At 43.2% G+C, this 116457-nt stretch overlaps 1 protein-coding gene across 3 annotated transcripts; it reads left to right on the forward strand.

Annotated features, from left to right (window-relative positions):
- The first annotated feature begins 20065 nt into the window (after window positions 1-20065).
- Window positions 20066-90733, forward strand: STK38L (serine/threonine kinase 38 like). Of its 3 annotated transcripts, none has more exons than XM_005296664.5 (14): window positions 20066-20241; window positions 56282-56426; window positions 57939-57990; window positions 60320-60442; window positions 61561-61644; window positions 69726-69849; window positions 70443-70597; window positions 73225-73327; window positions 74164-74225; window positions 80328-80445; window positions 80913-81036; window positions 84146-84241; window positions 86303-86394; window positions 87998-90733. In XM_005296664.5, the coding sequence occupies exons 1-14, from the start codon at window positions 20151-20153 to the stop codon at window positions 88123-88125; spliced, it is 1497 nt and encodes a 498-aa protein (XP_005296721.2). In that variant the 5' UTR covers window positions 20066-20150; the 3' UTR covers window positions 88126-90733. The 3 variants fall into 3 exon arrangements, with proteins under 3 accessions (XP_005296721.2, XP_042704417.2, XP_065425227.1); XM_065569155.1 differs by lacking the exon at window positions 20066-20241 and adding an exon at window positions 48104-48294; XM_042848483.2 differs by lacking the exon at window positions 86303-86394.
- The last annotated feature ends 25724 nt before the right edge of the window (window positions 90734-116457 follow it).

The raw sequence follows: 116457 nt of genomic DNA on the forward strand, positions 1-116457 counted from the left end.
CAAAGAAGTCATAGTGGTTCTTTGAAGTCACGGAATCCGTGACCTCCATGACTAAAGCTTATCCTTAATTATGAGTATTATATGTACGTTAATGTAGGCAAATTGAGGCAGAGATAGGGCTAAGCAACTTGCCCAAGGTCACGTAATGAGTCAGGGATAGAATAAAAGTCTTGACTTCCAGTCCCCTGCTGTAACCACTTTACTGTGCTGCCTCTTCAAGCAGTAATGATAGTCCTGCCATTCTGAAGTCCTCTCCTTTTTATCCTCTGTCTTATTTAGAATGTACTAATCTGCTCTTACACCAACTCCTCTTCCCTGAGTCTCATCTCATTGCCTTCTCATTTCAAATTGAGATGAACTTGACCAAGAACAATACGTCTGAACACATCTGAGTTTTGGGGATATTTAGATCCAAATTTGTAAACTGCAGTTTGTGATTCAGGCCTGTTTCTAGTTTTGAGAACAATTAGCAAATTACCTATATTTCACATAGAGACAACAGCAGAGAGAGCTGAATAATGCTGTTTTCATGTAAGTCCTTCACTGCAGGAAACAATGCTATGCAGATTGTCTGGGAAAACCCCTTACTGGGCAGGATGCTACATTGCATCTTTTGGAGAAACTGTAGTGGAGAATGCATATTTCATTTCAAACCATTTCACCTCCCCTCTCCCCTCCCCCCACTTTCTAGAGAACATAACTGAGCAAATTACACAAATACACTGGCTACATTAAGGCACCATAAAATATTCTGTGATGAATTGCTATGTGAAGTTCAGAGTTCACCCAAATGATCTCTAGTCACTGTGCAAATCAAACTTACTGGAGGCTTGCATTTCTTGGTTGCTGATGTATGACACCAATAGGATTAGCCAAAAATCCATAACCGCTATATGCGTTTCCCAAAATATGGTCAGTACTGTTCCCACAGGAGATCGAGTCACTCAGAGCTTGACTGAACACACATGACGGTTCCTAAATTTTAGCAAAAAGGCCGTGAGCAAGATCAAATATTTAACTCTATGTATTCATTTGTAGTGTCGTGTAATACGGGATCATGGTATGGAAAAGACTGAGCACCACTGATGGCATGTAGATTGGTAGTCAGGACGTCTGGATTCTTTTCCCAGGCCTGCCCCTGCCACAGTCAGTGTGGGTACAGCTACACTGGAGCTGAGGACTGAGGAGACATACCTGTGCTAGCTCTGATTAAGCTAGCATGCTAAAAATAACAGCGTGTAGTCATGATGGCATGATCAGCAAGAGGGGCTAGCACCTCAAATACATACTAAGGGTCTTGGATGGTACTGTACTTGGGCGGCTAGCTCATCCTACTGCTCATGCCGCCACCACCATTGCACCAAATTTTTTGTGAGCTAGTTCTGATCAAACTAGTTCAAGTATGTATACTTGAACTGGAAATCACACATTTCAGCTCCAGGGTAGACGTAGCCTGAGTGATGCTAGGTAAGTCACTTGTTAGGACCTGATCCTGAGATTTGCTAAGCCACTTTTAATTGAATGTAACTTTTCATCAACCTCAGTGGGAGTTTCTGGGTGCTCTGCACCTCTCAGCTCAGGCCCCAAACCTGTGGTTGTATCTTTATGAAATAATTCCCACCAAGGAGGACAATGGTCAGTATGGTGGGGAGGGAGGGGGAAGGAGAGCCCAATGTATGCCACGAAAGGGCAGGAGTGTGTCTTGTTCCAGCTTGAGGTGGCCAGAGCTCTGAGAAGAATTCTGTATTAGTTATTCACAGAGGCGCTCTGGCAGTGTGAGATATCTCTGTGGATTAAAGCTGCGACCTGGCCCAATGTCAGGAAATCCCATCTCCCCATGAGTAAGACCAAATGTGGGGATGTGGTCTTTGTACCACTTGAGTATTTCAATAACAAACCTGCACTTAATGTTAGGGTAAATACCATTTACTAGGTTCATCATTCAATTTGCATGAGTTCCCAGATTAAAGTGACCCCTTCCCTCAATTAACTTTTTTCAAGCGTGAACAAATCTCCTTAATCAATTTTCCTCCAAATGTGTCTAGTACCTTTGTGGCTTCCTGTGGCTTTTGTTCCCTCCTGTACATTTTTAATCAGAAATCATCTTGGCTAGAATAACTATGAGCAGGTGAAATAATCTTCTTGCAATCCATTCTATGTTACTTGATCTTTGGAACTGCATCTCATGACATAGAACCAAATAAGAAGGTTTTAGAACTTTGGGGAATCCTGCATTTCAGTTGGCCAACGAGGAAGTAATGATTTATATAATTCCTATGCTAAGAGAAAGGAATCTCCTTCCATTAACGTCCATCAAAGATCTTGCTAGGCAGGGCCGGCTCCAGGCACCAGCCCACCAACCATGTGCTTGGGGCGGCGCCTGGAGGGGGGCGGTGCGGTGGGGAGCTCCGGCCGAGAGCGGGGCTGTGACTGGGCTCGCCGTCCTCCCCACGGCGCTCCGGCCACCGGGGAGAACGGAGCCGCAGTGGGCTCGCCGCCCTCCCCCCAGTGCTCCAGCTGGTCGGGGAGAGCGGGGCCCCGGCCGGGCTCTCCACCCTCCCCCCCGGCGCTCTGGCCGCCGGGGAGAGCCCCGGCCGGGCTCTCTGCCCTGCCCCCAGTGCTCTGGCCGCCAGGGAGAGCGAAGCCACGGCGGGCTCGGCGCCCTCCCCTGCCGCGCGGCGGAGGGGGGTGGGGGCAGGTGGCTTTTTTGCCTAGGGCGGCATAAAAGCCAGAGCCAGCCCTGTTGCTAGCCATTGTACCTTCTAAACATATGTGCAGACTCTAGCTACATATCTTTCCACAAAAAGAACAGGAGTACTTGTGGCACCTTAGAGACTAACAAATTTATTTGAGCATAAGCTTTCATGGGCTACAGCCCACTTCTTCGGATGCATAGAATGGAACATATATTGAGGAGATATATATACACATACAGAGAATATGAAAAGGTGGGAGTTGTCTTACCAACTCTGAGAGGCCAATTAAGTAAGAGGAAAAAACTTTTGAAGTGATAATCAAGATAGCCCAGTACAGACAGTTTGATAAGAAGTGTGAGAATACTTACATGGGGAGATAGATTCAATGTTTGTAATGGCTCAGCCATTCCCAGTCTCTATTCAAGCCTAAGTTGGTAAGACAACTCCCACCTTTTCATGCTCTCTGTATGTGTATATATATCTCCTCAATATAGGTTCCATTCTATGTATCCGATGAAGTAGGCTGTAGCCCACGAAAGCTTATGCTCAAATAAATTTGTTAGTCTCTAAGGGTAGGTCTACACTTACCTCCGGGTCCGGCGGTAAGCAATCAATCTTCTGGGATCGATTTATCGCATCTTGTCTATACGCAATAAATCGATCCCGGAAGTGCTCGCCGTCGACGCCGGTACTCCAGCTCGGCGAGAGGAGTACGCAGCATCGACGGGGGAGCCTGCCTGCCGCGTCTGGACCCGCGGTAAGTTCGAACTAAGGTACTTCGAATTCAGCTACGTTAATAACGTAGCTGAATTTGCGTACCTTAGTTCGAAATGGGGTGTTAGTGTGGACCAGGCCTAAGGTGTCACAAGTACTCCTGTTCTTTTTGCGGATACAGACTAACACGGCTGCTACTCTGAAACATATCTTTCCACAGTTAAGTATGTCTTAAAGAGCGCCTTTTTGCTGGGCTATGAATGTGATTAGAGTTGACATGCATATAAATTGCATATAGTTGTTTTCCTTCCCCTAACCTGTCCTCTGAGCAAGGATCATCTATCCTAAATATTTGCAAAGTGTTCAATGAGTAATAGGCAGCACATAAACAAAAAATAATTGAAAGCAATGCATCCTTTGCATCCTCTTTAAATGTGGGGGACAAAAATGGAGGGAGTAGGTTATAATTATTGATTATGGAGTCACGGTATTGACTCTGTAGTTACCGTTGCAGGAGGCACTCCATTCTAAGCCCGGTTTTATTTCCTGCCCTCACACCCCTCATTCACTTTGCTGGCACAAAAATTTGCAATGGGGCTGAAAATTCTCCTGTCTGTTCTCAGCCCAGAGATGAATGATGTAAGGGAAGTTTGAAGAAAATCTCTTTTTGAATTTATATATTGTTCTTCTACGGGGTCCTTTCTTTTCAGATAGTAACTCCGCACTGAGAATCCAGGCTGACTCCCACTGGAGAAAAAAATCCATTGATTCAAGCCAAAGTATTCACACTGCCACCTTTGGTGTTGTATGTAGGGCATGGAGTTCTGAGAGGATGTGGTAAATTTGTTTCTCAGCTGACACACGCTTGGAGCCTGCTCTGTGTGCAATGTGACTTTTTTTTTTCTTTTTTTTTTTTGCTGTGAGCTGCATAATTTGGCAAGAACAGCTGACTTAGTCTGTATGTCAACAGTGGGTTCTGCGCTCACAGCCTGGAGGCCAGTGTGCTAGGGAGAAAGTTCCATGAGCAAGGCTAATTAGGTCAGAGTAGATAATTTCTTCACTTAATTGTTCTCATTAACATCTTACATAAAGTAACCAGGTTTTGCAAATAATTCAAACCATCATTAATTTTTTGCTCCACATTTAGGACACAATACCAAAAAGAAATTTTTGTTAACATTAAATGAATCTTGGCCCAAGGACAGGCATATGCTAGCATAACCAGCTTTGGTGTAAGGTTTAGTTATGCAAATTTTTTAAGTTAAAAGAACACTGCCAACTATTTCTATTTTTTTTAACTCTCTTGGCTGTTTGTAATACCCCATTAGAACAAAACATGAATTTATGTGGTTCTTCCTTCCAACTTTATCCTTTTTCGCAAAAGTGCCAATTATTTATTTTTCTCTTATAACATATTCGTTATGAATATTTTAAATTAAAAACATTGCCATTAAAACATAAACTGACCAACCAATATGATCGATGCCCAAAGAATCTTCTTTTCCCCCATGAATAGTAAGATAAAATTTCGTGGAACAGATACAACATATTGTGGTGGGAAACTATATTTACTAAAAGGATACAGCTAAACTGTTATCTTGTTTTAGTCTACAGTAAATGACACAGAATCTGACTTCAATATTACTTCCTTGAAGTTGTAAAACACACAATCGGAAAGTTCACTGTCTAGTCATCAAATATTTCATTGCACAAGACAGAAATAGAATGGTCTTAAGGGTCTGTCTGATCCTTTGTGAAGGAAGTAGATTAGAAAAAACTTCAATTGACTTCAGTAGTATGGGATTGAGCCTGATTTGCAAATAGACAAATGGGATAATCTTTGTTGAATTGCTTCATTCAGACAGAACCCCTTCTCTTAACATATGTCCCCAAAATGTCTTATTTTGTCAGTAATGAATTCCATCACCTGAGTCTCCTGATGCTTCCTTAACCACACCTTTATGGAAGGATTTTCCTTTAGATTCCAGAAGCATTGATTTTTTTGTTGGTGTGTTTTTTCCTGTTTATGGCTGGCTTGTTCAGATGGACTGTCTCTAAAATGTTAAAGAAGAGGTATCTTATGAAATTGGATTTTGTGGCTTTGATTCTAAAACAGCCTTAACTCTTGACCACTCCTGTAACCTAAGGGTGACTTGCTATTTAACGGTATCCTCTCCCAAGAGAAATCAGGCCAGTTTGGAGATGTCTTTAAAATGACCTGTGTGGAAGAAACTTCCACAGGGAAATAAAGGCTGTAATCATGTGCAATTTTGTTGCTTTTATTTCTGTTTTGTGCCTTGACCTCATTGACATCAGCACACACCTCCTGGCTCTTTGAGCTCTGGTCAAGTGAAAAATTCTCTATGTTAACTACTGCATCAAGACATGGCATCCATGCCATGCCTAGCTATCCCCAGGCATATAGCTTATTTAAAGCTTGGGAGACTAACATGGCTGCTTTTAAAATATACAACTCTGACTGGATTTGACCATTTCTAGCTCTGGGGTGTCTATCTGCTTGGGTCGAAATAAGTTTATATGGCCCTGACCATAATGGGGGGGGGGGCGGGAAGATGGCAATTAAAAACAAGACCACAAAGTCTCAGTCACATTACCCCCAAACAAATTTTATTAAGTGTTTTTCATGCACCCAGTAGGTGGGTGAAAACCTCTAGAGCTGATGTGGTAGTTTGAAGCATGAAGTTGCTCTAGTAATGAGTTACCATTCAACTATTATTTAATAAACTGATACATCCACTTGACCTGTAAAGACTGAAGGACCTAGCCTTATCCTCTTGGACTTATTAGTGCCACATCATAGTACTTCTGGTTGTCTGGTTACTGGTATGTGATTTGCATTGGCTCATCTATTTTTCTCCTATTCAGTTCTGTACTAATGGGAGATGGCTGTTTATGAGGTAGTTAGTTCTTTCTCTGACAGGGTAAGCTAAGTTCCTGTGACCAGTAGCCTGTGAATTTCATGGCTTGGAATTCGGTATAGAAAGTGGAGGCCAAGCAGAGAATACGCTTATAAAGACACTCTGTTTTTAAAAGAGAACAACATTAGTGTTAACTTTGATTCAGATGAACAATGTGTCCCAGCCAACTAGCCAAAGGGGTGACAGGACGCTAATCCAACTTGGCATCGATTCTTCTAGAGCAGTGGTTCTCAACCTGTGGCCCAATCAGCACATAGCTGCAGCCCATATGACATTCTCAGGGCCATACAGGTAGTATATCTATTGTGCGGATGTGGCCCACATAACACAATGAGCTGCACATGCAGCCCACAATGGTAAATAGATTGAGAACCATTGTTCTAGAGTGAGGAACTGGAGATAGTTAATGCTGGCTGGTGTCCCCCAACAAGACTTTGTGGAGAAGCTGGAGGCATCCTTCTCTCCTTTTAAAGATATTGTGGTAACACAGACAGGCAGAGAGACGCTTTCAGAGAAGTACCCAGGGGATTTCACTGAGAGCATCGCTTTGACATCTATTTATTTTAAAATGTGCTCTATGTCCTTTGGTGACGCTTCTAGATGCCTAGTAGCAGTCAAATTTAAACAAATACGTAGATTCTGAAGGTACCAAAGTGATCATCTTAGGCAGGCAAACAAACCATATACAGTGGCTCAATAGCTGCATCCAGCAGCAAGAAAACCCCGCATTACTGCCTTCCGATAGTCCGTAAAAGGCCTGGCTAAATCAGTGCACCTTGCACCATGCCCTGAAGAGCACCAGACTCCAGCTCTGGAGTATCTCCAAGGGAACAAGTTTCATTAGTGAGAGTCCCCAATGAAGAATGCCTTGTCACCAGTCCTAAAAAGATTTATTCTAGAAATCAACAGCAGATTGACACAGCTGATCTCAGCTGTCATGACAACTATATGGGGAGATATGGTTTTTCAGGTTGACAGGTTCAAGGCATTAAAGGCTGCAGTCAACACCTTGCATAAGGGCAGGTAGGGAAGAAAGCATCTCTTGCTGGAGATTACAGAAGAGGATCTTGCTCTTCCATATCTAGGTGATCAAATGCTGAAGCCATCTGTTGGTCACTAATGACCCAATTTGGGGGGTTTAAATATTTCCTGTTGGTCAGTGGGTTACATAGGTGCTGGAACTAGGGATGCAGGGGGTGCTACCGTACCCCCTGGCTTGAAGTGGTTTCCATTATATACAGGGTTTACAGTTGGTTCAATGGCTCTCAACACCCCCACTATACAAACTGTTCCAGCACTCCTGGTGGGTTATGAGAATCTGGCTCTGAGAAATTAATATCAAACCTCCTTGGTCACCATTGCAGGTGTTTCTTCCCCACAAAAGCACTCAAGAATCCTTTGGATCATGGAACCACAAATATCTTTTTATTTGGGAGTTGGGGGCAGGAGGGGAGAGAAAACATAACCAGATACATAATTACATACACTGATTGGGTTTTGCTCCTTTTGTCAAATGAGGAGTACAGCCCATAGTACAGTTCCAGTATATTAATTGTCTTGCTTGCTGAAGTCCAGAACTTTTAATCAAAAAGCAATCCCTACCCCCGTAAGCCACCACTCATGGATCCACTTAGACTTACTGGTGGTCGGGGGGATGGCTCTCCTGCCTGTGTGCGGCACTGCAAAAAGGTTCACACTGCCAGAAGCCACTTGGATGTGCAGGTACCTGACCTATTTCTGTACAGGCAGATCTGCATTACTGGTCAGGTCAGGACTCCCTGTGAAATCAGCTCTGCACAAGCTCTGATCCCGTTATGCAAAATCACACCACACAGAGTACAGGATCTCTATCTGGGGAACCCAGAGCAAAACAGTATTCTTAGACTGAGTCTCTGCTCCCTGGAACAGAGCTCCTGGTCTCTAGGATAGAGCCCCCTGCTCTCTCCTTGTACATCTAGTAGACTCTGGGAACTGGATACAGAGCCAGCAGTCAGGATAACCCACTTACCCCAGGTCATGTCTCTCCCAACTCCTGTGCCCTTTATGAGTACAGCCAAGGTGACAATTTATTACTATTTATACCATTAGTTATTTGTATTATCATAGTGCCTAGAAGTCCCAGTCATGGACCAGGTCCCCTTGGTGGTTGGTGCCATAGAAACACAGAATAAAAGGACAGTCCCTGGACAAATTCCAGCAAAAGCAAGAAAACACCCAATGTGGAACTATCCATCTTAGGGTTTTGTACTGCTGCCCATCACCATAATAGCTGAGTGCCTTCCATGTAAAATCAATAGCAATGTGGGGAAGCAACATTATAATTTATGTAAATGAGGCTGGCCTGCAGTGGCTCCCCTTTTCCCTGATAGTGGGACCAGCAAGTTCCATCCCTCTAAGTCTGCTAGTATAAGCCCTCTAAGTCTGGAACTTGCACATTAAAACAAAAATTTACATATTCTGTTTCAGGTCTGGTGACAGCTCTATGAAACCATGTGACCCAGAAACAAGGGCTGTCTCACCCATCACACCTACTTTCAGCTCTGCTTTTACATGGAAGAAATGCTGGGAATTTGGGCACAGGATTAGCAAGTGCCTCCAGCTAACCCTCCCTTGCCAAGAAGCTTCTCCTCTCTATCCCTGTTTGGTGATTTGGGGGGGGGAGAAAACTTTGCAAAATTCCAAGCATTTTTACATAGAAGCTTTCACTTCATTTCCTTAACCCAGCCCGTTCATTTATCAGCACCGTCAATGTGCTAGCTAAACTAACCTTCTTCCAAACAATGTATTGAGCAGTAGCAAATAACTTGAAAAACCTCTGTCAATTGTTATGTTACCAGTTTTGTTTTAATTTTAAGGAGAAAATACGTATGTCCAAATATCAACATGAAAGCCCAGACCCACAAAGGTATTTAGGCTTATTACTTTGATTTCAAATTGCAGTGTTGTAGCTGTGTTAGTCTCAGGATATTGGAGAGAGACGGTGGGTGAGGTAATATCTTTTATTGGACCAACTTCTGTTGGTGAAAGGGTCAAGCTTACACTCAATTCTGCTTCAGCTCTTGATTTCAATGGAAGTTAGGAACCGAAATACCTTTTGCGGATCTAGGCCAAACTGCCTCCAGTCTAGTACTTTCCTTTTAGCTCCTCTCCTTTTCAAAGGTTTGCTCGTATTGCCCTGGCCTGAGCAGGGCTGCTGTTCTTTTTGTGCGTGTGTGTGAGAGAGCGAACACTGCCTATTATTAAGATTATCCAACATTTCCCATTATAAGACCATATTTTCAGTGGCTTATTACTTTGCCATACTTTAACAGTTTGGTCTGAAATTTTAGATGCTTTGTGTTTGCCTCAGGCTGATTACTTCTGGAAAATTTCAGTCAAAACTATTCAGCCATTTCCAAGAATGCAGTTAGGGAAAAATACATTCTTTTGCCCATGTTGAAAAATTCTGGTGACTTTTTTTCCTTTAAGAAGCTTGAGTGTCCCTGTGATTTGGAGCAGAGTCATGACATTTAGCAAAGGGATGTCCCTTTGTGTCAGGGATGTGCCTTTTGCTAGTTCTGTGAAAATTCACCCAAATTTGGCCAAGTTATAAGCCTTTGAAAAGATAGTTCAAACATGCTCATTAATGATGACTTAGGTTTTAGCAGCTAAATTCCCTGAAGCTTCTGTCCTCTCACAGCTCCTACTACCAACCAGACTGAAAGTGCAGCAGCCCTTCACAGCTCCTGTGAGTGGCCAAACTGTATATGCACCATCCCCACAGAGCAACTGAGCATGCTCCAGCCCAGTGATATAAGGACACAATCAGATTTTCAATATAATGACTTCATGCTCCCAAAATAAAATACAATTTAAAAAAGGGAACAAGATCTATGCAAAGAGTAAATAAACCAAATGATGCAACTTTCTGTTATATCCTGTTCTCTGCTCCTCTAATATGTCTATTTTAGTCCCTGATTCACATGAGTTATTCTACTGAAGAACATGGCCTGAAGATCTGTGCACAGCTCTCTATGTTGTTGCTTGAAAGGGGGTCTCCACAGCACCACACCCCCCACTCCAAACCCTACAGAAGCCTCTCCCAAAGGTTCATGAGCCGCTTGAGGGAGGAATGGCACTGATGCTGGCCAGGAGCTGGGATCTAGATCAAAGAACTGGGACCAGCTGGACAAATAAACTAGGACAAAGCATCAGGGGTGGGGAAGATCAGGGCAAGGAGTTGGGGAGGGGAGGAGGGACAACTGAGATTGGATGTTTCAGAGTAGCAGCCATGTTAGTCTGTATCCGCAAAAAGAAGAACAGGAGTACTTGTGGCACCTTAGAGACTAACAAATTTATTAGAGCATAAGCTTTCGTGGACTACAGCCCACTTCTTCTTATGCATCCGAAGAAGTGGGCTGTAGTCCACGAAAGCTTATGCTCTAATAAATTTGTTAGTCTCTAAGGTGCCACAAGTACTCCTGTTCTTCTTTTTGAGATTGGATGATAAACCACGCAAGAGAGACTAGACCTAGTAGTTTGGGGGGCGGGGGGAAGAAGAGCGTGAAAAGAGTAGATGAGGAACTGGAGCTGTCTGAGAACAAGGAGTTGGGGTGGGTAGGGGGGGAACTGGGAGTGACTCAGCAAGGAGACTGGCACTGGAGGTGAGGAAAAGGGAGAGATGGGAACTCAGACAATGAGCCTGAGTGGAGAGCTAAGACTGGCTGGGCAAGGACACTGGGATGGGGATGAGAAGCCTGAGGGGTGGAGACTGGGACTGGGTAAAGCATGGACAATGGGACTGGGAGAACGATCCAGGGGTGGGGAAGAGACAGGACTAGGGTGGGGCAGATTGGAGGGGACAGGACAGATGGGATCAAGAGTGGGGGACTAGACAGAAGAATGAGCTCACTAAAAAGAAAAACACACAACTTTACTCTTACTGAATGCAGCCTGGCCCTTCATTTGCTCGCAATGGGCGTGACCCAGTGGGCTTTGGATCGGGTGCAGCGAGGGAGGGAATGAAGCTGGTGATGAACTTGAAGAAAAACAGCAATTAAATAAGGAGTCTTGAGAGCTAGCATCTCTCTGAATTTTAGGTGGTGGTTTTTTTATTTTTTATTATTATTATTATTATTATTTGTACATGAAACCAAAACTGTGTTTGGTTCAGGAGTCTTTTTAATTGGAGGATTTTAGAGTCACCTTCTGAGGTTGCAGTCACTTTACAAACAAAACAAAAGTCTGTCACAGATCTGTTTGCAATGGGCTTTGTCATTTCTCTCTCCTACTTCCTGGACAACGGAGCCAAACCAAAAAAAAAAGAGTAGCCTTAAAAGCCTCACGTTATATTGTTCCCGACATATGGGGAGATTTTTTTAGAGGGAAGATTTTTACAAGACTCCCATGTGCTTAAGCTTAGCAGGATCCTGGGGAGAGGAAAGGTGATCTGCAGGATAAGAAAAGAAAAAGACAAGAAGAAAAAATGTAGGAGGAAAGGACTGATCAGCCAAGGTAAGTATATAGTAGCTCATTCATTCAAATCATTTGTGCTACAGCAAATAGGAAAATAGCTGATCTCACTCCTTAAAGATCCTTCACAGAGGGGGTGGGGAGGACCACAAACACTCCTTAGGACCCAAAAATAGGGAACTAATGATGATTTACCTTTCTCAACCATCCTGAGAAACAAACACCCAAAACTAATTCTCAAGCATACCCTCATAAGAGATCCCCCGCCCCCAGGCAGCATCTGTGATGACACCTTTTATGGTTATTTCTCTTTGTTACACAACCTCTGTATTGCTGAGGATCAAAATGTCAACTTGGAAAGAGACTGTTCACAAAAATTCTAACATAGGATCATACTCCTGAAATTCAGGAAATAAAACTCCCAGTGAATTTCTTAGAAGCTACACCTGACGAAGCCATGTTTTTGGCTGTTGTCATTGCAAGGGGAGTTCCCTCGTTTTCATGTTAATGGAGGTCCTCTGCCTCCAGTACATCAAAGAATTAATGTAGTTTAAAAAAATTGCTTCCCCATACAGTTCCCATATTCTTACAGCTTTTGATACATACTGTCTGTGTGAACAACTGGCTAAATATTTTCTTCCAGTTAGAAGTAAAAATATTGTGGGGTCAAACTTTTAAATTTCTCTAAGAAATCTATTTTGGGCTGGGTTTGTCTTCTAGTTTGTTTACTCACCGGCGTAATGGTTTCCTATTTTTATGGGTGCGCATCCATTATAATGCCTAGAGTGTGGAAATGAGCATCCCAGTCCTGCAACATGATCTGCTCAGTAGACCTCTGCCCTGCCTCATTGTGGCTATGCAGGAGTAGGAGTTGTATTTAATAGGGCAGATGGAAAATTTTCAAGTAACTAATAATCCTAATTCCCATTTTGCAGATGGGGAAACTAAGGCACAAAGAGGCTCAGTGACTTGCCCAAGGTCACACAGGAAGTCCAGAGCAGGGTAATGAACCCAGTTCTCCCATAGCCTAAGTCAGTGTGCTAGGCTGGACAATCCTTCCCTCTAATAACCCTAATGTAAACATCTTTGTGGAGCCAGCCTTCTTGTTCTTTCCTTTTTTGGAACTGTTAATGCCTTAACATGGGAGTAATTATTGCAGGGCATAGTATCCTATATGAAGTTTCAGCAAAACTAGGAGATTTTTTGCCCCATATAAATGGTACTATTAAATGTCAATGGACAAGTACAAATGTCTCTTGAAAGGTACAGTGACAATGGAGAGTGACAATGAGCACTGTAGGGATGAATCTGTAGCAGTAAATGGAAAGCATTAGATCTTCTTTTGGTAGATCTTAAGACTCAAAACCATATTTTTATTTTTATTTTTTTTTTTAGATCTTCAGCTTGTCTTTTTTTAGACCTTTATTGCTTTTTTGCATGCTGTGCTAGTTAATCAGTTTATTTTCACTTGAAAATCCAAGCCCAAAATGTATCTGAAATAGAACAGAATTGTTTTCCTCTCTCAGCTCTACTTCATTAGTAGTCTAAGTGAGTTTGATGCTGCGTAAAGTTTGTAACTATTCTGTTAGCTTGTAATCACTTTTTTCCTTCTCCCCTGGAGATAGTAATTGTGCTAGGATCAATATATTCCAGCGTGTGGTTGTGGCATATTAAAAAATGAAAGGTCTAGTTATATAATTTGTTGTCAATTTTCTTGGTATGAGGGAAAATCTCAGAAAGCACAGCAGCCAAGAGTAAAAAGAACAACACTATGTTTACAAGCTTGGCATTGAGAAGAATGCTTGCATGGGTTCCTAATTGCATCTCCGGGTGAGAAGAAGAGAATGGCATCCTCCCAGGCTCTTCTCACAACCCAAAACAAGATGCTCCTTAGAATTATGCAGATCTTCCTAATACGATTCTGTCTATACTCTTTGCTGTGCTTGACCTGCAGAAACTTGAACTGAGCGTGTCCCTTTTCTGTTGTCCTTTGATCAGCATTGAAATAGTTAATGCAATTCTGAAATGGAATTCTGAACATTTTAAAATTCCATCAAGATGAATGGGAAAAGCTTCTGCTTCCCTCTGGGTTCTGTTTCATACTGTGTAGGCGGGCATCCCTGCATCAGTTTATAGTGGGGGAGGGGGGGTGATTTGCAACTCACTAACATTTTCTTTTTAGATCAAAGTTTTTATTCTGGAGCACAAAATGGCAGCTTCCAAACAGTACCAGCTTCCCTGAACTTCAATGAGTCAGCCTTCTTTGACATCTGTATGTAACGGTGAGCAGGGCCCGTACCATCTCAAAAATGGATGGTATTGATCTTGCAGGAGTATAGTGAGGGCAGGTGGAAGTGTACTGATTGAGCACTTCCCATTTAATGTTTCCTAATAGCAGAGCTCCTATGGAGACCTTAGATAGACTTAAAGGTATAACTCTGAAAGCAATGGTGTAGGCATAATTTGCTCTTCATTGAGATGAATACTTAGAGACGCAATCAGTCTTGCTGATATAGAGCAGGACAACTTAACACTTCCATTTGTCAGCTTTGGTGAATCTGGCCTGTGTGTATGCATGACGTACACTATAAAAGCTTTGTGAACTAAGAGGGGGCTGTTGAGAGCCCATCCAAAGAACTGAGAGGTGTTTAGTAACAGCCTAGTCAAAATCCAACAGTGGAAGTGTATATGTCTTTCTATTTAAAAGGCAAGATGTAGGATATTTATAAAGTGGGGATGGGAGAATCACAGAATCTCCCTAAAGTCCCATTTATGCTTTAATTTTTAAATGTTTTATTTAAAAAGTCCTACAACAGTTTATGGGGTGTTTATGAGGACTAATCAACTTGCTAAGGATCCAGTTCATCTAAGCCCTAAGAACAAGCTTTGTTGAATCAGGATTTATGATTTCTACAGCACCATAGACATGCATGACATTTTATTGACACCCATGACAAGGATCCTGCTTCCAGGAGTTTACAGTTTAAGATACTGCTCCTGCACAGGGATCTGTCATGCACTGAAGTCAAAGGGACTGTGTGCTGGTTTAAGGGTCCATGTGGGTAGATTTCTTTGCAGGATTAGGACCTAAAAGTTTATATTTATAGGACTAATCCCACTGGCATTAGTGTCAACACTTACAGCACTGTCTCAAGTGTCATGATTTGAGTGTGATTTTGGGGGGGGTCTTGCAAGAGAACATCAGCAGTTCAGGAATTTCCTGCCTGCAGTCTGCTTCTTCATACACTAGAGGATGCTGTGAAACTGTAATGCTGACGGACTCTGGTTGTCGGTATTGAACCTGGGACCCCTGGAGCTTAGTGTATGAGCTTCTACTGCATCAGCTAAAAGCCATATTGCTGTTAGGTAAGACTGTGGAGCAGACTCATTAATCTCTAAGTGCTGTAGCAGCCACCTGCAGTACTGGGGTTCCCCATGTGCTCTGTGTGGAAGAGAATCCTGGAGCAGCATGGCACAGCAGTGACTGCTTCCCTCCTCACCTCCACCACAGTGCAGTGAGGGGGTGTTAATGAAGGTAGGATCCCAGGAGAAGCACCATGCATGCAAGCTGGAGATAAGAGGGTAGATATTATGCTGGAGCCTATCAGGGTACTTAGAGCTGTGGGAGCAAGGTAGTAAGGAGGGCTCTGGAGAGCTGGGTGGAAGAAAGTGTGTGTGTGTGTGGTGGGAAGGGGGACATTGTGGAGCAAGCGTACAGGAAAGCCAAGACCTATTTGTTTGTGTATACATTTTATCTGAATCTATGGTTGAATTTTCAACCTGAAATTGTCACTCCCACATTATGGATGGGCAGCGGAAGTTCAAAAATGAGAACACTTACCAGAAACCATGATTTCTTCTTCTACTACTTTTTTTTGGGGGGGGGGGATTCTGACTCATGGTTTTTGAACTCTTGGGGTTGGCACTGCTGCATTAAGTTGGATCCACCCAGTGCAGGAGACAGCCCCTGCGGTGATTCCCCCACCCCCACATAGTCATGTTTGTTTCGTTATGGAAATGGGCATGGGCCTGCCCCTAGAACTGTTGGCTCCCTGGGATTCGTGGCAGGCTAGGGCTCTCTGCATGGATGACCCATCCATTGGCATTAATTCTAGTCTCCTCATACCAGCTCCCTTGCAGCGCAGCTCCATTGGAGCCATCACAGCTGTCCCTGGGATATCTGTGTGTGTAGGGGGGGTGGTGGGAGAGTGGGAAGTCTCCTCAGTAAAGGTGTCACAGCCTGAGGCTGTATTATTATTTTTTTGACTAATTTTCCATGGCCCCAGGAGTGGGATAATGTATATTCTCTCCCTGGCCATGGATACTCTTCCCCGCTGGCCAGCCTCATCTCCGGTTCTCCTTCAAGTGGCTCATGGACCTTTGGGAGAGACTTCTGTAGGTTTTGGAGTGGGGGATGTGGTGCTGTGGAGACCCCCCCTTTCCAGCAACAACATGGAGATCTGTGCACAGATCTAGGGGCCACTATCTTCAGTGGGATAACTCATGTGAGTAAGGGTTTCAGGAACTAAAATAGACATATTAGAGGAGCAGTGAACAGGATATAACAGAAAGTTGCATCATTTGGTTATTTATTCTTTGCATAGATCTTGTTCCCTTTTTAAATTTTATTTTGGGAGCATGAAGTCATATAGATGGCTGCAGGTGGAAGGCAAGCTGAAAGCAGTGATTTTTTTTAAATTTTTTTTTAAGTAAGGGAAAGAATGAGGTTCCTTGTGGTTTGTGGATGTTCCATGTGCAGAGGGTGATGTGGAAAGAACATGGTGCTACATAAGATGTAGAGTGTGTTAAGGAAGGAAGTTGGCAGAGATGAAGAAGGAGGAGACAAGTGCAGACATGTGGATAGGGGCAGTGCTGCATAGAGCCCTGAAAGACTAACTGTATTCATTATGAATAATATTTCTTATCTAAAGAATTTGGTATTTTTTTATTAAAGAAATTCTTTCTGAATACAGATTTTCATCATTCCACTAATGTCTATTTGGGAGACCAAATCAAAAGTGTCTGTCTGTCTGTCTCTCCAATATTTTAAGAGACATATGCTGACTGTATTTCCTGAGGAACCGTGAGCTTCTTAAGACTACATTATAATAATGTAGTTGTTTTTGTAACATGTTCCGTACCATAATCCATATTGTGAAAGAAAAAAAAAAAAACCTAACAAATTTTAGGTTAAGGGAAAGATCATGCACTAAATAAGTCGTCAGCGGGTCCCCAAAGGATCTTCTCCAAAGAGAACTCAGGAAGAATAATATTCGGAGAGAAGATGTTGTTTAAGTGAACTTCAGTATATAAAACTTGTAATCACTTATAAAAAGAAATACATTTGTCGCATCTTAAACTCCAGCATGAGGAATGTGATGTACCTGTGCCAGGAACAACAATGTCATGTTCCTTTGAATCCTATTGCAGAAATGGAAGCCAAGTCAGCAATCATCTAATGAGGCATTTCCCCCCCCCCCCCACTTACAAAGGAAAAATGTCATTTGGATTGCTTCTAAAACTGGCAAAACATTGATTTTTTTTTTCTTGTCAGTTGCTAAGACATCCAGGATATGAGGTGAAACTTTGTAAGGTGACTAAAGTAATTTCCTCGATATTTTGTTTAGACGAATGATTTAATTTTGTTCCCTAGGCTACGTGTATATGAACAAGACTGGTTTCCTTGTATCTATATTTCATTAATATAACAAAAATTCTGTGCTCTCAGGAAAGTACAAACTAGGACGTAAGAGATCAGAACTGTGCATTTATAATACAATTTTTGTTGGACTGTCTGCTAAAGGCATCTAGAGAAATAGAATGATAACAAAAATAAACAATATATATTTAAAGATACATATATTATTTAATGTATTCAGGGCTCAGATCAGAAGGTGGGACAAGAAGAACATCTTCCTAAAAGCTTGTGGTTTATTTGGCTAAATAAGGGGAGTGATCCTGCAAACAATTGCATACGTAAACTTACATGAGTAGTAATGTAGAAGTTATTGGGACTATTCGTGTGAGTAAACTTACCCGTTTTCTTAAGTGTTTGCAAGAACAGGCCCAAGATATGTATTAACATTCAATTGTGAGACACTGGGTATGAGGCATAACCACATATGTGCCTTTGTAAATTTGCACACTGCCTATCTATGTGAGTAGGACCTACTTCCATGATTAAGAATTTGCAGGATAGACTCCTATATGGTTCATTGTGGTGCATTTGTGAGTTTAATATTCTTTTTCTTGCTTGCCGTATGGCTTGGATCCTGCAAATACCCACATGCTTAATTTTACTCATGGTAGAAGTCCCATTTAAGTTAATTGGAGTTGAATCAATCCCAGTGCAGGATCAGGTCCTAGGACTTCTAGGGGGTGCACTTATGCAAATGTGAAATTCCAAAGTCAAAACAAAGCATGCCTGAGTTGCAATGGAAAATTGTGTAACAACTGTTTTGAAAGGCAGGTAAAAGTAGAATTGAAGTAAATAATTTCTCTGAGTCAGGCTGATGTTGGATGCAGAAGTTTGTTTAAAATACCTTTCTTTTTTCATGACCATTAAAATTCATCAAGGCTTGTTCACTATGTATTTTAAGTAATAAATAATGCATCACTTTTGCTTTTCTAAAATAAGAAAGGGATCACATAGACTTTACTTGCTTTTGTGAGTATGGACATATGATGCAAGGGACTAATAGTATTTTTTCCCCCCTCTTCCTAATAAAAAGGCCTCACCACCCTTGTCCCAAAACTCAGTAATTTTCCACTGGTAAAACAACTGTTCAGTGTTTGCCATCTGCTGTGCTGGCAGGACCCAATGGAACAGCAGTAGCAGCAAGTCAGGAACTGTAACATCATGCTGTGAATATTCATTCAACTTTCATTGTCTCAGCTGGTGCTCATCTTTTACACTAACCCCAACTTTGTTTAGGTGATGACATTAAAGGGGTTTAGCAGCTAAGGAACAAGGGGGTGAAATCCAAACTTCCAGACAATCAGGGGAAGTTGATCACAATAGATAGCCATATCCAGTATTTTTTTCTAAAAGGGGTGTTTTCTATTTTTCCGTTTCTTGCCATCATTTGTAAAGATGTAAAAAGACTTTTTTGCCCACAGTGGACTGCTCTAGGAAAGTACTGCTACTCCAGATCTACCAGCCTTCTATTCTGTATTTGCTTATTTTTGAGGAGAGAGAGCCTTTTTGTCCCTTGCTAATTCTTCTGAAATTTAGTATTTACTCATTCTCCGACAACTAGATAGAGTGGTGTCATTCTCTGCTGATAATCAGAAAGTGCAGCTTTTCCATTTCCAGTCCTCTCCAGAAACATATCCAGCTCAAAATGCAGTGATTTTTTTTTAAGGCTTTTGTCATGTCAGATAGACCCAACACAACATTTCTGAATGTTGATTCACACAGATGGACTCTTGGGTCCAGACAGAGACTGACTGACTGATTGAGTGCATGGGCAGAGCCATGTATTCAATCAGCTTGGACTGTAGAATCTCTGGTGCATGAACAATATCTTGTAGTATGCCTAGCACATTACTCTTGCTACATTAATAACAATGAGATAAAAATAAATGAACACCGTGACACTTTAAATGAGGCAATTAAATGAATCCTTATTCATGAGCACTAATGTGTACAGGACCCCTAATGAACTTGAAGGGCTTGTAAGTCACCACACAGTTTGGTCCACTAAAGCTAATGTACAGTGGTGTAAGGTGGGCATAATATTACTTAAAGAACCCTAATATTGACACCTCCCTCCCAATTTTGAGATCTCTCTACATTTGCCAGCCCGTGACTGAACCCCTAGCTGCCCAACGGAGACGAGCGGCTGTTAAAAAGCTTTGAGGGGGTTGGCTGAGTTTAAAAGAAAGGGGGGGGCAGCTGCTCAGCTCGTGTAAACCAGCGTAGCCCTTCGGAGGTCAATGGGGCGCCAGGATGAATCTCCCCATCCGAGGAGCGGGCGCACAGTGACTTTAAGAGGGGTTGCCACACGCGACCCGCCCCCGGGCACTGTCCTGCGGACACTGTGTCGCCGAGCGCTGAGGACACTTTGTAGCCAGCCCCCGCTGCAAGGCGCTCCCCTGCCAGGAGGAGGGCCGGGGAGGTGCGCATAGGAAGCGGGGAGCAGCTGGCCCCGCTGCATGCGGAGGGGCGGCGCGGTGCGCGCAGCGGCATGTGCTGGGGGTAAATAGAGGACTCCCGCCTGCAAAGAGCTGTCACAGGTCCTCACCCCCCTCCCTGCTGCTGCCCTGAGCTCTCGCGAGAGCTGGCTAGTAAACAGCCCTCAGATTAGATCCCCGCTGCCGCTGCCGCTGCCGCCCTCCCCTTGCTCGCATGAGCGGCCCAGGCGGGGGAAGTGATCGCGCAGAGCGAGGCTGCAGCGGGCAGTGCGGGGACGCAGGAGCCGGCAGCCAGGCGCAGGGAGGTGAGTGCTGCAGGGAGCCCAGGCTGCAGGCAGAGCTCTGCCCGGGGAAGTGCCACGCGCCGAGCGTCTCTGTGCTGCTGCAGGTGGGAGGAGGGGAAGGAGCCTGTGTCTTTGGTGCAGAGAGAGAGAGAGATCCTGTCATTGGAGACTGGGAATCTCTTCCCCCCCCTTCCCTACCACCGTGAGGCAGCAATCGCAGCCATAGCCATTCAGGCTCAGGGAGGATAGTATTAGCTGTGTGGGGCTGCTGGAGAGAGTATTAAGGACGGGAGAGAGTAATAGAGGAATCCGTACTTGTTCAGAGAAATAAGGACAATGGCCTGGCTCCACTCCTTTCTCCCCCTTGCACCCTCAGCCCCAGTGGAGAGCCTGTGGGACACAGGGGGTCTGTGTGTGTGTGTGTGTGTGTGTGTGTATCAGGCTGTGTGGTGAGTGAGGGACAAGTTGAATGAGCTGAGATTTCTAAAAAGGTGGCAAGTGAGATTTAAAATCTCTTACCAAATCTGCCACCTCAAAATTCATCACCACCAGGGGGAGAGAGAGTTAAAATTCCCAATAAGGGGTTCTCCCATGTCACCTTTTCAATTTCTAACTTGGCAGGTTTATTCTTCATGTTCTCTTCCCCCAGCTCCAAAGCCTGGGTTAGATAGAGACTCCAGGGCTGCAACTGAGGTACAGTTTTTAAAGGAGTGAGACTCACATACACAGCAGAACCCCTTTTTCAACCACGTGAGAGGCTTTAAAAACCTGCCTTTAAAATTAATCTAGATGGTTGAGAGATGCTCCCCAAAAGGCTGAAGGGCAGCATGTCTCTTAGACTTCGGGAGACAGGGAAGATCTGTGTTTCATGGGTGCCTATCACTGGGTGGGCTCTTTGGAGTGGGCATAGTGAGAGATGAACCCAAATCTGTAGTTGTTTTGCAGGTATGACCTCTTTGGGATGGGAGTTGAACTCAGTCAGATCTGTGACTAGATCAAGTACTATAAACAATAAAGGTCAATAAATAGGTTCAGGTGTGTCTGGCAGGTATGAGATCCTGTGGGGTGTGGAGGCAGTCGATTACACAGTCTGGTTTAGGAGTGTTCTGTCCTATTTTAAATATGTGCCAGTTTAATCTCTACACGGATACAGCATTTGAAAAAAGAAAATCTGGCTCATAGGGCCAGATCCAAAACCCACTGAAGTCAATAGGAACCTTTCTGTTGACTTCAGTGGGTTTTGGATCAGGCCCGTAGCTTGCCAGCTCAGCTTTTTGCTTGGTTTATATTTTTAACTGAACTACAGTGGCAGTGATTGGGATAAAAGTGAAAATGCAGACAGAAGTAGAAGAGTCTTGTACATGCTATAAATCTGATGCTTTAAAAAAACCCAAACCAAATCAACCGTTGGGTTAGAACAGTATATTTCAGATACACACCAAAAGTCACTTTCCTTTGGCATTACATGCCGATATCTCTATGATTAAAATCTCGAATGGAAATAAATAAGTCTTTAAACAGGTTTAGCCTCTGGGTGTATTACTATTTAGTAGTTATTCTTTCTTTCTTTCTTTCTTTCTTTCTTTCTTTCTTTCTTTCTTTCTTTCTTATGTGTGTCTTTAACCAGAGATACAGTTTCCTCATTCTCAGATTGTTGGTGGGATGTATTGAGCTTTGATTATTTTCTTCATTTCTCCTTACTAATGAGTGGGTCATCTTGTTTGTAAAGTATTGATGTGGTTTGTTTGTTTGTCTTTTGTTTTTAAATACCCTATTTAAATGTTGACTGCAGTTTTGCAAATTTCCAGGCTGTGGATAAATCTTGTTTGGTAGTGTATACAATAATAAAAACATCACTATGTTTTGCTGTGCCTACTTTATGATGTGTGCCTCAGAATAAGCAGAAATCTTAAACTGTTTCATCCTCTCCACTCCAGAAGTACAATAGGTGAAACAGTGTCAGTTTTGTTTTTATTTACAGCAATAACTGAAATACTTAACAATTTTACATTTCATTATCTTTCTTAGTGGTGAATGTTGGCTAAAATATTTAAGCATGAGAAACGTGTTATTGTAGCATATATAATGGATATGGTTTTATCTTGTGTTTTGTGCTATATGTGACTTCCTGACTTTAATTAAAATGTGTCTTGAATTAAGAAAGGTCAACTTCAGTGGGCTTCAGTGTATGCTGCTTTTTGGGTTCATTTTAAATATTATTACTTGTTAGATTTTTAAAAACAAAAATCCCTAAAAGCAAACCTTGAATGGCATTTTTATTTCAAGGAAAACAAGTTAATATGAATTTAGTTGATATGGGAAGCAAATATTTATGGCAGATAGCTATTCTCATATTTCTCGCTTTGAGGCCTGATCCAAAGAAAACAGAGGTCAATAGTAAAACTCCTATTGACTTTCAATACTTTTGGATCATGCCCCTGTGCCTAGGCATACAACAGGGATAGTGTAATCCAAGCAGGGTATGCAGTCTGGATCTCGATAACATCATCCATCATAGGCCTGATTGTGCAACCCTTACATTGGTGATCACTGAGGGTCTGATCCTGTGCCCACTGGAGTAAATGGTGGACTGCAGGGGTATGACTTCTCACACACATGAGTTGGGTATGAACAATCTAACCCAATGGATTTTATCCAGCAGGGAGGATTGGGCCCATTTGATTGGTTGTTGGTTTGTTTGTTTTTTTAAATTGTCCCTAACTTTTTATTCTGTCCATATTTATTTTGTTAATGACCATGCTTTATTCCCTCTCAAATGTAGGGAGATTATTTAAATGTGAAGCTGGTTGATAAACTTCTGAAATTGTATGATGACAGATGTATGATAAGCCTGTAAATGATGATAAAAAAGAATTACTTCTTTAAATACAGTATTCATCAACATAAAGAGTAAGCTGTAATGATATGGTAAATTGTTTGCTTTTATTTCCCCAGAAGATGCTTTGTGTATCATAGGGTAATGATAGTTGACATAAATCAAACATACTATTTTACACAAAATCACTTAATTGTCTCTCATTCATTCCTTACTCATTTTAATGTACAGCTACATTTAGAAAAGACCTGCCATCAACAGTAATTGCGTTACAGTAGTATAAAAATATGGAGTTGGTAAATAACAAGTAACTGAAGCTTAATTCTTTAAGATGCACTGTGGCAGGATTTTTAAGAGCTGGATAACTGCATCATCAGTAACTATCTTAGCTATGCAAATTAAAATAACAGTGACGGTAATCAAATCTCATAGTTCAGGGCATAAGCTGAAGTTCTGGGAAGAATCAGCTCCTATTCCTGTGTACAGCACTGTACACTTGACAAGGTGTATATTTGAGGAGCGGGGTGTTCATCTGCCATTGAAACACTGAATTCTGGATATTGCTCTAGATAGATTATATGCTTTGATCTGATGTGGCAAATATGATCTCTCTGTAGCTTTAAAGGGTAACTTTTGGCAGTTCCAGTGCTCGTGCTCCTGCACCTGCATACTTCTCTCCAAAAGAACATTTTTCTCCAAGAATAACAGTAAAAACAAAGGATAGAGAAATAAACTGAGCTGTTAGTGTATCTCTTACAAATATTTTGATCAATTCAGGAAGCATTAAAATTAGTGACTGTAGTATTTAATGTTGTGTTTTATGCATGAACTTGGATCATTTCCTATCATGTCATATCAAACCTTGTTTTAAAACATCTGAAACTGCCCATTAGAGAGATGTGGTCAGACAATAAAATGTTTGCTTGACAACTTTTTCTGAGCCGTTGCAGTGGAATGATGCTTAAGCTAATACAGATACTACTTATTTGTGGGGAACTATATCCTCCTTGTAAATTCAAACCAGCAAATATCAGTTTCTGAAAGAAGAAGGCCTGCTAACAAAGGTTGAGGAGAAGTGTACTTAAATGGGCCAGATTCACTCCCATTATTGCAAATTGCAGCACATACCCACATCCCCCGTAGAGGCAGTTGCACCAGAGGATGAGGAAAGACGTTTCACCCAATGGGATGCTCAGGCTTTAAATTCCATCTGGGATTCCGTAGTAACCCAGGAGATGGCAGCTGTCCAGGAGATGTGCTGTATCTCTGGTAGACACCCAGCCAATTCAGGAACTATGTGAGCTAATTCTGGGCCCCTACCAGAGGAGAAGGGGTTGCAGATGGAAACCTTTGCTGCTACATCTGAGTGGACTTTCTGCTCCCAGGGGTGCAAAGCCTGGGTTCTGCTGGTGCAACTCATCGAGGTAATTGAGCCCAATGATTTTGAGGGATTGCTTAATGAGGCTGATCTTTCCCGCAGGTTTCACATTTTAGTTTGTGTTATTTGGCAGCACTGCGTATGAATTAACATCTGATTTTTAGAAAATTAATGGAGCTGAACTTAATATTGTTGCTAAAGATCTGAGTCAATCACCAGGTAACATTACTATAACTTAGAGAATTTTTCACTTGACCACAGCTCAATTGCTACTTAGCACTTTCATCCTCAAAGCACGTTACCAGTACTAACTCACTAAGTCTTACCACACCACCCTGTGGTGGGCAAGTGCTTACACTGCCATGAAAGGGCCCCCTTATTACCACAGTTATTTTTACATATCTGAGCCCACAGAAAGGTTACAGGGGAGAAGGGCTTTCCACAAGCTGGCCATGTACAGCTTACCTGGCCACACAGCTCCCCTATCATTTCCCAAGCGTGACTCTGGGACTCCGCCTCCCCTGGTTGTCATGTATGGCATTTAGGTGCTTGGAGATGATGTCAGGGGAAGGCACAAGTATGCCTATTGTCTCCTAGCAAGTCTGGTTCTTGCCTGAGTCAACCAGGGACATTCCTTAAAGAGAATCACACAGCCGGCACTGAACTTTCCCCCAAAGGAGAGAAGACAGGAGGAACCATCAGGTTTAAGAATTCTTTCCACTACACCCTCTCTCCAAGGCAAGGCGGGAGGGTATTGGAAGGAGGAAATGCCCCAGCCATACTAGCCAGATAGAAGTGGTGGATCCCAAGTCGAAACCTCCCTCTTGAGATTTATAAGACTGGGGTGGGAGAGAGAGGCCTGCCTCACAAAGTAACGTTTTCTTAAAAATAAACAGTTGTGAAACCTAGTCCCAGCCTGGAGCCTGATCAGGGAGTTACTGCAACCTGAGCCAAACATCAGTCTAATAGTGAAAGAATTGTCTGTTCCACCTAAAAATGTAGTTAGTTTTAGCAGGCAGTGTGGGAAGTGCTTTCATTCATAGCTCTTTGGATAAAATCAATCCAATGGTATGTTCGGAGGCGGTCACCATTTCTTGAGGTTAAAGGCCAAAGTGTTGCACTGTTAGGCTCTACAACTTGTGCTTGGTGTTATTTAGAGCTTGGCAAAGCAGGAGAGGAGAATAAGCGAACACAGTCAAAAGGTGGTGATTTAGTATAACGTACAAACATTTTTATCAGTCATAGTTGCAGAAGAGTCAGAACAAAGTCTGTGTGTGAGTGGTAGTTCTGTGCTGAAAATGTAATTTACTCAGCACAGAAATCTTTCACTGAAAAGTCAGGGATTTTTAAAAGATGAAAATGAGCTTTTCTACTGGATACCAAGCAATCGGACACCAATAAAAGAGTTTGCTGTTACTAAGACATGTAATGGCCAACTGTTGACCCAAGTTACTATTTAGTGCAGTTGTGACTCTTAATTTGCAGATGTTTGTGTAGCAAATACACGCTGAAGGAATTATTTCCTAGGGCTGGTGTCTTTTATCTCAGGTCTTACAGCAGCTGCATGTCCTAGAAAGCAGTGTGTGTTCAGTTGCGTTCACACTGTTAAGAGAAGTTAATGGGGGAAAGGAAGAAGGAATTTTCATCACTAGCTTCACCGTTTTGCAACATCCTGCACATACACGTTTATCACTAGGTTTTCTTTGCACTGTCTTGGTTGCCCAGCTGTGGTGGTAAAACGTTCTGATTGAACAGCTGGCACAGCGTTCCTCATGACTGACCTGTCGTATAGCACTTCTGTAAATTGAAAGGTTTTTTGTGTCTAAAGAAACTTGCTAAATTAAGCTTTGCCTTTGCTATTTAAAATCGTTTGTTTCTTTCACCACTTGAAAATCTTCATAGTATGGCTCTTGGTTTGTACTATAACTTTATAAAAAAAAGCCTGAGCAAGCCTGCTTTAAAATGTGTGTTTGTGGGGAGGGAATCTCTCAGACATTCAGGTATACAAAAAATAAAAATAGCAAACAGTCATTGTTTAGAGCTAGTTTTAAGTGACATTTAAGGTAAAGTCTGGTGGTCTTTTTTGCTCTAACCATTAGACGTGGCTGCCTCCCAGCAATGAAGAACCATTATAAATTCATTATTTGTACAAATCAGTAAGTCTTAATGTATGTGATCTCACTAAGACCTCTGCTCTCAAATCTTTCTTGAGCAATGGGATAGACTGCCATTTGTCTATGCAAACTTGTTATAAAGTATTTGGCTTAATTAAGTTCTGCTGTATATCATTCATCTTGTGTGGTATTCTCCCTCTCCTCCCTCAGAAGATATTCAGGTGCTTCCGTTGATGGGAAAGGAGACTTCATTTAGAATATAAGAAAAGTAATTTGCATTTCTGTAACACTTCCTATGTAAGCATCTCAACTCAACAGATATGGCAGTATAGAAAGTTTGGATATTGTGAGACAGTTTCTCAGTTGCAGGGTAGTTTGGAAAACAACCCAACATGTGTCTTCCCTCATTACAAACAGTTCAAAACACCACCAGCAGTCTCTTGGTAGATTATTATATTTTGGATAATTAAGAATAGTAATTGGGAAACATGAAGTAAAATAGTGATACTAAGATTCATAAAAATTGTGATCTCCTTGGACGGAGACCATCCTGAAGTGTCTGTACAGTTCCTAGTGGACACACTTACATTTGAAGATTAATTACAATTAATAATGAGAAGTTAGGCAGACTTTGATAGGAAGAAGTAAAACATGAATTTACAGTAGTTCTGACATTAGAGTAGTCCCTGTTTAGAAGAAATGTACAGTATTGCAGTTAAATGTAACCCATTTCTTGTATTCTCTATCTGAACCGCAATATTATAACTGTCATTAAGTTAATACTCCTGAGGAATTCTGCACCAAATAATTAAAAATTCTGTGGGAAAAAAAAATCTGCACACAATATTTTAAAGTTCTGCAAATTTTATTTGTCAATAAATAAATGTGGAGGCTTAAACATGGCAGTGGGGAGCACAAGCCAGTGGCTGCACAGAGGTGGGAGATCACCCTGGAGCTGCCCCCTCCTTCACCTGAACAGACTCAGCAATAAGGCTGCACCCAACCTTGACACAGCACAATGGCCAGGCCTGCTCCAGAAGTACCCTGGGCTCTGCCCCTCCATGCCAGGTGCACCAAGTCAGTAAGCAAGAGAGATGGAATCTCTCGGACATGCCCAGCCATTGCCCCCAATCCAGGTGGGGGACAAGTAGGCTCAGTCCAGCAAGATCCAAGTGTGGGGGGATCCAGGTGTGGGATGAGAGGTCTCTGTGTGGGGCAGTCTGGGTGTGAGCAGCTTGGTGGGGGGTCTGGGTCAGGTGGAATCTGGATGCACAGGGGCTTTTTGGGGGGGGGGGTTCTGGGTGCAGAGAGATCCAGATGAAGGTGGTTAGGGCTAAGCAGAGGAGGGTCTGGGTATGGAAAGTTCAGTGCCGGGTGTCTGGGTGTGGGAGGAATGGGACTTGGGGAGGGAGGTACAGATGCAGCTGATTGGAGTTCAGTGGGGGGGGTCTGGATTTGGGGGGCTCATCAGTGTGGTCCAGGTGGGGGGGTTAGGTTTGTCAGGGAGAGGGGTTGAGTGCAGGGGGTTCAGTGGGGTTGGACTGGGTTCAGGGGGTATGGTCTGGATGCAGTGTGGAAGGGCTCAGAGGGGGGTCTGGGTGCTCCATATATAGGGGGTGAGGCTCAGTGTAATGGGGGTTAGGTGCAGGGGGGGCTCTGGGTATGAGGGGGGGTCTGGATGCAGGGGAGTTGGGTGGATTGGGGGAGCATCTCCCTGTAAAGGGACCCCTCCCTTGTGAGTGAAGAGCAATGGGTGCAGGAAGCGGGGGTGCAGAGCTTCCTGCAGCCGGGGAGTTTTCTGGGGGTGGGTCTGACCTGGCCTCGACTGCTTCTTGCAGGGGAAGAGGAAGTCCCATTGTTCTCTTCTCCCCCCCCCCCCCCGCCCCCTCAGCTGAGCCTGGTGCAGGGTAGGAGCCACCAGCTGCAGCATCTCCAGCCCTCTTCCCCCACCCAGTGATTGAACTCTCCACTGGCTGCTCCGGGTGCCCGAAACAATGCGCCCACGCTGCCGGGCAGGGGTGCATGATGGCTCTTGTGGCTTCCATTTGCTTTCCCTTAATTTTCTGCGGGGAAGCAAAGAAATATGTGGGGGACATGAATACTGTGCATGCGTAATGGCACAGAATTCCCCCCACAAGTAATTAAGGTAGAATTACACAAAACTTGACTGTTAGCCACCAGGTATAGCTAAGGGATTAGCTACAATGAATGTAGAAATATTGCATCTCCTACAATACTTTTCAGCAAAAGGAGGAATTTTAAACTACTATGTAGAATTTAGAACGGAAGAAAGGTTGTTACAAACAGTATCTTTTTTTCTTTATATAAGCTTTAAACCTGGGTGATATCTCTTCTATATTATGCTGCTGGAGTGCAAGAATTTAAACAGACAGAACATGTGCCTTAATAGAAATGTTTGATGCCAACAAAAAAATAAATAAATAAATTGTGGTTGGAACTGACTTAATTTCTTGTGTTTAAAACTTTTTAAAATGACAACTGTTTTTTTTTTTTTAAAATGAAACCTTTTGCAGTTTTTTGATTGGGGTGGGGAGAGGAACTTCCTCCACCTCACCCCTCCAAAATAGTCAGGATTTTTAAAAATTGTTTTCAGAGGGGCATGAGATAGGATCTTGGCTCCTCCTGTTTTTCTCCACTTTCCCCCATTTCTCTTATTTCCCTTTTATTACTGAAAAAAGACTGAGGAAAATAATTGAGTGTTTTTTGATTTTCAGGAGGTCTTTTTCGTTGATAAAAATCAATGAAGTTGGAAATGTTTTGCACAAATTCTTTAAAAAATATTAAAGCTTTTTGTAGCACCTACTGACTACTTTACAGTCCGCTCCAATTACAGCTAACTATGCACAATAAGGGGCCTGATCTTGCATTCCTTGCACAGGAAGGAACACATGAATGTTACCTGGAGCTCCAGGTGTGTAAGGAATGCAGGAGTGGGCAAAGATTCCAAGTGATGTGGCTAATTCAATGATAAGTGCAAAGTAATGCACATTAGGGAATAAAAATATCCCAACTATTCATACAAAATGATAGTGTCTAAACTAGCTGTTACTATTCAAGAGGGGGATCTTGGAATCATCATGGATTGTTTTCTGAAAACATTCATCTGCCAAAAAAATAAAAGCTAACAGGATGTTAGGACCCATTAGGAAAGGGATAGATAATAAAACAGAAAATGTCATAATGCTGCTATATAAATCCATGGTACATCCACACCTTTAATACAGCATGTAGTTCTGGTCACCCCATCTCAAAAAGTATAGATTAGAATTGGAAAAGGCAGAGAGAAGGGCAACAAAAATGATTAGGGATTTCCTAGCTTCCATACTAGGAGAGAATAAAAAGACTGGGACTGTTCAGCTTAGATAGAAGATGACTAAGGAGGGATATGACAGAGGTCTATAAAATCAAGACTGGTATGGAGAAGGTGAATAGGGATGTGTTATTTACTCGTTTATGTAACACAAGAACACTAGAGATCACTCAATGAAATTAATAGGCATTAGGTTTGAGACTAATATAAGGAAGTACTTCTTCACACAACTCAGCCAACCTGTGGAGCTCATTGCCAGAGGAAGTTGTGAAGGCCAAAAGTATAAACTGCGTCCAAAAAATAATTGGATAAGTTCAGGGAGCATAGGTCCATCAATGGCTGTTAGTCAGTTTGGTGAAGGATGCAATCTATGCTCCAGGTGTCCCTAAACCTCCAACTGCGAGAATCTGGGACTGGATGACGGGATAGATTGCTCAAAACTGCCAGGTTCTCTTCATTCCATCTGAAGGTTCTGGCATTGGCTGCTGTCAGAAGACTGAATATTGGGCTAGATTGGCCATTGATCTGACCCACTATGAAAGTTCTTATGTAATAACCGCTGTATAGGAAAAACAAAATTAATGGGATTAAAAATTTTACTTAAATTTTGCAAAAACTTGTGTGAATATATACAGAGGGATGGAGTTGCCCAATTTAGGATTATAATATCTTCATAGAATATTAGGGTTGAAAGAGACCTCAGGAGGTCATCTAGTCCAATCCCCTGCTCAAAGCAGGACCAACACCAACTAAATCATCCCAGCCAAGGCTTTGTCAAGCCGGGCCTTAAAAATCTTTAAGGATGGAGATTCCACCACCTCCCTAGATAACCCTGGACACAACACTCTAGGTGTGGCCTCACCAGTGCTGAATAGAGGGGAATAATCACTTCCCTCGATCTGTTGGCAATGCTCCCACTAATACAGCCCAATATACCATTGGCATTCTTGGCAACAAGGGCACACTGCTGACTCCTATCCAGCTTCTCATCCACTGTAATCCCCAGGTCCTTTTCTGCAGAACTGCTGCTTAGCCAGTCAGTCTCCAGCCTGTAGCGGTGCACGGGATTCTTCCTTCCTAAGTGCAGAATTCTTCACTTGTCAGGTTATTGAACCTCATCAGATTTCTTTTGGCCTAATCCTCCAATTTTGTCTAGGTCACTCTGGACCCTATCCCTACCTTCCATTGTCTCTACCTCTCCCCTCAGCTTAGTGTCATCTGCGAACTTGCTGAGGGTGCAATTAATCCCATCATCCAGATCATTAATAAAGATGTTGACAAAACCGGCTCCAGGACCGACCACTGGGGCACTCCTCTTGATACCGGCTGCCAACTAGACATCGAGCTGTTGATCACTATCCGTTGAGCCCGACAATCTAGCCAGTTTTCTATTCACCTTATAGTCCATTCATGCAATCCATACTTTTTTAACTTGCTGGCAAGAATACTGTGGGAGTCCGTATCAAAAGCTTCACCTACTAATCAATTTGATCCCTTAAACCCTTTGCCTATGAATCTCCCATAATTTCAGTGGGAGCTCTACACATGGGGTGAAATTCTAGACCTGATTAAGTTAATGGCAAAACTCCCACTAACTTCAGATAGGGACAGGATTTCACCCAAGAACTCTTACTACTCCTATTAAGATGCTCAGGTATCACAGCGAGGAATGTGGTATAAATACTATGCCTTGATATATTATTTTATACTATGGGATCAAGCCCCATTATGTTAAGTGCTGTTAAAACACGTTCAGAGACACTGCCTCTACCCTGAGACCTTACTGTCTAAGACCCCCGTCTTTCAAACACTCGTTTCACTTTAACCATGTGACTTAGTCTTATTGGGAATTAATAATATAAAACGGACTTGGCTTGTTTTATATAAAATTTTTTATTTTAATACATTTCCTCTTTATTTCAAGTTGACTTTCTATTACTTTTTAGTTTTGGTAAACATGGAAGTTTGTTACACTCCAAGTGGCCCTATTGAGATGGTTTAAAGTTAACGTGTATTTGCATAAGTCTTCGCAGAGTGTGGGCATCAAAACAAGTATATCAGTGATTCCCAAGGAATAGAGTGGGATACAATCAAATATAGTCAGACAATTTCAGATTTAAAAATAATGAAGTGCCATTTAGCCTGATATGACACTATAACCATTGTCCACTAGCTGATTGAAAGGATTTTGTAAATTTTGGAGAGTCAGAAATGGAAAAGAAGAAAAAGTAGGAGGCATAATTAGCCAGATACAATCATTTAAATTTTTTTTTTGAATTTGTATAACAATTTAAAAATCTAATTTATTTTTCATGATTTATACAGTTTACTTTTATCAGATCTGGCAATGAAAGGAAAATAGCGAATTTCACTTTTGTTTACAATCCAGTTCTAGTCAGTTTAACTTTCTGGTTTTTAAGCACTAGAATTCAGTGCCGTATAATGCAGCTTTTGGGTAGCAAACATTGCAAGGAAAAAGTTATTTGCTTTTAAAAAAAATTGTTGGAACTCTCTCTCTTTTTCAAAAATTTCATTGAAGCCTTTCTAGGAAATTTTGGGTCAAATTTGACTTGACTGTCAGGGACGTACTGGCCGCCGCTTCCCGCAGCTCCCATTGGCCAGGAACAGTGAACTGCAGCCACTAGGAGCTGCGGGCAGCTGTGCAAATGTAAACAAATGTCTCGCGGCCCACCAGCGGATTACCCTGACGGGCCGCAGATTGCCTACCACTGACTTAAAACGTCTGGGAGTACTCAACAATAAATCATCCAGTGCAGATCATCATTATTTCCTTAATCGTTTCCACCTATTTGGGAGGGCTGATGTCAGCCTTCTCCCTTCTCAACCTGGTCCCAGCCAGCCTCACTGACTTCCCCTAATATGAGAGAGAAAGCAGCTGGAAAAGGAGCAGGGTTTGGCTCCCAGCTGTACCAGACGGTAGGAGCTCTGAACCCCCTCTTCCCCAGATTCCTTAAGGGATGCTTTCCTCTAAACCCCCTTCCAATTCATTTTACACAATAACCATATCTTTTCTGTAACAAGTACCTACTCTGGATACCTGCCACATTTTTTTTTTAGTTACTTAGTTGTGACACTTTAACCTAACCTCCCTGCCTACCCCACCTGGTTCCTGCCCATTTTCTCCCAGCCAGCCAGAACAAAGGACCACCACACATAGGGTGAGGACATTCCTTTAGTCCAGTGGTCCCTGCCCCCCTAGGTGGGTGTAGAGGAATGTCCAGGGGGGTGTGGTAGGGTGCTAGCCAGTCTCCACTGGTGGCGGTGAGGGAGCACCACCCAGCTCTGCGCTGGCCCCATTCTCTGGCTGCAGCTGCAGCCATAGCTCCGCTCCCGGCCCTGGCCCCGCTCCTAGCCTGGCTTGGTCCAACTCCGCTCCCAGCAGGGGGTGCAGGGGCACAGGTACATTCCATTACAGGCAATGGTGGGGGGGGAGAGAAGAGGAAAAGTTTGGGCACCACTGCTTTAATCTAAAAAGCACAATGTTTTCTTGTCTCCATAATCTAAATGCTTTTTTTTTTTTTGTGAAAAGCAGTCTAGCCATAGACTTCTAAAATGTTATATTTAAAAACTGCTGCTGGACAATGGACGATGAAAAAGTATTCTACCCTTATGCAGAGTGGTTAGAATATACTAGGGGAGAGAGCTACAGTGCATATATATCTGCCTTGTCTGCAGCTGAAGTGTGCCGGGTGAGATTCTGCAATGACTGAGGAAAATCTAAATGCTTTTCCCCCCTTGCCCTTTGCTGCCAAGGCAGCAGGGCTGGGTTTTATTGCAAAAAGATTGGTTAAGTAACACTTCTAATGGTAAAGTAAATGATTTCCAGATATTGCAAACTAATAAACCACAGTCAGTGCAGTACAGATGAAATTCCATATTTGTCTTGGATGGAAGGTCAGACTTCTGTCTGGAATGATTGAATTTGTACTTTGGGTGCAGCTTCCTTGTATTCAAGGGTGGTGATCATCTTGTCAACAAAGCATCTGATTTACAAGATGAAGTCACTTACAATAAGTAGACTTTCCATATAAATGTGGAGTGTTATTTTGCACATGGTCAATTAACTTCGGCACCTGCCTATGCTTTTTCTTGGGTTTTCTACCCGCTTAAAAAAAAAAGAATATAATATGCTGTGTGTTTGACGGTGGGTGGGGGAGAAAAGGCCAAGGGAATCTCTTTTTTTATCAAACTCTTATTTAAACGATGCAAAATTTAGCTAGCCAATATTATTTAAAGGGGAAACTGCATTCATTACATTCTAATATCTCTGGTGAAGATGTACTGTGCCGACAGAGCGCTCTCCCATTGGCATTACTCTATCTTAACGAGAGGCGGAAGCTATGTCGGCAGGAGAGCATCTCCCACCAACTTAGCAGTGGTGTGGACAGCACTTAGGTCGATGTAACTTGTGTTGCCCGGGGGGTGGCTTTTTCACATCCCCGGGTGATGTAAATTACATTGACCTAAGCAGTAGGGTAGACAAGCTCTAAATGAGTATTTACTAAAGAAGCAGAAGAAAGTATTTTAAAAACACTGGGGCGGGGGGAGGAGAGAAATACCTGTTGTTGTTTCTTCACACCTCCAAAAGTCCTGTGTGGCTCAGTTAGTTGCTCAAAGAGAATTGCTGTTTCCCAGAAAAAAGTCTGGTCTGTTGATATAGGGCCCAATCCTGATCACATTAAAATCTGACAAAATTTTCATTGACTTCAGTAGGAACAGGATTGGAACAAGAGCTTTTTGACAAAGGAAATAATAATCTGCATTTTGATTGCATGTTACTTTCAAAAAGTGATATGCAAAGGATTCAAATGATCTTTTTTTGTTTGTGTATGAAATATAAAGAGAGCCTTGAAAGGAATTTTTTTTTAATTACTTTTTCTGCCCCCCCCCTTTTTTTTTTTAAACATTAGAAATACAATTCTTATTTGCCCTTTAAGTTCCTCAGGCTGCCTTTTGCAGTAGCAAATTTCATAGCCATAATTAATTAATTCACCTAATTTAGGAGCAGTTCACTAAACACTCAAAATTCAAAAGGACTGAAACCCTCCTTGTAGGACACTCATTCTCTCTGTTCTCCTTAGTATATCTCTATCTGCTTAACAAAGCCAACTGCACTAAGATTAATCATACTAATAAGCTTTTGTCATTTCAGCCAAAGAATGTCCGTGTTAGAGTTTAATACCAATGATCAAGTTCCGCCAACATTGATCTGAATCAGTGGTGGGCAACCTGCAGCCCGCAGGCCGCACGCGGCCCATCAGGGTAATCCGCTAGCGGGCCACCAGACAGTTTGTTTACATTTGCACGGCTACCCATAGCTCGCAGTGGCTGCAATTCGCAGTTCCTGGTCAATGGGAGCGGCGGCCAGTACGTCCCTGCGGCCCGCGCCGCTTTCCGCAGCTCCCATTGGCCAGGAACTGAGAACCACGGCCACTGGGAGCTGCGGGCAGCTGTGCAAATGTAAACAAACTGTCTGGCGGCCCCCCAGCAGATTACCCTCCCGGCCATAGGTTACCCATCACTGATCTGAATTGTACTTGTAGTACTTGCAATTTAGTTGAATTTTTAACAAACTAAAATCAAAGGTCCATTTCAGTCAGTGGGAAGGAAGAGAAATAGTCTGGTTTATTACATGACCTGTGCATTCAGGTTCTGAATCTGTCACCATCTGGTTCCTCTTAAAATTACCCAATATTCTAAAGTGAAGTACAAGTTAAAAATAGTCATTTAACTGTTTGTGAGTTTGGATTAAAATTTTCCAGGAAAAAAGCCAGTGAAGGCAAGGCTGCTGTGAAGTTCCAGCTGTGCTGTGCAGTGTACATGCACTGCTTTGCTGCTGCCCCAAAAATGATTTTGAACACTGTTCCTTTTTCTTTTGATATTCAGTTGGCATAACCTTGATAAAATATCACTGCAGTCGCAAACAAAATCTTGTTAATTCAGAGACTGTATGTGGTACATGATGTAGTTGGATTGTTCTTAACTGTCTCGGGAAGAGCATCAGAATCTGCTTCGTAATAACAGTTACTAAAACTTCTGAGCCCAAGAGATACCAGTGATAGAAGCAGATGAGACTCCCCTGCAATTAATGCACTTGTACTCGTGAAGAATCTGGCTCAGTCTTCATTTAAACGGTTGATTTTTTTGTTTGTTTTGTTCAATCTTCTCTTATTTAAACTGTATAAAGCTTTTTTCTATCTCTTAGTTTTGAATGCTAAATCTTATGAGCAACCATAGATACTTAGAGTTTGGTATTTTTTTTCCTTAAGTGCACAATCTTCACTTTTCAAACACATTTCATTGTGAGAACATGCAGATGTCTTTCCAGAGAAATAGCTTGCCTCTCCCAAAGGTTCAAATATTGACCTTATTTCAGTTCTTACTTGTGAGCAGCTGGTGACATCTGGGATTACAGAGATTCAGTTTCTCAACTCTTCCTTTGCTGAGTACGTAGTTTTGATAAATTACATATTTTGCTTGATTGTTTGTTTGTTTGTTTTAAAGATCTTCAAATAAAACTTTTTCCTTTCCTCTTACCAAGATTTAAAATAGGCTCTCTGTGTTGTATGTATAATGACTTGGACAAAGTATGGCATGTGACTATGGCACTGTATACAAAACATAAATACATGGAAAGAAAACTAGAGATTGGGTCTTGAACGCTAGGCTCACACCATGATTTTGGCTAATTCACTTAATTTTGCTGTATCTCAGTTTCCCCATCTATTAAATGAGAATAGAGATCTTTATCCTCCAATGTGAAATGCTTTGATCTCTACAGATGGTAAGCACTGTATATATGCCCAGTATTGACTTTCTATTATGAAGACAGGGGAGTGGGAATTCCCAGCTCTGCTACAGCCATCCTGTGTGATGCAGGTGTCTCTGGCCAAATCCTGCCCCAATTTACATCTGTTTGAAATCCATAGAGTTCTGGTAACTACAAGATTTAGCCCTCTCAAGGTCAGTTTCCTGAGTAGCAAAATGTGGATAATACTACTGACCCACTCATATAAGAGATGTGCTGTATGGCTCTGTTAGTTAATATTTGCAATGTGCTTTGAGATTTTTGGATGGAAGATTTTAAAGAAATGAAACATCTGCTGCTGAGGAGGTAAAATAAACCCCCAAACTATAGTTCAGTTAAAGTATCTTTCTGACTTTATTAACACAAAGAATATTCAAAACAAGAACAAAGCAACTCAGAACACTCAGTAACAACCACCAGAGACCTTTGCAACTTTCAACAAGCTGAGAAGGGAGAAGACACACCCTTCCCTCTAGGTAGCTGCCACCGCAGCAGCTTCCTCTCTACTTTTATAGCCCCATTAAGGATCTTAGTTAGTTAGTCTGAGGACAGGGTGCTGGAACTAGGGTTGCTGGGGGTGCGGCTTGAAGTGGTTTCCATTATATACAGGGGTTTACAGTATTGTTCAAAGTCTTTCAGCACCCCCACTATAAAAAATGTTCCAACACCACTGTCTTAGGATGCATGAGTTAGAATAAAATCCAGCTCCTTTTCCTATAGCTGTCTTGATGTCTAAGGGCGAAGATGGTACATATTAGTGAAAACTGCCACTAGACTAAGCAGATTGGCCTCTGAATACAAATGGGGAGCTGATCAGTTGAGTAAATAAGTGCTACTTTCATGCAATCGCTCTTCTGACCACAAGAGCCCTTTTAAAATAGTTTTAGTAAAAGTTATAATTCCAGCACTCATTTTTATCATCTAGGAATAATCATAAATATAAAGCAGTCATACGGCTTGACCCTGATTTTGGAGCAGCTCCACACGATCAGCCTTAATGTTTTCTTTATCTTTGATAATGTGGCTTGTTACTTCATAAAGCATAAAGGGAAAATGGTGCTAGCTCTGTTCTGTGTTGTGAAATAAAAATGCTCGCTCTCGCCATTTTAAAAAATATTTGCAGCAAACTATATTTCTGATATAGTTACACATATGTCTTTACAAGGAAACTTGAAAAATATCCAAGTGTCATGCGTTTGGCAATATTTTTAAAGAGAGCTGATTTTAAAGTATCTGACACTGTTTGCATATGAGTAAAAGAATATGTAAACATTGATTAGAGAGACATCCAATTAAATATATTCTACTGAACTCCTAGTGGCAACACTTTGCTTTTAGCCAAGGGGAAATGTAACCACATCGGGAAATGTTATTGCCAAACCTAACTGGTCACTTGCATTAAATTGTTAATATTCAGAGAAGTTCTTTTCCTTTTGTCATCTTTTCTTTATTTCACTTTATGAAACCAAAATATGTGCTCATCCTGTGCTCGGGGCACCTACGTAATATACACTTGTCAGAGTAAAGTATCATAATTACTTATCTCATGCTATCAAAAAAATACACAAATATGCACCAATATATACAATGATGACTCAGATGGAATAGGCATACTAATAATAGCTTCCAGTCACTGCAGTCAGATCTGGCGGGTTTGCCCATTTGGGTATTTGCAGGATACGCGCTAAAACATTTAACCCAGTGCCCCAAGAGAGAAATGAGTTTTATTCAACCAATTTAAATAATATAAATTATTTTAAGGGAACTTCTAAAATGGATTCATTAATAATGTTCCTGTGAGGTAGAGAAATGGTATACCTATTTTACACATGGGTAAACTGAGGCACAGCATAAGTGTTTTGCCTAAAGTCACACAGGAAATCCTTGACAGAGTTGAAATAGAACTCAAATATTTTAAGTTACTTAATACAATTTCCTCTGTCTTAACCACAGAAGCATCCTTTCTCTTTGTACATGCATAATGTGCATCTAAAACAAGGCTAACTTTTCAGTTGTTCATTTCTTAAATGCTAGTATCAGTAGCCAAGACCCAAGCATGTGTTTTTTGTTTTTGCAGTAGGGATTGTCCAACTTTATCACTAACAGATGACATATTCAGCACTACCTTTGCAGGTAAATCTCCTATTAAAGACAATGGGAGATTTGCCAGGATAAGGAATGTGTAAGAAGAGCTGAAGAAGGCCCTGGGGTTGGACATTTCTGCTGTTGTGTCTTAAGTCAAACATGTATGTTCTTCCGGCCATCGCTTTCATTAGTGACAAGCTGGCTAGCAAACACTAGGTTGTGTGATCAAACTGCCCAGATAAAAACATAAGAAATGTCAGCCCGGAATGCATGGAGGAGGCTTCATCACTGTTTGATCTTGCTTGTCCATGTGTAGACTCTGAACAGCATACAGGAATTAAGCAACACATGCTAGAAAGCTTATTTTAGGCTTTGTAAAAGTGGCCATAGTTATTTATCAACAATATGTAACAGCTCATCAGTAATATGGAGAGGTACAATATACGAGACATCATCTAGGAGACTGTCTCTAATTTTTAAATATGATTAACCTTGTATTCAATGAGATCAATCAAAAGAATGGTCTCCCTTGTTAATATAGTTTGAACTAGCGGAACATGGGAATATATTAATAAACTTACTATGTTTTCGAAGCCTTTTAATGTGCTCCTCTTCACAGCGAGCAGGCAAAAGTTGGTTTAAATAGAATGTAACTAATCGTCATTGGGCAGTTTGTTCATGTTATTTGTACTTGCCCACACGTTGGCATGCAGCAGTCATTTAACGGGGAAACAGTTTCATTGAAATATTGAGTGTTAGAGAGTAATATAAAGGAAAACGCCACCCATTTGACTGAGCTGTCTCCAGGGCAAGCCCAAGACTGGAGTGAAGTCCCACAAAAACGGAGGCCCATCACAAACCTTAGCACCTTCCCCTCTAAGGCCAGGTGTACACTTAAAAATTAGATCAACCTAACTATGTCGTTCAAGGCCATGAAAAATTTTGTGCCTCAAGCTCTCTATTTAGGTCGACCTAACCCCTACTTTAGACACAGCTAGGTTGACGGAAGAATTCTTCCATCTACTCACTCTCAGAGAAGTCTATTAACCATGCTGATGGAAAAACCCCTTCCATCGACGTAGGTAGCATCTATAGTGACAACTATAGTGACAACGCTGCAGCTTTGCTGCTGTCACTCTTATAGTGTGGACATAGCTTTGCCTTTTTTGACCTATCTGCTCCAATATAAACATATAGCAATGTGTGTGTGTCTGTGCATGTATTAAAAAAAGTCAAAACAAAACACTCCACTGCACACACTTCTCTCCCTGGGGGAAGGATGAGAGAACAAATGTGTGGCAGATGTTATCATGTTACTTAATGCACTCAGATACTACAGTCATGAGAGCAGTATAAGAAGCTATATAGAATAGAATAAGATTTCTCTCAGTCCAAGCATCGGAGAGCTCAGAGGTAAAACACACACGTTGCTGGGGATGCCCTTGGATTCTCTGAAATAGATCGGAAAATAAAGTTTGAGTCCATTTACCTTTCTGAGCCTGTGACACCTTCTTGCTGAAGAGTGTCTTTGCTTGTGATCCTGAGTGTAGCTACGGTGCTACTGTCTGAGTGCAAAATTAGAATAGTATTGCCCTTGATTTTATACTCTAGAGTTACCAGATACTAAAACAGGATGGAAATGTTTTCCCTTTGCATCTGTCTTTATTGTTGTAGGGACCTCGCTGCTAGTCGCATGGTCCCTTCCTGAAATAGTCTTTCTTCTGCAGCATGGGTGGGCTGAACCTGGCTGTATGTGAGGGGGTGGGGAGGAGCTCTACCCACCACATCCACCTCCACGGCTCCAGGTCCAGGCACTTGGAAGGTACTTTCAATCATTGCCACTAGGAGGCAACCTAGTGACCGAGGATGTGGAAAAAGCTAATGTACTCAATGATTTTTTTGCCTCTGTCTTCACGAACAAGGTCAGCTCCCAGATTGCTGCACTGGGCAGCACAATATGGGGAGAAGGTGACCAGCCCTCTATGGAGAAAGAAGTGGTTCGGGACTATTTAGAAAAACTGGATGTGCACAAGTCCATGGGGCCGGATGCGCTGCATCCGAGGGTGCTAAAGGAGTTGGCGGGTGAGATTGCAGAGCCATTAGCCATTATTTTTGAAAACTCAGGGCGATCAGGGGAGGTCCCAGATGACTGGAAAAAGGCTAATGTAGTGCCCATCTTTAAAAAAGGGAAGAAGGAGGATCCGGGGAACTACAGGCCAGTCAGCCTCACCTCAGTCCCTGGAAAAATCATGGAGCAGGTCCTCAAGGAATCAATTATGAAACATTTAGAGGAGAGGAAAGTGATCAGGAACGGTCAGCATGGATTCACGAAGGGGAAGTCATGCCTGACTAACCTAATTGCCTTCTATGATGAGATAACTGGCTCTGTGGATGAGGGAAAAGCAGTGGATGTGTTATTCCTTGACTTTAGCAAAGCTTTTGATACGGTCTCCCACAGTATTCTTGCTGCCAAGTTAAAGAAGTATGGGCTGGATGAATGGACTGTAAGGTGGATAGAAAGCTGGCTAGATCGTCGGGCTCAACGGGTAGTGATCAATGGCTCCATGTCTAGTTGGCAGCCAGTTTCAAGCGGAGTGCCCCAAGGGTCGGTCCTGGGGCCGGTTTTGTTTAATATCTTTATTAATGATCTGGAGGATGGTGTGGACTGCACTCTCGGTAAGTTTGCAGATGACACTAAACTAGGAGGCATGGTAGATACACTAGAGGGTAGGGATCGGATACAGAGGGACCTAGTCAAATTAGAGGATTGGGCCAAAAAAAACCTGATGAGGTTCAACAAGGACAAGTGCAGAGTCCTGCATTTAGGACGGAAGAATCCCACGCACTGCTACAGACTAGGGACTGAATGGTTAGGTAGCAGTTCTGCAGAAAAGGACCTAGGGGTCACAGTGGACGAGAAGCTGGATATGAGTCAACAGTGTGCTCTTGTTGCCAAGAAGGCTAACGGCATTTTGGGCTGTATAAGTAGGGGCATTGCCAGCAGATCGAGGAACGTGATCGTTGCCCTTTATTCGACATTGGTGAGGCCTCATCTGGAATACTGTGTCCAGTTTTGGGCCCCACACTACAAGAAGGATGTGGAAAAATTGGAAAGAGTCCAACGGAGGGCAACAAAAATGATTAGGGGTCTGGAGCACATGACTTATGAGGAGAGGCTGAGGGAACTGGGATTATTTAGTCTCCAGAAGAGAAAAATGAGGGGGGATTTGATAGCAGCCTTCAACTACCTGAAGGGGGGGTTCCAAAGAGGATGGAGCTTGGCTGTTCTCAGTGGTGGCAGATGACAGAACAAGGAGCAATGGTCTCAAGTTGCAGTGGGGGAGGTCCAGGTTGGATATTAGGAAACACTATTTCACTAGGAGGGTGGTGAAGCACTGGAATGTGTTACCTAGGGAGGTGGTGGAGTCTCCTTCCTTGAAGGTTTTTAAGGCCCGGCTTGACAAAGCCCTGGCTGGGATGATTTAGTTGGGAATTGGTCCTGCTTTGAGCAGGGGGTTGGACTAGATGACCTCCTGAGGTCCCTTCCAACCCTGATATTCTATGATTCTATGATTTGTGTGTGTCCCACGTCTCATCTCTCCAGCAGGCTCCTGCGCCACACAGCATCTGCTTTATTCACTGACTGGCTACTACTCCAAAAATCATAATCAGAAAAGAATCTGTCAGCAGTGGGAATTGAACCAGCTCCCAGTAACACAGTTCTATCTGCATTCATAGATGTTTAAAGCCAGAAATGACCATTAGATCATCTAATCTGACCACCTGCGTAAAACAGGCCACAGCAACTCATCCAGTTTCTACTTTGCCTCTCCTTTAGAGCTCCTCTCCTTTGCTAACATAGCTTTACCATGCGTATTTATTGCATTTATTTTATTTTACATGATTTGAAAGTGCCTGTCCAAGACTTGGAAGACTTTGGATACATTAAAAATGCAACCATACAAACAAGAATAAATTCAGTGGTCTTTTAACCTCCACAACAGAAATATTGAACCAAAAAATGAAAATCAAGCCCCAACAATACCCTTCTCAGACCACAAATTCCAGTCCTGCTTGTGCTCCTGCCTCCCTGAACTCCTTGGAAAATAGATGGTCTTTGCAGCATGCCCTGAAGATCAACAGATTTGGGCTCTATTGGGTCATGGGTAGAACGGAATTCCAGTGTCAGGCCATTTTCCATAAAAGTCCCTTATCAGAAGCCACTTCTCTTACTATTTTTACTACTATTTTTATAGTCTTATACATAGAAACCCCACACTCTGTTAGGGGATGTCTTTTCACGATGATGGTACCACAGGCTCAGAAAGGTTATCTGTGTAAAAAAATATATTTTTAGATACTTTCCCACAGTTTATTCATGGTGAGAAGTGGTACATTCTTTTTGAAGGAGGGTCTAAAAAGAAATGAGTGTTTTCCTTAGAACCAGAAACGCAATAATTAATTAAGAAAGACAGAGCAAGTTTGTGAGAGGCCTCTGAACATTTGATCTTGCTTTGTTCTTAATTATTTCATGGCCCAGATTTTGCAGCAAAATGGTTAAGAGTGTGCTTAAAGTCCTAGTGAATTCAGTGGGGCTTAAAATAAGTATTTTGCTGAATAGGGTTGGACATAAGCACCAGCCTAAGGTTAAGCACACGCTTTAGTGCTTTGGGCCAGAGAGCAATTCTCTGTTTTTAATCCTGTTAAAAGGAGTTTGACTACCCATATTTTGTACTTCAGGTTGAGTCCAAGATGAGTCCTATGACAAGAAAGAAAAAATATCGTAAGCTAAGGTGATGTGTGACATGCAGTTTTAGTGCACACAACTGTATTTATCTTCTAGAAAAAGCGCTACATAATTTTCCTTGCTTGCCAAAAATAATGAAATTTCTAAACAAAATTAAATTTGTTTCAAATCTCGCAGTAACCTTTGAGAGAGACACATTAACACAGCCCAGGATTGGAAGTCAGGATGCCATCATCCTGATTTTCCTGCGAATACACAGCTCCCATTATAGCTGGCTGAAATATGGGTGCTCAGCACCTCTGAAAATCAGGACCTTTTATTCTATTCCCTGCCATGGTGGCCCTTCTTTATGACCCGTGGTGGTGGTACAGCATAGATGCCGCATTCCCAGATTCCTTCTTTCTAGAATGGGGATAATAATCCTTACCTATCTCACAGCAATATTCATTAATATTTGCAAAGCATTTTGAAATCTTAGTGCCCCCTGTCCAATCAAAGAGCAAATACTTTCTTTTGAAAATAGTTTGTCAAGAGAAAAGCTCTGAAGAGACTGAGCTTGGTAAGACTTGAGCAGAACAGTAAAGCTTTGACTGTATATATTGGATACATGATGTCTCAAAATTGTACTGTTATCATAGGAATAGAGAGAATCACTATTGATAGTGGAATATAGAGGCTGTAATTGCAATATGTATGTATTGTTAAATGTTTAGGTACTGAAGTGACCTTATTGGTAGTTTGGTGGTTCTAAATGTTAGGTAACCACCATCTCCACTGCTAACCAAAACAAATACTGAGGTATTTTGAGTCAAATGTTTCTTTACTACTTGAGCTGGATGAAAGATTAACTTTTTTTTGTACATAGCTTTTACCCGCCCAGTCTGTTTTCCTGTTGGGGAAATGAATTTGCATTTGTCAGTCCTCCTACTTGCTGCTCATTGAAAGTAGAATAGCAGTGAATCACAGGTTGTTGTTTTCAGGAGGTTGCTGCTGCTGTACTTAGTTGAATAGCAGGAAATCCTTAAGTGCAACAGAACTCCAATATTCAGTTTATAGTCCATATTTGGAAATATTTCCTTATCATTACTGGTAGTGTGTTGTAATGAAAATGAAAATTAATTTCCTTGGGCCCAATGACAAGGCAGTGAGTAAGGTCGTCTTACTTAGTCCTCCCTGAGTTCAGACAAACTCCCTGAGAACTCATTTGTACTCTGTGCCTGTTTTGACTAGAGAAAAGGTGTTTTTTTTTTTAAATAATGTTGCTAACAAAAGGGGTCTTTGGAATCAACACCTAGAAGAGATACAGTTTTCCGCCACCACAACTTTGTTAGCTGATTGTAGTTTAATGAAGGGTATGTCATGTAGATAAGGAAAAGCAGGTGAGAGTATGTTGAGTATTTACAAACCTCAACTTTTTTGTAGGCTAGATGTAGGATGATAACACTTTTCACCTAGATTTAGCTGCTCATGGTTGATACAGTTAGCTGACATGACTGTGACAGTGTTAAACTGTGGCTACTCTAGGTATTGAGGTATGTTTTAAATCCTGGTATCTAACTCAATGTTTTTTAAAAGCACCTTTTTTACTAGTTTAGATAAGACCCCCTGTTACAGTTGGGTAGACAGAATATATGTAGTTCTAGGAGTCTGTCTGAATGTAAGGGGATCTAAGTTACATTATCTTACAGATCCCCTCTTAATTTGGCCCATTGTTTCAGATGCTTACTAAAGTTTTTCTAAAATCTAAGCCCATGTCTACACTCCCACTTATGTTGGCAAAACTTATGTCACTCGGGGGTATGAAAAAAAACCACACTCCTAAGTGACATAAATTTCCCCAGCCTAAGTGGCAGTGTGCTCAGCGCTATTGCTGCTCATGGAGGTGGTTTTGTTATGTTGATGGGAAAGCTCTCTCCTGTTGGCAAAGAGTGGCCACGTGACCCATCTTACAGCGGTGCAGCTACATCCGTATAGCTGTGCCACTGTAAGCTCACTAGTGTAGACATGGCCTTACTCACAGAACAGTTATTTTTTCCATGCTGAACACAACAGACGGGCATTTGGATAAATTTAACTGGTTAAATTCCTAGCTCTTTTCTAGGCTCTCATTCTCCGTATTCTGAGAATTCCCAGTGTCTCCATTAACAGAGCTGCAATGTCTGATGGATTGAATGCTCTATCTAATAGGTCTTTTTCATCTCTCATTTCTACATGTCTATGAATACCTTTTGCAGATTTTTTTCAGAATCTTAGAGTTCAGATATTGGGAGTGTCTACTATTTTGATATATTAGCTATGGCCAGACGAGTCATGGAGCTATATCTGGTTTTAACTGTAAGTGGTTATAATGGGCGACTTATTATGGACATTCCACAGGGAGGGCAAGAATTACTTAAAATGGCCAAAACATTTGAGTGCTTTTCATTTTTAAATAGTAAAGCCTGTTCTGAGAAAACTAATTTTACTATGCATTGCTTGGTGTTCACTCAGATAGAACAAATGTAATTCATTCTCTGTCTAGCTCAAGATAGTAAAACTCATGTGAACCTGGTTACAGATAGCTTAATACATATTGGAAAATAATGACAAACTAAAGGTTTGTAGATTCATAGATTCCAAGGGACCATGGTGATCATCTACTCTGATCTCCTGTCTAACATAAGCATAGAACTTCCCCAAAATAATTCCTAGAGCAGATCTTTTAGAAAAACATCCTATCTTGATTTAAAAATTGTCAATGATGGAGAATCCACCACGACCCTTGGTATGTTGTTCCAGTAGTTAGTTACCCTCACAGTCATAAGCGTATGCCTTATTTCCAGTCTGTATTTGTCTAGCTTCAACTTCCAGCCATTGGATTGTGTTATACGTTTATCTACTAGATTGAAGAACACATTACTCAATATTTGTTCCCCATGTAGATACTTATAGAGTATCTGGGTAATAGGGGAAATAAGTAAAGTAAATGAACGTTTAAGGATAAAGGAAATGGTAGTGAACTAATCCTTTCATTACTGTGTACTGAAGTTTTGGGTTTCATTTTCCCTTCTGTTAAATTTAGATGGTTGTAAAAACACATTCCTAAGATATCAGTAAGGACTTGTATGGAAATATTATCAAGCAAGGAAAAGTGTATGTGTTAAGCATCTGATTTGTTATACCTGACTATAAAAGGTGCTACTTAAAAGTAGAAGGGGAAACAATTAGAGGCTTCGAAGGATGGTACTATTGTGAAACATGAATTATGTAGGGATATAATTTTTTTTTGTACTGGTCAGTGTCCCACAAGGGAGCATTTGAAAAGTTTTACTGATCTGCGAACTAAACTTGTGGGTAACAATACCTGAGCAGTTAATATTTCCCAGGTCACCAGAATAAGATTAATTCTTAATGGGTCTGATTCAGAGTTCACTGAAGTCAGTGGGAATCTTTCCGTTGACTTCAATGGACTTTGGATCAGGTCCTATATCTTTTATTTCACTCAAAAATGCGAAATCATATTTTTCAATAGTATAGAGCAGTGGTGGGCAACTTGCTGCCGCAGGCCGCACTCAGCCCATCAGGATAATCCGCTGGCGGGCCGCCAGACATTGTTTACATTGACTGTCCACAGGCACAACCGGCCACAGCTCCCGATGGCTGCAATTGGCCGTTTCCGGCCAATGGGAGCTGCGGGAAGCGGTGGCCAGCATGTCCCTTTGGCCCGCGCCACTTCCTGCAACTCCCATTGGCCGGAAACGGCGAACCATGGCCACTGGGAGCTGCGGACAGTCGTACATGCGGACAGTCAATGTAAACTCTGTCTTGTGGCCCACCAGCAGATTACCCTGACGGGCCGCAGGTTGCCCACCACTGGTATAGTCTTATTATCTATCCCAGGCAGTTTGCAAAATGTTGCTCCACAATTGACATGTCCACATTAGTCCATCAAGGTGGGATTTTTCTTGTCTGCATACTGCTCTGAGACTTAATACAACAAAGATTTTAGATCAATGTTTTTTTTCCAGTTTCTGGATTGTCATGCAGCTATGATAGTGGATTTTTAAGCCTTTGTAGAAAGAAACATTGAGTTGGTGAAGATCAAGTTTTAATAAGTTTGATATACATGAAGATTTGAAGTCTGTGCAAGAAAAGAGTAGATGCAAAAGAATGTGCAGAGCGAAAAGGTGAGCAACACAAATACCAAATTTGGCACAAGTGGCAAATGACAGTGCAGAGACACACCTTTCTTCAGGGTGGATAATGCAAGCTGACTTCTTTCTCCCTCAGTTTCATCTTTAGAATATTCATGGACAGGCATTGCTAAAGCTAAGACAGAAGTGGTAACCTTTTAGTGTAGGGGCTGATTTCATATTTTAGAAGCTGCCTCTGGTGTCCGGGTAATTGCTTCTCCTCCCCCGTGTCTCGCTAGCATGTCACATCACCTCATGCTGCTGACTCTTTGATTGCTTCATCCATTGTAGCTGACCCTGCCCACTGCCTTTTGGTGTGAATCATGTAGTTATTTGTGGCTTTTGTGGGTTTGATTTGGTTTTGGTCTCCTGCCTCTGTCTCTCTTAAAGAAGATTTGAACAATTTAGAGAGGGGAGGGCTGGTTTTCATTTTCTGAAGCTCTTAATTTGCCTTTTCCTTGCTAGTTTCATAGATAGCACTTTGCATTTTTTTAAAAAATACAGCACTAGGCAGCATTGTTTTGGTGCTCAATTTTGCTCTGTTATGTTTGTCATTGGTCAAGCAATTGTACAACAGTAAAGGTAATGTGGTTTCTTCTTCAGAAGATCTGATGCTTCGTTGTTGTATATAGTGGTGATAACTGGGTTTCTGAAGTTAATTGTTTTACTGGGCTGTGTGCTTTTACATTTGAATGACTCCCTCAGCATAACTCTGTTTCACTCCTCTTTGCCTTTTCCCTTCTATCCCCCCTGTCTTCTTTGAAACTGCCGTTGGCATATCTAATTTCAGGAGAAAGTTGGGATCAAGTGACAAAATTTATTACACTGAGAGCACTGTGGAAGCTATGATTTGAAGCGAGAAACTATTTCTCAATATTGTCCTTACACACAGGTGTGTAATGTAAGTGATATGGCTCCATGATTTGAATGCAGTCTTGACTGCTTACATCAGCAGAGAATTAGGCCCGTGATCTCTAGGAATCAGGAGCGCCAATGCGTACTGGCTTACATTAATGAGTCTTTATTGACCATTTAATAAAGGGCCATAGTTGTCACCGGAACAGGCATTCCCTATCCTCAGGTCTACATACATAAGCATTGCATTTTAAAACCAAAAGAGCAGAAAGGGGTTTCAAAAGTTTTCCCCACTAAAATGTGAGAGACCTAGTAGTCTGAATAACTCATTTTAATGTGTAGTACTGTAGGCATATGTTTGTTAAAATTGTGGAAGAAAATCAGAAGTTTTTGTGTTCAATACAAGAGGCTCCAATTTGTCTATTGTTTTCTCTTAGCAACAATGTCCATCTAGTAAATATCCCCCTTGGCTTTCAGAGCAGCTAAAAACTAACTTTTAAAATTTCATAAATACATTTTGCAGAAATGGTAGTGGCTGGGAAGAATATTTGCATTGTCTGGTTCAAATGCCATTTAATTTGATGAGTGATAGCAAATAGTACCATCTAATGCAGTTGTTCAGACAGTTTATCTTTAATGAGACTGGTAACCTCAGTCCAGTTCTTGCTGGAGAGCTGTCCACATCAAGAAAACTACCACTGCACCTCTCACTAATTTACCCTGTTGCTGGCAGCCTCTCCAAGAGATGTCAAGGATCGAATGGGCTTGGAGACTATAGTGTCCCCAGAACATAAGAAGCGTATTTGAGAAAGATATCATTCCTGTGCTCATGCTGTGCTTGTTGAGTGAATAGATGTCTTCAGTTTTCAGTGTTTATAACACCTTTTCATAAGCATGAATTCCCGTTAAAAGACTGAAATAAAAAAATATTCAAAACAAAACACGAGGTTTGAGAGAAGGATCTGAGGTCATGGTTATTCTCTCTAGCCATGTACTTATAATGGCCCTATCAATGTCGTTTCTGAACGTTTCACAATATTAATGGATTTTATCCTTACAACATCTCTGTGAGGTAGGGAAGTATTACCACCACTTTATAGATAGGGAATTGAGGCACAAGGTAGATTAAGTGACTTGCCCAAGGTCCCACAGGAAGTCTGTGGCTGAGCCAGGATTTGAACCTACATTTCCTGAGTCTAAGTCCAAGGCCAGTGTCCCATCCACTAGATCATCTTTCCCACTTCCCTCTGCCACCCACACCTTCAGTGTAAATGGCTGTTTTGTGTAAGTAGCAATGGGGCTCTAATTATCATGTAGTGACTCAGGACTCAACAACTCCATGCTTGCTGTCAGTTGGCAGCTACCCACAAGATCTAATGCTACCTCACCCTTAAGTTCTTCTGGCCTTTCTGAATTGGATCTCATCAGAATCTCTGAAGTCTGGAGATGATGCAGTGCTCTGAATATGAGAGAGACAGGCTTTGTGTGCTCATTTCTCTCTTGCTAGGAAATGCTACCAATTTTCCTGAGAGTCAGTTTCATTAGAGGGCAGTCGTTCTCAAGTTGCTTTATCGTTCCATCTTTCCTCTTCTGGCTTCCTATAGCAAGTGGTTCCATCTCACAGACCCTATGATGCTCCAGTATGCTTTGGTTTAATCAAGTGTCCATGTTAACACTGAAGAATAATAGTTTTGGGGCAGGGGGCTTTGCATGGCCATTTGTGTAACAGAAACTGTGCTATGTGGAGGTTTTCACCAGTGGAGCAGTGATTTCAGGAATTTGGCTGGGGACTGACAGATTTAAATCCAGCCATACAACTGATTTGAGAGTAGACTGAAGAGGTAGTAATTGGTGCTTAGTTTTTCTAATTGGACTGTGAAAGGAAAGAGTTTAGATTTAAAAGCGTGGACAGGGTATGGATTAAGCAATTTTTACTAGTAGTAAATGTAAAGTTTCATGTTGATCAGATTGTGGTGATGTCTCTAAGTCATAATCTTTTATATCAATTTTTCCAGAGTAATAGACATGCTGAAAAGGGCTTAGGGCTTTGAGTTTCTCAGCCAGAAGGCTTTAAGCAAAATATGACTAGTTGGTTTAAATGCTGTTCTTTGTAGTTCCATAAACCTAATGCAACTCTGATGGCACTTCAGGAATTGAATGATTCCATTCTGTAAAAGGCATGATCTTGGGTGGATTAATGGCTCTTTTATGGGCATTTCCAAGAAATGTGGGTGGCATCTTTTCAAAACATTTTGATTGATATAGTGAGATCAGTGAATGCAGTGTTCAGCCAAAATTCTGAGTAGGCCTTCCTTTGATTTTCCACCCCACCCTCTGCCCGCATCAGTTGTTTATAAAAGGCCAGATTTAAATATTTTGCTTGCCTCTTCCCAACTGTGTGGGTGTACACACACGTGGAAATTTAGGGCACAACTCTGAAAGGTGCTGTGCACTTCCTGCAAGACCTCTGTGCTCCTTCATCTCTCACTCATGGGAATCAAAGGAGTTGATTAGGATTAGGCCCTTAGTTGAGAGGATGGTTTGGGGATGATTTTGTTTACAGTGCTGGAACTGTCTACTTGAATGTGACTATCGCAATGTAAGCAAAATGTGTTCTAAACTTTAGTCTGAAGGAAGAATTAATTGCAAAATAGAGTGGGTGGGGGGGAAAGGCAAATGGGATTTTGGAAATGGACACTTGCAACAGTAATTCTCCCCTTTTCTTGGTTGTTTTATGCTATATTATGACAGTAATGGCAAGCTTCTTATCTGTTAAATAGCTTTCTCTGAGATCACTAACTTACTAATCAGGAGCTCTTCTGTATTTTCTTATTTTAGAACTACTCTCAATTAGAATCAGCCATTCTATTTATAGTCTAGTGCTTTAGTGCCAAAATTGTTATCTCCTTTTTCCAGGCTTAATGAAATCAAGTGACTGAGACTCCCTGTTTTGGTAATGTCTGCATTGGAGCATGGAGAAAACAAATGAACAGGAAACAAAATTATATTGTTATTTTAGCCAACCAGGAGTACTAGACTTGCAAATGATGAATACCCGGCTGGTACAACCGAAAAGTCTTTATACCTTAACTAAAGTTTAATCCATTTTGAGCCTGGGTTAACAATACACCGCTACCTCGATATAACGCGACCCGATATAACACGAATTCGGATATAATGCGGTAAAGCAGTGGTCCGGGGGGAGGGGGAGGGTGGATCAAAGCAAGTTCAATATAACGCGGTTAGATTTTTTTGGCTCCCGAGGACAGCGTTATATTGAGGTAGAGGTGTACATTCAGTGCCAAAATTCCTAAAGGACCAAAAGGCTGTTTTTGCCATATTGGATCATTCCTGGAAATAATTTGATCACTGATATCACTCTGTGTTCAGCTCTGGAGAGGTAATTGGAATTGTTCAGTTTGAATGTGTGCATATACTGAACTTCAGTAGTAAAATCACCTGGTCTATGTTTCCCTTTCACTGTCTTTGTCAATAGAGAACTGTAGTGAAACTCTTACAATGAGTATGGACACAATAGGAATACAGTACACTTATATTTAATCAAGACTTCCACCTATCGGCGGAGTGACTTGAAACGGCATATAGTTAATAGAAATGGCTAGAGAATTTGTAGATCTGTTTTCTGACTTTTGGAAAACTTGCTACCATAAGAGAGAGAGAGAGGGAGGGAGAGAGAGAGAGAGTACGTGCACCTGGTGGTATTGGTGTAAGAGAGGATAACCTCTTGTATTTTTTATTTGTCTGGTATTTATCTGTAGTTAATAAAGATTATAATAGGTTAACTGAACAGATAGCAGGTCTCATTGGGAAAAAATCAAAGGAGATAAAATACTGATAAAAAATTCAGAAGTAAACCTCTACCCCGATATAATGCGACCCGATATAACACGAATTCGGATATAACGCAGTAAAGCAGTGCTCCGGGGGGGGGGGGGGGGGGGGGCTGCACACTCCGGCGAATCAAAGCAAGTTCGATATAACGCAGTTTCACCTATAACACAGTATGATTTTTTTTGGCTCCTGAGGATAGTGTTATATCGGGGTAGAGGTGTAGCTACGGGATTGTAAAATCTGCTGTATTGCTAGTTCATCAGTATCCCCACTGTGTAGGTATAAATACACACACATTATTCTCGTAAGTGGCACATGGGCAGTGCCGTAACAAGGGCGAGGCGAGTGAGGCACTTGCCTCGGGCACACAAAGCCGGGGGGGGGGCAGAAAGCGGTGGAGAGAGGGGAAAAAAAAAAAAGCTGCTGGCAGGCACAGAGATATTTATAACCCAGGTGATCTCCCCCCGACCCCACCTGCCGCCCCCCATGCCTCCCCGAGTGTCCCCCGGCTAGGGTTACCATACGTCTGGATTTTCCCGGACATGTCCAGCTTTTTGGGCCTCAAATCCCCGTCCGGGAGGAAATCCCAAAAAACCAGATATGTCCGGGAAAATAGGGAGGGAGGGGCCGGCGGTGCTCGGCCGGGGGCCGGCACCCCAGGGCCCGAGCCGAGCCGGGTAGGAGACACCGGGGCCAGAACCTCTTGGCCTGGGCCGGCCGGCCGGCCACCACAGGGAGCCCCTCGGCCAGGGAGGCCAGACTGGGCCACGCCTCCTCGTGCCCCCGCCCCAGCCTACCTGCTGCCTGCCTGCTTCAGGCTTCCCGCGAATCAAATGTTCGCAGAAAGCAGCGGAGTTGGGGCGGGGCCGGAAAGGGGCAGGGCTGGGGGCGGGGAAGGGGTGGGGCCGGGCCCCATGGAGTGTCCTCTTTTTGGACACTTAAAATATGATAACCCTACCCCCAGCCCCCACTTGCTTCCCCCCCCCCCCCCTTTCCAGCCCCGGAGCAGAGCAGCTCCATGCTGCCTCCCTGCCGCAGGGTCCTAGTGCCCCACATCTTTACTTCCAGGGCAGACTGACTCTGAGCCTGCCCTTCCCCCTCAGACCCTTTCATTTTCCAATGGGACCCTCCAGCAGCACAGCCCCGCCCCCGCCTGCAGTCACCGCTCCTGCCCCATGCTGGGCAAGGAGGCAGCCTCATCCCCAGTGAAGCTACAGTCAGGGGCAACAGCAGGGGAAGAGACGCACACAGCACCCCCCGGCACCCACCACGGGGGAGGCGAGGGTGATTCCTGGACCTGAGAGGGGCCCTAGGAGCACATGCAGTGACAGTGGTGGGGGTGAGTGTGCTGCTGGGGGGAGAAAGGGGGGCTCCTCCCCCAGAGCTTGCTGCTGCCAGCAGGGAAAGGGCTGGGGGAGTCCTCTTCTCTGTCCCCTGTCCCGGAGCAGCCTGCACCCCAAACTCATCCCCAGTCCTGCCTCACCCCAGAGCCCACACCCCCAGTAGAGCTTTCACCCCCACACCCTCAACCCTCTGCCCCAGCCCTGAGCCCCTCCCACACCCCAAACCTCCCATTCCCAGCCCCAGACAGAGCCCTCACCCTCCACCTACTCTCGCCCTGAGCCCCTCCCACACTCCAAACCCCTCCTCTGCAGCCACAACCCACTGCCCTCACCCCTGCACCCCCTCCCATCCCCAAACTCCCTCCCAGAGTCTACACCCCAAACCCCTGCCCCAGCCTAGGGCCTGCACCCCAGACCTCCTCCCTCACCCAAACTCCCTCCCAGAGCATTTGGCAGGGGAGAGGGGGGTCTACAAAATTTCTACAAACCTGCCACCCCTGAATCTGCCCTGCAAACCTGAACTCCCAGCATTCTCAGGACACATGCTGATCCCTAGTGGCCATTGCTGATATGTAGCACCTCCCTCCTCTCTTAACCTGTGAGTCCCTCTCTGGATTGGAACTGGACTGGAACCAAAGACTTTCTTGGAAGCAACATTACCAGCCCAAGAACTCAAAAATCATGAGTTGACCCCCCAAAATCACAGGCTCTACTGCCGCTGCTTCATTCTTCGGCAGCAATTCGGCAGCAGGCCCTTCCCTCTGAGAGGGACTGAGGGACCCGCCGCCGAATTGCTGCTGAAGAGCCGGCCCGGGGGAAGGGCACAATTTTAAATTCTTGCCTCGGGTGCAAAAATACCTAGTTACGGCTCTGCACATGGGCATAGTCCAAAATGCACAGTTAAAATATTACTATCCACATAGTATTGTAAAACCCTACTACTTGCTGCACAGCAGGTACATTTCTAGCAAAGAGACAATTCAATTAAAAGTCAACAAGACCGCATGCCATCTTCACAAGCTGCCTAATTGTGTGTGTGCGACAGGTCAGATTTAAAAAAAAAAAAGGCATGTCCATGGATTTTATAAACTAAAATCCTACCTCTGTCTGGGGCTTTTTATCAGTTCACCAAAAAAAAAAAAAAAGAAGGGCATTACAGTATATATCCAAAGATCAGTCATTGATTCGGGTATTTGTCAGAGGAGGCTGACTCAAAATCCCTTTTTGAAGCAAAAGGATTATACAAACAAACAAGAAAGTAGCTTTTCAGGAAGGAGCCATCAGCACAGAATGCTTCCTCCCAGGTCTCTCTCGCTCTTTTGGGGAATGGCAGAGCTTATACACTGCTTTATCTCCCAGCATGCTTTTACCCAGCCCAGGAGGACTAGAACATGACTGCTAGGAGAAAAGAACACTTCCTAGCAGCCCTGCTCCCCTGGATCTGAGAGAGCCTGAGAGAGCTGAGCTGGCTTTGCTCACCTCCGCTGTGGGGAGTTCCAGCTCATGGAACGCCAGCCCTAAAACCAGTCGGCAGAATGGGGTGGGATTTTGGTCTTTTTAACCAGCCCCCAGACTGCTTCCTAGCAACCATGTCCTACCCCTCAGTGACGTCCCGCACGTATTTAAGACGCAAACCTGGAATGACTGTGTGCTGGTCTAGGAGGATTCCTTCACAGCCTGAAAAGGCCTAAACACCCCCTTGCAGTGATTTCCACATGTGAGGAACTTCTCCTGAAAACAACAGTTCTTCTTTACCAGCTTGTCAATATGGCATGTTAATGGGCCTGAAGGAGATGACCTGGAAAGGTATTTGCCTTGTGATTGAAAACTCCCTCAGAGTCTGATCATTTGCAGCAAGGGGAGTTTCATGATCCATTTTTTATTGTTTTTATAGTAAGAAAAATCTCTCCATAAACTAAGGAAGTTGCCTTTTTGAGGGGATGATTTCTAGATTATGTATTATCCAAGTGTCAATACTCAGTTCTATTAAATGGGTTTTAAAAGTAAGATAGTTGGCAATCACATTTTTATGCCTGGCTTATCTTATCTTTCTAGGTGTCTGCTCATTTGTCATTTTCACCATTTCTTTTTGGCAAGGATTTGCATTTCTTCAATCTTAAAACTTTTCTTGTGCCATCCATACATATTACATTTAGAGAGGTACATGGATGGCATCTCTCCTCTTGACTTATTTTATTTTTATATATTTGTTTTGGGCAGGACTCTAGTCAGCCAGTGGTAAATCTATTAATGCATGGACAAGTACATGAGGGTTAGTTGCCTGTAGCCAGCATGGTTCTCTGCTATGATTCACTCCTTGTTTTGCCAGTAGAATGGTTTCTGTTATTTTTTGGTGAGTGGGTAGCATATCCTCCCCTACTAAGTCTCTCTAACTTTACAATATGAAGTTTTTGGATTTGTTTACGTATAAGGGAGGTGTCTTCCCCATGAATTTCACATTGCCTCTCATTTTCTGGGGAATAAAAAGTTTATTTGAGTAACTTTGTGCTCTGTTTCAGTACATGTTACTATGGCAATGACTGCAGGGACTACAACATCCTTTCCCATGAGCAACCACACCCGGGAGAGAGTGACTGTGGCCAAACTTACACTGGAGAACTTCTACAGCAACCTAATTTTACAGCATGAAGAGAGAGAAACCAGGTACTGTGGCTGGGTTCTTTCACACCTTTAACTTTTTATTTATACTGGCCCTGTGTGGTGTTTCTACAGACCAAGTGTGTGCTTTAAAGTCATTTTAGTCCCTGCACAAAGTTTTTCTTAGAAAGTTGTATTGATTTCTAACCAAATTTATTAACCATTTGAGGGTACATTCTTTTGAGGGTGTATATATATCTCGGCACCAAGGCCTTGTTTGGGCTAACATATTTGTTAAAATCTCTCACTGTTGCACTAGTGTTAGTGGTACTAATTGCAGAAGCACTAGTATAGACCCAACCAACTTCATTTTAACCTCCATATCATCCATCCCTAGTTTCCAGCTACATCACAATGTAAAGCTACTGATTAAAGTGTCAAAATACCAAGTCTTCATTTATTGAAACATAGTATTCATTATAATAAAATATTTGTTTCTATGGGAACAGATTTTTTTTTATTGAGGTTATACAACCAAAGAACAGGTTTTAATATCTGTTGAGTTGCTTCTTATTTAGTTGGTACTCTATTAATTGGGCCTCTCACTCCCAGTTGGGAGGATAGATTGTCCACTGGGGAGTCCTATTTAGGAGATTCTACTATATTTCTCAAAATGGGAAAAAGGCTTGATTTTTAACTAGAGAAGGGCTCAAAATGAAACCCTAGAACTTAACATGCTAGCACTCATTGTTCAAAATCTTTACTCACATGTATGGTCCCATTCACTTCAAAAGGCTCATACTTGCACCCTCATCACTTTATTCCCATGTATCTAGGATTTGGACCTTTAGATACCAATCCTGCAAACCCTACGCACATATATAAACTTATCCATGTAACCCATTGACATCAACAGGTCTGGTCACTTGTGAGTAAAGGCACAAGTGAGTATGTTCGTAAGTGTTTGCAGGATTCGGGCCTTAGAAGGCTCTTTGGGGCAAAGACTTTGTCATCTTTTATGTGAAATGCTATGTAGACATCTGGTGCTGTCAAAATATAACTACATATGCTGACTGGGGCAAATCGTCGTGTATGCCTTTGTGTGGAACTTCCACTGTAGTCAATGGGAGCTCTGTGACTAGAGAGCTGACAGACATAGGTACATGGTGTTCGCTTTAAAACGATAGTGCAAATCCGTTGTTTTTATACAGGATATCTTTTCCAAGAAATGGGTTCGTTGAGCACTCTAAAATTGCAAATTTTTGATATTACACTTCCATTCTCCAATTTGTATCAAGGATAAAGAGGGGAGATATCCCATCTCCTAGAACTGGAAGGGACCTTGAAAGGTCATCGAGTCCAGCCCCCTGCCTTCACTAGCAGGACCAATTTTGATTTTGCCCCAGATTCCTAAGTGGCCCCCTCAAGGATTGAACTCACAACCCTGGGTTTAGCAGAGCATCAGACCGGGTTTAGCAGGAATTTTTGTACTGTCTGTGAAGGAAAGGAATTTTTGTACTGTCTGATGTATTTTTCTTTCTTTTTTTTAAATGTGTACTTGCATGTCTACCTGTGTAGGCAGAAAAAGCTAGAAGTGGCCATGGAAGAAGAAGGTCTGGCAGATGAAGAGGTAATATCAATTGAAATACATTTGAAGGCTTATCTTTCATGGATACTGTTTAAAGCTGGTGTTCAATGAGTATATGGTTGACTGTTAACAGTCTTATTATCTAACATGATACGGAGATTTTTTTAATTATATAAATTTTGCTGTTGTAAACAAACAGCATATTTTAGTTTTTAGCCATTAATAAGCTTTACATTTTTTTAATAAAAAAAAGTTGCTCACACCCCTGTTCAGTATTTATGATAGAGGCACCCAAGAAGAATGTAACATAACACTTGTTTTTTGGAGTACAAATATGTTTGAAATTCAGTCAGGAGTTGGGAAGGAAAGAAAAAAGGGCCAGAAACACTTGGATGATACAGGCAGAAGACAAAATACACAGAAGAGAGGATCTAGGTTATGAGCCCTGATTCAGCAAGGTGTTTAACTATGTACCCAACTTCAAGCATGTGCCTAGTTCCACTGAAGTTAATGGGAGTTGCATATACTCACCCGAGGGCTGAATTTGCCACAGTGGCTTTATATTTTAACTGAACCAAACCTTTGTTTTTTAAAACAGTAGGCCTAGCTTTTCCTTCCCTTACACCAGCTTTATAGCAGTAAAGGAGTTAACCCTGCTTCACAGCAATGTAAGTGAGAAAAGAATCACATCCACTGGATCTTTCAACATTTCCTCCATTAAATTGCCATGCTGTGGTCATTCACATCATTGTTTCTTGTATTGCACTTTACGTGATGCAATAAGAATACAATAAAATCTATCTCAAACAGTTCTTGTATTGGTGCATTTAACATAACATCTCTCTTTAGAGAGAGAGAGAGAGTAGAGAGCAAGTGAGCATATAATGCCATCTTGTGGCTTTAAATGATAATAAAAATATAGTATAAAAAATATGACTTCATTGCCTGACCCTGATGGGGCTCAGCGTCTTTAAAACTCCTGTTAACATCACTGGAAGGTGAGGTGCTCAGCATTTCTCAGAATGAAGCCCTTTGACACTTTCATATATTAAAATATATTGGGACTTGCAATGACCATCCAGTTGCCTGCCTAATACAAATAGATTTTGGTGTAGATGGTAAATATTGATCTCTGCTGCCCAGCAGGCTACCCATGGATGCCTTTTGCCTTTTCTCCCCCTGTCCAAGTCATGGAATCTGTGCTTTTGCTTTTCTTGACCTTTCCCACCTGTCCAGCCCCCAAAGTAGAATTGTCTTCTGGGCCAGTGGATTTTACCCAGTGGCATCTGTAGCGGATTCCAACCTCTTGTGTGTGAATGGCCAAGTTTTGAAGACTCACTGGAAAAAATACTTTGAAATGCCATCAGTTGGTATCTGTCCTCCCACTCATACCCAACCTCAAGAGTTGTAATTGGGTTTATTTAGGTCATTGCACAGTGGTATGTACTTTAAGCAAAGTCTCTTTCCTCTCTCTCATGTATAGTGGAAACCAGTAACTAAACTTCCCCTCAGACTTGTCGGTGTAAATTTTTTTTTTAAACTGTCTCTCTTTATGCATGTAGCACAAAAAACACACAACTGGGGCTGGAGTACAGGTGCAGTAAGAGCTGGGCAAGAATCTGTTTTCCTGTCCTGTGGAAGATTTTGAAAACATTTTCTGTCCTGAATCCGGATGAAAAGTTGAAATCTCAAATATTTTTGTAAACTGAAAATAAAAAAAAAAAACATTTGTTTTGGGTCAGTTGAAATATGTTTCATTTATTTCAAAATGTTTTGTTTCAATTTCAACTATTTAATTTTTTTTAGTATAACTAGTTTGTATTGCAAATCAGAAAAAAATCATTTTGAACAGGAAAACCAGAATTTTCCATTTTTAAGATGATGAAACTAAAAATTTTCAAGTAAAAAACAAAAACAAAACCATTTTAACAGACTTTTTCCTGCAAAAAGTATTGGTTTTGATGAATCAATACTTTCTGACCAAAAAAAATTTCATTGAAAAATTCCCCACCATCTCTATAATTGTTCATAAAATACCAATGTTATTATCGTAAAAAAGGAGAACTGAAGCAATTTTTTTGTGGAAGCCAATCTCTAATTACTAGGATGAGTTCTTCCTAGGGGGGACAGAATATTCACACCTGCTTTTTGTGGGGTTTCTTACACCTTCCTCTGAAGCATCTGATGCACATCATGTGAGAAACAGAATATTGGACTAGATAGACCAGAGATTTGATGGAGAGTTACATTTCCTATGGTCTAAAACTTTCTTTTTCTAAAATATAGTTTTATATATTCAAAATATTTTCAGTTATGTATGTTACTTAACTTACAATAAACTTTGTAATTATCACGTGATATGTTTCCTTAGAAAAAACTACGTCGGTCACAGCATGCACGCAAAGAAACAGAATTCCTGCGACTGAAGAGGACTAGGCTTGGCTTAGATGACTTTGAATCGCTGAAAGTTATAGGAAGAGGAGCATTTGGGGAAGTATGTGTCCTCTTTGCTTGGAAGTGGGTTAAGCTAAATCAGAAAAAGTTATATTTATTCTGGAATAAGAGTGTCCACATAGGGAGTTATTCTAGAATAGCTATTTCAGAAAATTTGCAAGTGTAGACAAGCCCTTAAGGTTTACTGTACAAATTAGCATTCTTGGTCTAAAGAACGTGATGTTTGATTTGACTATGAATTTGTCAAAATACTGATCATCCCAAAGAGAGATCTAAAATCTGTTGATCACTAAAGTTAAAAAGACAACTTCTGATTTGGTGTAAAAGTGTATAATATGGATTATGTCATGTTTAGTATCAGAGGGGTAGCTGTGTTAGTCTGGATCTGTAAAAAGCAACAAAGAGTCCTGTGGCACCTTATAGACTAATAGAAGTATTGGAGCAAAAAGTTTCGTGGGTGAATACCCACTTCGCAGGGCCGGCTCTAGGATTTTTGCTGCCCCAAGCGAAAACAATTTTGCCCGCTCCCCCCCCGCCCCGTTTTTTTCTTACCCCACCCCCGGCCCCGCCTCAACTCCGCCCCTTCCCCAAATCCCCAGCCCTGCCTCCTCCCCCCAGGCTCTCAAGCCTAGGAGGGAGGGAGGGAGAGGGAGGAGCAGCGCGTGCGCCGTGGCCACTCAGGGTCTCCCCCTCCCTCCCAGGCTCTCAAATCCGGGAGGGAGGGGGAGATCCCGAGTGGCCGCGGCGCGCGAATCAGCTGTTTCGCGTGCCCCGAGAGCCTGGGAGGGAGGGCGAGCAGCGGCGCGCGAGCGGCAGCAGTGGAGGTGAGTTAGGGCGGCCGGGGCACATTTTTAGGGGCGGCATGGCCCGCGCCAGAATGCCGCCCCTAAAAATGTGCCGCCCCAAGCACCAGCTTGTATTGCTGGTGCCTAGAGCCGGCCCTGCCACTTCGTCAGATGCATGTGGTGGAAATTTCCAGAGGCAGGTATAAATATGCAGGCAAGAATCAGTCTAGATGTCATGTTTTTCTTTCTTCCGTCTTCCTGATTTTAAAATCAAATGCATCTTTTAAGTGCCAACAATTTTCAATCCTCCAAGATATTACAGTTAACAATTTTGTGAGGTATATTAGAATGATGGTTTTCTATTTAATTTTAGGTACGCCTCGTCCAGAAGAAAGATACGGGTCATATTTATGCAATGAAGATATTGAGAAAAGCTGATATGCTGGAAAAAGAGCAGGTTTGTGGAATGGAATGCTCCTAGGTTTATAGTAAATACTTTTTGTGTTTCTGTTACTTATACTAGGAAATTACTGAGATTATAAATTCGTTGGGACAGGGACCATTAGTTTGTCCTGTGTTTGTTCTGCACCTAGCACAGTGGGCTCCTAGTCCAGGACTAGTGCTCCTAGGCACTATGGTAATACAAATAATAATAAAGGTTAGAAAATAGGGTAGTATAATGGCATTTTGAAAAGTGTTGTCTTTATAAGCTCCTGGGGGAAGGAACAATGCCCTTTTTCTTCAGATTTTATAGTACAGTAGGGCCTTTCATTTTCAGTTTTTATTTTATTTAATTTTTCCTGGGAATTTATCAGTGTTTATTACCACAACAACAAGAACAGGTGAAAATCAGTGCAAAAAAGTATTAATAATTTTTCTGGGTAAATATCGGGTTTATTTTGGTGGACGGAAAGACAGAAGAAAAAAGTATTCAGTAGATTAATGCTTTGCATTCCGTATATCAATGTGGTTTGCTGCAGAACTAAAACGGAACTCAAAACACAATGTCACCTCTGAGTTTAATAAAACAATATATCTCAAGTCCCCAAATAAAATTGCTTATTTGAATAAACAGTTTACTGTTGTAGACTTAGAACTATTAGCCTATAAATATTTACATTTTAATAATTGGGCGACACCATTTGCAACGCATACACTCATTCATCCTTTTCTCCTACTTATTTAAAACTTAAAAAAAATTAATCACGATTAAAAAAAATTAATTGCGATTTAATCACTGTTTTAATCACACTGTTAATAGAATACCAATTGAAATTTAGTAAATATTTTTGGATGTTTTTCTACATTTTCAAATGTATTGATTTCAGTTATAACACAGAATACAAAGTGTACAGTGCTCACTTTATATTACTTTTGATTACAAATATTTGCACTGTAAAAATGACAAATAAAAGGAATAGTATATTTCAATTCGCCTCATACAAGTACTATAGTGCAATCTCTTTATCATGAACGTGCAACTTACAAATGTAGATTTTGTTTGTTTGTTACATAACTGCATTCCATAACAAAACAATGCAACCTTTAGCGCCTACAAGTCCACTCAGACTACTACTTTCAACCAATCGCTAAGAGAAACAAGTTTGTTTACATTTACGGGAGATAATGCTGCCCTGCTTCTTATTTACAATCTCCCCTGAAAGTGGGAAAAAAGCGTTTTCATGGCACTTTTGTAGCTGGCACTGCGAGGTATTTACATGCCAAATATGCTAAACATTCATATGCCTGTTCATGCTTCGACCACCATTCCAGAGGACGTGTTTCCATGCTGATGATGCTTATTTAAAAAAAAATGCGTTAATTAAATTTGTATCGGGGGTAGCCATGTTAGTCTGTATCTACAAAAACAACAAGGAGTCTGGTGGCATCTTAAAGACTAACAGATTTATTTGGGCATAAGCTTTCATGGGTAAAAACCTCACTTCTTCGGATGCATAGAGTGAAAGTTACAGATGCAGGCATTATATACTGACACATGGAGAGCAGGGAGTTACTTCGCAAGTGGAGAACCAGTGTTGACAGGGCCAATTCAATCAGGGTGGATGTAGTCCACTCCCAATAATGGATGGGGAGGTGTCAATTCCAGGAGAGAAAAGCTGCTTCTGTAATGAGCCAGCCACTCCCAGTCCCTATTCAAGCCCAGATTAACGGTGTTAAATTTGCAAATGAATTTTAGTTCTGCTGTTTTCTCTTTGAAGTCTGTTTCTGAAGTTTTTTTGTTCAATGATAGTGACTTTTAAATCTGTAATAGAATGACCAGGGAGATTGAAGTTACTGGCTTACGTATGTTACCACTTACTGGCTTATGTATGTTACCATTTCTGATGTCCGATTTGTGTCCATTTATTCTTTTGCGGAGGGACTGTCCGGTTTGGCCAGTGTACATGGCAGAGGGGCATTGCTGGCACATGATGGCATATATAACATTAGTGGATGTGCAGGTGAATGAGCCCTTGATGGTGTGGCTGATGTGGTTGGGTCCTCTGATGGTGTCGCCAGAGTAGATATGTGGACAGAATAGGCAACGAGGTTTGCTACAGGGATTGGTTCCTGGGTTGGTGTTTCTGTGGTGTGGTGTGTAGTTGCTGGTGAGTATTTGCTTCAGGTTGGGGGGTTGTCTGTAGGCGAGGACTGGCCTGCCTCTCAAGGTCTGTGAGAGTGAAGGATCATTTTTCAGGATAGATAGTAGATTGTGGATAATGTGCTGGAGAGGTTTTAGCTGGGGGCTGTATGTGATGGCCAGTGCTGTTCTGTTATTGTCCTTGTTGGGCCTGTCCTGTAGTAGGTGATTTCTGGGTACCCGTCTTGCTCTGTCAATCTGTTTCCTCACTTCCCCAGGTGGATATTGTAGTTTTACGAATGCTTGATAAAGATCTTGTAGGTGTTTGTCTGAGGGGTTGGAGCAAATTCGGTTGTATCTTAGGCCTGGTCCCCACTAAGTCCCCACTTCGGACTAAGGTACGCAAATTCAGCTACGTTAATAACGTAGCTGAATTCGAAGTACCTTAGTCCGAACTTACCGCGGGTCCAGACGCGGCAGGGAGGCTCCCCCGTCGATGCCGGGTACTCCTCTCGCCGAGCTGGAGTACCGGCGTCGACGGCGAGCACTTAACCAGACGCGATAAATCGATCCCAGAACATCGATTGCCTGCCGCCGGACCCTCCGGTAAGTGTAGACGTACCCTTAGGGCTTGGCTGTAGACAATGGATCGTGTGATGTGTCTTGGATGGAAGCTGGAGGCATGTAGGTACGTATAGCGGTCAGTAGGTTCCGGTATAAGGTGGTGTTTATGTGACCGTCACTTATTTGCACTGTAGTGTCCAGGAAGTGGATCTCTTGTGTGGACTGGTCCAGGGTGAGGTTGATGGTGGGGTGGAAATTGTTGAAGTCCAGGTGGAATTTTTCAAGGGCCTCCTTTCCGTGGGTCCATATGATGAAGATGTCATCAATGTAGTGCAAGTAGAGGAGGGGCACTAGGGGACGAGAGCTGAGGAAACGTTCTAAGTCAGCCATAAAAATGTTGGCATACTGTGGGGCCATGAGGGTACCTATAGCAGTGCCACTGACTTGAAGGTATAAGTTGTCCCCAAATCTGAAGTGGTTGTGGGTGAGGACAAAGTCACAAAGCTCAGCCACCAGGCGTGCTGTGGCCTCATCAGGGATACTGTTCCTGACAGCTTGTAGTCCATCCTCATGTGGAATATTGGTGTAAAGTGCTTCTATATCCATAGTGGCCAGGATGGTGTTTTCAGGAAGAACACCAATGCATTGTAGTTTCCTCAGGAAGTCGGTGGTGTCTCGAAGATAGCTGGGAGTGCTGGTAGCATAGGGTCTGAGGAGAGAGTCCAAATAGCCAGATAATCCTGCTGTAAGAGTGCCAATGCCTGAGATGATGGGGCGTCCAGGGTTTCCGGGTTTATGGATCTTGGGTAGCAGATAGAATACCCCTGGTCGGGGTTCTGGGGGTGTGTCCATGTAGATTTGTTCCCATACTGTAGCTGGGAATTTCTTGAGCAGATGGTGTAGTTTCTTTTGGTATTCCTCAGTGGGATCAGAGGATAGTGGCCTGTAGAATGTGGTCTTGAAGAGTTGCCTGGCAGCCTCCTGTTCATAATCCGACCTGTTCATTATGACTACAGCACCTCCTTTGTCAGCCTCTTTGATGATAACGTTAGAGTTGTTTCTGAAGCTGTGGATGGCATTGCGTTCTGTACAGCTGAGGTTACGGGACAAGTGATGTTGTTTGTCCACAATTTTGGCCTGTGCACGTCTGCGGAAGCACTCTATGTAGAGGTCCAGTCTGTCATTTCGACCGTCAGGAGGAGTCCACGCAGAGTTCTTCTTCTTGTAGTGTTGGTAGGAGGATTCCTGTGGGTCAGTGCACTGTTCAGTGGTGCGTTGAAAATATTCCTTGAGTCGGAGACGACGAAAGTAGGCTTCCAGATCACCGCAGAACTGCATCGTGTTCGTGGGGATGGTGGGACAGAAAGAGAGTCCCCGAGATAGGACAGACTCTTCTGCTGGGCTAAGTGTGTGGTTGAAAAGATTGACAATGTTGTTAGATGAGTTGAGGGACCACTGTTGTAGCCCCCTGTGGCAGGTAGGAGTTTAGATAGCTTTCTGTCCTTTTTTATCTGTAGAGAAGTGAAGAGTACATTGTAAATGGCTTGTCTCATTTTTGTAAAGTCCAGCCATGTGGAAGTTTGTGTAGAAGGCTGGTATTGTATGAGAGTCTCCAGTTCTGAGAGCTCATTCTTGATCTTCTCCTGTCTGCTGTACAGGATGCTGATCAGGTGGTTCCTCAGTTTCTTTGAGAGAGTGTGGCACAGTCTCTCATCATAGTCAGTGTAGTATGTTGATTGCAATGGATTTTTTACCTTCAGTCCATTTGGTATGATGTCCATCTTTTTGCATTTGGAGAGGAAGATGATGTCTGTCTGTATCTGTGCAAGTTTTTTGTGCACAAATTAAATTTGTGACTGAACTCCTTGGAGGAGAATTGTATGTCTCCTGCTCCATGGTTTTACCTGCATTCTGACATCTATTTTGTGTTATGGTAGTCTCTGACGACGACCCAGCATATGTTGTTTGATTTAAGAACACTTTCGCTGCAGATTTGACAAAACATAGAGTAGGTTCCGATATCAGATTTCTAAAGATAGCTACAGCATTCAAACCAAGGTTTAAGAATCTGAAGAGGGACGAGGTGTGGAGCATGCTTTCAGAAGTCTTAAAAGAGCAACACTCCGATGCAGAAACTACAGTACCTGAACCACCAAAAAAGAAAATCAACCTTCAGTTGGTGGCATTTGACTCAGATGATGAAAATGATCATGCATCGATCTGCATTGCTTTGGATCGTTAAAGAGCGGAATCCATCGTCAGCATGGATGCATGTCCTCTGGAATGGTGGTTGACGCATGAAGGGACATAAGAATCTTTAGCACATCTGGCATGTAAATATCTTGCAACATTGGCTAGAACAATGCCATGTGAATGCCTGTTCTCACTTTCAGGTGACATTGTAAACAAGAAGAGGATAGGATTATCTCCTGCAAATGTAAACAAACTTGTTTGAGTGATTGGCTGAACAAGAAGTAGGACTGAATGGACTTGTCGGCTCTAAAGTTTTGCATTGTTTTATTTTTGAATGCAGTTTTTTTTGTACATAATTCTACATTTGTAAGTTGAATTTTCATGATAAAGAGATTTCACTACAATATTTGTATTAGGTGAATTGAAAAATATTATTTTTTACAGTACAAATATTTGTAATCAAAAATAAAGAAAAGTGAGCACTGTACACTTTGTATTCTGTGTTGTAATTGAAATCAATATATTTGAAAATGTAGAAAGCATCCAAAAATATGTAAATAATTCTATTATTGTTTAACAGCATGATTAATCACATGATTAATTTTTTTTAATCACTTGACAGCCCTAGTTTAAACTGAAAAAGAAGGGGCTTAAGTACAGGGCATTCTGTCAGTACTCTATATGCAAGAGGCTTCTTGAAAAAAATTTCTTGGCCCAAATTAAAAATTGAGATATGGTTGTTAGACCCTCTGCTGGTCAAATGTTTGTCCCTCCCATTGTTTGTTTTAAATAGATGTTCCATTGAATAGGTACATGACTGAAACATAACCTGTGGCATTAAACGTAATTGTTATGTCTACACTGCAGCAAGAAGTGTAACTTCCGGCTCAGGTAGATATACCCACGCTAGCTCTGGCTGAGCTAATGTGCTAAAAATGGCTAGGGCAGCACGGGTGGTGGCACAGACTAGTAGCCAAAGTACAGTCCCACCCTATCTCCTGGGTTATACACTCACGCGGCTAGCCTGTGCCGATGCAACAACACTGCAGTTTTTAGTGTTGGCTCTATCAAAGCAGGTGCAGGTACATCTGTCCCAGCCAGAAATTACACCCACAGCAACAGTATAAACATACCCACAGGGAGCATACACTTGCTGAATGTTCCACTGCCTAATGTGTTCTGTAGGAACAACGCATTGAAGATAAATGCAATAAAATCTACAGTTGACACTGGGAGAGATCGTCATGATTTGTTTTTAAACTAAGTTTAATTGTATGCAATATCCTCATTCTGAAAAGGAGGGAGTGAGGAAAGAAATCTTTTTCAAGGTAGTAATATGGGATAGCTTAACTAGGGGTAGACAAATAACTTGAAGCGAGTAGGCTGCTGTGGGGAGGTGACAGAATGAGGAATGTGAAGTCTACTGTCGTCACAGAAATATTTCTGGCCAGTAGAGTTGAGTGGGAGGAGGGGTGTAAAAAAAATTGTATTAAAGTTCAGGTCTCTATTGCTTGGTGAAAATAGCTCTGAAAGCTGGAAACATGTAAGAGGATTTCCTTCTATTTAATAATTTCTTGTATCGCATGAAAAACCTTCAGCTGTCAGGGATTGTTGTTCAGCTCTTCATATTTCAATTTCTTTAAGAATTAGGAAACGCACAGTGGGATATAGCGCTTAGCTGCATTATCCTTAAGTTCTAGTGAACCTCGCTGAGTTACCTCATACCATATAGTCTTTCTGCACCAAGCCTCTTCTCCGCTGAAATGCTCCCCCCTTTACAGTGCCACAGTTCACCCAACTGACAGTGCTGCAGACAAAAATAGTACGTCAAGTTCCTTTTCCACCTGCACTACGCTGTAGAGACTGTTTCCAGATAAGAGTTCCAAAGCCTAGGATATTTCTCAGTGCATTTTGTGAACAGTTGATTAATATTTTTCAAAAGTTTTGCTAGTAAGTTGTATTCAACCAACGGAATATCATTTGGGATATTTCACTGCAGCTCAGGCACGTGTATTTTACCTATATCTTCTGCCAGACAAACAGGCTCTGAAGTAAAAACTGCTGAAATTGGCAGTACCAATGTATCTCTCATTTCTACAGATGTGGTTAATTTAGCAACCAACCCATTCTTATTAGAGATGATTCATCCTCAACCATGCTATAAGGAACCTATTATACAAACCAGTTATCAGCTCACTTGGGATACATAAATGAGAGGTCTGATAATTATTGTCAATAATAATACTCCACCCATCACTTTACCTCTGTTTCATGATTTAAGACAAGATCCTACACTTTACCCAATACTTGTACCGGGCTTTCACATTGACTTTCAAATTACATTCCAGACATTTGTAGATATCTATGAATTCACAGTTGGGAAAGTTACATTACAGACCCGACCTTGACATGGTTTTATACTTTAATATGTAAAAAAAAGCCTTTCTTGAAATAAAAAAATCCAATAGCCAGTTTCAGTAAAACATCCAAAGAAATTCCATTTTTCCACAAGCTCTGTTCAACTACTGAATATTATGCATCCAATAGAAACACCCTTTACAAACAGCACTCTACATTTGGGAATGTTTTGAGATGGTCTCTTAAATCAGGAGTTTACACAGCAGTCATGATTTTTTGGAGGCAGAGTTATTCTCCCACAGTTGGCTTCACAGGGATTCTGTGTGGAGATGTGTACCAGGGCCGGCTTGTTCCTGCCTCTGTTCAAGCCCACAAACTGCTCAGAGACCTTTTACTGGTAAAACACTCCATGCAGTTTATTTACCACAGTGTTTCCACCACTCTTATATGCTGTACCGCCTTATGCTTACTGTCCTAGGGAGCCCTCAGCTCTGGAAGCAGGGGAGATCTTGAGATCTCTCTCCCTTTTTCTGCTTCCCCTCTCTTCCTTCCTTCCTTCCTGTGCCTGTTACATCATCTGCCTGATGGGCTAGCCTCTTAGTTCTCCTCAACCCATCAGTTAGGCACAGCTCTTCTTAATGAGGTCTACTCTAGAGTAATTAATTAGTTACAGTGACCAGAGTGTTGGCTCAGCTGCTGTTGCCCAGCACCCTGACACAGGATTATAAACAGTTTCTTCATCGGAGATCATGAACAATGCAGTGATTGGTACAGTAACTTAATATTAAAGTAATAATTGTCCTTGATATTAATGACAATTTGTTTATTATCTGTGCATGTAGGTGGCCCACATCAGAGCAGAAAGAGATATATTGGTCGAAGCGGATGGTGCTTGGGTGGTGAAAATGTTTTATAGTTTTCAGGATAAAAGGAATCTTTACCTGATCATGGAGTTCCTACCTGGAGGTAAAAAGCAAACCAATGAGTTCAGTGGCTCAGTGATTAAAGTATTTATTCCTTTTTTATGTAGTTGATGACAAAAGCAATCTTAAATACTTGATGCTAATGGGATTTTTATGCTATGTTAAGTTCCAGTATCAGTGATATCCACATTCCTGCATTTTTTTTTTTTTTTGAGCCTTTAAAACATCTGTAATAATAGTTGTGGTTTTGGATTAAATAATTCCTGTAATCAGATGTTCTGCTGTTCTCTACTGATGCCAATAACTGTGAAAGTGGCTATTACTGAAAACAATTACTGTGTGGTATATGTTAGGAGATACGTAATTCAACTGACTCCACTTCACTGAGTACCCTACTTAAAAATCCAGTTAACAATTTTCAGCTGGTTCCTGCTAGGTCCAATTTGCCAAACAGGCTTTGAAGCAGAGTAACAATGGGTCTGTTGGGCTAGCAGTTCCTTGGAGTATTGGCCTTGCAGTTGAAACATGCAGAAGCCAACTGTAGGATTCTAATGAAATCTACCGCTATTTCCAGTAGGGTTATCCTTGGTAATTAAAATGCACTGGTCTTTCTAATGTGTTTTTCTCTGTGGGTAGGTGATATGATGACCTTACTTATGAAGAAAGACACTTTAACAGAAGAGGAAACACAATTTTACATTTCTGAAACTGTGCTGGCCATAGATGCCATTCATCAGCTGGGATTCATCCATAGAGATATTAAACCAGATAACCTCTTGCTGGATGCCAAGGCATGTAACTTGTTTGTAAACTATTTAAATTTAAACCTACTGTCTGATGCCAATCTCCCTTACACTAGTGTTAATCAGAAATAACTCCATTGAAGCTATTAGCATTACACTAGTCTTTAACCTGGAGGGAGTGAAGTCAGAATCTGCCTCCCATATTTTATCTTGTAGAACATCTATACAATTAGCATAGCAAAAGTAGCACTAAATTGTTTTACTTTACTGAAAGTGTTTACAATGGGGATCTTCTTAGATGCTAGAAAAGACCCATCCACAATGTCCAATGTACTTGCAGACTGTAGCCTCAGGCTAAAACCACATTCACATACATTAATTGTTGTTTCAGAGTAGCAGCCGTGTTAGTCTGTATCCGCAAAAAGAACAGGAGTACTTGTGGCACCTTAGAGACTAACAAATTTATTAGAGCATAAGCTTTCGTGGACTACAGCCTACTTCTTCGGATGCATACAGAGTGGAATAAATATTGAGGAGATATATATACACACATACAGAGAGCATAAACAGGTGGGAGTTGTCTTACCAACTCTGAGAGGCCAATTAAGTAAGAGAAAAAAAACTTTTGAAGTGATCATCAAGATAGCCCAGTACAGACAGTTTGATAAGAAGTGTGAGAATACTTACAAGGGGAGATAGATTCAATGTTTGTAATGGCTCAGCCATTGCCAGTCCTTATTCAATCCTTTGTTGATTGTGTCTAGTTTGCATATCAATTCCAGCTCAGCAGTCTCTCGTTGGAGTCTGTTTTTGAAGTTTTTCTGTTGTAATATAGCCACCCGCAGGTCTGTCATTGAATGACCAGACAGGTTAAAGTGTTCTCCCACTGGTTTTTGAGTATTATGATTCCTGATGTCAGATTTGTGTCCATTAATTCTTTTGCTTAGAGACTGTCCGGTTTGGCCAATGTACATGGCAGAGGGGCATTGCTGGCACATGATGGCATATATCACATTGGTAGATGTGCAGGTGAACGAGCCCCTGATGGTATGGCTGATGTGATTAGGTCCTATGATGATGTCATTTGAATAGATATGTGGACAGAGTTGGCATCGGGCTTTGTTACAAGGGTAGGTTCCTGGGTCAGTGGTTTTGTTCAGTGATGTGTGGTTGCTGGTGAGTATTTGCTTTAGGTTGGGGGGTTGTCTGTAAGCGAGGACAGGTCTGTCTCCCAAGATCTGTGAGAGTAAAGGATCATCTTTGAGGATAGGTTGTAGATCTCTGATGATGCGCTGGAGAGGTTGGGGGCTGAAGGTGACAGCTAGTGGTGTTCTGTTATTTTCTTTGTTGGGCCTGTCTTGTAGGAGGTGACTTCTGGGTACTCATCTGGCTCTGTCAATCTGTTCTTTCACTTCAGCAGGTGGGTATTGTAGTTTTAAGAATGCTTGATAGAGATCTTGTAGGTGCTTGTCTCTATCTGAGGGATTGGAGCAAATGCGGTTATATCTTAGAGCTTGGCTGTAGACAATGGATCGTGTGGTGTGTCCTGGATGGAAGCTGGAGGCATGTAGGTAAGTGTAGCGGTCAGTAGGTTTCCGGTATAGGGTGGTATTTATGTGACCATCGCTTATTAGCACAGTAGTGTCCAGGAAATGGACTGCTTGTGTAGATTGATCTAAGCTGAGGTTGATGGTGGGATGGAAATTATTGAAATCGTGGTGAAATTCCTCAAGGGCTTCTTTTCCATGGGTCCAGATGATGAAGATGTCATCAATGTAGCGCAAGTAGAGTAGGGGTGTTAGGGGACGAGAGCTAAGGAAGCGTTGTTCTAAGTCAGCCATAAAAATGTTGGCATATTGTGGGGCCATGCGGGTACCCATAGCAGTGCCACTGACTTGAAGGTATATATTGTCCCCAAATGTGAAATAGTTGTGGGTGAGGACAAAATCACAAAGTTCAGCCACCAGGTTAGCTGTGACATTATCGGGGATACTGTTCCTGATAGCTTGTAGTCCATCTTTGTGTGGAATATTGGTGCAGAGGGCTTCTATGTCCAGAGTGGCCAGGATGGTGTTGTAGTCTGTTACTTTAAGAAAAGCATGAAGTACAAAATATACTGACAATGCTACATAAATGTTCAGTTTTTCTTTTAAATGATCATTGTAACTTTTGATGCAATTATTTAATTTGGCTTTTTCTCTGTTAACTGATCAGAAGGGAGATTTAGTGGTTAGAACAAAATTTTGAGAGCCATGAAACTAAACTAGTCTGTTACCTTAAGTGAGTCTGTTGACCACCTCAAATCTTTCTAAATCCAGCTATAAAACTGGATTAAAACACACTATCAAAATTGTTTAAGTATATTTCATTCTAATTGAGACTTCATAAGTAAACAATATTGTACTTTTCCATTCTTTTCCCCTCTAGCCCCAAGCATCAAATAAACAAACAAAACTCCTAAATTCTTTGGAATAATTAAGCATAGTTCATTCATTACAAATCATTTTTTCTTGATGTATAAAGATTCAGCCACTATAACGGTCTCTAGATAAATAATCCTGCACAAATCTGCAGTTCATGCATTTCTGAAGCGAGCAGGTAATGTTATTAAAACGTGTTGCTCCCTCTAACACTCAACTTTCCCAACAATGTTTTTATCTTCTCTGATTCTGTAGGGTCATGTGAAGCTATCTGATTTTGGACTATGCACTGGTTTAAAGAAAGCTCATCGAACTGAATTCTACAGGAACCTTACACACAATCCACCAAGTGACTTTTGTAAGTATAAAGGTGTTTGTTAAACGGCTTTAGACTGCAGCCTTTCCACACTGTAATTGTAAGCCTGTTAGGTTTCACAGAATAAACGAGACTGGGTTTGGTTGGGTTGAGTTGTTTTTTTGAGCGGGGGAACAGTAAACAGAATAGCTAGGAATTAGAGGAAGGAGATGGTGTTGGTTATTGTGTAGGTGGCACTTTTCTCTGAGTCTGAATTGAACCCATTCCCCATAATGTTAGAGGACCCTGTGCTGCTGGAAATATTCTTCCAGCTGATGAGGACATTCTAGCTGAAATCAGTAATGATCTCATGAAACTTCTTTCGTAATGGTAAGGGTGTCATCCTATTTGCCCTGGTCACATTTCAATGGTAGGTAACTAATTACATGCTACTGATCTAAATTCCCTCTGTGGTTTAATTCGGATTCCTGGTTCTTGACTTCCAGCTTTGCTCTGCAATGGCTGCCATGGTCAGAGGTGCCTGTATTTTATTGGTGGAAGGAGTAATCACTGTATATACATTACCAGGCCCGTCATAAAGGTGTTGAGCTTCAGTTAGTGTTTGTAAAACATTAAGAAATCCTTGGATCCTTGTATCAAATATCATTATTGTTGCTGTTGCACTTTAAACAATCCCCATCCTGGCAGTTTAGGATTGTTGGACATTACCTCCCTTTTCCCTCTCCAGTTCTACCAAAAAAATAAAAATCTGTAATAAAGCATTTTAAAGGTACAAAAAGATTACTTTTGTAAAAACGACATATCAATCAGGCTGATTTTTTTTTCTTCTACTCTTTCACAAATCTTTTAATGTCTAATAATTCTGTTTTGTAAATAAGCATTTCAGAATATGAACTCAAAGAGAAAAGCAGAAACGTGGAAGAAGAACAGACGACAGCTGGTGAGTCACTTCACAGTGGAACCTAGTTAAATTTTGTAGAAATAAAGTTGTCTGCACATACCTCTTTGTAAAGACAAACATGAGACAAATTTAAAAAATCTGCATTAATGTTCAAGTTGTTGCCTTAATATCTCAAAGGCCCAGATCACGCAAACATGAATGTACTTAACGTTGTGTGAGTAGTTCCACTGTAGTCAAGAGGCAGTGTGGTTTAGTGGTTAAGGCACCAAATTCAGTCACAAGACCTGAGGGCAGATCTTCAGTTGGTATAAATGTTCATAGCATGGAGCCATGGAAAGTTAGAGCACCTATTCCTGGCTCTGCCACTGGACCTGCTGTCAAGTCAAATTCACTACTTTGTGCTTTTGTTTCCCCTCCCACCTTTCGTTTGTCTTGTCATTTAGACTGGAAACTCTTCAGAGCAGGGATTGCCTCTCACATATGTTTGTATATTACCTTGCACAGTGGGGTCCCCCTCTCAGTTGGGTTTTCTAAGTGCTATCATCATACACTGAATTAATGCTAACAGCAAGTGTTTGCATGATCAGTGCCTAAGTGAGGACATTCAAAAACAGTCCAACAGCAAAGGTAACTCATCCACATTGTACAACTGTGTTCATATAATTGATTCAATGCTTTCTAAATCACAAACTGTCATATATTAAACTCATAAAATAATAACACAAGTATGTCTTTGCTGTATTTGAAAATATTAATAAATATTTATAAATAGAAAAAATAATAAACATTGTATATGTGTAGTACAGCCAAGCAAACATTACTTTCTGATCCTTAACTTTGGCATTTCTTGACTCGATAAAATTTACCTTAGAGGTTGAGCTGGTTTAAAAAATCTGAAACATTGGGTTTTCAAAACACCTATTTACTTGTGTGTTTTATAATTTTATAGGTTGTGTCTTCACTGCACGGTTAACTTGGGGGATTGGCAGTTGGGTGTGAGCCCCTGGGTGGGTCTAGTTCGGGTGTGAGCAGCCAAACCGTAAAGCCATACTTGAGCATGTCCACTAGACCGAGTCAACACTGGCACTGCACTCGCTTGTGTGAGGCACTAAGACTTCTGAGGTCTCATCCCATGGTTCTTTGCACTGCAGTAAAATGAGACGCTCTGTGATTGTTTCCTAGTGAATTATAGGAGAACTTGTCTGTCTTTCTGGGCACGGAGGGGGATCTGTGGAAAGGCATTGGAGAACTATCAGCAGTTGAGTGAGCCTGCATCCTCACTGCAAAGTAGGCAGGTTACCAGCCTGAGTGTAATTAGCATTTGGGCTTTAAGTAGAGATGAGTGACGTTCAAAATTTCCATCTGTCAGGAAATTCCTGACCAGCTCTAGCTTTAACCTGTACCCCAGGATAGGCCAGTGAGCAAAGCACACCTCACTTTTTTGTGTGTGAATGGAAGCCACGTTAGGGGAAACACCAAATGCAGGGTATGTCTACACTACGGGATTAATCCGAATTTATATAATTCGAATTTGGAAAACAGGTTGTATAAATTCGATTGTATGCAACCACACTAAGCACATTAATTCGGCGGTGTGCGTCCATGTACCAGGGCTAGTGTCGATTTCCGGAGCGTTGCACTGTGCGTAGCTTTCCCATAGCTATCCCATAGTTCCCGCAGTCTCCTCCGCCCATTGGAATTCTGGGTTGAGATCGCAATGCCTGATGGGGCTAAAAACATTGTCGCGGGTGGTTCTGGGTATATCCTCCCCCCTCTCCAGGAAGCAACGGCAAACAACGGCGTTTCGCGCCTTTTTCCTGGGTGAACTGTGCAGACGCCATACCATGGCAAGCATGGAGCCCGCTCAGCTCAAGACAGCAGTCATGAACATTGTAAATACCTCGCGCCTTATCGTGCAGTTTATGCTGAACAAGAACCTGGAAAACCAGGCGGCGAGGAGCAGGCTACGGCAGCGCGGCGAGGAGAGTGATGAGGATATGGACATGGAATTCTATCGAACCGCGGTACCCGGTGCTTTGAAGATCATGCTGTTAATGGGGCAGGTTATAGCCGTGGAACGCCGATTCTGGGCCCAGGAAACAAGCACAGACTGGTGGGACCGCATAGTGTTGCAGGTGTGGGACGATTCCCAGTGGCTGCGAAACTTTCGCATGCGTAAGGGCACTTTCTTGGAACTTTGTGACTTGCTTTCCCCTGCCCTGAAGCACCAGAATATGAAGATGAGAGCAGCCCTCACAGTTGAGAAGCGAGTGGCGATAGCCCTGTGGAAGCTTGCAACGCCAGACAGCTACCGGTCAGTCGGGAATCAATTTGGAGTGGGCAAATCTACTGTGGGGGCTGCTGTGATGCAAGTAGCCAAAGCAATCCCTGAGCTGCTGCTACCAAAGGGGGAAGCAGGTCATAGTGGATGGCTTTGCTGCAATGGGATTCCCTAACTGTGGTGGGGCGATAGATGGAACCCACATCCCTATCTTGGCACCAGAGCACCAGGGTACCCAGTACATAAACCGCAAGGGGTACTTTTCAATGGTGCTGCAAGCACTTATGGATCACAAGGGACGTTTCACCAACATCAACGTGGGCTGGCCGGGAAGGGTTCATGATGCTCGCGTCTTCAGGAACACTACTCTGTTTAAAGGGCTGCAGCAAGGGACTTACTTCCCGGACCAGAAAATAACCGTTGGGGATGTTGAAATGCCAATAGTTATTCTTGGGGACCCAGCCTACCCCTTAATGCCATGGCTCATGAAGCCATACACAGGCAACCTGGACAGGAGTCAGGAGCTGTTTAACTACAGGCTGAGCAAGTGCAGAATGGTTGTAGAATGTGCATTTGGCCGTTTAAAAGGTCGCTGGAGATCGCTATTGACTTGCTCTGACCTCAGCCAAAGAAATCTCCCCATTGTTATTTCTGCTTGCTGTGTGCTCCACAATCTCTGTGAGAGTAAGGGGGAGACCTTTATGGTGGGGTGGGAGGCTGAGGCAAATCGCCTGGCTGCTGAGTACGCACAGCCAGACACCAGGGCGATTAGAAGGGCACACCAGGAAGTGCTGTGCATCAGAGAGGCTTTGAAAACCAGTTTCATGACTGGCCAGGCTACAGTGTGAAATTTCTGTTTGTTTCTCCTTCATGAAAACCCGCCCCCTTTATTGACTCATTCATTCTCTGTAAGGAACCCACCCTCCCCGTTCCCCCAGCTTTCTTTCAAAGGAAATAAAGTCAATATCATTTAAAAATCATGTATTCTTTATTAACTGATTATAAACATAGGGAGAGAACCAACAAGGTAATCTGGGTGAGGTTTGGGAGGAGGATAGGAGGGAAGTAAAAGGCCACTGAACAAATTCAATGTAATGACAGCCTTTTGGTTGGGCTGTCCACTGGGGTGGAGTGGGAAGGTGCACGTAGCCTACCCCCCCGCGTTCTTACACGTCTGGGTGAGGAGGATATGAAACATGGTGAGGGGGGAGGGAGGTTATACAGGGGCTGTAGTGGCACTCTGTCATCCTGCTGCCGTTCCTGAAGCTCCACCAGACGCCAGAGCATGTCCGTTTGCTCACGCAGCAGCCCCAGCATTGCAGCCTGCCACCTCTCATCTCGAGCATCCCTCAGGACCTCGCGTTCACTGGCATCTTTCCTAAATTTAGTTACAGTGTCCTTCCACTCATTCAAATGAGCTCTTTGATTTCGGGTGCATTCCATTATTTCAGTGAACATGTCGTCTCTTGTCCTCTTTCTACGCCGCCTTATCTGAGATAGCCTTCATGACGGAGGAGGGAGGCTTGATAAATTTGCAGCTGCTGGAGGGAGGGTTGAGAAAAAGGAGAGAAGTTTTTTAAATGATACATTTTACAGAACAATGCTTATACTCTTTCTTGGTGAAAAACACTATTCACATTACATAGCACATGTGATTTCAGTACAAGGTCGCAATTTCCATCTTAATATTGAGTGCCTGTGGCTTTGGTGTTAGAGATCACAGACGCAGGTCCGGGCAATAGAATTCAGCTTGCATGCAGCCATGGTAAGCCATTGTCTTTCGGCTTCTGCGCCCTCCTTTCCCACATACCAAGCAAAGCCCGTTGACTGCTGCGGTTTTCCTGTTAACCTTCAGTAGCAGAAAACAAACTAACCCCCCCCCCATCCAATTTTCTGGGATGATCGCTGTACCCCTCCCCCCACCGCGTGGCTGGTATCAGGGAAGATCCCTGCTAGCCAAACGCAAAAAGCTCAGGGCCAATTACCCCCCCTCCCCGCGCTTGGCTAACTGCAGGGAAGGATTTCTTTTCAGCCACAGTAGGAACGGCCACCTCTGTCCCCTTAATTAAGTTCCCATATTTCAACCAGGTTACCATGAGTGATATCACTCTCCTGAGGATCACACAGCAAGATAAAGAACGGATGTTGCTTGAATGCCAGCAAACACCGGGACCATACGCTGCCAGGCTTTGTCAGGCAATGATACCAGATTACTTGCTGCAGGCATGGCGTGGTCAAGTGTCCTACCATGGAGGACGGAATAAGGCTGCACTGCCCAGAAACCTTGTGGCAAGGCTTTTGGGGTACCTCCAGGAGAGCTTCATGGAGATGTCCCTGGAGGATTTCCGCTCCATCCCCAGACACGTTAACAGACTTTTCCAGTAGCTGTACTGGCCGCGAATGCATCCCAAGTCCTCAGGGCAAAGTAATCATTAAAAATGCTTGCTTTTAAAACAAGTTTTATATTTTAAAAGGTAAACTCACCTGAGGTCCCTTCCATGGGGTCATGGTCTTGGATACTGGCTTGGGAGGGTTGGGAGGGTACTTCAGTCAGGCTGAGAAAAAGATCCTGGCTGTTGGGGAGAACGGAGTGCTGGGTGCTCTCTGCAAGCTCGTCCTCCTCCTCCTCCTCCTCTTCCCCGTCCGCAGAATCCTCAGGTGTAGCTGATGAGACTATCCCCGACCCGGAATCCACGGTCACAGGTGGGGTAGTGGTGGCAGCCCCCCCTAGAATTGCATGCAGCTCGGCGTAGAAGCGGCATGTCCGCGGCTCTGACCCGGAGCGACCGTTTGCCTCCTTTGTTTTTTGATAGGCTTGTCTGAGCTCCTTGACTTTCACGCGGCACTGATCTGAGTCCCTATTGTGGCCTCTCTCCATCATGCCCTTGGAGATTTTTTTCAAAAGTTTTTGCATTTCGTCTTTTAGAACAAAGTTCTGCTAACACTGAATCCTCTCCCCATATAGCGATCAGATCCAGTACCTCCCGTACGCTCCATGCTGGTGCTCTTTTTCGATTATCGGCCTGCATGGCTACCTGTGCTGATGAGCTATCTGTGGTCACCTGTGCTCACCACGCTGGGCAAACAGGAAATGAAATTCAAATGTTCCCGGGGCTTTTCCTGCCTACCTGGCCAGTGCATCCGAGTTCAGATTGCTGTCCAGAGCGGTCACAATGGTGCACTGTGGGATAGCTCCCGGAGGCCAATACCATCGCATTGCGACCACACTAACCCTAATTCGAAATACTAAAATCGATTTTGGCGCTACTCCGCTCGTCGGGGTGGAGTACAGAAATCGATTTAATGAGCCCTTTATTTCGAATTAAATTGCGTCGTTGTGTGGACGGGTGCAGGGTTAATTCAAATTAACGCTGCTAAATCCGAATTAAAGTCGTAGTGTAGACCAGGCCTAAGAGCCTGAGTTAATTCTGCAGTGCAGATACACTCATATACAGAACAGTTTTAGTGTTTCAGGAGAGTTAGATGTTGAATGTACACTTTTTCCGACTACTTTTGTAATTTACTAATTACTAATTAGTAGGCTAAAATGTATAAAGAAATGTGATCTAAAAAATCATTGATATTTCAGTCTGTATGTACTATGGTCTCTTCACACTTGGGGGTCGGAGGTGGCAGTCTAACTTCAAAGTTATTTTTGGTTCTGTGCTTGTGTATCTAAATGAACAGTCTCTTGGGTTTTATGTATTCTGATTTATCAAATTACTTATCCTTTTCCCACTAAATATCAGTACTCTGTCTATTAATTCCAGTAAGTTTTTTTTCCACAGAACTTTAAAATGGTGAGCGTATAATCCATATAAAGAGCCCACCCAACCCCTACTTCTTTTTTTTTTTTCCAGGCATACTCTACTGTTGGGACCCCAGATTATATTGCTCCAGAAGTATTCATGCAGACTGGGTACAACAAGTTGTGTGACTGGTGGTCTTTAGGAGTGATTATGTATGAAATGCTAATAGGTATGTTATCATTACCAACCCCAAGATAGATTTCAGGGTCAGAAGGGACCATTAGATGACTGAGTCTGACCTGCTGTATAACACAAGGCATAGAATTTCATCTAGTAACTTTTTTCACTGAGCCCAACAGTTTGTGCTCAACTAAGTAGATCTTCCAGAAGGGCATCCACTCTTAATTTGAAGACATTAAGAGATGGAGAATGCACCACTTTCCTTAGTAGTTTGGTCCAGTGGTTGATCACCCTCACTGTTAAAAATTGTTACAGATTCAGTCCCCTTAACCTTTAATTTTACAATTCCAAAGGTATTTTGTAGTTTTCAAGGAGAGAATTTTTTTAGTTGACGTTGCCATGCAGAAATTTTTGAGGGAGAAGTAGCAAAGTGACTTTGGTTTATGTCAGACTGGGCCTTGGTACACTTTTTTCTAATGTTGGAAAAGCTCATTAAGCTTTTTTCCATTTATATAGGGTATCCACCTTTCTGCTCTGAAACGCCACAAGAAACGTATAGGAAAGTTATGAACTGGAAAGAAACGTTGGTATTTCCTCCAGAGGTGCCCATTTCAGAGAAAGCAAAGGACTTAATTCTAAGGTTAGTAACTAAAACTTTTTGTGGCCATTCAGACCCATAGACATGATCCTCTTCCATTACATTCATTTTCCAGCGTGTGGAGAAACTCATTTCTGCAGGGTGGAAAGGTGCTGAACTCATCTCCTTCTCCCCATATAACCATTTCCGGAGGCCAAGCTTACTGGGATGGAAAGTTCAGCTCGCTGGGCCAGATTCTGCTATCACTGAAGTTAATGAAAAGCTTCCACTGAAGTTGATGGGAGCAAGAGTAGGCCCTAAGGAGGGAAGTCCTGAATTACACTAATTTATATGTATTAAAGACCTGATCCTGCTGTGCTGAGGCTGACAGAACCCCCATTCAATGGAAGTTTTGTCTGTATTAGGACTACATGACTGGGCCCTGAAAGAATATAAGAGATGGGGAGAGAGGAGGAATAAAGGGAGGATCATGAAGATGCAGGAAAAGAACAGTGATAATAGATTTTTTTGTGTAATACTTGGTCTTGTAAAGCATTAGATGCATGGACTGCATAGGCTGCATTAGTCTTTATTACAGCTACCTTTCAAAAGATATAACTTTAGAAGCAGTCTTTTGTGACAGGCACCATAAAAATTATTAATAATGGTCCACAGTTATCTGGGAGAAATTATTCAATCGAGTGGAAGATCAAAGCATCTTTTAATTTTAGACACAGAGAAAGTTTTAGGTTGAAAGAGAAGTTGAAGGATCCCAGCCAGGTACCTCTTCCACTTTGCCCTTTCTCCTATCCACTTCATCCATTCTTGGTAAATATTTCAATTTTTCAGTTTTTCAGTTGCACCTCACAAAAATTTGTTCCAAATTCTCATCTGAATGCTTTGCGTAAGGGAATCGGAATAATGCAACTTCAAATCTCTTAGCGTGTCTGTCTCCAGCAATAGAGACAGAACAGATCTGAAGGAAAAAGAATGTTTTAAAAATCAAATTTTCAGTTAGAAAAACTGAATAGCATCCAGCACGTAAAGCACATCAATTCAGAGCCAACAAAACAACGCAGCAGATATAATGAGTTTGACTTAATCAGCGCTTCTCAAATGCAGCCACTGTGGTTGCAGGTGGCCACCATGGGCTTTTCTTGCAACCACAGCCTCTTGGGCTGTGATGGGGAATAAGAGGGGCAAAGCAGTGCTTCCTTCCCTCCACTCCCCATTGCTCCTCGATGCACTGCCTTAGTGTTGGTTGCTGGGGCCTCCAGCAGGAGTTGGATCCTGTCCCCCTCTGGAGGCACCTGGGGCACAACGCTGGAGGAGCAGTCACTTGGTGAGTTCCCTTCTGGCCGTGGGGCTTCGGGGTCCAGCCCTGAGCTCTGGTTGCATGGTGGTGGACCCTAGGCTCTGTCCGCGCAGCTTTGGGCTGTTCCCAGGCCCCCTCCCCTCAGTGTAAGTCTCCGGCCCCCAGCTGCCTCACCTGGCCACACTCATCCCAGTTGCCCATGACCCCCTGACCTCCCTCTGACCCCCTCCTCCCCCATCCAGGGCTTAATTTGCCCCCACATTTGCTGGGGCTGAGTAAATGATACTTGTATGTTTGTTAATATCACTTTTCACAACTGACTTACTAGCTAGCAATAAATAAATTACAATAATTTGGATGTGTATATGTGCATATTTATTTCTTTTTCCTAAAGCTAATTAAGTATTTTAGGAAAAAGTGTGAGAGTGGCCACCAGCAAGAGTTGGTGGCCGCACTCAGAAGTCATTAAGTAATTTGTCCTGAAAACCCCAATATAGAGATTGTTGGGCTGTATGGATAAAATCACATTTTCCAAAAGCCATTTCTTGGTGGTGGTGGTTATTCCTTACCTAATATTGATTGACCTGTAGGGATTTGATTTCAAGGATTAGTTTAGAAATAATTTTTCTTTGGCTTTTTATTTTTTGGTGGAAGGGCACTTTGATATTTTCAAAGTTAGGAAATAATTTCACATCTCAACAAGTGCCATTCAGATGTAAGATAAGAATATTACTCTTGTGGGAGTATAGCTTAGTCAATTTATAACCCGTATGACTTGTCACATTACTGAAATGCCTGTCAGAACTTGCTTTGTGCTGGCAAGAAGGAGGTTTTGTTTCTATGAAGGTTTGGCAGGTAAAATGTTTTATGAATCTGGATGTTGTGATCATTTAGGTATAGCCAGTTACCCATATTGATTCTTATAAATGAATTGCTCTGAGTGTGTTAGCCACTGCAAAACACACACTCTTGTCACTCTGTTGCCTGAAATAATGGAGAGTATCTTTCATCTGCTGGACAACAATTGCTGCTGAGCACAAATTGTCTACCGCTTTCAGTGCAGAACAGATGACTACTTGAAAGCAGAAGTGGAATCTAGTTAAACAATCAACTTTCAGAAGCAACTTTAGTTTATACAAAAGCAGCATGTCCGTCAGCAAAGGAGTTTATGGGAGGGCAGCACACTGTCATGCAGCAAACTGAAGGCCCAATCTGCAAATTGCTGAGCGGACTCAACTTCCATTAGATCAATCGGTGGCTCAGCACCTAAAGGGACCCGGCTCTTTGTTTGAAAGGGCCTTGTTGTTTTCTCCATTATAGATGCTTGACAAGGCACTTGCTTCTCCAATTGTCTGGTGACTAAACTACCAGTTCCAGAAGGCTGAATCACAGCACAGCACTGACTTGTCTGGTGGAACGTGCTGCTGTTTAATGTGGGAGGATAAGAAGGTTTTGGAGGTTGGTTAAAAAGAGAGAGTACTTAGCAGAAATGGATGCTTTAAAATCAAGATATCTCTCTTGGGCCAGACCATGTGGAGAAACTGGAAATTCCAAGAAATGAAATGTCTTCCTGTTACTGGTTTGGAATAATAACCAGCTCTGGCAGCAACTTGTTCACAAAAGCCTGGAGCTGAAAGGGAAATATGATATATTACCATTGTAGCATTGTGCCTTTTATAATATGACTGACAACATTTTATTTCTGTGATTTTTCTAGGTGTAATGGGATGTTGAACAATCCAAAGATAAAATAATTTAATAGATTTTATAAAATTTCTGCTACAGGACTGTACAATGATTTATTTTATATGCTTATTTCTGCATTAATTGTAACATTCTTTCTTCCCCCCCCTTCAGATTTTGTATTGATTCGGAAAATAGGATTGGTAGTAATGGAGTAGAGGAAATAAAGGATCATCCATTTTTTGAAGAAGTTGACTGGGGACATATCAGGTATATAGATGTGCTTTGTATATTGGATGGAAATCTTGGTAGCAATAATTTCATATGCTGCAAAGGCAGGAATAACTTATCTTAATTAGCTTTTTATTTTAAAGTGTAACTACAGTAACTCCTCACTTAATGTTGTCGTTATGTTCCTGAAAAATGCGATTTTATGCAAAATGATGTTAAGCAAATCCCATTTCCCCATAAGAATTAATGTAAATGGGGAGGTTAGGTTCCAGGGAAATTTTTTTTGCCAGACAAGACATTATATACATATACAGTATACGTTTTAAATAATTTTAAACAAACAGTTTAATATTGTACACAGCAATGAATGATTGTGAAGCTTGGTTGAGGTGGTGGAGTAAGAGGGTGGAATATTTCCCAGGGAATGCCTTTCTGCTAAATGATGAACAAGCACTCAGCTGAGCCCTCAAGGGTTAATAGGCTGTTGTTAATGTAGCCTCACACTCTACAAGGCAGCATGGACTGAGGGCAGGAGGGCGGAAACACAATAGATGCAGGGCAGTAGCTGCAAACACTTCCCTGCAAAAACTGAACATGATGATGAACCCACGCTATCCAGCTGGAGTGCACCACTCCCTCCTCCTGACAGCACGTGCACGGCTGCACAGGTGCTGACTTTCCAAAGTGCTGGGGGGGGTGCGTGCATGAGTGAGAGAGAGATGTGCATTGCCCCTTTAAGTACGCTGACCTCACTTCAAGTACATTGCCCTTTTAAGCTGATCAGCCAGTTCAGGCATGAAGCAACAGCTTCCTGCAAACTCTCCCCGCCCCTTCTGTCCCCGAGCCCTGTGACTGTCCCCTCCTCCACTTTGTGGAGGGGCAGGGCAGGAACAGGGGGACATCCTGACATCAGCACCCCTCTCTCCCAGCAAGCAGGAAGCTCCCAGGAGCAGCTCCAAGGCAGAGGGCAGGTCAGGAGCAGCACGGCAATGGGGGGAAGGCCATCTGAACTGCTGCTGGGCAGATGCTGAGCCACGTACCTTATGGGGAATTTAGGGGAGTTGATTGGGGGGGGGGAGCTGCCGGCTCCTCCTGATTCTAATCCCCACAAGGAGGGGCTGCTCTTCCAGAGAATCCTGCAAGCAGTGGACAAAGCAGGCAACTGCCAAACAACGTTATAAGGGAGCATTGCACAACTTTAAACAAGCTTGTTCCCTAATTGATCAGCAATGTAACAACGTTAACTGGGACAATGTTAAGTGAGGAGTTACTGTATTGGAAAAACAAGCAATTCCAGCCTTGTTCTCAGAGGAGGGAACTGACATTCATAGAGCTGATCCGTTTTTTATGCAGCATTCCCCAAACTAGAGAGAATCGAGACTAGTTTGCAGTGATGCAAGACAGAAAGCAGTGGTGGCAGGGAAATCAGAGTGATTCCTGATTTGCACTCACCTACCCCCAGCATGTTTGCTCCCATGGCTGCAGTGGGCCAGACCTTAGAAGCCAGACACCTCTCCCCCTGCTCCCACAGCTACCCATACTATAACAGGCTGACAGTATAGCTCATGGCTTTGAAAATACATGTGGCCCATCCCCAGAGAGCAGCCAGTGGTCACCCGCGTGTAGCCTTCTGACCAGGTCATTTGAGGAGGGGGGAAAAAGAAAATTAAAAAAATCCAGCAAATAAAAATAGCAAACAAAAAAATCATACACCGAAATCACAAAGAGAAAGAGAATGAAAAGGAGAAAAGGCTGCAACTGTGAGTGAAACACAAGGGCATCTCTTTTAAAACTGACTTCAGTGGCATTCAAACTATGGCCAATAGGGGCTGCTGCTGCTGCTACCATCCTTTAAGGATGCAGGGTAAACCTGTGTCTTATAAATATTGTACCTTTATGTGTTATATATTTCTCCTTGATGGTCACCCCACCCAATCCTGCAGCTCTCTTAGCTCAGTTGAAGTCAGTGGAGGTATAACATTGTACACCGGCTGAGAATCTTGCCCTTCGTGTTTACAAGGGGGATAGTGTCATCCAGTAGCAAAATTAAAAGTAATGAAGCTTTTCTTTATTATTCAGTTCTCTTTTTTGTGTGTGTAGGGAGAGGCCAGCTGCAATCCCTATAGAAATCAAAAGTATCGATGACACTTCCAATTTCGATGAATTTCCTGAATCTGATATTTTACAGCCAGGTGAGACCTTGTAAATTGCAGTCTTATCTAACACATCCCAAAATATAACCATAAATTTTATTTCCATTATATTCATTTTTCCAGTATCTTGATCCAACTACTTCAGACCTGCACTGTATTTGGATTATCTGGGAACTTTGTTAGTGAATTGCATTTAAATAAATAAATAAAAAAAATCTGTGAGCTACCCCTTCCTTAATCCTCTTTCTCGGGGTGTGTGAAAATATAGCTTTTAATATTGATTTAATCTAGGAGGAAAAGTGTGTGTGTGTGTGTGAGAAAAGGGTGTGTGTGTGTGCGCGCGCGAAGGTGTGTTGCCTTAATGGTAAGCAGTTACAGGATTTCACCATATAGACAATATTGCCACATTTTTGGTAAAATGTATTGCACTAATTGGTTTCAGATGTTTGGTAACATTGAGATTTAAGCCAGATGCAAATGTTATGTTCTTTGTGGGCAAAATTTCAAAAGCATCTAAATGATTGACAAGCAGCAGTACTAAGGTTAAACACTTACAATGAGAATTAGGCTCCTAAGTCACTTAAGTCATATAGGCACTTTTTCAAAAGTGCCAAGTCAGCATTTAGTGGGAGATACTTAAATGTATAAGACCTGAATCTGCAAGGTGATGGGTTCCCTCAGCTCCCACTGGCTTCAATGATACTATTTATGTGTGTTATGCTTAAGTATGTTGGCGTCAAACAGTCTTTATTCTTCAGCTCATCCCACTCACCCAAAATCTTAATTTTTTTTTTGTAACTCTGAAATGGCTCCTATAGAATGGCAAGTTGGTTTTCCTCTTTAATTCCAGAATTTTCAAACCTGGATGCCTGAAGTTAGGTACCTAACTCTATATTTAGGCAGCTAATTAAATTACATGGATTTCTTTTTATAAATTCTGAGGCTCTATTACTCCCATTGACTTTAATAGGCATTTATGATACACAGTATCACAGAAAATGTTGCTTATTCTTTAGATGCCTAAATATGAACTTGAGAACTTAACTTTCAGCACCAAGTCTGAACATTTTAGCTTAGAACTATAGGAACATTAATCTGAATAATTATTTTACAGAACAATTCTGTGTTCAGCACTGGAATAATATTAGATGTTCATAAAGTAAAATGTTAGCTCTCCTAAATGCTCTACAAATGTCACAAAAGCACTAATTAGTGAAGAAATTCAAAAAGAGTATAAGTATAGAGTGGTACAGTCCTGTTGGGAAAGGTCTGATTTTTTGCTGCTGTTTTTGGTGGGATACCGTGTGTGTGTTGTGTCTGTGTGTGTCTGTCTGTGTGTGTGTCAGTTCCTAAAAGTTGTTGTTTTTCTTAATTGTGGTGAAAGTTGGGGATCAGGATCTTACTGTGGCAGGCAATATAAAGGCCGTTCCTTCCTCAAAGATGCAGGGTGATATCCTGGCCCTTTTGAAGTTAATGGCAAAACTTCCGTTGACTTTGCTAGGACCAGGATTTCACCTGCAATCTTTATAATGCTAGAGAGAACCAACTTCAGGATTGTTTGCATGACATTGTGTGGTGACTTTTCTTACCAGCAATACTAATTTTTTTTTTTTATTCTTTCTTTTTGATTTCTACATTCCAGTGCCAAATACCACAGAACCTGACTACAAATCCAAAGACTGGGTTTTCCTCAATTATACCTACAAGAGGTTTGAAGGGCTTACACAGCGTGGCTCTATCCCTTCCTACATGAAAGCTGGGAAGTTGTGAAACAAAACAGAACCCCATAAAATTAAAAACAAAACAAAAAACAAACCTCAGGTAGCTGCATCACCAGGCCTGCTTGGCGTAGATATCAATACAGTGACTCTGGTGCGCATCGACTTCACAAGGAAATTCTACAGGATTAGGATTTCTAAGACTACTACAGGAATTAGTTGGCAGTGCCAGCTGGCTTTTTTTTTTTTTTTTTTTTTTTTTAATATTTGAATATTTTTGTTAACTTTATTATACAAAGGTACTGGAATAAAAGGATCATACATCCCTTTGCAACTGCACTGCCTATGTGTGTATAAAGGTTAATTATGCCTCTGTGTACTGTGGCTTTGTTTGTACTGTAAGCCATCTAATCCACCCAGGAGAAAAACATATCATTTTAAAAAGCAACATGGGCTAATGTTGCAGCACCATTATTTTACTGCTGACCTGGTGGGTTTTAGATATACAGTATAAAAACCATCAACCATATTTGTAAAGGTCTCCTTCGAGTGATTGTCCACATGGATTCCTCTCCTGGTGTACATGCACCCATGCACAGAGTAATTTAACAGTCATCAAACAACCAGAGACAACATTGCTCTTTTCCTCGAAGAAGCCGCTCGCCTTGGTACAGATATTTCAGAAATCCTGAGAACACCTGAAAGGGTAGCTCCACCTATGGAAGAAAGATACTCCTCCTCTTGCTCAGCAGTGAGAGCATACCAACCAGAGGACAGGTTCCACCCTATACTTAACCTTATTAATCAACTTCTGTAGCTCCACCTCTGCAGATCAGGGCCCATTCCATCATGCCCCAGCAGCATCTGCAGCTCCTCTAAGTGGCATTCCCTTTTTTGAGCTATGTAGGCTAACTACCATTTTCATTCAGTACTAATCCTTAGTAGAGAGCTCCAGATCTGATGTCCACTTTGCCAGAGCTGTCCTGCAACCATTGTTTAAACAGACTGCAAGTAGACCTCTGGACAGTGAGGTCACTGCTTGTGAGGCACCAGAAGTGGCACATATGTGGACAATTACGTAAACAAGGTTACTTGCCTTACAGTACCTGTGGTTCTTTGAGATGTGTTCTACAGCCTGACCACCTTCCCTGAGGGATGTTTGGGCCTGCTCTGGCCCTTATGCCCTCAGAACATCCAGGAGGCAGATGCGGCCTCAACAGATGCTGCTCTTCAAAAGAATCTAATCTCACACTTATTAGGTGCATGCACCCCAGAAGTGGAATCCATGTGAGCCACACATCTTGAAGAACCACAGTTAATATAGAGTAAGTAGCCATTCTTTATCAAAAATGTGCCCTATGTGATTGAACTTTGCAAGATACATGAAGGTAATTTATTAAGGAGATTTCATGGAAATAGCAAACACTCAGAAAAACTGGTGGTTTGTGTGTGGGGAGAGAGGAGAAGTATATACATTTAACTTAAAGCTACCTACTACACTGACTTGTCTGTACATATTGATTGGTTTATCACCAGGGGAAAATCTACACCCTCCTAGTCATAACACTAAAAATAATTTGCATATAAAACTGCCGATGGTTAATCAAATGAATGCTCACATAGGAGTTACACTGTTAGGGAGACTTACTGCATTATATTTAGCATAATAATCTCTCTTATCGTGACAGTTCAATTTCTTTATTTTCTGAAAAAATGGCATTATTTTAATCTAATCAGCAAATCAAATTAAAGAAAATATTAGAGTACTGCTTTTAGAACGGTAGTGGGAATTCTTTTTAAAGGCAAGTCTGTGACACTGTAATGATCTAAAGACAACAGAAGGTTTATCTACACTGGCTTTCCAAAAACAAGGAAGTGCAACATATCTTTTTGCTTGTTAATTTTTTCTTTTGACAGTGTTTGTCATTGTGCCATTTTCTTTCTTATTCTCAGAGTACCAAAGATCCTGAAATGGCTTGATGATTGCAACCATGTGAAGTTTTGATTTCCATGCCTATGATTTGTTAACTTCTGTTAAATGTGGAATGGGGTATATAATTCATAAGTTTTTTTCTGGAAAGTTAATCTATTCCAGCAGGAGAAACTGCTAAATCATCAGTTGCATAGAGGTGAGCCTGAACCAAAATCCTGACTATCCACAAACTGAGGAGGAAGTTTGGATTGAAATACAGCTGAATTTTTGGACTTGGGTCCATCTCGAATCAGCATGGGTTAATGAACTGAGGTACAGGCAGTAAATGATGGTCAGGGGGATTATTTTGTGTGTGTGAGAAGGGGTTAAAAATACAAAGTAATGTTGCCAGCATTCAGAATTGAATACTGTTGAGACTGCATTTGCACTGTTAATTTGCCTTGCTGATGAGTTAGGTAAATTTTATTTTTATAGGTCAATTATTAAAAACCTAAGTCATTGCATACAGTGTGGGATAATTACAAGCATTGTAACATACTGTACCTTGTCCTTTTAATGTTGTTCATATTACAAAAGCTCATTCTCAGAGTCTAAATGGCAACTGCTATATTTTTTTTCCTGGACTGTTGCATTAGTTGTGGTGGGGAAAGTTACATAGAAGCATTATAAAAGATTTATATGAGGCTTTTTACAGCATTTGAAAATAAACATAGCATTCTTTTGTAAAGTTGCAGTTTTTTTAACACAGTTCATAACGTTATTTTGTTTTACTTTCCAAATGCGTAGACGACAGAGAACTTCTGAGACATTTGAAGGCTTTCGGTGTTGGATATGTCCATATTGAATTCCATCATATACCAGTCCAAGCTACAGTTGCCTTCAGTCAAAAGAATTAGCCATGCTGCTGTTGCTATCATTACATACATTACATTACTATTTATTATAGCTTCCCAGGCTTTTTCCTGTGTGGACCACATTTTAGTAAATTGAGTCTCTTGTGGAGAACTTGCCCCACCTATTTGTTATGGGAAGAACCACCTCCCTTCCCTGGGTGCATATCGTCTCTGTGGCAACTGTTGCAAATGATTACATGTAATATATTTTACTGGGCCAGCTTTTGGGGTTGGAAGGGACAAGTTTCTGAGCTTTACAGAGCTCTTCTTCAGGTCCTGAAGCGCGAAAGCTTGTCCCTTCCACCAACAGCAGATGATCCAGTAAAAAGTATTCCCTCCCCTACCTTGTCCCAGGATCTGAGAGAGACCAACACAGCTACAACAACACTGCAAACATACTTTCTTATTGCAAGTCCATTCACAATATAGCTACTGCAACACTTCAGACAACAAAATATCATTTTAACAACCCGCTATTGCCAGGTTTTGAAAAGCAGAAGACCAAGGGTGATGGTGATAGTTTAACATTTGTATTTCTGTAGCACCCAAAGGCTTCAGCTACAGAAATGTACCACAATGGGACTACAACCCTACAGGTTGGGTCCCATTGTGGTAGGCCCAATACAAAAATATAATAAATGACAGAGAGCTTACAAGTGAAAAGACAAGCTATAATATGTGGATGAGAGAAAGAATTGAGCTGGGGTGAAATTGGGGAGACACCGTAACAATATAATAGTATGTGTGCAATTATCCTTTCTTTTTTTTTAAAGTTATATTACTGGGAGATTTAGTTCCTGCACAGAATAATCATGCATTTAAAAGCATTTTTAGAGTTTTCAGACTATTCTAAACTAGCAGGTTTTGTTGTTGTTGTTTTTTGGCTGCATCTTGATTTAGCTATAATTTATTCCCTCCCCCGTTTTTTTTAAAGGGTACTTTTTATTTCCAAAGATTCTCTTCATGTTTTTAGAAAGTTGTTCACTGAGACTACTTAAGACCTGTACCAAACCTTCTCTAGCTGGATATCTTATACTCAGTCTTCTGTACACTGGGGAGCCCAATTCTGCACAGTGGTGAGAATTCTCAGCTCCCATTGACTTCAGTCAGAGTTTAAAGTGTTCAGAGTCTCCCAAGGTTGCCCTAGATGTTGCATTAATCAGACCAATGGGTTTGATCCTGCAAGGTCGTGAGCAATTCCTTGAGGTGCAGCGCATCCTTAACAGTTGCTCAGCACTTGGCAGGATCAGGCCATATGAGCTTAGGTTTGAAGTCCTTCCTGAGTCAAAAGTCCCAGTAATATGAAAGTTACTGTGGATTTACAGTATTGTAACAGATAAGAATCTGGCTCTTTGATTTCAAGAGGAGTTTTGACTGAGAAGACTTGGTGACTGAGCAATGTAATGTTGAGGCGAGATTTGAGAGGGATACTGTTGGAGAAATCCTGGCCCTATTAAAGTTTCTGGAACCTGCATGCACAGAAGGAGTTAGGCATTGTGACACTGAGTGTCATGGCACCTAACTTTTAGGTGCCTACAAATTCACAAGAATACACTGCAGTTCACAAAGCTTCAGTCCAGCACCTGAGTTCCCTAGACCAGGGGTTCTCACCCTTTTTCTTTCTGAGCCCCCCTCCCACCCCCCCCAACATGCTATAAGAACTCCACGGCCCACAAGTGCCACAACAACTAGTTTTCTCCATATAAAAACCAGATCCAGCATTAGGGGGTAGCAAGCAGGGCAATTGCATGGGGCCGCACACCACAGGGGCCCCTGCGAAGTTAAGCTGCTCAGGCTTCGTCTTCAGCCCCGGGTGGCAGGGCTCAGGGTCTCGGGCTTCAGCCCCATAAGGTGGGGCTTCGGCTTTCTGCCCTGGGCTCCAGTGAGTCTAACACTGGCCCTGGTTAGCGGACCCCTGAAACCTTCTTGTGGCCCTGTAGGGGATCCCAGACCCCTGGTTGAGAACCACTGCCCTAGACAATGAACATGGAGAGAGATTCACATGAGGGTATGTCTACACTGGAAAAAATAAAGCCCTGTGGTAGCAAATCTCAGAGTTGGCCTCAGGCTGTGGCACCAAAAATCGTAGTGTAGGCATTCCTGCTTGGGCTGGAGCCCAGGCTCTGGTACCCAGTGAAGGAGGTGGGTCTCAGAGCCCAGGCTTCAGCCCAAGCAGGAATAGCCACACTGCTATTTTTAGTGCCACAGGGTGAGCTCAAGTCAGTTGAACCGGGCTCTGAGACTTGGTGCCATAGGTTTTGTTTTTTGTTTTGGTTTTTTCCAGGACAGACAAAGTGTTAAAAAGCGATTCACAAAAGTCAGAATTTGAGGTGGGGAGCTGCCCAAACTAGCCAATGGGAGATGCTGACCAGTGGGGTGTGTGCGAAGTCCCACCCCCTCACAGAGATCGGCACCTAAGTTAAGATTGCAGGGAGGTGCTGTGATGGGATGCCCGGAATGCAAACTGGATCTTGGGACCCCCGAGCCCTCTACCCCACCAACCTGGGATATCCCTCTCACACTGTGATGCTGTGTCAAGCCACAAACCTCTGGCAGGTACAGCACTTACCCAGACATCCACAAGCAGGGACACATCCAACTGAGTTACGTGAATGATCTCCCAGGCACTCGTGAACCATCAGTAGGGAGGCTCCAGCCAATTCCCCCCAGCTCTCCAGCCTTGCACCCCAGAACTGTACTGTCTTACACTGGGCAGGCTTCTGACCATTGCAAGTTCATTACCCAGTCCGCCCCGCCCTTGATGTGAAGAGGACATACACTAGACTTTGTAAACTGAGCTGAGATTTCCCAAGCACTTCAACCAAAACACAGTGTTTTCGGTAAAATATAAAACAGATTTATTAACTACAGAAAGATAGATTTAAGTGATTATAAATAGCAAGCGTAGAGACCAAAGTTGGTTACCTAAGAAATAAAAATAAATTCGCAGTCTGAATTCTACAAACTAAATAGGATTTGAATCAAGCAGTGTCTCACCCTGACAGATGGTACAAACAGGTCACAGATCTTCAATACACGGGCTTGAACTCTTTCCTGGCTTGGGACCACCTCCCCCAGTTCAAAGTCTTTGCCCTCCAAGTCCAGACTTATTTCCTGGTGTTTAATTGGGAGCGGGGAGAGGCCAAGTGATCATGTCACTTCCCCTCTTTTATAGCTTCTTCCAGCTTGCTGGAAAGATCTTTTGACCTGGGGATCAGGCAGTCCCCATTGGTCAAGCAGTCTCTATTGTCTACGTGTTCTCTCTGAGAAGTCTTCTGATATGGCTGTTGGAAGAGTGGATTCCCTTTAATGGGCTGTCAATGTGTCTGGCTACTCCGCTGTCGTATCTTAAAGGCTTGTTGTGGGTGTTCCCAACCTCACAATATATTTCAGTAACACACACATAGCAAAACTTCATAACTTCACACACAATGATAGCACATACAATCCAACAGGATATCAATGTTCAACAGATCAAGACATTTAAAATGATACCTCAGAAGGCCTACTTCGTACAAAACATAATGATATGACAGTAGTAAATAGGGGGTTTCCAGAGTGCTGTTTTGAAGTACAGAGTGTCACACAGGCCTAGCTTTGCTTGCAATTTTCAACCAGGAGCTTCTCTTTGGAGTTAGGCACCTCTGCAAGAAACTGGTGGCTGGGGCAGGTGCGACCTCCCTCTAAACTTTTAGCCCGGTGGTTAGGATACTCACCTGGGATGTGAGAGACTCCTGATTCGAGTACCCCTGCCTCTGATGGGGAGAAGGGTTTTGAACAGGGATCTGCTACCTCTCAGATGAGTGCCCTCACTGGGCTATGGGATAGTCTGATGCGTGGCCCCCCTCGGTCTCCTGTTGAAGCTGTTGCAAATAGACTAGAGCTGTTGGAGCAGAGGGACTGGATCCTGGGTCTCCTACATTATGTGCGAATGCTCTAACCACAAGGCTACAGAGCCATTCACATGCTTCTCCCCTCTCTCTCTCCAATGACTCCCCCTCAAGTGGCAGGGGAACTAGGAGTGGGGGTCTCCCACATCCAGGCGAGTACCCTAACCAGTGGGCTAAAAGTTATGAGGGAACACCTCCCCCTCATTCCCTACCCCTGGCTGTTTTCTGCAGCTTTGAAAATATTAACCATGTTATTCATGTGTACAAAATATAGTACTTCACTAAGCCAAAGAGGCCTACCAGATCGGGCCCCACATGTAACACAAGAAGCAGAATGCATATCTTCTCCTGGTTTGTGAATTGCTCTGGGCCTGAGGTGCCTGGACGCCTAGAAGGAGGCAACAGTGCCATATTCAGAAGCAGAAACTTAGGTATCTAGGAAACTTTTTAGTGCAAAAACAGGTGCCAAGTGAGTTTAGGTTCCTACAGGGTTCAGATGGAGTTTTGTGAATTGCAGTGGAGCCTAAACTCTTAGGTGCCTAAAGCCAGATTAAGTCTGAGGTTTAGGTGCCTAGGTACTTCTGTGAATCTAGGCCTCGGAATTTTGCCATTGACTTCAATGGGGCTGGGACTTTCTGAGCACATCTAAGATGCAGCATAAAGTAGATTACTGTTACTCAAAGGAGACCTGGGCAAAAGGAAATAAAAGTAGTGTTTAATTGTACCTGAGACTAGCCATTCATAATTTGGGTCTTGTGGTCAGTTATTAAACTTTTTAAATCTGAGTTTGGGGGCAAGAATTGGAGAGGGGGAGGGAAGGATCAGACAAAAAATTTTAAAGAGCTGTTTTCCCCCCAAAGATATTGCTAAGCTTGGTTATTTTACTTATTAATTTCACTGTTTTTGAAAGTGTCCAGGTGTAAAATATTTAATTGAATTATAATCTAGCAGCTAAATAAACAATCCTAAAGTGGGATTTTCAAACAGAATTTGGGCATTTTCTGGGATTCATTTTTGCTTGATCTGTGAAAGATGGGACAGTTACACAGTACTTTAACACCGAGAGAAAATTTTACTTACGGTACTTAAAAAAAAAAATCCACATTGGATACATTACAAAATATCCTATTATTATTTAAATTGAACAAATTAGAATCTAGCTGCTAGTTTTTCCCTGTTGCTAGCTCAGGGATTCATGGCTTGACATACAACAATTTTGCTCGAACAGTATTGAACCTAATGTTATATTAATATCGAGTTTGAATTAATCTGCTGGCATTAAAACAAGGAAACAGTGAAGTCACTTGTGACTCAGACTAACTAGTAGGTATTTCAGTAAGACCTGCAATTTCAAAACTTCACGTGCAAATTGACACTGAACAAACTGGGACAGTCTCTCAGCTGGAGTATATTGGCATAGACCTTAATGGAGCTATTCTGACGCTAGCTGAGGCTCTGGCCCATTGTTCACAAGTTATACAATTTTTATTAAAATGACAATGGATTTATTTCAGAGCGGTAGCTGTGTTAGTCTGTATCAGCAAAAACAACGGAGGAGTCCTTGTGGCACCTTAGAGACTAACAAATTTATTTGGGCATAAGGTTGTAGCCATGTCAGGCTCAGGATATTACAGAGACACTGAACATCAAGGACTGAATAGAGACAATGGATTTAAACCATAAATTACTATTACAACGATCTATAACCCACTAACAACCTCTCCCCCAGCTGCCTTTCCCTTCTCCCAATGACTGGAGGGGAGTTAAAGGGCCACTTCACTATGAATGGTCCCTTGAATGTGCTAACTATTCATGCAAAACAGTCTATTCCACCTTGTATTTAGCTGTGCCACTGGCTGTACATTTTCCAGACCTGAAGAAGAGCTCTGTGTAAGCTCGAAAGCTTGTCTCTCTCACCAGCAGAAGTTGGTCCAATAAAGGATATTACCTCACCCTCCTTGTCTCTCAAATGGATTTATTGGCAGCTGTTTGAGCTGCCTTGAATTTTTATGCCTCTATATCATGCCTATCCAACATGTTAAAATGAGGGTGCTAACACTGAAAAGTCCTGGAGACTCTATTATAGGTAACAATTCTTCTTCGAGTGCTTGCTCATGTCGATTCCATGGAATTTTTTGCCTTAGTGGTATCCATAGTCCTGGCTGTGGCGTCCTCTGGAGTGCTGCGCTCTTATGCCAGTATATGAGGTGCCACTGGCCTTACGCCCTCTCAGTTCCTTCTTACCACCCATGATGGTTGATCAGAGCACCTTTCTCTTGCTTCGCAAGTGGATAGCGGTTTCTAACAGCCCATTGACTGTTTCTTTGTATATAATTGTTAGTACTTAGTTAGTGATTAAGTGTTTAAGTGTTCGTTAGTAAGTTAGAATCCCAGCTAGGACTTTGCCCTAGGACGGGTTCCTCCCGACACAGTTCCCCTTCGCCGGTGCCCAAGAAAAAAACAGAAGCAGCAATGCGGCTCCCTGGCACCGAACAAGGAGGGAAAGGGGGCATTGAGCAAAGAACCCAGTTCAGGCCATATGCCCATCCTGGAGCTACAAGGGGGTACCACTCCGGTCGGACCCCCTAGCTCACCCAGGGATCCACCTCCGACTCCTGGGAGCGGTAGGGAACCCCAGCACCTACTAGTGCCTTCAACACCTGAGGCCTTCCAGGCGGCTAGGGACCTAATAGGGCTTCTGGTACCACCTATGCTGTGCCCGGCAGCAGATGTGGCTATGGCCCCTCAATCCAAGGGCAACCCAGCCATGGGGCTACCTCAAAGGACAGTGGAGCACCGCCGGTCCCCGGAGCAGAGGCGTAGTTCCCCGTCTCTGCTGCCACGAACCCTGACCCCACAGCCGCAGTCACCAACCAGATGGCCCAGATCCCTGGCACCGCATTCGTGGTCTCCACCAATGTGGCCCGATTCAAGGCCCCGGTCTCCATAGTCCCAGCACCAGCATGCTTACCACCAGCGAATGCCCCAGCATAGGTCCCCATCCCCCAGACGGCCCTCAAAGCATCAGTCTCCGCCAGTGTGGCACCGCTCATCGCCACGGCACTGGTCCCCATTGCAGTTCCTTGGAAGGGCGTTGGTTGCTGCCTTCCAGGCACCAGTCCCCTGCACCGACAGAGAGTCTCCGCAGCCCCACCCTGGTCCCCAGAAGGTGATTGGTCTGAGCCAAAGCGGGAGTTTAGCCCCTCACCGAGAAAGCACTGATCTCTCTCAGCTCCAGAGACCAGCACAGGCCGCGTTGCAGCCATGCCACTGGCCTGCCCACTGGCCTTATTGGAACCCACTCCTCCCTAGCTGCTTCGGACAAGCGACCCCCTGCATCGTCAGTACCAGGCTCAGAACACGGTGCAGACTCTGACACGGGGTTGGACGAGCAGGTGCCAATGCCGAAGGAGCCATCCCCAGAGGCGGAAAGTGCCCTGCCCCCTCCGCCATGATGCCTTTGTTGCCGGAGGAGGTGGTGGCAGACCCTTCCCATTCCAGCACTCCAGATGACTTTAAGGAGCCCCAGGCCCTGCTAAGAAGGTGGCTTCCAGCCTGAGACTGGAGGCTGAGGAGCTGGCAGAGCAGTCAGATACTTTGATGTGCTATCGGCTGCAGCCCCGGCACAGGTCGCACTGCCAGTCCATGAGGGGGTTCTCAAGATTGCTAAGGTGCTGTGGCAAACCCCCTCATCTATGCTGCCCACCTCCAAATGGGCAGAAAAGAAATATTATGTCCCCACTAAGGGATTTGAATACCTTTATACACACTGCCCCCTCAGTCGCTGGTTGTATCTGCAGCCAATGAAAGGGACTGTCAGGCAAGTGCCACACCTAAGAATAAGGATGCCAAGAGACCGGTCCTTTTTGGAAGGAAAATTTATTCGACAGCCCATCTCCAGTTCCGGGTGTTCAACCATCAGGCCTGGTTGGGGAAATATAACTTTAATCTGTGGGACTCCCTCAGCAAGTTTAAGGAGGCTTTGCCACAGGACCTCGGCCAGTTTGCCACAATCCTGGAGGAGGGCAAGGCGATGGCAAGAGGCTCCCTCCAGATGGCCTGGGACTCTGCCAATTCATCTGCCAGAGTCGTTGCCTCGGCTGTGGTAATGAGGCACAGCTCTTGGCTAAAATCCTTGAGTCTGTCCCAGGAAATGCAGTCCTCCATCCAGGCCCTTCCGTTTGAGGGCACTGGGCTTTTCTCAGAGCTGACGGGAGTCTTTGAGCGATGGCCTCAAAGACTCTCGAGCCACTCTGCACTCGCTGGGCCTCCACATGCCACAGAAGATGAGAAAACAATTCCAGCCCCCTCCACCACCTAGGTCCTGGGGGCCTCCTCGACAAAGTGCCTACAGGAGGAAAGAAAGAGACAGGGGGTTTAAATGCTGTCACCCTTCTTTCTCTCATTCACCTGCGCAGTCCAGCCCTGCAAGACAACAAGGGGGCCAGACGCAGGCATTTTGATGGTGTGCTTGAGGTCAGCGCCCCAGTCAGATCCCAGGATCCACCTTCTTATTCTTTCCTCAACTGCCTGTGCCCCTTCCAGTTGGCATGGTCATGAGTAACCTCAGACTGTTGGGGTCTCAGTATAATATCCTTGGGCTAAACCCTTCTCAGCCACCCCATCCCCACCCCTCTTCCCCATCCCTCTTCAGGGACCCTTCTCACGAGCAACTCCCAGTTCAAGAGGTGGAGAACCTCTTACAGCTGGGGGCAGTAGAAGAGGTCCCTCAAGGAATGAGGGGGAAAGGGTTCAACTCCTGCTATTTCCTAATCCCAAAAGCGAACCTAAGACCCATTCTGGATCTGCGATGCCGCAACAAATATCTCAAGAAGTTGGAGTTTCACATGGTCTCCCTAGCCTCGATCATCGACTCCCTAGATCCAGGAGACTGGTACGTTGCCCTTGATTTGAAGGACACATACTGTCATATCTCCATCTGCCAAGGACACAGACAGTTCCTCCATTTTGTGGTGGGCCAATGCCATTTCCAATTCACGCCATTACCCTTCGGACTCTCATCGGCCCCGAGAGTATTTACTAAGTGTATGGCACCAGTAGTCGCTTACCTGAGGCATCAAGGGTTTCAGGTCTAGCCGTACCTCGACGACTGGCTCATCAAGGGACAATCTTGGGACCAGGTGCAAAGAAACCTCGATCTGGTACGTTCCACCTGTCACAATCTGGGTCTGTTGATAAACGAAAAGAAATCGACACTGACACTGTTGCAATGAATAGAGTTCATAGGAGTGGTACTTGACTCAAGGCAGGCCAGAGCCTTCCTCCCGGAGGCCCGTTTCCGAGCTATGTCTGACCTGATCTCGCATGTGAGGGCCCAACCTCTCACCACCAGTCGCACATGCCTGAGGCTGTTGGGCTACATGGCAGCCTGTAATTATGTGGTGCGGTACGTGTGGCTCCACCTCAGACCCCTGTAGGCTTGGCTGGCATTGGTCTATATCCCCAACAAGCATGACCTGGACTGCATAGTCAGAGTGCCGGATCATATATGGTCGTCCCTGGAATGGTTGCTGAACCTCGGATCGGTGTTTAAGGGAGTCCCCTTCACGGCCCCATCCCCGTCTGTGACCCTGGTCTTCGATGCCTCAGATTTGGATTGGGGAGGCTACCTGGGTGATCTCAGCATGCAAGATTGTTTGTTGCAAGGTGATCGCTCATTCCACATAAACATCAGAGATCTCAGAGCAGTTCACTTGGCCTGCCAGGCTTTCCTGCCTCATCTGAAGGACAAGGTGGTCCAGATCCTGATGGACAACACCACCGCCATGTTCTATATCAACAAGAAAGGTGGAGCGTGGTCGTCAACCCTTTGCCAAGAATCTCTCTGGCTGTGGGACTTCTGCATGTGGGACTTCAGCGTATCTTCCAGGGGCCAGGAACATGTTGGCAGATCACCTCAGCAGGACCTTCTCATCTCACCACGAGTGGTCACTCCATCCAGAGGTGTCAGCATGAACTTCCAGAGGTGGGGAACTCCGCAGGTGGACTTGTTTGCGTCCAGGCAGAACAGGAAGTGGCATGTATTCTGCTGATTCATGGGGTCGACAGGGGCTGATGCCTTTTTTCTCCCGTGGTCGGCGGCTCTACTGTATGCCTTCCCACCAGTGCCATTAAACCACGGAGTCCTTATGAAGATCAAGCAGGACAAGGTGAGGGTAATCCTGATAGCTCCGGTGTGGCCTCACCAACACTGGTTCGGCACACTGCTGGACCTCTCGGTGGCGGCTCCACTGTAGCTACCACTCTGGCCAGACCTGTTTTCACAGAACCACAGCAGGCTTCTGCACCTGAACCTAGCCGTGCTGCACATAACGGCTTGGCTGCTGCTTGGTTCAATGCGGAGGAACAGGAGTCCTCGGCCCGTGTCCAACAGGTCCTGTTGGGCAGCAGGAAGCCCTTCACCAGGGTGACCTACCTGGCCAAATGGAAACGGTTCACGTGTTGGGCCTCAGACCAAGGTCTTCGGCCTGAACAGGCCTCGCTGCAGTCGATACTGGACTGCCTTCTGCATCTCAAGCTCCAGGGCCTGTCCCTTTTGTCCATCCATGTCCAACGGGCTGCTATTTCAGCCTTTCACCCTCCATTCCAGGGCTCCAGACCTTTTAGAAACTGGACCATCATGTCGTGAGAAAACACTGACAGTGACATGACGGTCCGGTTTCTAAAAGGTCTGGAGCAGCTCTATCCTCAGGTCTGCAATCCCATCCCTTCTTGGGACCTGAACCTTGTACTGTCAAGGCTCACGGGCTCCCCCTTCAAGCTGTTGACCTCTTGTTCTCTTCTTCTGCTCTCATGGAAGGTCTCATTCCTGCTGGTGATAACATCAGCCTGCAGGGTCTCTGAGATTAGAGCAGTTTCCTCTGAGCTGCCCTACATGGTGTTCTACAAGGACAAGGTTCAGCTGCGGCTGCACTCAGCTTTCCTGCCAATGGTAGTTTCTCAGTTTCATACCAACCAGGACATATACTTACCAGTCTTCTTTACAAAACCTCATAAATCAGATGAGCATAGATTACACTCTCTGGATGTCAGGAGGGCACTAGCCTTTTACATTGAAAGGACCACGCCATTCCGCAAGTCAACGCAGCTGTTCATCATGGTGGCAGACAGGATGAAGTGCCTTCCTGTGTCCGCCCAGAGAATTTAATCATGGATCACTGCCTGCATCCATTTTTTGCTATGAACAGGCAAAAATGCCACCACCGGCGATTGTAATGGCCAGAGGCGCCGACTCTGTGGGTGCTCCGAGGCTGGAGCACCCACAGGGAAAAATTAGCAGATGCTGTACACCCACCAGCACCTAAGCTCCCCTCCCCCCCACCTCCTCCTCCTCCCCTGAGCACGCCGCATCCCCACTCCTCCACCTACCTCCCAGCGCTTCCCGCCCAGTCACCGCCAAACAGCTGTTTGGCTGCTCCGGGAGGGTGGGAGGAGGAGTGGGAACGTGGCACACTCAGGGGAGGAGGTGGGGAAGAGGCGGGGCAGGGGCGGGGATTTGGGGAAGGAGTCAGAATGGGGGCAGAGTTGGGGCGGGGACTTTGGGGAAGGGGTTGGAATAGGGACGGGGCAGGGTCTCATGAAAGGGGTGGAGTCGGGGCGGGGTCGGGGGCAGAATGGGGTCGAGAACCCACCGGCAGGTGCAGAAGTCGGTGCCTATGCTAACCGCCCATTCAACCAGGGCACAAGCCTCAGCAGCAGCTTTCCTGGCCCAGGTGCTGATCCAAGATATCTGCAGGGCCGTTACCTGGTCATCCATCTACACATTCACATCCCATTGCACACTTACCCAGCAGGCCTGGGATGATGCTGGCTTCGGTAGAGCAGTATTGGAAGCTGGACAACCATGAACTCGGAGCCCACCTCCAGGGATATTGCTTGTGACTCATCTAGAATGGAATCAACATGTTTCTTAAGGTCATTTAGAAGTAAAGCAAAACTAGGTAACCGTTGAACTGGTCCAATGAGTAGTTCAGCAAGCACTCGAAGAAGAAAAAACGGTTACCTCACCTGTCTTTCGTAACTGTTGTTCTTCGAGGTGTGTTGCTCATGTCCATTCCATTACCCACCCTCCTACCCCTCTGTCGGAGTTGCCGGCAAGAAGTCTTTGCAAAGCATCTTGAAGATAAAAGACCAACAGACACAGAGACATTAGGTTCTTTTGTTTGGTGACAGGTATTCAGAAAATTTCCATATCTGCACAGAATGAGAAAGCTATTCCATAATACTAAAGTGTGACATTTACTTTGTTTTTAAAATAAAATGGCACCAGCAAATTGAGGGGCTTTAGGGTTTCAAAAAGCACCTAAGTGATTTAGGAGTACCAAGTCAATGGGAATTGTGCTTCTGTGTCACTGGGGAGCTTTTGAAAATTCGACACTTGGTGATTGTTTTATTAGAAAATAACAAAATAGAGCATCTGACCTAATAACTTCCAAAATTTAGATGAGTGGAGGGAATAAGGGTGGAAAACTCCTTTTCCAGGCTCATCTTGTTTCAACCTGCAAGGAATTTTTATCAGAGATTCATAGATTTCCAAGCCAGAAGGCATCATTATGATGATCTAGTCTGACTTCATGAATAAAACATCAAGGTCATGGCAGCAGAACTCTCTTTGCTGTAAAAGCCTGCATGCTGGTGTGGTGGATTACAATTTTTGGTTTATTTTGTTCTGTTTTCAGTATATCTATACCCTAGGAATTTTTATTCAGAGAAAAGAGTTTTTAAAGGGTTTATTTTTGCTATATGCATCTTACACAGAGAACTTGCCCCTGACCTTAAGGTGTTTTTTTAACGGTTTATTCTACAGAAGATCAGTGCTGGCAGCCTATCTTTTAATAAATCACATATATCTGTCTAAACTAAACACATGGACTATATCATCCCATTGATTTGTTTTTTCTTTAGACAGAGCTCTGTGGCCCATATCATCATGTCAGTTTTGAAGCAAAACTCTCTGCTGATTTGATTAGGGAATTCTGCTTAAAAACTGATGGTATGATGTGGCCCGGTGTACTGTATCAAAAATTTTAATGACCATGGGATAGATCTTGATGCCAATTAAGACTGCTTGGTGGTACGCCAGCAGACTTAAACTTACCTAAGGGTTTGTATACCCTAGAGTTTTTAAACCCTGTTTACTGACTGCCCCCGCATTAGCTAGCCTTTCTGTACATGTTAGTCTGGACATGCCAAAAAATGGTATATTGGCTCTAGGGTAAACCACAAATGTTTATGCCCTGGGACAAAAGTTTGCGGACCATCCAGACTGAAATCTACTAACATGTTAGCTAATTTGAGTTAATTAGCAACCATTAGCTCAAGTTAAAAAAAAAAACACTTTAGACAAAACCTAAGTGTCAATCAAGTATTCTTTTGATGTAGAGCCAGCCTGTGGCCTATAGTTGGTATAGCCGTCTGCTGGAGAGGAAGACGTGGCTGCATTGGGTGATCGTCAGCTGCTGAAAGAGCTTCCCCCCCACCACTTGGGGGCACTGTGCAGGAACCAGGCTGGCCCCAGGATCAGGGGAACACAAAGGTGGTGTACAGCCATCTTTGGGTATGCCTACCTGTGGTGTTTAGATGCTGCATGTGATTATTAGAACTGGGAGCACTGGCTGTTGGGAGTCTGAAAGGACAGGAAACAGGAAGGAGGGGGGAGGAGTTGAGGAGGTGGGGAGAGTTACAGAGTGTGCAGCTACAGCTTGGAAAAGAGACTTCCACTGTAAATAAAGTTCTGTTGAAGTTGTTAATACTTTGCTTGGTGGATACAACACGACCCTTTGAGCTGGAGGTGTAAATTCCAGCTCGAGGAGACATATTCACAATAACTGATTGAACTAGCATGATACAAATAGAAGCATAGCCTCAGCAATGGGAATGGTTAGAGGGGCTTGTTGCCCGAGTACGATCCCATCTGAGACCGTAGGGATGTACTCAGGTGGCTAACACCTCCTGCTTGTGACACCATGGCTCCACCTCTGTTTTTAGCATGGTAGCTCAGTCAGAGCTAGGTCGGGTATGTCTCCTCAAGCTGGAATTTACGCCCTCCCTGGGGTAATGTGCTAGGCAGAACTTCACAGGACTCTCTTCTTGCCCTATGTAAGAACTAATATATACTGTTGTTCAAACACTGTGAGACCTACATAAATAACTAGTAATTTGGATACTTTTATGTTCAGTGACACACTGCTACTTAACTGCTCTAGGCTTTTGGCTTTTTTTTTTTTTTTAAACAACAAGAGAAGCTTGTGTGAGCCATTTGAAAAACAGAAGTTGCTTGTGCTTACATAAGGTGTCATCTCCTGTATTGCACTTGTAAGCTGTATTCAAGATGCACTAGTGCTTAAGCAGAGAGGAACGTGCTACACTAAAAAGACAGAGCAAGCAAGATCCAGTGCATCTGAATAAAAATGACTGTCTACTTATATACACTGGTCTCCTGCTGCACCACTGGACCAGGCTCACTCCCCTTTATTCAGAACTAGCCACTGTTGCTCCAACCAGAAAACAACCCCCACTTATGAACACATAAATGGGGAAACAAGTGGCATACACACTATTGGAATGATGATTTTCCTTATTTACCATGCAGTGCTTTCTGCTTCTGTGCATAGACGCTAAATGCCGAGACACATGGCATCAAGCAAGGGGGAGGTTTACACAATAGAAGGTTATAATAGTAATAAAAGGAGTGTGACGCACAGGAGTATTGGTAAGAGACTGAGTTTATTCTTTGAGTTATTCTCTATTATTTATGACAAGTTAGAGTTACAAAAAAGTATATCCCTATTGCATGCCAATGGTTAGTATACACACATTCCGGTGGCTGCTGTTGCACCATTAAAAAAACAAATACAGATAATATACGTTAAACATTTTATCTAATGAATCAGCCTTTGGCTTGTATTCAAAACTGAAAATACTCTTACATTTTGAAGTACAGACTTGACCCCACTGACTGCTCTTATGGAAGTAGTGCTTGTATTTGATGCCCTTGTTCAGATTTTTTGGGTTTATTACAAATACTTAACTTGTTGGGTTTTATTACAATGACAATACCGTTAATACTGATGGTTGGTGTCTGTATTCTCCTACTATCACCTAATTTTACCATCTGATCACAATTAGCTTTTACTTTATTTTTCGGTGCTAATGAGACTTTATGCGGTGCCTGTATTTTAGAGGCATACTGGGTTCTAGATCAATGTGACATTATATATCGTTAATACATCCTCGGTCCATTAAACACCTTAAATTCCTTAATAACTTTATGCATGCAGTTCTACAGCCAAATTACACTCATTTGATCAACTGATTGACAGACTGCTGCTCAACCCAGGCACCTTTGGGACTTGTTCCAATATTCCAAACTCTACTGATTTAGTATCTGTCAATTATACAGATTTACCAATGTAGCTTTGCCACATGGATTCATTTTGGTTCCAATTTATGAAAACACTTAAGTACATGCTTACGTCCACCCATCTTCAGAACAGTATGTAAATATGTGCTGAATGTCAAGCATGTAGTTCAGTCTTATTGATACTTCCTTGAATCAGGGCCTTTGTGCCCATTATATGAAACAAACAATTTTGAATGTGACCATCAGACACTCACTAATATTTTTGTATGGCTTTGTATGCACTGGCTTTATTACATGTCATGAAGCATCAATATCTATACTGAAATTAACATTTATAAAAAAATATTTTCCAGAATCACAAATCAATACACTGCTTGTGTTAATTTCAATGGAATAAATGAGCCGAGCTAATCAACTATGTTAATAGGACCCTGTCACTATTAAACAAGTTTTGGGCTTTTGGAATACAGAAACCTCGGTTTGCTTAGTCCCATGCAAGCACACCATTAAAATTCTTTTTAACCTTTTATTAAAGATACAGAAAAGAAGGGAAAATAGTTAAAGCATTTGAAATGTAAAATATTAAGTAGGCTTTCATTTTAACAATATCTCTTTTTCCCTCCATAAGAAACACCTCTGCCCCTCTAACTCTCCCTGACCCTCTGTCTGACAATCTCTTGGATGGTATTAATGATGCTAATAACTTTTATTGGGGGAAAAAGAAAGCTAGTTGAAGTCGGCTGGAGATGCTTCACACTCCTTCAATTATATCAATAGGCTTCTTTGTTTTAACCAATTCAGTCTTTGTCTCCCATTCATTGTTACAGATTATTGTAGCATTTTGTGCACCTTTACCCACATTTTAACAATTGAGCTCACAGAAAAAGCATAATGTAGAGAAATGCCAAGTTAGCCATTCACAGCAGAAACAATATTTCATTTTAATTTACAGAAAATTTACTCTGAAAACTGGGACATGTTTTCTTGTAGGACAACCAAACTGAAATGACAAATGATTAGAATATTTTCCCCAGCCTATTGTGGACACCAGTAGCAGCTGCGTTCTCTGTGCCTTCCTCACCCTCAGGCAGAGGTGAAAGTAAGCCGGTATGCCCCGAGGCGTATCGGCTTCCACTGGCAGCAATTTAAAGGGCCTGGGTCTCCCAGCAGCGGAGCCCTGGGGAAGCGGCGGCAGGGCTCGGGCAGTGATTTAAAGGGCTGGGGGCTCCTGCTGCAGCTACCACCCTGGGCCCTTTAAATTGTCCCCGGAGTCCTGGGGTAGCGACGGCGGGGCTCCAGCGGCTATTTAAAGCGTCCGGGGCTGCGGCAGCAGCTACCTCCCCGGCCCTTAAAATAGCTGCCGGAGACCCACCTCCCCAGGGCTCCGGGGACGATTTAAAGGGCCCGGGGCTCCCACTGCCGCTATCCTCCGGGGCCCTTGAAATCGCCATCTGAGCCCCACTGCTGGAGCCCTGGGTAGCAGTGGCGGGGCTCTGGCGGTGATTTAAAGGCCAGGAGCTCCTGGCTGCCCCTACCACCTAGCAAAACTAGGAGAACCATAGGTACACCTACACCTGTGACAGATATTGCAATCCATGCAATATTTTTTGAGAACAGACTGTATTAAGTTTATGAATAGTTTATGTATTAACTTCTCCAGGAACCAAAAACAATGGGCAGTGATTAAGGTGAATCACTTAGATCCTAATCCTGGGGGGCTTGGATGTACTGATTCAAACTGGATTTAAACTGACTCAGGGCCTTGGACAGGACCTTCTGTCCAAGAGAGCCCCAACCCTTGCAGATGGGTATGGGTGCAAGGTTTGTATAATTTTTGGTGGTGCCCAGAATGGGTCCAAGCAGAGATGTCCCATCCATAGGACAGACCGGGGCAACCGCCCCAGGCCCCATGCTTTGGGGGGCCCTGTGCTTCAGGGGGATGTGGGGTCCAGGGTGGCCTGGAGGGGCAGCAGGGGGCGACCCAGCACCAGGCCACCCTGGACCCCACATCCCACTGAAGCACGGGGGCCCCCAAAGCGCGGTAAGCCCAAACATTGGTGGAGCCGTGCCCTTGTTCCTAAATATTGGTGGAGCACGGACACCACAGGCCCATGCAGATGGGTTGAAAAGACTTTAGCCTACTAGGGCTTCATAAGTTTGATGACTCTTGGTATGATTAGTGTGTATTTAAATCGGTTTATTGTTTTCATTATGATTTCTTTGTAATGGTTTTGCCTTGAGAATAACTCTGCGTGCTTACAAAGAGCTGTGTGGTAATTTGTGATTGCTGGCAATACACTGTTGTGACACTGGCAGACCAGCCAACCTGTGTATGACCCATTACAACTTAACAAGAGGTCTTTGTATTAAGACAATTCACTTGTATGTGAATTTCACAGACCGCATTCATTTGCAGTAATAGTAATCAAGGATAGATGTTAAATGTATTTGGCTGTGTTTACCTATATCCTGTTAGAAGTTTAACAAAGTAACTAAATTAGCTTGTAGATGCTAATTCCCTTTCATGCCTTAATTATGTATGCAACTGTGTCCAGTTAACCCGAAGATAAAAGGTGTAAGGTACTGCAGGAAACCAATAATATTATCTACATTGTCTTCAGCTTAACTATCTATGTTATAATGGAGGACCAGATAATTGCTGTATGTAAATGAGTTTAACTAGTTTACCTGGGCATGCATTGGAAATAGAAGATTAGCTTCAAAGCAATGGTCCACAGGCAATCTGCATTACCTATTCTTCTTTGGGGGATGGTCCTGCTGTAACAATTTCTGTGAGGAGGCTTGTCAGCCTGCTGGAAGAGCTGTAAAAGAGAAGCCCCGGGCCTGATCCTGCCACTCTAGCCTGCTTAAACTTTGAACAGGGAAAGTGTAAGCCATAAGATGGAGATTTTCCAAATAATTATTTGGAAATACCCTGGAAAATGTATGGAAAGACTCTAACAGACTTTACATCTAAGCTGCCTTTGTATTCTGACCTGTTGGGATGATTCCAGAGACTTTTACAAGCCAGCAGTTTATTGCATCACTGCTGTGATCTTGATCTAAGAATACTGGAAATCATTTGTATGTATATTGACCTTTTAACCATTTGTAACTTTCTTCTTTCTTTTTCCTTTTATTATTAAACCTTTAGGTTTTAGTTACTAAAGGATTGGCATCAGAGTGGTTATTGGGTAAGATTTCAGACTCTCATTGACCTGGGGATAAGTATCTAATCCTTTGGGATTGGTGAACCTCACATATGTTGAATCAGGTTTTCAATAATTCCTCACTATATTAGACTTGGCTGTCTAGATGGGAGCCAAGGGCTGGATTGCCTAAAGAGGACTGTGTTTGACTTCTTGTTAACCAGCATAGTGCTTCAGAAGCTGTTTTGTAACTGACTTGGTGAATCTAATTACAGAATAAACCACCAGTTTGGGGGATTGTCTGCCCTATTTCTTGCAGTCTGCCCAGTCAGAAGGAAGTGGAACAAGGTCCCTGCCCAGAGACATGTGATGGCTGGAGACCTGAGTCCTGACAGGGCACTTCTGGAGTGGACAATAGAGGAGGAATACAGATGCAATTACAGTGAAACTGTGCCAACACCAACCTGTGAAAACCACAGGATCAGCCACAATGCACTACATAGTTTGTAATGTGACTGCAACATTGTAATACGTTTTTCATACATAAATGTTTGTTTATATGGGGTTTTAAAGTATGGGTCACTGTCTTACAGTGGTGCTAAAATGTTTGTAATTTGTATTGTTTTCTGTTTCTTTAGCGTTGTTTTCTGCTTCTTTACATACAATACCGTTCTAGGTTTGGAAACTGAGTATATTAGTTTACACCTAGCATAACTGCTACATTACCAAATCAAAATGGGAGTCATTAACCCACACATAGTTAAGCTCTGTACACACGAAGGCACACTATTTCATAAAAGCATCACACAGTGCTATTGTGGCTGACAGTTAAAATGCCCTTTAAGGCCTCCTTTAACAGAATACCCCCACAGTTGGCTTTTTAATATTTCTTGTATCTTGCTGGTCAAATTCAGCAGGCAGACAGTTCACCTATCCCTGCACCCAGCCAGTAGCCTTTCACCTATTGCTTCAGAGCTATCACCCAGTACATGACATGCAGCTATAATGATTGAGATGTTTGCCTCCCTTAGATCCAATCTAGCTAGTAAACATGGCCAGTGATCCTTTAATCTACCAAAAGCACATTCAGCAGTCATCCTGTACCTGCTCAGCTGTCAGCTGAATCTGTCTTTGATGCTCTCAGGGTGTATGGCTTCAGGAGCTAGGGGAGCAAGGAATAGGCTGTGTGCTCCAGAATCACGCTTGGCATTTCAACATTGACGATGCGAATGCACTGATGGGGGAAGACTGTTCCTGTTTGAAGCTTTTGGAAAAATCCTGTGTTCTTAAAGATGTGAATGTCATGCATCTTCTCTCACCAGCCCACACTGATATCAGTGAAGCCTCCCTGATGACTCACTTGCAACACCATGGAAAAGTATTATTTTCTGTTCATATACTCTGTGGGATGATGGCAGAATAGGAATATGCCATCTATTGTCCCACTGCAGTTCAGAAAGCCCATTGCTGCAGATTTACTCCCTATTCCCTGCAGATTACTGACTGTCACAGTTCTGTGCAGCAGAATATGCTTAATGCCCTTACACACTTAGAAGACAATGGCCCCCACTGTGGATTTTCCAACTGCAAACTGACTGATAGCACTCTGGTATTGCAAACTTTCAGAATATGATCGCCACTTGATTCTCCGCTCTCAGTGCACCCCTTATTCTGGTGTCCCTGATCTGGAGGGGTGGGGTGAGCTTTGCACACAGATCCAGGGAACTCATTCATTCTCCACCTCATTGTATTCATTTTATAGATGGCTAAATTAGGGCTACCATATGTCCGGATTTCCCCGGACATGTCCGGCTTTTTGGTCTATAAATAGCCGTCTGGGGGGGGGGATTTTTAAAAACCTAAAAATGTTCGAGATTTCCCCCCGGTCGGCTATTTATAGACAGAAAAGAGGCGGCCAAGCACCGCTGGGCACCCAAAGCCCCTTCCCGGCTCCCCCCATCCCCTGCAGCCTTACCATGCTGTCCGGCCCCGCAGCTGTCTTCCCTCTCCTCCACTCCCCTGAACGCTCCGCCCACCTGCTCCTCCCCCTCCCCTGCTTCCCACGAATCAGATGTTCGCGGGAAGTCTGAAAAGAAGCAGGAGCAAGCGGAAGGCAGCAGCAGGTAAGCTGGGGCATGGCCCTGGCTGAGTGGCTCCCTCCAGCCCAGCGGCTCCGGCCCCGGTTCCGGCCCCAGGGCAGCGACCCCAGTTCCTGCTGAGTACCCCCGGCCCGGCCCGTCTCAGGCCCCAGCAGCGCCGGCCCAGGCCCGGCCCAACTCGGCCCCCAGCAGCACTGGCCCTGGTTCCGGCTGAGCGTGCCGGCCCAGCACCTCCCGCCAGGCCCCAAGCCCCGCAACCCCGGCCGGATGCAGCCCGATTCCTGGGCTCTTTAAAGCCGGCCGTGGTCAGGGGTCAGGGAGGGGGGGTTGGATGGGTCAGGAGTTTGGGGGGGACTGTCAGGGGGACAGGGGTGTGGAGAGGGGTTGGGACAGTCAGGGACAGGGAGCAGGGGGGGTTAGATAGGTTGGTGGTTCTGGGGGGGCTGTCTGGGGGGCAGGGGTGAGGAGAGGGGTTGGGACAGTCAGGGACAGGGAGCAGGGGGGGTTAGATGGGTTTGGGGTTCTGGGGGGGCTGTCAGGGGGCAGGGGTGTGAAGAAGGGTCGAGGCAGGCAGGTAGCAGAGGGGGTTGGATGGGTGAGGAGTTCTGGGGTCCTGTCAGGGGGCGGGGAGCAGTTGGATAGGGCATGGGAGTCCCAGGGGGTCTGTCTGGGGGCAGGGGTGTGAATATGGGGTGGGGGTGTGGATAAGGGGCGGGGCAGTCAGGGGACAGGTAGGGTAGTAGGGGATTCTCAGGAGGGGGCAGTCAGGGGACAAGAAGCAGGGCGGCTTAGATAGGGGGTGGGGTTCTAGGGGGCAGTTAGTGGCAGGGGTCCCAGGAGGGGGCAGTCAGGGGACAAGGAGCGGGGGGGGGGGGGTTGGAGGTTCTGAGGGGGGCAATCAGGGGGTGGGAAGTGGGAGGGAGTGGATGGGGCGGGGCTAGAGTGGGGCTCCTCCCCCCCGTGTCCTCTTTTTTGCTTGTGGAAATATGGTAACCCTAGCTAAATTAATACTTACTTACAGGATTATTTCATTAATGCTGGCAAAGTATTTTGATTGCTAGAGATGAAAGATAGGATGAAAGAGCAAATTATTGTAGCAGTGAAGATGAACAAACAAGCAATAGTCATGGTGGAACATGAGGCAGCCCAAGATTCCAAAGTAAAACTTAGGAAGTGGCGTTTCACACCAAACTTTCAAAACTGTTTTCTTAAAAGGGGTTGTTAAAAAGGATGATATGGAAGCAGGGAGAGGGTGCAAGAATTCTGTTTCAGAGCATGGGCTTCCCAGGGTACCAAAAAGCTACCCTTAGTTACATAGCAAATACAGACATAGCTGTTTTCTATCTTCCACATGTGCCACTACCTTCCAGGATTAGCTGCAAAGCTACAATGAGAGCCCTTTGTAGGGTTGTGTAATTTTCTTTAATTTAGAAAGTTGCCTTTTAAGAGAGCCAGGTGTTGTCTCTTGATTGTGACTACACAAATAGAAAGGAAAGACTTAACCACCAGAACTGCCACCAGCTGTGAGGTGCTTATAAAATGACAGAGACAGCTGTAACCCCATCAGTCCTCTATTGCTTAAGACTATCCTTTGAAGCAAATGGCCTTTTCAGAGAAATCTCTTTGCTCATCTATTCCTGCGGTAGCATGTTTAAGTACTGCTTTTGTTCAAACCCTTGTCATACTTTCATTTTCCAGTATACCAAACTACGAGCATGCATGCATACGAGTGTGTGTCCTCAGCTGCTTGAGGGTTAATAGTCAATTGACAGAGTACTTATATAAGTAATGTATCCTGCTCTAGTTGGAAGTAAATACACCTTTTCTGTTTTTCACATTTCCCTTTCCACTTTGTGATTCTAGACAGGGACGGCTCTAGGATTTTTGCCGCCCCAAGCAGAAACAATTTTGGCTGCCTTGCCCCTCGTTTTTTTCTTACCCCAACCCCGGCCCCGCCTCAGCTCCGCCCCCTCCCCAAATCCCCAGCCCTGCCTCTTCCCCCCAGGCTCTCAAGCCTCGGAAGGAGGGAGGCAGGGGGAGAAGCGGCGCGCGCGCCACGGCCACTCGGCGTCTCCCCCTCCCTTCCAGGTTTGAGAGCCTGGGAGGAAGGGCAAGCAGCGGCGCGTGAGCGGCAGCAGCGGAGGTGAGCTAGGGCGGCCGGGGCAAATTTTTAGGGGCGGCATTCTGGTGCCGGCCATGCCGCCCCTAAAAATGTGCCGCCCCAAGCACCAGCTTGTTTTGCTGGTGCCTAGAGCCAGCCCTGATTCTAGGCAGTGGAATATTTTCCGCTGCATTTTAAATGTAATGTTGTTTTTCCTTTGTTATGTCTCCAGATCCTAATAAGCCAATCATGCTCTGTTTAAATACCATGGCTTTATATTTGGACAACAATAGCAAGAAAAATAAAATAATCATAACAATGGGTCTTTATTTATAAACAACATCCAGCCCCACTTCATTTTGGATTTTGTTTCCAGCCAACTCCAGCTACAACTGATTACCCACTCTTTGAAACTCTGCCGGCTTGGATTGTTCCAGACCTTGAAGGTGCACTAATTACACAGTCATTTCAGTTCCAGAAGCTCCATACACATACTTGCAAGCAGCTGATGTACAGTGATGTAATTAAGACACTGGACTGAGACTGGCGTTATCTGGGTTTAATTCCTGGTTTTGCCAGACTTCTTGTATGACCTTTGACAAATCACGTAATCTCTCTGGGCCTCAGCTTCCCCTGCTTTCTTTCTTCCATGTTTTGTTAGTCTTGTTCACTTAGCTTGTAAACTTTTCAGAGTAAGGACTGCCTTAGCACAGGGGGATGTATTACATGGACTCCTGAGGTCCCTTCCAGTCCTACGTTTCTATGGTTTCTCCAATTACTATGTGTATATACAGCACCTAGCACAATGGGTCCCAATTTCAGTTGGTGCATCTGTGTGCTTCTGCAATACAAATGAAAAATAATAATGAATAATTGAGAGGATCTGTCCAAAAGAGCAGATTTTAAATGGTCTAAGGGAATTAATTATTGTCATTTTTATTTTTAAAGGGCAAAGACCTAGCTAATAACAATATAAATTGATTGGCAATTACTTATATTTTTGTTTCAGATTTAACACAGAATGAATTGGTGATATATGATAGCTGCATGAAAGTATAATTATTATATTAGTTGTCTTGTACTCATTAATTCTTTCACATAAGGCTGAAGTTGTGGAAAGACATTATTCCTATGGAAAACTTCGTAATGTTAATGTGAATCTAACTGTTGGAGCAACACCTGATGCTGGCATTCTGCATAAAGCAAAACCATTTGTAAAAGACTGATAAGTCTTTACAATGAATAAGAGAAATAAGGTTACTTTTACAAATTTTGAATGGTACTAGCCAGAGTTTTTACACCTGAAATGTTTCAGAGTAGCAGCCGTGTTAGTCTGTATCCGCAAAAAGAACAGGAGTACTTGTGGCACCTTAGAGACTAACAAATTTAAGCTTATGCGCTAATAAATTTGTTAGTCTCTAAGGTGCCACAAGTACTCCTGTTCTTTTTACACATGAAATGTGTTTGTTACTGGATATGGTACAATACATTATGAATCCACACAGCAGTTATTGACATAATGTGCACAATTCATCCTAGGATTGGGGCCCATACAAGGCCATCTTCATCACTTACATCTTGGTTTGACTGCTTAGGGTCTAATTCTGTATACAGTTATGCATATGAACGTTTGGAGAATCGGGCCTTAAAGTAAGGATTAAGTTGTAAGGAGGGTCTAGCACTAGAAGTTTTCACCCAACTGTTTTCCAGGGAACCCTGCTCTCACTTCCTGACAGAGTACAAAGTCTATGAGGGTTTTATGCAATGAAAGATCCAGGTACACGTGACCTAGGGAGCTTTTACAGCTACTCTTCCATTTAATGCAGCAAAAAGACTCTCACTCTCCCTGCCTCCCTGCTGTGAGTGGAAGAAAAGGTCTCAGACTCCCCACAGGTAAAGTGATTGGAAGGCTGACCAGCATGAATTCCAACAGAAATGAAGAGACGGAGGAAATAATTAGACTTCTCTAATGTGATTTTCACTAAGAAAGTTGTCATGTCTTTTTCTAGACTGTGGATGTGAAACCACAAAAATGAACAGGGATGAGTACTTAGTGCAAAACTCCATACAAGGAGAGAGTGGGGTATTGTGATTTGAACATGAATCTTCAGACTCCAGCCATATTTCTGAGAAAGGCGTGTCATGTGACACCAGTTGAGCTGACACCTGTAAGTTGCCTGTTATGTGAATAATAGGTAGAATTGCAAGCAACCTCAGTGCAGGAAGTTGCACAGCCAAGAAAGCTTGAGTCCATTCAGATAAGTTGTGGATTTTCCCCAATTCCCAGTGATTTTAGTGGGCATTAAGGATGCTCAGTACTTCACAGGATCCAGGTGCACTTCATCCTTAGACCTTGAAGCACTTTACACAGTATCATTATCACCATTTTACAATAAGGAAAACTGAGGCAGAGTAACAATAGTGACTTGCCCAGGGTCACAAAGCCAGCAACAGACTTGACTCCTAGTCCCCATGCCCTGCCCAATAGCATGCATCTGAATCAGGCCCAGATATTTTCTGCTTCTGCCACTTCTGAAATCTGTCTTTTGGGGCCAAATTCCTCTCCTAAACTTGATGGATTGTATCAGTTTCCCCAGTGCTTATGACTTTATTGCAAGTCTCACAATATTTGGTGTGGGTCAAAGCCCCAGCTCCTGGAGTCATGTGAATATGTGAGAATCTCACCCTTCTCTTTTTGTAAGTAAGTTTCTGGGCCTCATATTCGTGGAGGAAGGCTTGAGCATGTGACTTGAGCAAACCACTCATATGCTTAAAAAACCAGAAGGTAAATAAAAAGACCCCCGTGAATTAACAGGTCATTATTTGGCGGGGAGCACAGGGGGCCTCACTTAAGATTTTTGAACGCATGGGGTTGGCAGCACAGTGTGGTCTTGTCATCATGGCCCGCAAGGGCAGTGCGGGGCAACCAAGCGCCC

This window comes from Chrysemys picta, chromosome 1 (assembly GCF_011386835.1).
Source record: "Chrysemys picta bellii isolate R12L10 chromosome 1, ASM1138683v2, whole genome shotgun sequence".
NCBI classification, from domain to species: domain Eukaryota; kingdom Metazoa; phylum Chordata; order Testudines; family Emydidae; genus Chrysemys; species Chrysemys picta.

Excerpts from the sequence above, each read along its gene's own strand:
- STK38L (XM_005296664.5), top strand. The coding sequence starts at position 20,151 with ATGAGCGGCCCAGGCGGGGGAAGTGATCGCGCAGAGCGAGGCTGCAGC. Across the intron at positions 61,645-69,725 it reads ATATGCTGGAAAAAGAGCAG|GTGGCCCACATCAGAGCAGA; the intron begins GTTTGTGGAATG and ends CTGTGCATGTAG. Across the intron at positions 69,850-70,442 it reads CATGGAGTTCCTACCTGGAG|GTGATATGATGACCTTACTT; the intron begins GTAAAAAGCAAA and ends CTCTGTGGGTAG.